Source organism: Malus domestica, chromosome 09 (assembly GCF_042453785.1).
Source record: "Malus domestica chromosome 09, GDT2T_hap1".
NCBI lineage: Eukaryota > Viridiplantae > Streptophyta > Magnoliopsida > Rosales > Rosaceae > Malus > Malus domestica.
The window spans coordinates 1,859,767-1,968,836 of record NC_091669.1 but is presented as its reverse complement, the minus strand read 5'-3'; the positions used below and the strand labels follow the sequence as shown (position 1 = coordinate 1,968,836).

General features: G+C 36.7%; 12 protein-coding genes, 3 long non-coding RNA genes and 2 pseudogenes across 19 annotated transcripts in view; 8 read left to right on the top strand and 9 right to left on the bottom strand.

Moving 5' to 3' along the window:
* The first annotated feature begins 9,407 nt into the window (after window positions 1-9,407).
* Window positions 9,408-11,200, top strand: LOC103442257 (uncharacterized). The gene is made up of 4 exons (XR_011571071.1): window positions 9,408-9,526; window positions 9,614-9,704; window positions 10,377-10,439; window positions 11,116-11,200. It is a non-coding gene; the product is annotated as an uncharacterized lncRNA (long non-coding RNA).
* A 5,727-nt stretch (window positions 11,201-16,927) lies between these two features.
* On the top strand, window positions 16,928-18,892 carry LOC103442256 (2-methylene-furan-3-one reductase-like). Its single transcript, XM_029107751.2, has 4 exons — window positions 16,928-17,331; window positions 17,808-18,131; window positions 18,237-18,396; window positions 18,491-18,892. The coding sequence occupies exons 1-4, from the start codon at window positions 17,101-17,103 to the stop codon at window positions 18,751-18,753; spliced, it is 978 nt and encodes a 325-aa protein (XP_028963584.1). The 5' UTR covers window positions 16,928-17,100; the 3' UTR covers window positions 18,754-18,892.
* Window positions 18,893-28,844: 9,952 nt separating this feature from the next.
* Window positions 28,845-31,029, top strand: LOC103411164 (2-methylene-furan-3-one reductase). The gene is made up of 4 exons (XM_008349806.4): window positions 28,845-29,361; window positions 29,830-30,153; window positions 30,259-30,418; window positions 30,513-31,029. The coding sequence occupies exons 1-4, from the start codon at window positions 29,131-29,133 to the stop codon at window positions 30,776-30,778; spliced, it is 981 nt and encodes a 326-aa protein (XP_008348028.2). The 5' UTR covers window positions 28,845-29,130; the 3' UTR covers window positions 30,779-31,029.
* Window positions 31,030-36,140: 5,111 nt separating this feature from the next.
* On the bottom strand, window positions 36,141-38,737 carry LOC103442255 (RNA exonuclease 4-like). The gene is given in 7 exon segments (NM_001293914.1): window positions 36,141-36,645; window positions 36,743-36,823; window positions 37,066-37,272; window positions 37,715-37,929; window positions 38,025-38,155; window positions 38,364-38,515; window positions 38,666-38,737. Coding segments are annotated over 7 exon segments (1,056 nt in total). The 5' UTR covers window positions 38,701-38,737; the 3' UTR covers window positions 36,141-36,410.
* Window positions 38,738-46,036: 7,299 nt separating this feature from the next.
* Window positions 46,037-49,477, top strand: LOC103442254 (protein KINESIN LIGHT CHAIN-RELATED 2-like). Its single transcript, XM_070804817.1, has 3 exons — window positions 46,037-46,319; window positions 46,938-48,891; window positions 49,084-49,477. Exons 2-3 carry the CDS (start codon window positions 46,961-46,963, stop codon window positions 49,301-49,303), a joined length of 2,151 nt encoding a protein of 716 aa, XP_070660918.1. The 5' UTR covers window positions 46,037-46,319; window positions 46,938-46,960; the 3' UTR covers window positions 49,304-49,477.
* Window positions 49,478-49,735: 258 nt separating this feature from the next.
* On the bottom strand, window positions 49,736-51,794 carry LOC103420157 (GDSL esterase/lipase At3g27950). Of its 2 annotated transcripts, none has more exons than XM_029107744.2 (5): window positions 51,316-51,794; window positions 51,017-51,217; window positions 50,555-50,706; window positions 50,204-50,474; window positions 49,736-50,122 (listed from the first exon to the last, which is right to left on the bottom strand). In XM_029107744.2, exons 1-5 carry the CDS (start codon window positions 51,575-51,577, stop codon window positions 49,872-49,874), a joined length of 1,137 nt encoding a protein of 378 aa, XP_028963577.1. In that variant the 5' UTR covers window positions 51,578-51,794; the 3' UTR covers window positions 49,736-49,871. The 2 variants fall into 2 exon arrangements, with proteins under 2 accessions (XP_028963577.1, XP_028963578.1); XM_029107745.2 differs by having other exon boundaries at window positions 49,736-50,088; window positions 51,316-51,715.
* Window positions 51,795-54,757: 2,963 nt separating this feature from the next.
* Window positions 54,758-57,789, bottom strand: LOC103442252 (probable aldo-keto reductase 2). The gene is made up of 6 exons (XM_070804816.1): window positions 57,094-57,789; window positions 56,282-56,500; window positions 55,834-56,006; window positions 55,648-55,750; window positions 55,075-55,436; window positions 54,758-54,868 (listed from the first exon to the last, which is right to left on the bottom strand). The coding sequence occupies exons 1-5, from the start codon at window positions 57,316-57,318 to the stop codon at window positions 55,101-55,103; spliced, it is 1,056 nt and encodes a 351-aa protein (XP_070660917.1). The 5' UTR covers window positions 57,319-57,789; the 3' UTR covers window positions 54,758-54,868; window positions 55,075-55,100.
* A 4,668-nt stretch (window positions 57,790-62,457) lies between these two features.
* LOC103442758 (probable aldo-keto reductase 2) lies at window positions 62,458-65,288 on the bottom strand (annotated as a pseudogene).
* Window positions 65,289-65,541: 253 nt separating this feature from the next.
* On the top strand, window positions 65,542-66,941 carry LOC114821691 (uncharacterized). Its single transcript, XR_011571070.1, has 4 exons — window positions 65,542-65,878; window positions 66,022-66,142; window positions 66,466-66,585; window positions 66,692-66,941. It is a non-coding gene; the product is annotated as an uncharacterized lncRNA (long non-coding RNA).
* A 157-nt stretch (window positions 66,942-67,098) lies between these two features.
* On the top strand, window positions 67,099-69,348 carry LOC139188003 (uncharacterized). The gene is made up of 3 exons (XR_011571069.1): window positions 67,099-67,873; window positions 68,262-68,316; window positions 69,067-69,348. It is a non-coding gene; the product is annotated as an uncharacterized lncRNA (long non-coding RNA).
* Window positions 69,349-70,617: 1,269 nt separating this feature from the next.
* Window positions 70,618-74,782, bottom strand: LOC103411161 (L-aspartate oxidase 2-a, chloroplastic-like). 2 transcript variants are annotated; one of them, XM_017325782.3, is made up of 8 exons: window positions 74,515-74,782; window positions 73,846-74,000; window positions 73,350-73,704; window positions 73,003-73,245; window positions 72,823-72,879; window positions 72,584-72,664; window positions 72,372-72,433; window positions 70,618-71,995 (listed from the first exon to the last, which is right to left on the bottom strand). In XM_017325782.3, the coding sequence occupies exons 2-8, from the start codon at window positions 73,977-73,979 to the stop codon at window positions 70,984-70,986; spliced, it is 1,944 nt and encodes a 647-aa protein (XP_017181271.2). In that variant the 5' UTR covers window positions 73,980-74,000; window positions 74,515-74,782; the 3' UTR covers window positions 70,618-70,983. The 2 variants fall into 2 exon arrangements, with proteins under 2 accessions (XP_017181271.2, XP_028963575.1); XM_029107742.2 differs by having other exon boundaries at window positions 73,846-73,989; window positions 74,515-74,712.
* Window positions 74,783-76,216: 1,434 nt separating this feature from the next.
* On the top strand, window positions 76,217-80,685 carry LOC103429021 (uncharacterized; annotated as a pseudogene).
* Window positions 80,686-81,425: 740 nt separating this feature from the next.
* On the top strand, window positions 81,426-85,281 carry LOC103421608 (protease Do-like 1, chloroplastic). The gene is made up of 8 exons (XM_017328420.3): window positions 81,426-82,014; window positions 82,261-82,383; window positions 83,294-83,465; window positions 83,986-84,023; window positions 84,122-84,320; window positions 84,422-84,574; window positions 84,686-84,820; window positions 84,961-85,281. Exons 1-8 carry the CDS (start codon window positions 81,563-81,565, stop codon window positions 85,036-85,038), a joined length of 1,350 nt encoding a protein of 449 aa, XP_017183909.2. The 5' UTR covers window positions 81,426-81,562; the 3' UTR covers window positions 85,039-85,281.
* A 265-nt stretch (window positions 85,282-85,546) lies between these two features.
* On the bottom strand, window positions 85,547-90,884 carry LOC103421479 (carbonic anhydrase 2-like). Of its 2 annotated transcripts, none has more exons than XM_008359520.4 (8): window positions 89,439-90,884; window positions 88,543-88,754; window positions 87,954-88,119; window positions 87,545-87,598; window positions 87,339-87,427; window positions 86,381-86,489; window positions 86,136-86,302; window positions 85,547-85,726 (listed from the first exon to the last, which is right to left on the bottom strand). In XM_008359520.4, the coding sequence occupies exons 1-7, from the start codon at window positions 89,613-89,615 to the stop codon at window positions 86,138-86,140; spliced, it is 972 nt and encodes a 323-aa protein (XP_008357742.2). In that variant the 5' UTR covers window positions 89,616-90,884; the 3' UTR covers window positions 85,547-85,726; window positions 86,136-86,137. The 2 variants fall into 2 exon arrangements, with proteins under 2 accessions (XP_008357742.2, XP_008357741.2); XM_008359519.4 differs by having other exon boundaries at window positions 86,144-86,302.
* A 1,548-nt stretch (window positions 90,885-92,432) lies between these two features.
* Window positions 92,433-96,465, bottom strand: LOC103411158 (phosphoglucan phosphatase LSF1, chloroplastic). Of its 2 annotated transcripts, none has more exons than XM_008349802.4 (10): window positions 95,986-96,465; window positions 95,760-95,866; window positions 94,833-95,292; window positions 94,635-94,706; window positions 94,430-94,551; window positions 94,020-94,235; window positions 93,734-93,839; window positions 93,373-93,485; window positions 93,009-93,153; window positions 92,433-92,828 (listed from the first exon to the last, which is right to left on the bottom strand). In XM_008349802.4, exons 1-10 carry the CDS (start codon window positions 96,295-96,297, stop codon window positions 92,709-92,711), a joined length of 1,773 nt encoding a protein of 590 aa, XP_008348024.2. In that variant the 5' UTR covers window positions 96,298-96,465; the 3' UTR covers window positions 92,433-92,708. The 2 variants fall into 2 exon arrangements, with proteins under 2 accessions (XP_008348024.2, XP_028963573.1); XM_029107740.2 differs by having other exon boundaries at window positions 94,833-95,308; window positions 95,986-96,456.
* Window positions 96,466-102,335: 5,870 nt separating this feature from the next.
* On the bottom strand, window positions 102,336-103,559 carry LOC103442251 (uncharacterized). Its single transcript, XM_008381024.4, has one exon. It carries the CDS (start codon window positions 103,380-103,382, stop codon window positions 102,534-102,536), a length of 849 nt encoding a protein of 282 aa, XP_008379246.3. The 5' UTR covers window positions 103,383-103,559; the 3' UTR covers window positions 102,336-102,533.
* A 4,876-nt stretch (window positions 103,560-108,435) lies between these two features.
* Window positions 108,436-109,070, bottom strand: part of LOC103442250 (probable phospholipid-transporting ATPase 8) — a 6,332-nt gene continuing 5,697 nt past the window's right edge. The window contains exon 11 of the mRNA XM_008381023.4: window positions 108,436-109,070. This exon is cut by the window's right edge and continues 159 nt beyond it. Within this exon, the coding sequence (XP_008379245.2) occupies window positions 108,636-109,070 (435 nt within the window). The 3' untranslated portion in view covers window positions 108,436-108,635.

Here is a 109,070-nt window from a genome sequence, read left to right as displayed (position 1 = left end):
ACGCGGAAGCAAAAGATAAGAGAAATACGAATAAACAAAAACCAAATACTAGCAATAATAACCAAGTAACGTGCTAGAGTAAGTTTAAGTGTGAAACACACAAATTCAGAGCATAAGAACTAGGTGCAGTCAAGTAGGACCATAACTAGATTACAACACCCGCAGGTGAGTCCTACATTTATGTAGTCTGTCAGTACGCCGTGGGGATCCTCGTGGGCCACCAATGCTGCTAACTAGAACCTAGAGGGGCGCAAAACAAAATTGAATGGGTCAGTAAAACCAAATTTTTTCGAAAACATTTCATCAAAAGCAATTCTAACCTCTCGCTGTAAAACATGTATACTTTCCCAGAAATTAACATAATATGCATATAACTCTTCATATAACTCAAATCACGAATCTTTATCAATTCCAGAAAATATGCCATGCCATAAATGTCAATAACAGATTGTGAATGCATCAATATAACAGGTGACATAATGAATTAACCGGAGACCCTGCAATTGATCCTGTACGGTTAATTCCATAGCTCAATATCCAAACCAACCGGAGTCACCACGGTGACCTGTACGGCACTACTCTGCACATAAGTCGGAACTACCTGAAGTAGTCTGTACAACAAGAATGGTGTAATAATACGCTTTAGTGCTTCTCTCATCAATCATCTGTGCACATAATCTAAGGTCACCTACCAGTCGGAACCACCTCTAGTGATCTGTACGACTAGTATGTCGGAACTCTCTCATGGTTTGTACGACATGCACCTACTTGGATCCAAGGTGAGCGTGCGGTGCGGTGAATACTATAAGCACTAACACCAGGGGTGCAGGTTATGAGCTCTCAACATAATTCACATCATAAATGATTCACATAGATAACATAAAACTCACCTGATACTCACATGTGCGTCCACAACACCAATTCATATATATATATGCATCAATTACTAATTCATATAATTCATAATATGCATGCATGGCATTTGAAAACATACTTTCATTTAAATTCAATTTCTGGGAAAATCAATAGTATATAGGTAATAACAGAAAATAACTGCCCACTCACTGATAAGTCGAAGGGTCGTAACCCCTGTGACATCCCTGGATGCGCTCGTCCTCGGGATAGGTATCACCTATATGCGAAACAACTAAAATAACGTTATTTAAAGCACATAACAGACAATTCGAAATAACTTCTCATACGGTGCTCAATTTGGGTATATGAATATACCACAGTGACCTACTCGACGTCATGGACGTCGACATATTTTCAGAAAATTTTTCCGAGGCCGCACGCGCCAGGATGGGCACGGGTCCACGTGCCCCCATGCGTATCACCCCTAACCTCTAGTCGCCGGTCGTCGAAAAACTGGAGATTTTTCAATCTCCTTGTTCTCCGTCATTTCTCAACCATTTTCACGCATTTTATATCAAAATGAAGCCCTAAGCATGTAGATTCACGTTACACTACTTTAAGGCTCTAAAAACTACGAAATCTCACCGGAGAAATTCCAAGAAAACCGGCCAACTTCGAACTCAACGATCCCGACGTCTAAAACCTTTAAACTAAGCACTCCGAGCTTCCTTAGGACCTCACTAAGCTCACTATAAGCTTAGAATTCCCTGAAAATCAACACATCACGAATGCATGAACAGTACTCAAATTGGACCTCGGGTTTTCAACGTGATTTCTAAGGTTTCCCATTCTAAAACTAGTACCAAACGACTCAGGAGGTCGAAAGGATGAAGAACCTTACCTTTTCGGCGTCGATCCGCGATGTTTAGAGGGAATTTGGTCTCATCCGTAAGTTTTGAGAGGGAGAGAGTGAACTGAGAAGAGAAGAGAGAGAGAGAGCACGGGAAGGAGAGAGAGAGAGGTTTGACCCGTGTGTATGTGTGTGTGGTCCATCCCAAAACCATCACCATCCATTTTTCTTAACTCCCTAACCACAAAAATACATATAACCTTTAATCCAATTAAATTTTTCCAAAACTTAGGAAATATGCATAATCAATAACATGTCACACACATACCTTAGTAACCGTTAAGGGTAATTTTGTCATTTCACAACCTCGATATATAGAATCTCGGGACGGGCTGTGACATCAACTACTCGCTTTCCAATAACCATCTTTATTTTTTATTTTTGGCTGTTCCTGAAATTAAGGAGGATGAGGTGCTGATCAAGGTGGTTGCTACTATTAAGGGTTTCACACCAATAGTTAGATGGTTAGTTAAAAAGATTGTACAAGTCAACAATCTAGTAAGTTTGTTAGTATTTGGTTAGAGTTGGTAGGCTATTCTCTTATAAAAACATAGTTGTGTAATCTTTATTTTTAGTTAATACAAGCCTCATATTTCTCTTTCTAAACTTTATCTCTCTCTCTCTAAGATCTCTGTGTTCATCCTTCTATTCATCGATTTTTCTTGATTTTCTCTTTAATTCCCAAACATTTCAATGTAGTTAACAGCTACATCCTCCTCCTTCGCCAGTAAAACCCACATCCTTCTCCTTCACCATTAAAATGACACGGTGCCAAGATCTCAGACTGATCGTATCTCACTCATTTGCTCACAACAACAACAACAAACCATTTCCCTTTCCCTTTGCAAGTTCTTGTGGTTTTGCAGTGCATCAATGGTGGCTGTAGCTTCAAGTGATACAGTTTCCGTACCATCTGTAAACAAGGCGTGGGTGTACTCAGAGTACGGGAAGCTTGCAGATGTTTTGAACTTCGATCCGGATGTTCTTGTTCCCGAAACAAATGAAGACCTGTTCGTGGCTAGAATTTTCGTTGGGGGTGTTTCTTAGCCAACGAGCACACAGCTCCCCGAGAGGTTAGCGCCGGTCGATACTTTCTGTCGGGCTTCTGCTTCACTGGCAGGCTTGTCGGGCAAGGCTGAAAAAGAAAGACAAAGTTAACTTTGAAATGTGCCTTTGTGGGGCCTTAGGTATAGGCCTTGAGGCACACAATCAAGATTAACTTTTAAGTGCTCAGGCGTGTCACTGCCATCTTCAGCATGGCAGATGTAAAACAGATGTTGAGTTTTAGTTGTATATATACCCGATAGGCTGTTTTAGTTATGAAATGTGCCTTTGTGGGGCCTTAGGGGTAGGCCTTGAGGCTTCCAATCAGGAACTAACCTAGTACTCAAATATATAATGTTTGTTTCATTGATTACAGAAGTATTATGACTATTATACTTCTGATTACTTGCCCCCGAAAAGCAGAAAGAATCCAAATAGGTGCCTTTGTAGGGCCTTAGGTGTAGGCCTTGAGGCTTCCCATCAGAATTCATTCTATGCTCAAACGTTCTACGATAATCATAATATAATAGAAATAATACTAAGGGATAGGTCGATTACTTGCGCCCTAAGTAACTTCGGACTTCTTGTTTATCAAAGACTGTCGTGGATGGGTTAAGTCCACATAAGGTTCTTTTTTATGCCTTGAGACCAAGGACTTTTAAATGATCAATCTTACATGCCCGAGGGCTTAGAACTTAGATCTAATTTAATCTGTGAAGACATATTTAAATCGGATTCAAGAATTGATGAGCCTTTTTAATCATCAACTTGCCAGAAATAACTTGGATACAACTGGAAGTATACAACATATTGCTAGACTAATGAATGAAAAGACAAAAACATAGAGGGTCGGGCAAGGCTGATCGTCTTGCAACTTCCTATCTTTGTGGTTTATCAAGGGGTTTGAGAGCTTAGAAAGAGGGGTAAGGAGATGGGTTTACAAAAGGAAATCGATACTACAACAAGTTCTAGACAAGGTAGCAGAGCTATTACAAAGGCTTTGGTTGAGGGTTAATCCCAAAATGGATGAAGACTTGGGCTGACTACAGCTTCGTTGAAGGCAAATCTGGTTTGAGCAGAGTTTGTGCTTGTATTTGTTTGTTTGATTGAGTGTCCTTATCTTTGATTTCTCTTTCTTCTTTTATAGACACTTCGGCTTGGTCTCCTGAAGCAGTAATCTTGCCCGAATGCAACTTGAAGGGCAATGACTCATCAGCTTTTTACTTGTACCGCCACTGTAAATTGTTTTTGGGCTGATTAGCTGGCTGGTCTATACCACTTGACCTCTAAGTAGGTGAGCAAGTGGTTCAAATGGTCTGCACCTAGTCAGAAAATGGCCTCTCCTGCTTTCTGGGCTTTGGCTGGGCTTCGGGCTTTTCTCCTTCTAGACCTCTTTCTTTTGGGCCAACTCCTTCTTGAGCCCAAAGTTCAAGTTTTAACCCAAACAAGACCAGGTGCTGATCAAGGTGGTTGTTGCATCTCTCAACTCAGTTGATTTGAAAATGATACTTGGCTACTTGAAGGACTCTGACTCTCCACCCCTTATGAGCCTCTCTCTCTTCATATCTTTTTCACTAATGCATGATTAGCTTGTGATTTGGGGGATTTAGAAAAGTTTTAATCTTTACCAACTTATAATTTAGTTTAATCTATTTGAAGAATCAAAATTGATCTAGTTGATTTTTTTTGTTCGAATATATTTTCTATTTTGTAGACACCCAACACTTGTGTTAGAGTTGTGTACTCTAATTTTTCCTCAACAATTGGTATCAGAGCGGTACGATCAAAGGACCATCTCTATTGAAGCTTTAGAGAATCGTGAGAAGTTTAGTACTTTACAAGATTATTAGTTAATCTTGTTCGGCTTATCGAAGTTTTGTCGACACGATGGGAGATCTTCAAGTTGTTGGAGGAATCAAAAAGCTTAATAAAAAAAAATTACAACATATGGGTGACATGTATAGAGTCTTACCTACAAGGCCAAGATCTTTGGGATGTCACCGGCGATAATGAGATCACACAGTCGGAAGAAGACTCTAGCGGCACTTTGTCGAAATGGAAGATCAAGCCAGGTAATGCAATGTTCACCTTAAAAACGACAATTGAATAGGACATGTTGGAGCACATACGGAAAGGCCAAGACACCGAAAGAAGGGTGGGACACCTTCACCACACTCTTTTCAAAGAGGAATGATACAAGACTGCAGATTCTTGAGAACGAGTTGTTATCGGTGGCCCAACGAGACATGACGATTGCCGAATATTTCCACAAGGTAAAGTCTATTTGCCGTGAAATTTCTGAGTTAGATCCTAATGCTGCCATTGTAGAATTCAGGATAAAAAGAATAATTATCCATGGATTGAGACCCGAATATCGAGGCTTCGTTGCCGCTGTACAAGGATGGCCTACCCAACCATCACTTGTTGAGTTTGAGAATTTGCTTGCCAATCAAGAAGCTTTGGCAAAGCAAATGGGAGAGGTCTTGTTAAAAGGTGAGGAGGAAACGCTCTACACCAAAAGTAAAGGTAGCTTTAAGCAGCGTGATGATGGAGAATCTAAAACAAATGGTGACAAGGCGAAAGGTCATCAAGGAAAAGGGTGTTCTCGGCCAGGGGTAGCTCCGAAATATCACGACAACCGTGGTCAGTCCCAAAATAATAAAAGGTTTGAGGGCAAATGTTACAATTATGGAAAGAAGGGCCATATAGCGAAGGATTCCTGGTTCAAAAAGCCCACAGAAAGTAATGTCGCCAGCTCAAAGGAGGAAAATGAAGATGATTGGGACACCGTAGCGTATCTAGCTATGAAGGAAGAATGGGACACAGAAGCATCATCTTGTTGGTGCTCAGAAAATGAAGCATTTTCCGACTCGAAAGAGATTGAAGATATGTTGCAGGAGAAAATGGGAGACCAAGCTACCCAAGTCCAATTGAGTCCAAATGAGCCTGAAGATTTGCTTGCTAGAGACGATGTCGAGCAAGAAGTGCCTAAGGGTCATTGGCAAACTAGTGTGTATCAACCACCAAGAGAAGTTAGACCTATTGAAGTGGAAGTATCAACTCCACAATCAGAACTAAGGAGGTCAATGAGAATACTGAAGCCAAATCCCATATACGCCAACACAACCATAGTAGAAGAAGCAGTTGAAGCAATGCGTAAAGAAGCATTACAGAATTCTGAATGGCATAAAGCTAGGAGAAAATGACGCCGAACTTGGACTCATCTAATTATTACATGGTGCATTCATCGTATTTAATTCAAAGATGGTTCATGTTCTCATTTAAGTTCATGATTAGTCTTACATTAAGTTCATGCTTAGTAACCTATTCATGGAAGGTCGAAGGTTGTTCCATGCCTAGACTATTAAAAATCCCTACTCATGTATGGAAATAAATCATTCAGAAATTAAGAATTACTTTTAAACTTGGTTTAGTGAAGAGTGTTTTTCTTCCTATCCTTAACCTTTTAAACTTGGTTTAGTGAAGAGTGTTTTTCTTCCTATCCTTAAACTCTTATCTCTTTGGTGGATTCCTTAGAGTGGTGAGTTGTTTATCTTTGAGTGTTCACTTGTGGTTTCTCTTTGATCTCCATTATCCGGTGTCAGAAAAGGTCGATGCGTTAAAGAAATATCAAACTTGGGATTAAGTGTCAAGGCCAAGAGAAGTAAAACCCATCTCATGTAAATGGGTGTTCAAGATAAAGTGTCGACTTAGCGAGAAGAAAAGAATGAGCTGGTGTTGAGGGGGAGTGTTAAAGATCAACACCAGCCCATTAAGCTTAGTCGGTATAAGGGAACTAGATTGTTCTAGTTCAAACATGCATTGAATTGTTCTAGAAGATTCTAGCATGCAAAGTAGGGTGGCTAGTCTAGAATTATCTAAGTTAGAGATTTGTAGAATATATTAGAAGCTAGAAACTAGTTCTAGTTTGTAGAAAGAACTAGAAGGTAGCCAAGAAGCAAGAGTAGTCTTGTGAAGAGTGTGAGTGGTCTAGAGTGTGTCTCTTGAGTGAGTAAGTGTCGTAGCTTCTAAAGTGTGTCCTTGAGAGTGTGTTGTAATATTTTGTGTGTGTAATATAAGTAATTTGTTTACATGTGTTGTCCCCAACAAACTTCGTAGACCTGCCCGAGGAATTCGATGTGGTTTATGGCGCAGTTGGGATGATTCTTGAATCTTCATTGTTGGTTCTTTCTTACATAAATTAAGCTTAAACAATTCAATGCATGATGCTATCCAACCAAATAAAATACATCAAGGTTACAACATTTTTTATTTATTTATCAGGAATTAATCAAACACGAGGACTGATGTTGTTTTGTGTTTCTGAAATTAACAAAAATAGGGGAGACTGACAGGGCAGTGAAGATGGTGAAGGCAGGCGGGAAGGTACTGACAATTGTACGTCCAGTAGCGCCACCGGCATTCCTATTTATGCTGACTTCAACCGGAACTGTATTAGAGAAACTGAAGCCTTACTTGGAGAGTGGGAAGGTGAGGCCGGTGCTTGATCCCACCGGGCCGTATCCATTTTCGAAGAATGTTGAAGCATTTGCCTATCTTGAAACCTCCAGAGCTACCGGAAAGGTGGTTGTGTATCCCATTCCATGAAATCATAGAGAGTACTAGTTCAGCCATGCAATCTGTTTGTGTGTGATATATACTTGTATCCTGCTGCCTGCTGTTTAAAAAGACTTGTAATAAGGGCGGCGCAATCTTATATATATACAAATATAGTGCTTCGAGTTTGGCTAGTTTTCACTGTGTTTTCTTCCTACTTGCTCATTGTTGTGTTTTTTTGCTTTAACACAGGCATTGGTTAGAGCAGATATATTTGCTCTTATTTAGCACTTCCATTTAAACTAGGTCAACTACAAAAGTACAGGTGTTTTTTTCTTCGTCTTGTTTTTCTTGTTGTAGGTGTGATAAGTAAGAAAGTAAACTTCAATTGAATGCCTTAGTCGTGAAAAATAAGAAACAGAACTTGAGTTGCGTAACTTGTTCTCACACAGTGAACCTCAAGTGACAATGCCTGCACAACATTCTCCCTTCATCAACTAAAAAAGTGCAATTGGGTTTATAATAAAAACTTTGATTTGTTTTTAATGAAAGCGCTTTCATAAAAAACGCCTTAACTACAGTAAAACCTTTCTAAAGTAATACTCCATAAAGGAATAACCTCAAGTCACAAAAGATTATGGTCCCAACTTAAAAGACTAGTTATGCATAGGAATAAACTCTACATTTTAATAAGTTATAATTTTTCTTAGTCTCATCTTAAGGAAACTAAAATATTTCTCTAAAGTTGTTCGAGTACAAAAATATGCAATACCATAAATAAAAGTTTAAGATGAACTAAAATATTTATCTAAAATTGTCTGAGGCAATGCTTTAGTTTTTGGAGTTGTTGCTACGACTTTGAACTTGCAAGTACATAATACTCTATCAACATGACACCTTCTTATTGAAGCCAAAATGTTTCTAATTTCTTAAGCATGTTTACAACTTCTTGGCATGAAACTTTTTTTGTATTTTCATATTGTCCTTTTCAGAAATCCTATTTAGAAAATACAACATTAATTAAAGATAAATAAGTCAATTAATAATAGGGAACTGTTATTAGCATTCCAAAAATCTCATTATACACTCATTATAAGTGTATTTTTCTTTCTAATTATAGAAAGTTTGGAGTGCCAAATGAGATTTTTGGAGTGCTAATAACAATTCCCTAATAATATTTTTTAACTATACCTCTAATAAGTCTATAAATAATATTTTTTAACTGCACCTTTACTAATTTGAACCACATTATTGCTAGCTCATTGTGGGGCTTAGCCCACTTCCCTCACTCCTTTAGACCATCTCCAACCCTTGGGCATAAAACTTAAAATTTTAAGCCATAAGCCAAAAACTGCTTTTTTCATCCAACCCTTGTGGCTTAAAATTTTAGCCCGTGATGATTAAATAATGATTTTAGCCAAACCTTTTGTTTTCGATAACTTTTCTTAAAAAAAAAATAAAATTATGTAGATTATCTTAATTTATTTTTATGAACATTTTAGTCTTAAAATATTTAACTTTCGATAATAAGTAATTATAAATCATACAAATACATAGGTATTTATAAAATTTTAAGTTAAATTTGATGTAAATCATTTTCTTAAATTATTTTAGACATTATTTAATTTTGGACCGTCAAATCTTTCTTTTACTATTAGATTTAATCTCATTTGATCATAGCCGTTAGATTATAAGTAAAAAATTAAAAAATGTTTGAAATATGTAACACCCGCCCCCTAATTATAAAAATATATGTATGTAATTACCCCAAAACATTTTAATTATATCAATTTTGTCCCATTTTATCTACCCAATCTGAAAATGGATCCCTTTCTTTCTAAATCTGCCACGTGGCAGCACCCCAAACAATTTCACCTTCTTCTCTCTCTGTCCCCCCCCCCCCCGTGAACTCCCTTCTTTCTTCTTCTTTTCTGTTTTTCTTTTCTTTCTTCCTGTCTCTCCCTCTCGGCTCTCTCTCATCTCTCACTTCTCTCCCTCTTCTCTGCACCGCGCACACATGCACGCACCCATCTCCCTGCGCGAGGAAGCCCATCACCCTTCATCACCGCGTCCTGCTCTCTCTCTCTCTCTCCCTCTCGTTCCCGCGACCCCAGAGAACCGGAAAAGGAGCTCCGGCGAGATTTTTCAATCTCCGGTTAGGTAAGCCCCTAATTCTCTCTTTTCGTCCTTGATTCTTGCGAGATTGAGGTTTAATTGGAGTTAATTCGTGATTTTTGGAGGTTATAGGACGAAATTGAAGCCGGGTGTAAGCACACCCAACTCCGGCGACCTCGGGGGTTTTTCCGGCCATCTCCGGCCATTCCACGACGAAAGGAAGGTATAGAAATACTCCCCTCGTCTTGCTCTTCGTTTTGGTACCTAGATCGAAGTCTAGGGTTGTGTGTGGAAGTCGGCCGGAGCTGTGAAGCTCCGGTGGTGGTGCTCCGGCGAGACAGGCCTCCCAGGCCGGTTCCATGCTAAGCGGGCCTTAGGCCCGTGTGGTTTGGGGAGCCAAGCCCAAAACCCTAGCCTATTTTTACTTTTAATTATTTTATTTAATTGTAATTGTTTTAGGACCCTTAAAGGCCTTCGGGCCATTAGGAATTTAGGGCCCGTAGCCCATTAGTCAAACCCAAGAAACCTTTTTAAGGTTTTTATTTATTTTCTGTTTTAGGAAGTAAGGCCTTAGGGCCAATTGTAAAGTGGGCTTTCAGCCCTTTTCCCAAGTCCCTTTAGCTTAATTAAAACCCAAACCCCAAGCCCATTTTGGCTTTGTCCTTGACTAGTTGACTCTGATTGTTGACCTAGTCAACGGTCAGAGTTGACTTTGACGTTGACTTTGACTTTGACCGGTCAACGGTCAACGTTGACTTTTTGAGTTAACTTTTCGAGGTTTCGTCCAGGACCTCTCCTAGGCTAATTTCGACATCCTGGACCCGTTTTTGAAGTCCATTTTCCCAATTCAATTGTTAAACTAGAGTTTTATTAATTGGACCCTTTATGTGCTTAGGGGCAATTATTGGTGACGTTTTCTTGTTCGTTAGTTTGCGTGACTCTTCGGCGGCTAAGTACTGTGAGTGGACCCCTTCAAAAGCATGTTTTAATAGTAGAAATGCATACATGAAAGGCATGATTTAATGATTACGTTTTATGAAACGTTTTGAGATAACATGCTTACTAAGGCTAGTTTGAATTATTACTATTTTTCCTATAACCCATGTTCTTATAGAATATCCGATGGATGACGATATGATATGTAGAACATGTTTCGAACACCTCTTTATAGTATAGATGATGGATGACTTTATACTATGAAGTTGTTTTTCAATATATATATATGTTCAATGGTTTTGTACTTACCTAGTGGTCCTTTCTGCTACGGGACGTAGGGATAGATTCCGGTCCGTCCCGGGCGACGGTTTGGTGTTGGCATAGGGCCTGGAGGGTGTTTCCTCTGGCATTTAAGACCAGGGACGGGGAGCCGGCATGGGGCCTGAAGTGTATTTTCCTCTGACTGTCTGCTCAGAGACGGGGAGCCGGCATGGGGCCTGGGGGTTATCGGACAATTCACTAGTGATTATTATATATGAGTTATGATTTGAGATACTGCACATCATGCTAGAATTCGGAAAACCTATGTTTATCATTATATATATGTTTTCATAAACCTGGGGGTTAGTACGTTGATAACTGTTTTATTATATATATATCAACTTGGTCCACTCATGTTTGTTTTGCACCCCCTTCAGGACTTAGAATCGAGGCGTACAATCCCGGCATCCAGACACTTCCGCATCGGTATCTTCGAGTCCTCTAGGTGTAGGACCCAGTTCTGTGTTCATTCAATTTGTTTATGTTAATTCTTCTAATATTCTCGATTAGATGTGTGCTCTGAACACGTTCCTTAAATGCATATTCTTTATTCTTTTATATTTATAAACCTTATCTATTCCTTATTCTCAGCATTTGCATTCAATTAATGGCTTTCGTCACCCTTGGGTGTCGGCCAGCACGTGCCTATCTTGGTATTCGAGGAATATCGGGATCGGGGCGTGTCAAAATATGACAGTTTTGTAGGTTCAGAATAATTTAAGCCCGACTTAAACTCTGGAAGGAATCTAGCCTAGAGATGTATTTTCTCTCCATGGCTTATTTTAGCCCATGGTTGGAGATGGTTTGGGAGGTTTTAAAACTTATATTTTTAGCTTTACCCCATCAAATGAAGATGATCTTAGTATAAGATAATATCATTTATTAAAAAATAATAATAGTAACCTACCTAAAGTTATAAATTAATATTTCTTACGTAAGCACTTACTTACAAAAGAGCCAAGTCACGGAAACTGCTGGGTTTTTTCTTCTTATATTTCTTGTTAGACGTGTCAACAAGAAAGAAGAAAATTCAAGGATAAGGATATATAAGGAAGAAAACTTCGACGCTAGATATCAGCGACGTTACATGCTCCACTCAGAAAGCTTCAACATACAAGCTTCAACAAAAGAAAATTCAAAGAACTTAGCGAAGAAGGCTTTGGTGTATTTAACACAATACGTTGAAATGAAGGAAAGCTTATTTATTGATATCCCCGATAAGCTACAAATATGTACATATACATGAGTCAAAATAAACACACAAGAGGGAGCCTTCACAAAGGTTGCTTAGGAGAAGTCTCAGCAGTCGGTAGAGCCCCAGAAAGAGAAGGCACCGGAGGGGGATCATTTGGAGCCTCAGTACTGGACAGAACCCTAGAAGGAGGAGGCATCAGAGGTTGATCATTTGGAGCTTCATTACGCGGTACAGCCCCAGAAGACGAAGGCAATAAATGCCTTTGGAACAAACCCACAAATCTCTGATGATCAAGTAAAACCTGACCATCAGTTTCCTTCATCTGGTCAAGCTTCCTCTTCATGTTTGTAGCATAGTCATGTGCGAGCCGGTGCAACTGTTTATTCTCATGCTTGAGCCCTCTAATCTCCTGTTTGAGACTCATCACTTCAGCCTCCAATGATTCAACTTGGCGGGTTCGAGCAAATAGGCGTTGGGCCATATTAGACACAGAACCTGCACACTGAACACTGAGAGCCAGCGAATCCTTAACAGCTAACTCATCAGACCGTTTGGAAAGTAGTCTGTTATCTTTGGGAGTGAGAAGGTTCCTGGCCACCACCGCAGCGGTCATATCATTCTTCATCACGGAATCCCCAACGGTAAGAGGACCAGTTGGGGAGACGAAGGATGGGCGCCATATGTTGTCTGGAGAAGGCGGGGCTGCCTCTTCAACAAGGTTCAAGTCAAAACGACGGTCGGAGGGGCCATACATTTTCAAAGGTGTTGAAAAGAGAAGAGGTCGGACAAATCAAGATCTTAGAAGTGCAAGAATGAAGCTTCTACTGGTGGAGATTCAAGTGTGCTTTGGAACTTAATGCCAGCCTCTATAAAAATCTGCACTCGACGGAGCTTCAGAAATCAAAGAGGCGCCTGCTCAGAAATCGAAGAGGCGTTTGCTTTCTCAAAAGTTGGGCTGCTTAGAGATCACGAGGGTTGATCTCAGAAATCGAAGAGCCGTTTGCTTTCTCAAAAGTTGGGCTGCTCAAAGACCACGAAGGCCGATCTCAGAAATCGAAGAGGCGCTCGCTTTCTCAAAAGCTGGGCTCCCTAGAGACCACGAGGGCCGATCTCAGAAATCGAAGAGGCACCTACTTTTCCAGCCTTGTCAGCACCTGTCACACGCACACTCAGCTTTGCGGAAATTATGGGCATTCTGTCAAAGACTTCTGGGGAAGTAGAAAACACATGAATCTTACTGTTCAATCACCCACTTCCCACACGCAACAATAGCTCATGGGTACCACAGATAACTTTGCCAAAGTTCTCTGCCAAAGTTGAGCACGTGAAGCTTGCAGCTCCCACTACATCGCTCTGACCAAGAAGGGTAAAAGAATAGCAAAGAAACAGCACTAACAAAGTTTAGACCCATAAATTTTGAAGGTCTAGCTACCATATTATTACCCACAAGGGTAAAGGAACAGTACCACTGCTGGATAATTGGAAAGTCCATGTATGTCAACCTCTGTGCTTCGTGGTAAGGTAGACTAGCAAACATGCCCAACCTTTACTCACATTCGAGAAAACACTCCCAATAAGATTGCTTGCTCCAAAATCGAAGAGGCACCGTCCTCCGAATCTAAAGAGCCAGACTCCCAACATGACTACTTTATTAAAAATCGAAGAGAGGGTAAAGGAACAGTACCATTGCTGGATAATTGGAAAGTCCCTGTGTGTCAACCTCTGTGCTTCGTGGCAAGGTAGACTAGCAAACATGCCCAACCTTTACTCACATTCGAGAAAACACTCCCAACAAGATTGCTTGCTCCAAAATCGAAGAGGCACCGCCCTCCGAATCTCGAGAGCCACTCTCCCAACATGATTACTTTCTCAAAAATCGAAGAGACACTGCTCCCCGAATCTCGAGAGCCAGACCCCCAGCATGATTGCTTTCTCAAAAATCGGTGAGGCACCGTTCTCCGAATCAATCGAAGAGGCGCTCGCTTTCTCAAAAGCTGGGCTGCTCAGAGACCACGAGGGCCGATCTCAGAAATCGAAGAGGCACCTACTTTTCTAGCCTTGTCAGCACCTGTCACACGCACACTCAGCTTTGCAGAAATTATGGGCATTCTGTCGAAGACTTCTGGTGAAGTAGAAAGCACATGAATCTTACTGTTCAATCACCCACTTCCCACACGCAACAATAACTCATGGGTACCACAGATCACTTTGCCAAAGTTCTCTGCCAAAGTTGAGCACGTGAAGCTTGCAGCTCCCACTACATCGCTCTGACCAAGAAAGGTAAAAGAATAGCAAAGAAACAGCACTAACAAAGTTTAGACACATAAATTTTGAAGGTCTAGCTACCATATTATTACCCACAAGGGTAAAGGAACAGTACCACTGCTGGATAATTGGAAAGTCCCTGTGTGTCAACCTCTGTGCTTCGTGGCAAGGTAGACTAGCAAACATGCCCAACCTTTACTCACATTCGAGAAAACAGTCCCAACAAGATTGCTTGCTCCAAAATCGAAGAGGCACCTTCCTCCGAATCTCGAGAGCCAGACTCCCAACATGACTACTTTCTCAAAATCGAAGAGAGGGTAAAGGAACAGTACCATTGCTGGATAATTGGAAAGTCCATGTGTGTCAACCTTTGTGCTTCGTGGCAAGGTAGACTAGCAAACATGTCCAACCTTTACTCACATTCGAGACAACACTCCCAACAAGATTGCTTGCTCCAAAATCGAAGAGGCACCGCCTTCCGAATCTCGAGAGCCAGACTCCCAACATGATTACTTCCTCAAAAATCGAAGAGACACTGCTCTCCGAATCTCGAGAGTCAGACCCCCAGCATGATTGCTTTCTCAAAAATCGAAGAGGCATCGTTCTCCGAATCTCGAGAGCCAGATACCACAGACCACTTTTTCAAAGTGCTCTGACAGAGTTAAAACATGTGAAACTGGCAGCTCCCACTACCGTGCTATGACCAAGCAGGGTAAAGGAATAGCATTACTACTTGTTGTTAGGGAGACTCCTATATATGTCGACCTCCATCCCCAACGGACAGGCAGACCTGCAAAAATGCTCAACCCTTCATCATATCTGAGAGGGCACTCCCAACAAAGCCTTTCGAAATATTCAGCTTTCTTTCCCCCCGATAATACCTCTGCAAACAAGCTATACTAGAGCAAGAATATCTCATATCATCAGGGTTAAAAGCAAGAGTATCCCATATCATGCTTTTTCCCTGTTTTTTCTTTTGGCCTTGTTTTTACCTGCAAGACAAGGAGAAAGAGAGCAATCAGTCAGCACTTGGAATCAAGCTTCCAGCCAGGAACTGACTGCCTGGAACCCCTTACCTGATTACTTACCTGGCATTGCTCTCGAGTACTCATCTTCATCATCTTATGTTTCCAGGGAAGATTCCGCATCTGCTTGAGGAACAGATAGGGCAAGTGCGAAGGATACAAGGAAGCATGTGGAGACAAGCGTAACAGCACACGTGCCGATACATCCATTACTCTGTCAAAAGCAAAAGTATCCTATATCAGCAGGGTGGAACGTACTCTAGATTTGATGGACTTGTTTTGACCCTCAAATTCTTCAGTCGGCCTTATACTCTGGAGGAAACCAGAAAACCCTCCAGCTCAGTTCAAGAATAAGCCTGTGGAAAGTTACTTCTTCAAAAGCAAAAGTATCTCATATCATCTCTTCTCATCTTTCTTCTCTTTATCCTTCATGCTGCTGCAAGATGGGGAGAAGGTGAACAATCAGTCGGAGCTCTGATTGCTTACCTTGTCTGTCACCTCTTTCAGCAGACCCCCTAGCTCGGCGACTTGGGGGACTCCTACTACATGGTTTGTATCGCGCTTGACCAAGCCTGAAACTACAAGTAAGCTTCAAGTGAAATTGATACATTACCTTGTGCATCTCCACCAGTTAAAGATACCACCCCTGGATGGAGGAAGAGTACTTCCAGAGAAGATGCCACATCTACCTATGAGACAGATAAGGCAAGTCAAGACGACACCACACTCCGATACTTAGAAGTTTCGTGATTACGAGATCATTCTCCCACAATATTTCCTAATGTCATTTGTACTAAATCATTCACTCGTACTCACTAAAGGAGAGCTTGAACCTATGTACTTGTGTAAACCCTTCACAATTAATGAGAACTCTTATATTCCGTGGACGTAGCCAATCTGGGTGAACCACGTACATCTTGTGTTTGCTTTCCTATCTCTATCCATTTATATACTTATCCACACTAATGACCGGAGCAATCTAGCGAAGATCACAAAAAGCGACCGTTTTCGTTACCTAGGATCTATCTTGCAAGAGAACGGAGAATTAGATGGAGATCTCAACCATAGAATACGAGCTGGATGGAAAGAGTGCATCCGGCGTGTTGTGTGACCGTCGTAGGCCACTGAAGCTCAAGGGAAAATTTTATAGGACGGCAATAAGGCCAGCGATGTTGTATGGCAGAGAATGTTGGGTGGTGAAGCATCAACACGTACACAAAATGGGTGTAGCGGAGATGAGGATGCTTCGTGGGATGTGTGGGCACACGAGAAAGGATAAGATTGGGAATGAGGATATCCGAGGTAAAGTAGGAGTAGCCGAAATTGTAGGAAAGATGAGAGAAAATCGGCTCTGGTGATTTGGACATGTGCAAAGAAGGCCGACTGACGCTCCGGTTCGAAGATGTGACTACGGGACAGAGGTTCAGGGCCGAAGGGGTAGAGGAAGACCTAGGAAAACTTTGGAAGAGACTCTAAGAAAATACTTAGAGTACTTGGATCTAACGGAGGGCATGACACAAAACCGAGCGCAATGGCGTTCTAGGATTCATATAGCCGACCCCACTTAGTGGGAAAAGGCTTTGTTGTTGTTGTTGTTGTTGTTGTTGCCGCACACAACGAACCTCAAGTAACGATGCGTCTACATGCATAATTTGGCATGTTGTCCCACTGAACCTAACTAACAGTACATCTTGATGCATCATTTGGAGTTTTTTCTTATACGGCCACGTAGGCAAACACCAAGGTTCCACATCCTTCTCCTTCCCTTTAAAACGACACGCTGTCGAGATATCACACTCTGATCTGATCTAACTCATTTGCTCACAACAACAACAACAAACCCTTTCCCTTTTTCTTGTGGTTTTTGCAGTGCATCAATGGCGGCTGTTGTAGCTTCAAGTGATTCAGTTTCCATACCATCAGTAAACAAGGCGTGGGTGTACTCAGAGTACGGAAAGTCTGCAGATGTTTTGAAGTTCGATCCGAATGTTCCTGTTCCTGAAATAAAGGAAGACCAGGTGCTGATCAAGGTGGTTGCTGCATCTCTCAACCCAGTTGATTTCAAAAGGATGCTTGGCTACTTCAAGGACTCTGACTCTTCACCCCCTGTAGCCTCTCTCTCTCTCTCTCTTCATTTTTTTCACTGAAGTCAAATGCAGGATTAGTTTGTGAGTTGGGGGATTTAGAAAAGTTTTAGTCTTTACCAACTTATAATTTAGTTAAATATATTTGAAGAATCAAAGCTGATCTAGTTGATCTTTTTGTTAGAATAAATTTTCTTTTTGTAAACGCGTATTATGTCAGTTGGTTAGAGCATTGTCCTTGTTTTTCTTTAGACAAACGCGTATTACGTAAGTTGGCCAGAACAATGTGCTCGTTCTTCTTTAGATGATGACACCCAAGTTTGAATCCCCACATGTAGATTAGTTTAAATTATCATCTTGTAAAGTAAAATAAAAATTGAAAGGTTAAGAAATAACAAGAAACTTGCTTTGAAGAATCAAAGTTGATCTTCAAATTCTAGTGTAAACCCAATTTGCTTGTTTGCTAAAATATTAATTTTATTAAATTAACTTGTTTGCAGACGGTTCCAGGGTATGATGTTGCTGGTGTGGTGGTGAAAGTAGGAAGCCGGGTGACAAAGTTTAATGTGGGGGATGAAGTATATGGGGATCTCAACGAGAAGGCTATCGATAAGCCGAAAAAGATCGGATCTTTGGCCGAGTACACTGCTGCAGAAGAAAGAGTGTTAGCTCTTAAGCCCAAAAATCTGAGTTTTGTTGAAGCTGCTAGCCTTCCCCTGGCCATTGAGACTGCCTATGAAGGGCTCGAACGAGTTGAATTCTCTGCCGGTAAATCCATCCTTGTTTTGGGAGGCGCTGGGGGAGTCGGAACACATGTTATTCAGGTACAATGTTAATCAAGTGCAAACATTTTCCATTAAGTTAGGCTGTAATTAAGTAAAGCTGATCGATGAATTATTCATGACACTCAATGTGTTTATGTGAGGCAGCTAGCAAAGCATGTGTTTGGTGCTTCAAAAGTAGCAGCTACAGCGAGCACGAAAAAACTTGATCTTTTGAGAAGCTTTGGTGCTGATTTGGCTATTGATTACACCAAGGAGAACTTCGAAGACCTGCCCGAGAAATTCGATGTGGTTTATGATGCAGTTGGTATAGTTCTTGAATCTTCATCGTTGTTTTTTTCTTATACAAAGCAAACACAAGGACTGATGTTGTTTTGTGTTTCTGAAATTAACAAAAATAGGGGAGACTGACAGGGCATTGAAGGCGGTGAAGGAAGGCGGGAAGGTATTGACAATTGTTCCACCTGCGCCACCGGCATTCCTTTTTATGCTGACTTCAACCGGAACTGTATTAGAGAAACTGAAGCCTTACTTGGAGAGTGGGAAGGTGAGGCCGGTGCTTGATCCCACCGGCCCGTATCCATTTTCGAAGACCGTTGAAGCATTTGCCTATCTTGAAACCTCCAGAGCTACCGGAAAGGTGGTTGTGTATCCCATTCCATGAAATCATAGAGAGTACTAGTTCAGCCATGCAATCTGTTTGTGTGTGATATATACTTGTATCCTGCTGCCTGCTGTTTAAAAAGACTTGTAATAAGGGCGGCGCAATCATATCTATTAATATAGTGCTTCGAGTTTGGCTAGTTTTCACTGTGTTTTCTTCCTACTTGCTCATTGCTGTGTTTTTCCGCTTTAATTAACACGGGTATTGGTTAGAGCAGATGTATTCCCTCTTATATATAGCACTTCCATTTGAACTAGGTCAACTTCAAAAGTACAGGTGTTTTTTTATCTTCGTCTTGTTTTTATTGTTGTAGGTGTGATAAGTAAGAAAGTTAACTTCAATTGCAAGCCTTAGTCGTGAAAAATAAGAAACAAAACTTGAGTTGCGTAACTTGTTCTCACCCATTGAACCTCAAGTGACAATGCCTGCACAACATTCTCCCTTCATCAACTATAAAAGTGCAATTGGGTTTATAATAAAAACTTTGGTTTGTTTTTATGGAAAACTAACCAAAACACCCTCAAAAGTTTCACTTTAATCATCAGGACAAAACTTAGCAAAAATGCCAATCATGCCCTTCACACATCCATACAAGATTGCTCAGCAATTTCAGAAAAATTTTGCATGTCAAAGATAAGGTGGCAAACTTTGCAGCAACCAAGACAATATGGATTCACGTGGCCTTCAACAGCTTTCAGAAACAGTGCTGACAGCTTTCAGAAACAGTGTGTTGTCACCATCAAAAAGTTGTAAATATTGAAAAATTATTTTGTTGTTTAGGAATCAGCTTTTGTATAAGGGAGTCTTTCCTCCCATATAGAACACACCTGAATACCACACACATATCTCAATATCTGAAAACACCATACACTCAAGCATTCGTAGTCTTCATAGCATCCTTGTAAACACTTCTTTGTAATCACTTTCTTGTAAACAACCATCTCTGTAAACATTCCATATATCAATAAAAGTTCAAGTGTACATATTCAAGCAATCTTCAAGTCTTAAGTAAGTTTTCTTTTCCTTCTTTAGTGTGTTTGTTTAATTAGACTTCTAGTCCAAAACAGGGAAACACTATTGTGATTATATTATTAATCTGCTAAACTGACGATCATACTTTGTTCGAGCACTCTGTTATAGTTGAATACTTGCCATACAAATAACTAGACATTAACCAGGGTACCTCTGAGTTCTTTGTACCTCTGAGTTCAACCGTTAAGGCCTTATACTTGTACTGTGAGTGGCCGTCATGCTGAAACATGTCGAGTTCCATGTGCAAGGTTCTATGTCTAGTTGTTATAATGGTCATCTGACTATTTAACCGTGCATGCTTTTCGAATTTGGTATCAGAGCCAAGTTTAGCATTTTAATAATATGATTATAATAGTAAAGTACCTTGAGGACGGAAGTCATTAAAGCAACTGATATCACACTTGTTTATTTTGTATGAATAACATATATTATTGTCCCTGTAGACCTTGTCAACCACAATTACCAGGTATTTATTGTCCTAGACATCCAACTATAAATAGCATAAAGAGAAGATTATCATTTATATCCAAAAGAATTAGCAGGACCTTGAAGAAGCAAAAGTTTTATCTTGGTTATCTTGAACATCCTTCATTTATTAGTAAATATAATAACACTGAAGTGCAGCATAAAGTTTTAGAAGCAAAAAGAGTAACTGACCAAGTTTTAGAGACCCTGAGAGAAGAAAGAGAGGTTCTAAGAAACCAATTAGCTGTAACTTTAGAGAAAGGTAGACTATAGTATATGATAGATTATCTTAATTTAGAAATTAGTGAACCCCAAAAAAGAAAAATAACCTTAGACCAAAATAGTTTAGTTTGTTATTTTCCATCAAGAAAGCATAATCATATTTTGCACAGTGAAGAAAATCCGCAAGCCAATAGTATTATAGATCTTATTATTAGTCAAGCAGAAAATATAAAATTAGAAACTAATAAGCATAATCATTTGTTAAACCAGTTGTTAGAACATTTTCAGAAAAATTCCATAAAGATAATTAGACAAAATTTAGATTATATTACATCTCAGTTAGAAGATAATAATAAAAATATTCAAAGGTTTCCTAGCAAAAGAGAGATAAAAGAGCTTGTTGACCTCATAGATAGTAAGCCAAAGCAAGTAGAACTTAGGTCATTAGAAATAGTTGAACAACTAAAATTAGAAGTTCAAAAAATTCAATTCGTACAAAAGGAGTTGAGAGAACAAGTAGATAAGTTGCATAATAAAATAGACAAATTATTAGTTTAATGACAGATTCTAGAACTAGCAGAAAATATATTCAAGCTTTGAAAGAAATTAGTAAATTAGATAAAGAACCAGTAGGATTAACAGATTTTTCAACACAAGTATCCAGTAGTAATATTCCCATTAGGCAAAATAATTTGATTATCCAATTAGTTTTAAGTCTAGCTGAAAAATTAGATCAAGTTGAAGAACAAATAGCAGAAATAAACCAAGTTTTACATAACGCATCTTCATCACTTCCACCATCCTTGCTAGATAAATTAGAAAATTTAACTTTGAGTGCAAATAATAATAGAAGACCTAAGCTAAATCCTTTTGATAATAGAAAATGGAACTCTTTAGGAAAAAAAGGAAAAGAAGTAGTTAGAGCGGAAGATATTTATCCAAATGAAGAAGAAGCACAATAATTTATTCGAAGAGGTTTTGAGAGAACACAGAAAAATAAATATAACTTGTATCAACTAGGTTTATTTGAAAACAGAAGTAGAATTGTAAGCAGCATCAGTCAACATGAAGTTAGTTGTATTGATAAAGAAGTCACACTTAATCTAATTAGTAAAGAAGCAGTTACTCATTTGAGAAAATCACATTTTAGTCAGATTCATATAGGAACAATATTAATTGGAATAGCAGGATTAACCAGAGCACAAGTAGGTACAAAGGCTTTAGTATACATATATGATGATAGATGGGATAATCACCAACAAGCAGCAATAGCAACAGCTGAAGTAGACTTAAGTTCAAACTTAGCAGTCATAGGTTGCATTCCAAATTATGTTATGACGATTAATGAATTTAGTAAATATATTAAAGTGAGCATAAGAACAAAAAATTATAATATGAAAGGAGAATATAAAAATTTGTGTATTAGCTTAATGTATATAGGTAAAGTGTCTGATAGATATAATCATAAGTTTAATTTAGAGTTTCAAAATTTAGTTCAAACATTTGGCAGTAAGCATGTAAATATGATAGAAGCAAAACCCGTAGATAATAGCTTTTTAGAAGGAACTCAGTGGACATTGCCCAATTTACAAGTAGCACAAAATAGACAACCAGATAAAGTACAAATATATGAAACTAGTACAGGTCAAGCAACAATTAGGTTTAGTAATTATAAACAACTAGAAAAAATAGAAGAGGATGAGAGTGAGATCGAAAATGAGAATATACATATGGCTTTTGATAATCTAGATATTAATTTAGTTGAGCAAAACTTTGATCATATTGTAGACAAGCTTATAGAAGATATTGATCATTTAGATGAAGAAAAGTATTTAGAAAAATATAAGACATATGATTTAGGACTACATAAAATTTCAGATGAGGAGATGAAAAATTTAATCTTAGAAATAGGAGTAGAACATATTTTAGGATCAAAAGAATATAATAATTTATTAGAATTAAAAGAAGAATGTAATCCAGCAGAAGAAAGTAGTACATCAGGAGTAGAAAATCCAGGACAAGCAAGTAGAACTGATCAACAATTTTTGAGACCAACAAATGAACATTATAATGAAGGAGCAAGAGTAGACCACATAGAAGAAAGCATGATAAAACCTAGAAAAAATAGGATTCCATATTTGAGAGGGTTAGAACAAATTAATATAGCTGGTAATATATTAAACTTAGACAATGTAGATCCACAAGATTGGGAGAGAACAATTGAAAGATGGGAAAAAGGTTGCGTACATGCAGCATTGATGTTAGATTTTAGTAATTCACAAAATATGCTAGATTATTTTGAGCATACTTTAGATGGTTTAGTTTTTGATTATTTCCAGTCATGGAAAGTCCAAAATCCAGAACAGCATCAGGCAGCTAAAACACATTTTAATATTGATGGTTTTTTTACTTTGATTAAACAAGAATTTTTAGATCATAATAGATTAGATGGCAGAAGTGAACAAGAGCAGAAAAGAGCAATTAGAAATTTAGAACAACTACAAATTTGTGATTTACAATATATAGCTGAATATACCACTGATTTCTTTAAATATTTAGGTAGAACAGGTAGAATTAGTGATATTAATTTATTAGATACTTATATGACAAAAATAAAAGGACCAATAGGAGAAAAGATTTGGAATGAATGGCAAAAGCATCCAAAGAAAAATGATATTGCAATAGGACTTAGAATTCAACATGTATACGATATACTTAGACAAGAGTGTAGTCAAATAAAAGCTAAGAGACAAATTAGGAAACAATTTTACATGAGTTGTAAAAACATAGATTTACCACAACAGTATGGTTGTCATAAGAAAAATAAGCATAAGAAAATACACAAAAAGAAATATAAGTCATATAAACCCTACAAACAGTATAAGAATTTCAGTATAAGACCTTCAAGAACATACAGGAAGAGAAAATATATTCCAAAACAATTTAGAAAAAGAAGTGGCAGACCTTGGATTAGAAAATATAAAGCACCAAAAGATAAGAGTAATTGTAAATGTTATTCATGTGGAGAAGCTGGACATATTAGACCTAAATGTCCAAAACTAGGTAAACAGTCAAAAGAGAAAGTACATTTGATGGAGTTACTTAAGTTAGAAGAAGATGAGGATATTCAGTCAATATACAGTTTAGATAATTTAAGTGATAATGAGAGTATTTATAGTATAGAGAGTATTAACATGATAGATTCAGACTCAGAAGATTCAAGTAGCACAAATAGTGATTTAGAAGAGTATGTGTGCCTTCATAGAAGAACAGCATGAAGAAGAATATAAATACATTAATTTAGGTTGGCCAGAAAAATGTCATAAGTGTAGTAAATTAGTTGCAAATAAATACTATAATACATATTCAATATTGTGTGAAAATTGTTATAATAATAAGTTATTAGAAATTAATTTAGCAGAATCACAAGAAAGTACTGAAATATTAAGAAATGCTGTTTATAGTATAGAAAAGCCAAAAAATAGTTCTTTAATTACCATAAATTGTGAAATAGAATTGGCAAAAGAACATAAGATACAAACAACAGCTATGATAGATACAGGAAGTACTAAGAGTGTCATAAGAGAGGAGTTAGTACCAGAAAAGTATAGACAAAAATTAGCAAAACCAGTGAAAATAACGCAGTTTGATGAAAGACCAGTCTATTTAACACATTGCATTAATAATGAGTCCATTAAAGTGGAAAAACAACAATTTAACCTACCATTAACATTTGTCTCACCAGTAGGATCATACCCATTCATTCTAGGTTTAAACTTTTTGAAAAGTTTACAAGGTTTTTTATTTATGAACCCTAGCATAACATTTTTCAAAAGATGAATTACAATAACTGACCAAAGTAATAACATAGAAGCATACAAAAGTATAAGTATAGAAGAATCTAGTAGTCAAGACAATTATTATTTGGAAAATTCAAAAGAAAATGATGAGCATAATAATCTAAAAGAGTTTGAGTTTGATGAAGAAATATTTGAACACGAATATCCAATTATAGATGAAGGAATCCGTATAGAAATCTTACAGTTAGACAGACCAAAGAGTTTAGAAGAATTGTTACAATTAGCAGAACAAACTAGGATTATAGGAGAAGACCCACAATTACATTGGAGTAAAAATAAAATACTAGCAAAATTAGATATAATTAACCCAGATTTAACCATTAAGACAGCTGATATGCCTTGTAGTCTAATAGATAAACAAGAGTTTGAGCAGCAAATAAAAGAGTTGTTAAATTTAAAAGTAATTAGACCCTCTAAGTCCAGACACAGATCAGCAGCATTTGTAGTAAGAAAACATTCAGAGCTAAAAAGAGGAAAGGCTAGAATAGTTTATAATTATAAGAGATTAAATGATAATACATATGAAGATAGTTATAAGTTACCAAATAAAGATGAACTTATAAATAAAATTCAACAAAGTAAATATTTTAGTAAATTTGATTGTAAATCAGGATTTTGGCAAATACGATTAGCAGAAGAATCAATTGGGTGGACAGCTTTTACTTGTCCAGAAGGACATTTTGAGTGGCTTGTTATGTCATTTGGACTTAAAAATGCTCCATCGATCTTTCAAAGAAAGATGGATCCAATTTTCAAGAAATATGATAATTTTTGTAGTGTTTATGTAGATGATATTTTAATACATAGTAAAAATCGAAATGAACATAGGAAGCATTTAGAGATAGTTTTACAAGAATTTATTAATAATGGGATTGTGATTAGCAAAAATAAAATAGCATTAGAAAAGCAAGATATAGAATTTTTAGGAATGTATATCAAGTCAGGTACGATACAATTACAAGATCATATAGCTAAAAAGGTATTAGAATTTCCAAACAAATTAGAAGATAAGAAACAGTTACAAGCATTTTTAGGATTGCTAAATTATGCAAGAAATTTTATCCCTGATTTAGGAAGAAAAATAGCAGTATTACATAGTAAAACTAGCAAAACGGGACAAAAATATTTTAATAGTGAAGATATTAAATTAGTTCAAAAAATAAAAGAAGAAATTACTAAACTTAAGCCATTAACATTACCATTAGATGATAGTTATAAGATAGTCGAAACAGATGCTTCATCATTAGGATGGGCAGGTATACTATACCAGAAAAAGCATAGGGAGTCTCCAAAGTCTGACGAACAAGTTTGTAGATATTCCTCAGGAAAGTTTAGTGATGTACAGTCAAGATTACCATCAACAGATTTAGAAATTTTAGGGATAATTAATTCACTTGAAACATTTTCTTTATTTTTACATAATGAAGTATTTACGATTAGAACAGATTGTCAAAATATAGTTTCTCATTACAACAAGATACATGCTAATAAACAGGCAGCCCGAAGATGGGTTAATTTTGTTAATTCAATTACAGGAAATGGTTTTAAACCAATTTTTGAACATATAAAAGGTAATGACAATACATTAGCTGATATCTTATCAAGATTAATTTGTTGAACAGGTATGGAATATCGTGGACCATCATCAGCAAATAGCACAAGGCCGCAAGGCAGAAGAGTTTCTTTCAATGGCATGAGGATGCACCATCAACCTCCACCATTCAGTGGATTTCAAAATAGCATGAGCAGACCAGCATCACCACTAGTACCCACGTTCAACTTTAATGGCAATATTGTTGAAGGAATCAGAAATCCAACTCTGAGATACAGGTCAAGGGTACCGGGGCTTTCTGATAGGCAGCAGGTTCTCTTAGATAATTTCTGGAATATCCAAATTAAGCAGCCAAGCATGAGGTTAGGTCATGAAAAATTAATTAGAGCCTTGGAACAAGAGTTTGATAGCTTTAATTTTAATTTCCACCAAAACCAGCAGCATATTTATTCTCTTGAGCACAATCTTCAAGCCATTTCTAGGGACCATGAGTCATTACTTGGTAAGTTTACCAAAATGAACCAAGAACTCCAATCTCTTAGAATGCAGCAAAAGGCAAGTGACACCTTGAAAAGAGAATTAAAAATAGGTTTAGAAATTGATCAGCATAAAGGAAAAGAGGTTATTGAACCCATAGAACAAGAGGCTAATGAACCCATAGAGGAAATTAAGATTGAGCTCTTAGAAGAAGACGTTGAAATGGAGCAACATCAAAGTAATGATCAGCATCAGGTTCTGAGTGACAAAGAAAAACAAGAAAAATATGAAAGTTTTCTTAGAAATATATCTTCAGGCTTAGTATTAGACGATGTTTTATTAGAAGAAATTTCAAAAGCAAAACTAAGAATAATGCCAACAGATATGCAAAATGAGATCCTGAGCAGAGCATCACAGTCCATGAAAGAGTTACAATTACAATTACAATGCTCCTTGTATCAGTCCATCTTTGATCCAAAACCAGGGATGGATATTATTACAAAGATGTATCATCCATGTCTTTGTGATAGTACAGAGAATTGTATTTGTAAACCAGAAGTTAGCGTAGCTGTGGCCAGGATTGACATGAGAGATTTTAAATCATGGCATTTTAGTTATGAGCATCAGAAAAAGCATAATGAGGTAGAAGTCACCCCTGCCTTACTATTAGAGTTTGGTTATCTGGATAAAATATTTATTAACCGTATTTCTCAACTAGAATCTTTTCCTGAAAAGCTTATTAAAGTAGAAGAAGACTATCTAGAAAGGTGGAAAGAAATTTGCATAAGTTTTATTAGTAGTCCTCCAGATTGGTATGTACACATGCATAAGGAGAAAGCTAGGCATATAGCCATGATCAATGAAGAGTCCTTTAGACTAAACCCTATCTCCTCACATAGGTGGACTCCTTCATACAAAGATATTTTAAAATTTAGAGGGATCCAAATGTTTGCTTTAGATGAGTTTGAAGATTTTAGGTATGATATGGTACTAGTAGCAGAAGAAGAAGAGATGTATATTTACAGCAAGACAAGAATCAGTCATCAGCCTTATTGGAAGCCCCAAAATTTCAAAGAAGAAACAGCGGAAATATATTACAAGGTGAAAGAAGATAGAGAAAGAGATGCGGAGCTAGTAGAAGGCGATGAACAGTATTGGAATAATTTGTCAGAAGAAGAGCTGCATAACATCGACAACATGATGGAAGCCTGAAGAACTAGTTGTAAATTAGCATAAGATGAATAGCATCATAATGTATTTCCAGACAGAAATGTCAACATCGTTGTGGTCCGCATGTAATGGCATAAGAGTAAATAAAGAGAAGAGTTTGATCTATTATAGACTTTTCATACATAAAATGTCCTTATGGTTAAGAATGAATAGTACCAAGCCCTTTTCATTAAAACTCCCTTGTTTTTAATGAAAGCGCTTTCATAAAAAATGCCTAAACTACGGTAAAACCTCTTTAAAGTAATACTCCGTAAAGGAATAACCTCAAGTCATAAAAGATTCTGGTCTTAACTTAAAAGACCAGTTATGCATAGGAATAATCTCCACATTTTTTTAGTACATCGATATTTTTACATTAGGAGAGGGAGAGTTCGGCTAAGCCACACAATGGGCAACCTAGTTTCGTATCGAATTCGTCATTCACGATATTCGAACCTAAGACCTCTCACTTCTAAGCGAAGAGGAACTCCACATTTTAATAAGTTATAATTTTTCTTAGTCTCTTCTTAAGGAAACTAAAATAATTCTCTAAAGTTGTTTGAGTACAAAAATATGCAATACCATAAATAAAATTTTAAGATGAGCTAAAATATTTATCTAAAATTGACTGAGGCAATGCTTTAGTTTTTAGAGTTGATACTACGTCTTTGAACTTGCAAGTACATAATACTCTGTCAACATGACACCTTCTTATTGAAGCCAAAATGTTTCTAATTTCTTAAGCATGTTTACAACTTCTTGGCATGAAACTTTTTTGTATTTTCATATTGTCCTTGTCAGAAATCCTATTTAGAAAATACAACATTCATTAAAGATAAACACGTCAGTTAATAATATTTTTTAACATTACCTCTAATAATTTAATAAATAATATTTTTTAACTATAACTCTATTAATTTGAATCACATCATTACTAGCTTATTGTGAGGCTTAGCCCTATTTTCTTACCTTTTTAGTATATATAGTATCGTTTGTTAAAAAAATAATAATAATAACCTACCTAAAGTTATAAATAAATATTTATTACGTAAGCATTTACTCACAAAAGAGCCAAGTAACTTAGAAAGTGTTGGGTTTTTTATCTTCTTATATTTCTTGTTGGAGGTGTCAACAAGAAGTAAGATAACTTGTGGAAAGGATAAGGATAAATAAGGAAGAAAACTTCGACGCTAGCATTACGATCCAGGGGTGTCTTTGATGTCAGATTAGACTAATAGAAACAGAACACGAATTTTATAACATGTTGCCGCACAAAATGAAACCTCCAATTACGATGCGTCTACATGCATAATTTGGCATGTTGTCCCACACAAAAAACCTAACTAACAGTGCGTCTAGATGCATCATTTGGAGTTTTTCCTTGTAGGGCCACTTAGGCAAACACCAAGGTTCCACATCCCTCTCATTCACCCTACAAACGACACGCTGTCGAGATATCAGCCTGTGATCTTATCTCACTGATTTGCTCACAACAACAACAACAACAACAAACCTTTTCCCTTTCCCTTTGCAAGTTCTTGTGGTTTTTGCAGTGCATCAATGGCGGCTGCTGTAGCTTCAAGTGATTCAGTTTCCATACCATCTGTAAACAAGGCGTGGGTGTACTCAGAGTACGGAAAGTCTGCAGATGTTTTGAAGTTCGATCCGAATGTTCCTGTTCCTGAAATAAAGGAAGACCAGGTGCTGATCAAGGTGGTTGCTGCATCTCTCAACCCAGTTGATTTCAAAAGGATGCTTGGCTACTTCAAGGACTCTGACTCTTCACCCCCTGTAGCCTCTCTCTCTCTCTCTCTTCATTTTTTTCACTGAAGTCAAATGCAAGATTAGTTTGTGAGTAGGGGGATTTAGAAAAGTTTTAGTCTTTACCAACTTATAATTTAGTTAAATCTATTTGAAGAATCAAAGCTGATCTAGTTGATCTTTTTGTTAGAATAATTTTTTTTAGACGCGTATTAAGTCAATTGGCTAGAGCAGTGTGCTTATTCCTCTTTACATAGGCATTTTACGTCAGTTGGCCAAAGCAATGTGCTCGTTCCTTTTAGATGATGACATCCAAGTTTGAATCCCCACACACGTAGATTAGTTTAAATTATCATCTTGTAAAAAAAATAAAAATTGAAAGGTTAAGAAATAACAAGAAACTTGTTTTGAAGAATCAAAGTTGATCTTCAAATTCTAGTGTAAACCAATTAGCTTGTTTGCTAAAATATTAATTTTATTAAATTAACTTGTTTGCAGACAGTTCCAGGTTATGATGTTGCTGGTGTGGTGGTGAAAGTAGGAAGCCGGGTGACAAAGTTTAAGGTGGGGGATGAAGTATATGGGGATCTCAACGAGAAGGCTCTCGATAAGCCGAAAAAGATCGGATCTTTGGCCGAGTACACTGCTGCAGAAGAAAGAGTGTTAGCTCTCAAGCCAAAAAATCTGAGTTTTGTTGAAGCTGCTAGCCTTCCCCTGGCCATTGAGACTGCCTATGAAGGGCTCGAACGAGTTGAATTCTCTGCCGGTAAATCCATCCTTGTTTTGGGAGGCGCTGGGGGAGTCGGAACACATGTTATTCAGGTACAATGTTAATCAAGTGCAAACATTTTCCATTAAGTTAGGCTCTAATTAAGTAAAGCTGATTGATTAATTATTCATGACACTCAATGTGTTTATGTGAGGCAGCTAGCAAAGCATATGTTTGGCGCTTCAAAAGTAGCAGCTACAGCGAGCACGAAAAAACTCGATCCTTTGAGAAGCTTGGGTGCTGATTTGGCTATTGATTACACCAAGGAGAACTTCGAAGACCTGCCCGAGAAATTCGATGTGGTTTATGATGCAGTTGGTATAATTCTTGAGTCTTCATCGTTGTTTTTTTCTTATACAAATCAAGCACAATGACTGATGTTGTTCTGTGTTTTTGAAATTAACAAAAACAGGGCAGAGTGACAGGGCATTGAAGGCGGTGAAGGAAGGCGGGAAGGTTGTGACAATCGTAGGTCCAGTAACGCCACCGGCAATCATATTTATACTGACTTCAACCGGAACTATATTAGAGAAACTGAAGCCTTACTTGGAGAGTGGGAAGGTGAAGCCGGTGCTTGATCCCACAGGCCCGTATCCATTTTCGAAGACTGTTGAAGCATTTGCCTATCTTGAAACCTCCAGAGCTGCCGGAAAGGTGGTTGTGTATCCCATCCCATGAGTCAATAGAGAGTACTAGTTCAGGCTTGCAATCTGTTCGTGTGTGATATACTTGTATCCTGCTGCCCGCTTGTTTGAAAGTCTTGTAATGTCATGTGTATTTATATAGTGCTTCTAGTTTGGCTAGTTTGCAGTGTGTTTTCTTCCCAATTGCTCACTGCTGTGTTTTTTAGCTTTAACACTGGCATTGGTGATGTACTTCCTCTGACAGTTCCTCCAAATCCTATGATATATTGCGGATCTTTATATTTATATGTTATTTTTTAACAAACGATCGGATACTTACAAAGTTACTTTTAAGGATACTTACAAAGATACTTTTAAAAGGCCACAGATTATTTGATGGAAGAACGGGAGATTTTTTGAACCTGTTATAATAGGGGTTAGGATTGTTCTCTCGAGACCATAGTGGGAATTCCTTAACAACACTTCGGTTTGCCAGTTTGGGCTCAACTCCTCGCTTTCCATTAATCACCCTTCTTTTTGTTTTTGGAATAGTTCAAAAATACTATGATGGCTACGTTGTTTTATATATTTATTTCGTCTCTTATTTAGCAAACCCAAAGTTTCTTCTTTTTTTTCAAATAAATTTCTTTTTTTAATTTCATATTCGTGCTTAAAACGACAACAAACTTTTACCGGTTACGAATTTTGGTTTTTGGCTGTGTGCGTCAATGGCTGCTGCAGCTTCAAGAGATGCAATTTCCATACCATCTGAATACAAGGCTTGGGTTACGGACTCTGCTGATGTTTTGAAGTTTGATCCAAATGTGGCTGTTCTGAAATTAAGGAAGATGAGGTGCTGTTCAAGGTGGTTGCTGCATCTCTCAATCCCCAATTGATTTCAAGAGGATGATTGGCTACTCCAAAGCCTCCAAACTTCCCAACTTCCAAGGAAGATGAGTTTTGGTTTTTGCACTCTTCGTTTAGCTTTCTGCACTCTAAACTGAATATTTTTCTGGTATGATAGAACAAATGCATGAGACTTAAAAATAAGTGTAAAAGTCAGTAGTGCGAATTTGTACTTTGTACTTTCAAATTGTCATAACACATGTACATAGTATTTCTCAGTATTAATTTGAGGGACCAACATCCCACCATTAATCAACGATTTCCAACTGCTTGTACATCAGGTGGGGCATTTTACCACAAAATGTCTCGGTGTTGTTGGTAACTTAATAGTAGAACCGTTCATCATATATTTTTCTTTATTTTCAAATTTTCAACATGAAATCTTTTACATTCTTCATTCCAACCTTTGTCTTTTTTCCCCAGTAGCATGTTTAATTAGTTTTAATAGTAATCAGGTGTGCTGGTAATAATTTAGCTCAATTGCTAATTTTATCAAAATTAATTTGATGAATGAAAATGTTTACCTATATATCAAGATTTTGCATCTTATCAATGGAGCAAAAATGTTTACATCTTAGAACATTCCTATAAAGATGTCACTGGAGATGGAAAACATATTTTCATCCCTATAGAGATGCCCTAATAATAATTTTACAGATTTTGTGATACATGCAATATTTTCCAAAATCTTTTGCATAAGGAATGAGGAAAATGTTAAAAACTATTTGGAAGCGGTCTTACTAATTATTGATTCACAAAAAGAAATTTTAGATTAAATTTTAAGTTGGAAAATAGAAAATCAATAATAAATGACCCAAAACGTAGACTAAACTTTTGGCAGCCTGAATATCTAAAGTCCTGTATGAATTTTAGACAGTTTTTTTTTTTTTTTTTTTTTTTGTCGAAAATTTTTAGGAAGTTTAAGGTTCGATCAAAATTCCACGAGAAGACGTTTTATAATGACTTTAGTATAATGGCGCAATTAACTAAAGATTATGAATTATAGCTTACACTTTTTGTTAGAATGCAATTCTACTGATTTTGCATGCGCATTAAAAAAATGTTTAAAATATTGTTAGCGGTGTTATCATTTATTATAGAACTTCAAAAAAACCAATTAAGGGGGTGTAGTTAAATTATGGTTTGATAGGACTTGATAGTATTTTAATAAACTTTAAAATCCGGGAGTGGTCAATGAGATTTTAAAAGATTTTGAAATCATGGTGTAGTCAAATTAGGATTTTAAAGAATACATCCAAATGGAAAAAAATTTATTTGAACCCATATAACATATTTCTACACCCAACTTGAACTTTAAATATGAATTGTCTTTTTTAATCTATTGCATAATTACCATTAAGTACAAAATAAAATTAACAATACAACTAAAATTTATCAATAAAACCCATCCCAATATCAAACTCTTACCATCAGGCAATCTTAAGATCAAACCCTAATACTTGAGATAAAAAAAAAAAGTGTATTGAAATTAATGAAATCGTGTTTTTGAGGATTGGAAGTATACTACAAATTCTGAACTTGAAATATGAAATGAATGGTTTGTCACCCTATAAGAATTCATTGGTTCCAAGAAAACGACGGCGGCTAATGTTTGATCTTTATAGATTGTGTCTTCTGCATAATGTATGATTTAGGCAGGAAGTTACAAGAACTTACCTAAGGTTATAATCATTTGAAGATTGAGATTTACAACTAAAGTTCATATTATCATAAACAATTCTCTTAGCGATGTTCGTTTTCAAATATTCTGAGATGTCTCTAGTGTCCTTGTAAATGGATCACATATTTACTTCTCGGACACTGATACATTTAAGCTCGTGTCACTTTGAGATATAGCTTGAGGCTTATAAGTAGCAGTCAAGACCAGTTAGCTAATTTAACTTTTCCGGCATTTTGTTCAACTATTTTACTGAACTATGTTTGCTTCTTACATGTTCTACTTTCGTCATTCTACTCTACCCAAAAACATCATTTACAACTTATGATCGGGAGTTATGGTTTAGAGATCATCTTTGCTACTCAATTGGCATTATACTTCCAATCCTCAAAAACACAATTTCGTTGATTTCCAACACAATTTCATTGATTTCCGTATACTTCTAATAAATTTTATTGCAGTATACTTTCAATCCTCAAAAACACAGTTTATTGTAGTATACTTCCAATAAACCATTCATTTCATATTTCAAGGTCAGAAGTTGTAAAACAATATTAAATTTGGGTTTTTATTTTCTAAATGGGTGTAAAGATAAATTTACATATTGAATTGGGTTTGTGAGGGTAGTTTAGGTAGTAAATTTGGGTTTAAAGAGATATTGATAGTTTAATTAAAAATAATATGGGTGTAGAAAGAAGTTATATGGGTTCAAATAAAATTTTCCCATCCAAATACATGGGTAGTTGATTAGGATTTTAAAAAGTCCACAAGAGTCTAGGTGTAGAGAAAATATCAAGGATTTGCTAGGATTTTAATGGGTGAAGGATTTTGATGGATTTGAGAGTATAAGTATAAATAACAAATGTCATAAACGATCCAACCTTCACCCCTAGGATTTCATTTCAAGAACAAAGAATTCTATTTGTAGAAGAGGAATAGTCTTCCCCATTTTTGGCCTAGCCTGAGAACCCGGTGAGCAACTCACCATCTATAAATAACAAGTTTCCAAATCCTCATTTCTCTAACTTGCTTTCACCACCCCTCATCCCTCCCCGCGACCCACCCACTACCATATTGAATGAACAATCCCACCCATTGCCAAAATGGGTTTGATTTCGTGCTTTGCCTTTATTGGATGAACAATCCAATGTCGTTGCAGGCAAGGTTGTGATTAAAGCTTGTGAGTGTTTGTTGTTGTTCGGATCCAATACAAATCATGGATGGCATTGAATAAGGATGGACAAATGAGTCACTCTTTAATTACTATGTATGCAAGGTGTGGTGAGTGGGTTTTTGCACGGAAAGTGTTTGATGAAATTATTGAGAGGGATTTGGTTTCATGGAATTCCATGATTTTTGAGTATTGCAAGATGGGGTGTGTTGGAGATGCGGTGGGATTGTTCCGGGAAATGAAGGGCGATGGATTTAAGCCTAATGAAACGACTTTGGTGAATGTTCCTAAGCGTGCGGGGACATGGGGGATTTGAGTTGGGGTACGTGGGTGGAGTGTTTTGTAGTTGAGAAGAAATTGGAGATGAATTCATATGTAGGCTCTGCGTTGATTGACATGATAAAAGTCCTAAGAAATCCATGAAAAAATCCATACAAATCCATAGAAATCTATAAGTGAAATCCATATAAATCTGTCAAAATCCATATAAGATTGTAGAATTTAAAATTTGTCACTTAAAAAAGTCTATTCAAAACCTTTGAAATCCAAGTTGACTACACCCCCTAAAAGTCGTGAGTATAGCTCACATTTAAAAAATAAATAAAATGTAATTACTGAGATTTCGTAAGATCTTCTGTGTGGGCATTATGAAAATGTTAAAATGTCATTTTGAAAGTAGTCTTATCATTTATTTACACAAATATTTTGTGGATTTTTTTTAAGCTAGAGAATAGAAAATCAATAATAAATAAAGGGATCAACAATATAGCATCTCTAAATCATCATAAATGTATAGCTAGGTTTTAAGAAGGTTAATGTTGCAAGGTGGAACATGGTGATAACAATTTTCCTCTTCAATCTACTGCGTTCAGAGTTCAAATCCTCAATTTTTTTTTTCTTTAGTATAGAATATTGCTTGTTTTAAATCCTCCATTTATTTGTAATTGTGACAATCTTTCCACCACTTACATGGCAGCCAATCCCATTTTTCATTTTCGAATCATACATATTGGAATAGACTATCATTTTGTTCGAGAACAAGTTGCAATAGTCATCGAGTTCAATTTATTCCTTCTCCACAACAACTTGCGGATGTCTTTACCGAAGTCTTACCTTGCGGTTTCATTGTCTCATTTCCGAACTTGTCTCTTTACACACGTCAAGTTTGGGGGGGATTGTTAGCAATGGCAGAGTTAGGAATTTTTTTATAGGGTGGACAAGCTTAAAAATTTAAATCTTTATAAATAAAGAAACTTGATACCATATTTTTCATAATATCAGCTAACTTAAAAAAAATTCACAAGGTGAGCCAAAAAAATTGTAATTAAACAAATATGTGTTAAAATTAAACAAATCCAAACTTGTACATGTACAAGAAGCGATGAGAAAAATGATGTAAGAAAAAGAGATGTTTTGTAAATTGTATTATATAATTTTATATAGTTAAACATAGAGAATTCAGATTAATGACTAGATATTTGATGGGCTACACCTGAGCTACAGCCTGGGTCAGCCCTTAACCTGGCTCCGGCAGTGAGTGTTAGGGAGTTACAACATTTATCACCAATTCAATGAGTTTTTATCACACCTTTCCTTTATAATAGTTATCTGTAATTTACTATGAAATTAGTATAGGGCTTTTACCTTTGTAATACTTGTAAATATTGTACTACTGCATATTTGATATTATGAAAAATCCTTTTCTACATTACATATAAATATGGTATCAAGCACCACAGAGTAGCCCAAGAATTTGGTTTACATATATTCTTCGATAAAATTTAGCATTATTCATAAATACATGCATACTTGATCATGTATTCCATTACTCTCAAAGTTATTTATGACTAATTATTAAATGTAACTAGATAGTATTGCTCATCTAGTTATCTCCTTAATTATTCTGTAGATGTGCCTCCTTTCACTTTTAGCCTAAGAGTCCAGGCACCAGCAGTAGTAATCAGACCTTGAGATTTCCAGCATTTGATCTGGGCTCATCCTCTCAAGCTCATTTTGGCGCCACGCCGCGAAGTTATTCCGGTTTTGCGGGTCAGAAGCGAGTGGGTATGCCTCTACTTTGTGAACTTGGGATCTCATTCTCATGTAGAGCTTCATTGTTGCAACACAATCCTCATAAGGATCTTGAATGCCTGTTTGAATTTCATACCTATATAGATTATATGTGAAAATTGCATTAGTAATAACTTATTTGTAGCTAGAATTGATCTATATATAGGGAATTAATAGTAGGGTTGGGTACTTGCCCAAGATATGCTTGTGTGAGATACTTGAGTGAGTTGCTGAGCTTGCTTGTTTTCATCAATGGAGGGTATTTTGCAGTATCCCTATACACAGTCAGTCACATTTAGAACTAAAATTATAATTGAAATTCGGAATGGAAGGTTGTGTGTGTGTGCGCGTGTGTGTGTGTACATACACAAATGATTTGCTGCCAATTAATAGGTGTGCAACTCAATATGTGATCTTATTTATTTTAAGACTTTTTAATTGTCAATAACAATTTTCTCTGTACATAAAATGATAAATAGGTTTTTTGTTTGGATGAAAGAAAAATAAGTTGAATTACCTAATCATTACTTGTGGGTATTCAAACTGCAAGGAGTCAAGGTCATGATCTAAACCGTGGCCCACAAGAATCCTAGCTTTTCCACCTCGGGGTCGAATCTTCCACATCGGTTCCCCATTGCAGAGGAAATCTTGAATCTTCTTTTGCACTTGCCTCAAAGGCATTGCATCCCTCAAGTATTCAGGACGAATACCAGTTGTTTCATACCTGTATTATACAAGTATACAACAAAATGGTCGGTCAAATCGCTAAATCATAAAAAATGACATCTTTACTGAGAAAGTATGATTTCGACGGACAAGGATTGTCTGCCCTCCCACTTCCGGTGCCCTCCCGTGCCCTCCTGTTTATGTGGTCACGGTTAAGCCACATCAACATTTTATATTACTATTCATTTTTGTCTTATTATCTCTATAAAAAAACAATATAAAATGTTAACGTGGCTTAACCGTGACCATACAAAACAAGAGGGCATCGGAAGTGAGAGGGCAGACAATCTTTGTCCGATTTCCACCCTATCTTTGCCTTTTGTTTTGTTCCATCTGACGGTCAGGAATAAAGAGTAGACCACGGAAACCACTTTCTTATATATATTCGCTACTTACGTACATACTAGTTAGTATAAATCTCTATATAAATGCATATATACCTATAGTTTGTGACTGGAAGCAGTGGCTTGACATAAGACTGGAAGATGATGTTGTCATATTCATCAGTGAGGCAGACCTTTGCGCAGAGATCCAGGGAGCCATCGCTGCCTCCACCAACCATTTTGCAAGCCAGTGCAACAACTTGAGTGCCTCTTGTGCTACCACCTTCAGTATTGTCACGAATGCCCAGATTAGCAAAGCGACCAAGTAATCCCTGAAATATACAATATGGAATGAATTTTAATTTATAACAAATAGGGTTTCGGCAAAAAGTTCATGATTAATAAGCTAGTGTGTGAGGATTAATACAGCATTTCCACCAGAGAGTTGGCATCTGTCCTGGTGAACCCTAAGAGCATACGGGCTTTCGAGGATGGCTAAGCAGATTTTGCATCCTCTAGTGATGAATATGTTTCTGCACTCTTGTTTTGGCAGTGGCCCTGGAAAAAGAAAATAGAACTATGATTTGCAAAAGAAATTTGGGATATTAGTTTATGTAATTGATAACTGTTTTTTATATAAGTGATATAGTTTACTCTAAATTAATCTAAGCGGAGAGAAGGATTTGAACTTGGATGCAGAAAGAGGAAACCACAGTAATAGTTTACTTGGCTATAAGCTCAGTTCTGCATAAATTGTTTTAGTTACCTATAAGATGTTCTCTGAGAGATTCAAAAGATCTGCAATGCTTCTTACAAATTCCACACATGGGTTCATGAGATGAGTGGTATGAGGTTCTCATGTGCTCCACTAAGTGCTCGATCCGATTGAACTGTCGATAGCATGCTGCACACTTGTTCCTGATTAATCGTCACATATATAATATTGTCATCATTAGTTTACATACTAATCATCCATGATTCATCGAAAAATTAATTTCAACTTAATTAAGCTGAAAGAAATGTGCATGCACTGATATTTACGTGTGTGTTGAGAGAGAGAGAGATAACCTCAGAGTTTCTGATGATTCGACTCTAGACTCCATGGTGGTTGCTGAAGTTGTAATGCTATTTCCAAAAATGAAGGAACTAAAGAAGAAGCTAGACTTGAAGAGAAAGATGGAGGGTCTGGGAGGTATTTATAGCAGTACTGGTATGCGGTATGGTATAGGAGAAAGAGATTAGGTTCCGAGTGGAGATTGATATATGATTCCTTGAAGAAATAAAGTAACAAATATGCTTAACATATAAGTTTTGCAAAAGGATAATATTTAGGTACTCACTAGTATCCTAAATTTTAAGTCCTAAGTACTTTATATGCTCATTCTCTGATTTGATCCAATAAAAAAATGTCATATGTTTCTTATTTTTTAAATCCCAAGAAAAAATAACATGTCCACTATTTTTTAAAACAACAAAATATGTGTTAAAATATCATTAGAAAAAAATAAAAAGGCAAGTATTCATTTGTGAGTACCTATGTATTATCCTTTGCAATACTGTGGTTTTTGTTTTTTGTATACGTACTCCTACTAAAAAATTTTACCATCCTTACTGACGATAGATTTTCATGAGTAGAGAAAAAAAAAAAGAGATGTGGTTTACTATTATGTGTTATAATATATATATGTCCTACTACTAGAGTATATTAATAAAAATAAATTCACGTACGTGCTATCATTTGAGTGGAATAATAATATCATGTGATTATATTTTAAGTACACAAAAAGTTATTCATAATTGAGAACATTCATAGTGATCCAAAAGCTCAGGGCCCACCATTCAACTCGAATGGTGGAACTATATTTTAGAACTTCACATCAAGATTAAGAAAGACAGGTTAGATGCCCACTATACTAACTACACCAATTTTGATATGGGATTATTGAATTACTCAACACGGATTCTCATGTGGGACCATCGCATAGTAGGCTACAAGTGAAACTATTTTCACATTGATCATTCAAGCGCAGAAGCAAGGCAAGTTAGTAAACCCGATAATTCAGGCAAGAGAAGACAAATGCCCAATTTGAGCCTAATCAAATATCTGCTCTAATACCATATTAAGTTTTTATAGAGACGTACCATCGACCTACGAATAACTATACCGATATTGTATCCTAAATTACATCTTGATTACCACCTACGCAGCACAACATGTGTGTGCATTGTGTGGGTTTTTTTATAACAAAAGCTCTTAGTATAATTAGAAGCAAAACCATTCAAAATAAATTTTGTTAAATTAGGTCAATTTGCCGATATCAAATTTTTGTATTCAAAACTTTTCGTATAATCAAGCTAGTCGTTTGAATCTTCTCTTTCAGTTAAAAGAGATTTCTTCTTAATTTATTAGATTTGTAATGTCTAAAGTATGTCAAATGCATGGAATCAGAACATTAATCAACTAGTCTTCAGTAAGTCCCATGCAGCAACAGCAGCAGCAGCAGTAATCAGATGAGAAGCATCAGATGAAACCTAATCTCTCGTCGTTACCTTTTGATATAATATTCTGGTCAAATATTGCTTTTGCATTTCTGCATCAGAGCGAGATGAGAAACCGTACGAATAGTTTCTTGCTAATTTGGGATGTGAAGGAAACCAAAACCTTTTTCGATATCCACACACCCCACCCTTTCCGAATAGTTTGTTCTTTGCTTAAATTCTGGGATATAAAGCATGACGGTTGATATGACACAAAGCCTACAGCTAATGAAATGTGAGGACGTAGTGGGCTGGTGGCTAAAGGTTATTGTTGATAAGAGTAGTAAAGGTTAAATCGTTTTTACTTTCGGCAAAGTTGGTTTCAAGTCATGGAGAAGAAAGATAACGTTTCCAACTAGCTGGTCAAGATTTCAGAAAGACGGATTACGGTTCTCAACTAATTACATTAATATTATTCTTAAACTTACAACTCAGCACCCGCACAACAAAATAGAGTTCTATCACAAAATTATAAGTCATATTTAATTGCAAAATTTTAAGGTATCATTTTTATAAGTAGGTATTGGTGCCCTTTGTTTAATTAAATTACTAGTGGATGTCCTATGAAATCATTCATTATTAATTGTTATTCAACATCTGAATTACAGGAAATGTGTAATTACACTATACTCGTCAAATTTTACATAACATTAGTAAGGATTATAGTTAATAACACAAATAAAATTGTAGACGTCAAGGTTGGTTTCAAGTCAAAGGTTTGCTGGAACCCCAAAAAAAATAAAAAATAAAAAAATAAATAAAGAGTCAAAGATTCGTGTTAACATGTTGACATTTTATTACACTAAATTGTTATGATTTGATATGATTGCTTTATAAATTTATGTTAAAATTAGCGAATACCGATATTTTGTTAGTATCATTAGACTAACCTTATTGGGTGTGTGTGAGTGCTTGAATGCCATAAGTGTTTTTGCCATTAAATTTTAGAAAAAAACTAATAAAAAGAGCTTGAAAGCTTTGAGTTTTAACAATAAAAACAAAATAAAATGTAAAGTGAATAGTACTATGATTGACTTTTTAGTGTAAAAATGTAGTTTTTCATTAAAGTGAATAGTACGTGGAGCTTTTCGTTAAATTTCTTTTAAATTTTATTATTTTTATTAGTCATTTCTGTATCGTCAATACTATGTAGAAATTTCCAGTCTTATCTATTTTTATCAAATTTTACACGAATCAGAGAAACAGAATAGGGGATTTTGACTTTAGAAATGCACGGCATGGCATGGGGAAGAAATGTCACCAAGACTTCCTTTTGACCAAGATGGGCCTCTCAAGTAGATTCTTCATTCATACGAGCTTTGAAGATGCCGAGACCAAAAAAATTTAAAGTTGTACAGCAGAGAAAGCTGAGATTATTCATTTATATTCTGGTGATTCCATCGACCGATCAGCTGGTCCACTTCCATGCAACATGCACCATTGCATGTTTTCCTTGACCAATATATCATCCATCACTACCCACATTTGCGTCTCTCTCTCTCTCTCTCTCTCTCTCTCTCTCTCTCTCTAATGTTTCGAATGTCAAACCAAAAACCCAGACAAAAAAGTGGCCTTCACGTCAACTTCAATACCAGAGGTCCAGAAACCTGTTTGAATATATGATAATAGCAATGATTAGGAAAATTAGCAAACCTGATGATGATGAATATAATTTAATTAACGAAAGTGAAGAATTAAATCCTTAGCTGGAGATGCAGTACTGATGTTCAATCATATCCTGCCATAGAAGCTCGAGAAAGTTTATAAACAAATGAAATGGCAAAGTTTTTTAGGGGAAACCTCCCCCCCCCCCCCTCTGCCCCTCTTTTTTTTCAACGATTCTTCCTGCTGCATGCCATCTTCATGTCATGTTCTGTGTGGGCAACAATAATATTAACAAGCACTCAGTCCAAGTTCTTGCTTTTTTTTTTCTTTTTTCTTTTTATAGCTAGTGTTTTTTTCAGGTAAATTCGATGGCGGAGTGGAACGAATTGAAAGGCGCAAATTCTGCAGTTAAATTTAAGTTTTGCATATTTGAGTTTTTTTAGTCCGATTTGAGCCCATGATCACTTTTCATTTGGAAATCAAACAGTCACGAGTTTATAAATTGTTCGTTGTGATACATGGACATTTTAGGCCAAATTATATCGTTTGCTATGTCTGTAAGATTTTAGGATACGTTGTTAATTATTTTTGTGTTATATTATTTTCCTAATTCGTGTTCTATTTGTATTCTTAGAAAATAGAAAGTCTAGGACTAAGAGGCAGTGTATAAGCTTTGATACTATTCAATTAATAATTAAGCTTTGAGGTTTTCTCACAATATCAAGGGTAGGTTCATGTCAAACTCATACCATATTATAGCTAGGGTTCTTGAAATTAACAAAGATGACTCATCGAGGCTAAATTAACACAGTATATGCAAGGCCCTGCATAGTGGTGATCGGTGAGAGTGAGGCAAATTTAATTCAACAATTCAGTTTAGTAACGTTTCACTTTTTAATATCAAAATATATTTTAAGCTCAAATCTCGCTATCCTAATTAATCGAAAATGGAGTCAAGAATCACATATGATAGACATTTGACTAGTCTTAGAGATATATGATAATGAGCCCATCATGAACAACTGAGATGGACCATTTTTTGCCTTTATTTGGCAATTATGTAATCCATGCATGTGTAATGTAAAGGAGCCACTAGATTTTAGAACAAAGTCAAACTCCAACACCAGACGCAGATAAACCTTCCTAAAGCTAAAGCTAACAAAATGATATGCTTTTCTTCTGAATATCCTGTCTAAAGATTGAACGTACTTATGGTGCCCCTTCTTTTTGTTGTTGTTTGTTTTATTAAGAATTTGTCACACGTGCACGTCAAAGAATAATATACAAGGGATAATACTTCGGTACTAACTGCTACTAGTGAGTTTTGATATTCTAGCACAGGTTTTATTGTTTTAAAAATGATAAACGTATTAATAATTTTTCTTGAGCTTTGAAAGACAAGAAACTCGTGGTAAGATCAAAAACCAATTACAAGATGTACCCTTTGAGGTTGATTAATCATTTTGGTTTCATATTTTTAGTTTTAAAACTGAAAACTTATTTGGTAACAGTTAAAAACTAAAATATGAAACTTAATATTGTGAGTTTTAAGGATTTAGTTCTTTTTTTGTCTTTTTAAATTGAAACTAAAAATAACATCCATACAAATTTTTTAGTTTTCGATTCCATATATATGAAAATTGAAAACTCACCCCCATAATACATTTCACCAAAATTCAAAGGCGCACAATGTTCTTGCAAAATATTTTCAGTTTCCATGAAAAATCCAAATGTTGGACACACAAGTCTGAAGGTCCAAACAACTGGCAGAAGAGAGACACCCCACATCACACCAACCACAGCAAAATAAAGTGGTGTATATTGTTTAGAATAAATTCTCAGTCGGCGTTTGTCATGGTGGTTGCTGTTGCTGTTGCTGTTGAAGATGAGACAGCTCCCCACTTAATTAGTTGAAATCCACTTGATTAATTATTTTAAACACTTTCTCTTAGTATATGATGAACTTGTTTGTTGCTGCATCGATTTTAGATTGCCTATCATGGAATTGGTGCCTCACCTACTAACTCTTTTTTGAAAAAACAAATTAAACATCAAATAATGAAAATTGGCCAAGCAGAATTGTAAGGGCTCGTTTAAATGTGTTTTTAAAATGACTGAAAGCGTTTTTAGAGAAAATATTTTTTGATTCAAAAAACACTTAAAGTGTCTTCTGCAAGAAGTACCAATTATGTGTTTTTTCTAGGAAGCACTTTAAGTGATTTTCTATAATTTACTTGTATTTTTACTAAGGATTGGTTCCAAAAATATTTTCACCAAAAACCCTTTCAATCATTTTAAAAATATATCCAAATGAGCTCACATCGCTGGCCAATATTTCCTTGAAAATCATACTAACGTGCTCATACAAGGATATGGTATCTTAATCACGAGTCTATTTTTTTTTATTTCACGAATTACACTATATATTAAATATACAAAACTAACACATTGATGACCCCTCTCCAATATATTCGGGCCTTGCCATTGTATGAGGGATCTTATATTGTGGTACTAATTCCCTTGTTATAATACAAATGAACATTAAGTTCATATTTTCAATACCGTCGTACGCACATAACTAATCACATTGTTGATCACATTCTTTCTAATGGAGATGATTTTTACTATCATATTAGGGATCCACTTGTATTAGAGTGCTTGTCAACAATGTTATCAAAATAACATTACGCTTGTATTTGATGATGTAATAAACGTAACACATGTTATAACATTATAGATATATCACACCACATTAACATTATCAAGGTCAAACTAAAAAAATTACTTACTCTAAAGTTAGAACAAATTTAGGGTAGTGCTATTCACACACTTTTTTTTACCTCCCACACACTCTTATTGATTTTTGTCCATCGTATATTCTTTAATTCATTCAATCCGACGGTTGAAAATTGAGAAAGGTGTGTCAAAGAAAAAAATTGGTATATAGATAACACCAACCCAAATTATGAAGAGATTGCAATGGACCATAATTTATGGTGATTAACCATATGATAACCAAATAATGTGAAGGAATAAGTAAATGTCCCCCACTAAATCAATCATTTGATCTTGTCTAAGGGTTTGTACCATGACCCTACATAATAATATTCTTTCCTTAATTTAAGCGAACCAACAATTTTCACTTTCAATTGGGCCTAATGATATATATTTTATCCTTCCGTTTTTAACTTGTTTGGGCTCACAAAGTCCAGTTCATGGCCCATTATACGTATCCATCGAGCGGCGAACCAGCTGAATCCAGCTGGACGTGATCCACGTGGAATCTGGAAAAGCGGGCCAATCATTAAACCGCGGTCCCACAAAAGCTGAGTCTTCTTCGCTTTACCTGCTGCCACGTGGTAAAGTGAGATCGACGTTTCGTATTCCTGAAACAAACAGCACTGTCATCCGAGCATTTCCACCGCCTTTCGCCGTTGAAAAGCCGTTGATCCCGCCAACTTGCGACGTCACAGCTAAAAAAGACGAAATTAATATATACAAAAGAATTTTCAAAAGGGCGAGTTAATTACGTATGGCACCTAATGTTTAGTGGTTGTTTCACTTTGATCCTCTATTTATCTTTTTGGAAAGGGATCATCTTCGGATCCCTTCCTCCTAATCCACCAAATCAGATGATCCGTGCCTTTAAAATTTGATCTAACGGCTGAAGTTATTATAACTTTTAAAATGTGCCCTTATTTCTAACCGTTTGATCAAATTTTAATGGTACGAATCCCCTGATTTGATGAATTACAAAGAAGAGATCCGAAGCCTTTCTTATCTTTTCATCCCAAATTGGCCACTAAATTTTTCAAAATGAGATTAATATTAGACTACATTAACGTCATTTTGGAAAGTGTCATGGTATTGACTAACTTTTTTGACAAACACAAAATCAATGTATGGGCAAAATAATGACTTAAACTATGACATATTTAAGAAAAAAAGCTAAATATTATTTGATCAAGGTAGTTACAATTGAAATTGAAAGGTCGTGTTGTCGGGTCTTACAATTTTAGTACTAATAAAAGATAGATTAAAATGGACTGATTAATTTAATTTTATTGATTTCAGTTTTATTGCAATATAACAACACTAAAAATTAAGTTGTCTCGCCACACACCATAAGATGAGGAAACTTTGGTGAAAATATATGAATTAACGAATTGCAATTCAAAACATGAACATATTATATACATTTTGAGTCACTTTTCATCCTTGTTAAACACGTATCCAAAGATTCAAAGACCAATTAAAAGGAAATTAAAAAGTTGAAGGGCCAAAGTAAAAAACTTCATTAATTTAGAGGGAAGTCTGAAATTTAATTAAAAAAAGTAAGAAAATCAGAAGCCAGAGAGAGAGAGAGAGAGAGAGAGAGAGAGAGAGAGGAGTGGGAGAGAGGTCGTCTTCCTCATTACTTCAACATTCAAACTGTCTTGTACCCCTAAAGCTGTTATATATTTTGAAGAAAACAGAGGCACATCATCAAAGCCGTCTCTGTGTTTCTCTCTACTCATAACACCCAAAAAGGAAGCCTTCAAAGATTCAAACTTTCGCATCCTCTCGCAATAATTTTCAGGTAATTAATGGCTCATTTATTATTTCAATTTTTTTTTTCCATATTTGTATTGGGTTTTCTCTGTTTTTAATGGGTTCTGATTGTTTTTGTTTTATATGTATTGAGAACTCTCCACCATTTGTGGCAAAAACGAAAGCTTTTGAATTTCGTTTTCTTCTGATATGAAATTTACTTGAGCAAGTAATCTGGAGTTTCTGAAAAGAACCCAGTTTTTGGATTGGATTGTTTGTTTCTTTGACTTTAGGATTATTTCTAAAGAATTCAATCTTCCACAAGTACTTTTTCGATAACTTGATCACAAATGTATTCCTGTTTGCGACTGTTTTTGGAATGGCTAAAAGATAATCACGGTTTAGCGTGTTTGTGACTGCTTCTCGAGGAGTTAAAAACAAGTGCTTCAGACTTTGTTTGAAAGAAAAAGTTGAAAGTGCTAATGGGTCATAGAAGCGATTTCTGACAGATGCTTCTTCAGGTTTTAATTCCTAGTGATGTTAAGTGATGATTTAAAGTGCTTTTGTGTCTAGAAACATTTTTAAGTGCTTCATGGAGAAGCCCTTGATTAGTTGATCATATTTAGTGGTTATCCCCATCCCCTAATTCCATTTATTCATATCGTAGCACAACTGCACAAGCAGTAATCAATGCCCGAATTAGCTATGGATATGATGAATCGAAACGGCGAAGTAGATGAATCAAATGGAGATTATGCGCCTCAAAAGGAAAGCTACAGCCAGGGTTCTCCGAGAAGTACGTTGAGTCCTCAAAGTCCTCACAGTGGCTCCATTGGTATGGCTATGAATGGCGGGATTGATACCTCTACTGAGCAGTTATATCACAACATCTGCGAAATGCAGAGCTCGGACCAATCCCCTTCCTGGGCCAGCTTTGGATCGTTCGGTGAGGAATCGAGGATTGACTCCGAGCTAAACCATCTTGTCGGATATACTCCAGAGGATTTGGAGATAAGGAAGGAGGTGGTTGTGGAAAACAAGGAGGAGGGTGTTTGTAGTGACTCAACTCCTGAGAAAGCAAATGTTAAAAGGTCTCCAACGAAAGTGAAGTCTCCATCTGCGAAAACAAGTCCGAAGAGCAAATCTACTAACGAGAAGCCTCCGCTTGATAAGAGGAATGGGAAGAATCCGAAAAAAGGCAATGTGATATTGTCTAAGAACAAGCATAGGAGTTTTGGTTTACGCGGTGGGGTGAGGTTTCGGAATGGCGTCGATGATCATCCTCCTGAGGTGGGGTTGAATAACCTTGACCTCGGGCCATATTTGCTCAAACAAACGAGGGATTTGATTTCTTCTGGCGAAAACCCCAAGAAAGCGCTCAAGTTAGCTCTCCGGGCAGTGGAATTGTTCGAGAAATGCACGAGCGGGAAGCCCAATTTAGAGCTGGTTATGTGTTTGCATGTTTTGGCAGCAATATATTGCAGCTTAGGGAAGTACAATGAGGCGATTCCAGTTCTTGAGCGCGCCATTGACATTCCAGCGATAGAGGATGGCGATAACTATGCACTAGCCAAGTTTGCAGGGTGCATGCAATTAGGTGACATTTATGCAATGACCGGTCAGATCGAGAACTCAATATTATTTTATACAGCAGGTATGGAAATTCAAAGGCAAGTCTTGGGAGACAAGGACCTGCGATTGGGTGAGACATGTCGGTATGTAGCAGAGGCGCACGTTCAAGCATTGCAATTCGACGAGGCTCAGAAGCTTTGTCAGATGGCGCTCGAAATCCACAGGGAGAATGGTTCTGCTTCCCTCGAGGAAGCGGCAGATAGAAGACTCATGGGACTAATCTGTGACTCAAAAGGAGAATTCGAAGCTGCTCTTGAGCATTATGTTTTGGCAAACATGTCAATGTCTGCCAATGATCAGGAAGTGGATGCAGCTTCGATAGATTGCAGCATTGGTGACGCGTACCTATCCTTGGCACGGTATGATGAGGCGGTGTTTTCTTACCAGAAAGCTCTCACTGTGTTTAAGACAACGAAAGGAGAGACTCATCCGGCGGTAGCTTCTGTTTATGTTCGTTTAGCTGACTTGCACAACAAGATAGGAAAGTTTAAGGAGTCCAAATCATACTGCGAAAATGCACATCAAATTTATGGGAAACCTAATCCCGGAATCCCCTCAGAAGAGATTGCTGGAGGTCTCATTGATGTTTCTGCAATCTATCAATCCATGAATGATCTGGAACAGGCCCTGAAGTTGCTCAAGAAGGCTTTGAAAATATTCGGTGATGCTCCAGGCCACCAGAGCACAAGTGCAGGAATTGAGGCTCAGATGGGGGTAATGTACTATATGATGGGAAATTTTACTGACTCTTACAGCACATTCAAGAGTTCCATAACCAAGTTCCGTGCCACAGGAGAAAAGAAATCGGCGTTGTTTGGGATTGCTCTCAACCAAATGGGGCTAGCCTGCGTTCAGCGTTACTCGATCAATGAGGCTGCAGACTTGTTTGAAGAAGCCAGGAAAATCTTGGAGAAGGAGTATGGACCTTATCACCCTGACACATTAGGGGTTTATAGTAATTTGGCTGGCACATACGATGCAATGGGCAGGTAATATGTTCTTCCCTGTTTTTGCATTCATCATTCTCATTCTGTCTTAGATTAGATTAAAATATTGCTCGATTAAAAAAAAAAAAATCTAATGCAATGAGGGTTAAAGTATTTAGCATGCTTTAAGCTTGTTCTGTATTTTTCTATGCTTTTTGGTCTTTAATCTCTTTTGTACTTTTGTGACGAACACAGGTTGGATGCGGCCATTGAGACTCTGGAGTATGTTGTTGGCATGAGAGAGGAGAAGCTGGGAACAGCAAATCCGGATGTGGCGGATGAGAAGCGGAGGTTGTCCGAGTTGTTGAAAGAAGCCGGCAGGGCTCGGAACAAGAAAACCAGATCATTGGAGACACTTCTCGACGCCAACAACCCCCCACAAATTATAAAACAAGACATCATCGAGGTATCGTGATCACGCAACTAAGTACGTAGGACCGTAGAAAATTAGAAGAAATAAAGGGAATAATAGTTTGGTGATTTGTTGAATTGTATTTTTTTTACGTGAGAAATTTGTTTGTGAGATTCATCGTTGTACTGTATCAATGTCATATACTCAACAAAGAATTGGTGGAGCATCATTTTCATATTTCGGTGCACCAAAATGCCGGTTAGCGGAGTATCGTTTTCCTCTGTAGAGTTCATTCCACATTGTATTTTGATGATCCGAACTGTTTAGGTTTAAAACTTTACTTAGAAGTCAAAAGCTTGTCGCAGCAGCTGGGCTGCAATTGTTTCCGAGGTGAAATATGAACATCTGAAGATGTTTGCAGGGCTTGAAAGCACTTGCCTTCTCAAAAGCACTTCCGATTTGAAGCTTCCTAGTGGACAAACAAGCTAAAAAGGCTAAAACAAACCTTGACTGATCTTTTCCATTTCCATAACTAAACGGTTTTCGATTGATTGAGATAACAATTATTGATTAGTAGTATACTTAATGGTTTTCGATCAAACAAGCTGTGGTTAATGATTCATGAACGTGCTCATGTATTCTTGGAACTATGACAAGCGTGCGTGATTGAAACCGGGGGGTCAGAGAGTGAGCCGTTGAGAATGCGACTGGCAATCAGTGCATTGGCGGCCTGGGAGTAGTGTATCCCATCCCAACTGATATGCGTTGTCGGACTGCTGCAAGGATTGCCATACACAGTTCCATTCACCACGGCTTTCCTTCCGCAATCAATGTGGAATCCGTAGTAACTGCCGCAGCAAAAGTCGAAAGGATCAACAAAACCTGGTGAATCACGAATTTCTATCACATTACCATACGTTCATACGAGGCTATGCACATGTTATAAATGGTTTTTGAAGTTACCTTGTTTTTTAGCATCAGAAATGAGAGTGTATTTAGCTGAGTACACATCGACGTACGTGAATGCTGCAAGAGGGAGCAGTGATCTCAACAGCATTATGCTGTTCTTAAGCTGCCGGTTGAACTCCTGAGCCACCGCATTGAGAGGCTTCACGCAGCCGCTCTTGTCCAGATTACCAGGCTTCGATTTGTCGTAAATAACGCTATAGGGCAAGCATCCTTGAGGGCCTGTGTTATGCACCCAGAAAAACCTAGCTCCTTCCTTGTATAGTTGCTGAAAAATGTGGCACATTGAATTAGTATATCTCAATGTTTTGGTCACGTCCAAAGTAAACGCTGTTTTAGTGCACCTACGGATATTGCTTGCGATAACTGGCTCAGGATGGCAGGAATGGAGGCTCTAACTTCTTCTATCGTCCCGTGTTGGATGCCGTAGGCCAGATCATTCTGACCAATATCGAAAGTGTAGAGAGCCTTCGGGAAGTCCTCCGGCCTAGGTAGTCTTCCTGGTGCCAAAATTTCCGTTTCCAAGCGCATGAGTTTTATCTCGTAGCATAGAACATTTAGGTAGCATACATTTGATGTGTGAGATTGAACTGAACTGGATAACTTGCTAGATTCAAGATATATCGAAGGAAGAAACAAACGTCAAAACACCTTATAACCGATCCATTAATTCCTTCAATTCGGACAGAACAAGGAATTGGCCGTCATTGCTTACCGAACATACCTTAAATCTAGTGAATTATCCAATCCGGTCCAATCATAAAGACCAAATGTGTCCGAAATAATAGAGGTTTAGGAGAGAAGACTGACTGGTTGAATGAAGTTGTTTATAGAGAGCAATGCTGTGAGACTTGAATCTTATGAACTGGGAAATTTGAATGCCAAGATGAAACGGACTATAACCGCCCGGCCTAACCGATGAACCACCGGTTGCGAAATTCGCACCATGCAGGAAATTAGTCCCAAGTGAGTCCAGGTATGGACTAAGATATGGTATCTGCAACTTCTCAGCTGCACAAAGTTTAGAAACATATAAACATTATTCGACCAAAAAAAATAATAATTAGAAACTAAAAACGAAATGGTTAATCAAAGAGACCCTTAATTACCGATAAAGTCGATTATAAGACGGCCATCAGACAAGCGCCCGGAAGGTTTTCCAAAGAAGGTTTCACCATTAGGAGGAGGAACTTCGGATATGGCAGCTGAGATAGCCCCAGTGTCAGAGTTTGAGTCCCCAAAGTTGTAAATGGCTGGAAAGCGACAACTCCCGGAACCGCCATCAGCACCACCATTCACCGCCTTCTGTCCGCCCAGCAGCAACCCCAAAACAAGAAGCACAGCTGCACAAAGTAGCCTGGGAAAATCCATGGCAGATTGATGATTACAACACCACTTGGATTTAAATTGGCACAAAAGTCTTTACAGTGACCGACAACAAAAATGTCGTTGGGGCGGTATCCCAATTAATCACTTATCGACATAGTTTTTAGCTTTTACGCGTGACAGTACGCCATCGGATTGGATTGCATGGAAGATCTTCTTCATGGACAGACCAAAACATGTTTGTTTGTAGCAAGTTGGGCCCTCTCGTCATAAAGTTGGTTTTTAGGAAAAGAAGATAAGAGTGACGTCATGGTGCACCACATTTATCACTACAGAGATTGAATTTGTTCACATGTGGATGAGTAATGTAATTTTTCTTTACAGCAAGGATGTTTAAGATTTTTTAAGTCAAAATGATCATTGAGATTGACATAATTCTTAATGTTAGTTTCGGATAATGAAAATCGATATAAATTGTCCACCGTAAAATCATTTGAGGTATTCATCAATTCCCCCCTGAACTTGTGACCATTGGCCAATTTCCCCCCTCAACTTTAATTTTGGCCAATTTCCCCCTCAACTATCATAATTAGTCAATTTCCCTCCTCAACTATCATAATTAGTCAATTTGCACCCTACTGTTATTTTTTTTTAATTTTCCATCTATTCTTTTTTTTTCTTTCAATCTTTCTAATAACTTCCAACAAAGTACTAAAATTAACATAAATTCACCTGCATAATATAGGGTAAAATGTACAAAAACATAATACAATTAGTATGTGAAATGGGTTGATTATAAGAAAAAGTTATGAATCGGGTTTAAAGCATGTAGAAGAAGAAATAATAATCTTAAACTCATGGATCAGACCTATTTCAATAAAATGGGTTATTCTTAATAAGGAGTCGAAAATTATGAATTGATTAGCCATTTTTGCACTATAGCTCGATTCTCCGCAATTTACTTGAACTTAGCTTTCATCGTAAAATCATTTTGGTCAATTCGTGAGAAATTTGTCATATCCTCGTTAAACTATTACGTGAACGACCATGTGACCACCTTTTAAGAGTATTTTTGTCAAACCAATCCCTCCACTTAACGAGGATATTGACAGATTTTCCATGAAATGACCAAAATAATTTACGATGGACAAACTCAGGGATCACTTCTATCAATTTTCTTTTTTAAAGACCAAAGAAAAGAGTTATGTCAATCATGAACTATTTTTGCTAAAAAATTTGTTTTCAATGCGAGTGATTAAGAATATTTATCCATAACCATTCGAGTTCATGTGTTCATCAAGTGGTACTCGCTCATTTCACTCTATATTTCACTCAACTGAGTCGACTTGCAAAATGAGAATTTTTTAATGCCAAGATGAAACGGACTATAACCGCCTGGCCTAATCAATGAACCACCAGTTGCGAAATTCGCACCATGCCGGAAATTAGTCCCAAGTGAGTCCAGATATGGACTAAGATATGGTATCTACAATTTCTCAGCTGCACAACGTTTAGAAACAGATAAACATTATTCGACCAAAAAAAAAATTAGAAACTAAATACGAAATGGTTATGAGAGAGACCCTTAATTACCAATAAAGTCGATTATAAAACGGCCATCAGACAAGGGCCCGAATGGTTTTCCAAAGAAGGTTTCACCATTAGGAGGAGGAACTTCGGATATGGCAGCTGAGATAGCCCCAGTGTCAGAGTTTGAGTCCCCAAAGTTGTATATGGCTGGAAAGTGACAAGTACGCAATCCATTCGACAAAATGCCAAAGCAAAATTTACAAGAGAGAGGGAGAGAGGGAGTGAGGCTTGGGTTTGGAAGCAGAGATGATGAGTCATTGCATGTGAGTGAGACGTTGAGGAGGAAGATTGGAGGAGAAGTGAGAGGTACTTACTTTTCTGTTTTATTTTCAGAAAATCATTATTCACACACTCATTCTTACATTTACATTTTTTTGTTAATTTTTAACCATTAATCTTTTTCCATTCATTCGATTCGACGATCAAAAAATTAAAAAAAAATTGAGAAGTAAAAATAGGTATATGGCTAGCACAATTCTTAATTTATTTGGGACATGTGGCAGAGATCAAATCCAAATCCCCAAAATAGGAGAGATCCTATTGTTCGGGTTCTTTACGCAAAGCTTTCCAAAATTTTAGGGTTTGTGTTCCTTCTCGGAAAACCACGAATAACATAATTCAAAATATCTTTCTTGTTGCCACTCAATACTTCCGTCTGGTGGTATTCATCTTCAATTAGAAATGAGAGGTAGGCTGCCCATTATGTAGCTTAGCTGAACTCCACATCCTCTTAGTGTAAAAATATTGATGTACTCAAATTATTCTTTTTTTTTTTGTAATAAAATATCTTAATTGGATAGTATTTGTATATTTGCTTATAACTAAAGCGAATAGTACGAGGCTTCCTTAAAACTAAAAATTAGAGGTCACGGATTCGAAACTCGCTGCTGGTGTAGAAGCTAGACTTGTGGCCAGAAGAGGCTAAAATGCCCTTGTAAGTCTTCCTAGCTCCTGGAAATGATGAATAACTTGCCACTAGTTGTCCCTTTAAAAAAAAAAATTATATATATATATTATTTATTTATTTATTTATGTTTATGTCATGCCATCTAGTATTGTGGTTTAATAGCCTTTGCATTGACATAATTCATAGAATAATAAAAAGCAAAGAAATCAGATATACATGCTATAGATTCATGTTGATCGTGTGTTGCAAGGCTTGGTGGAGAAAGACAAACAGCAATATCTTCCAAGTTTTACCAACACGCACACATATAACAAGGTGGGATAACAATCGCGAGCATTCCAAATTAATTCATACCAAAATAAATTCAACGCTCGATTAATATTTGTAAAAAACAAAACTAACAACTTTGAGCATGGTGAAGTCCAATGGTCGAGTATAAGAAACTCTAAAATCACATTATGACTCTAGTTCAGAATAAATATAATAAACGCGTGCTGATAACATGTTAGAAATAAAATTAGAAAAAATAGAGAATAATGAGACATGAGAGAAAGTGGAGGAGAATCAGGATATGTTTCCTTCTTATTAGATTGTCAATTTATGAGCGTAGGATTTACGTAGAAATGTGTTCAACTATTGAGATATTACATATTGATCTGGAATGTGAACAATTACATGATAAATCTTATTTATAACATTTTCTATATATATATATATATATATATATATTAAGTAGAACTATGTGAGTAATGTTTTTATTGTTATATGATATATTTAATTAAGACAAAAAAAACTCGACTAGGCCCCTGCCTAGAATAGTAGGTGCAATGCTGCTGCCCGGACCAGGATCCTCTCCTGAGCAGATGGAGAGGATCCTCCTGACCAGGCCCATCGGGCCGTTTATTTTTTATCCAACGGTTATAATTATTATAACTTTAGAGAGATCCCCTGTTTGTAGCCGTTGGATAAAAAATGAACGGCCTGATGGGCCTGGTCAGGAGGATCTCTCCATCTGCTCAGGAGAGGATCCTGATCCCTGCTGCCCACCGCTCAACTAGTTCCTGATGCTTTTTAGAAGTTTGACGAAGACAGTGGCGGAGTTTCGGAGTTCGACCAAGTGCTATAATAGTTCGGATATCTTTCACCTTTAACGGCATCTACTGAAGCATAAGATTCAAGCTCAGCCAACTCTTCCGGTGTCAGTTTAACAGACAGAGCTGCGATATTCTGGTCAAAGTTCGCAATCTTGGTGGTTCCGGGGATAGGACACACATCATTTCCTTGGTGATGAACCCAGGCCAATGCTAGCTGAGATGGTGTGCACCCTTTCCTTGCAGCAAGATCACTAACTCGCTCGAATAGTGTTTTGTTGTGCTCTACATTTTCGGGTTGGAACCTCGGTAGATTCTGCAGCCAATGAATGAAAGCACGTCAGTTCAGCTCTTAAGTGCTTCCGCTGTTAAACGCTTTCATTACAAAGAAGTTAATAATTTTTATTAAAAATTCAAGTGCTTGCTTCCTGAAGAAGCATCTGGCATGTTCATTCTTTCAAAAAATGCTTCTATGACGGAGAGGCACTTTTAACTTCAGAATGAAAAATTTTGTGACATTGACAAACCTTTCGGGAATCACCGTGGGCAAGGTTTTCGACAAACTTAGCACCTGATGCGAAGAATCCTCTTCCTAAAGGACTATACGCAACAATGCCAATTCCAAGCTCCCTGGTAAGTTTAGGAAACTAAGATCAGAATTAACAATTACTTCGGACTTGGTAAACAAGTTACGTTGTTTCAGTGAACCTCACCGACAAGTAGGAATTATTTCTTGCTCGACATCTCTTGACCACAAGGACCACTCCAACTGCACAGCTGTTATAGGATGAACAGCATGGGCTCTTCTTATCGTTGAAGCTGAAGCCTCAGATAGACCAATGTACTTTACCTTACCCTCTTCAACTAATTTCTTCAGTTCCCCAACCTTGTATAAGACATAATAAAGGAATTTAAGGGACGGCAAGCATTCAGCAAAATAAGTGAATCATGATGCATGCCATTGAGAAAAATACATATGGACACTACGAAATGAAACGAAATTGAGGATAAAATATGCGACTTAACAAAGGGATACAGGAAGCTGTGAGTCGGTGAAATAACCATAACTTTACTAGGCCCGTAGAATCGCAGACGCAGATGCATATTGTTCTATGTTTGTAATTAAAAGGAGATCAAAATTCAAGAGGGAAGAAGACAAACCGTGACTTCAACGGGGACGGAGGTGTCAATGCGATGCTGATAATAGAGATCAATAGAATCAACACCAAGGCGCTTCAAGCTACTCTCGAGAGCAGCTCTCACATAAGCAGGGTCACCTTGCACCTCCATGTTTTTCCCCACCTCCATCTTGTTCTCCACAAATCTGAGACCAAACTTGGTGGCCAATTCAACCTTGTCTCGTACCCCTCCCTTGAGAGCCTGCTCCTCATCAATCCCACAAAAGCCAGTTCATTTCATAACCAGTTTACTTATTCGACATTAATCCAAAACAAAACCCAAATACCATGTTCATGGTTCAGTAAATTCAGTTAAATTAATGCAACAATATAGTGAACATAAGCCCAATTCATGTTTTCATCAGCGAACTCAATACAACAAAGCAACAATCTCATTTGGGGTTGCTTCTATAAGAAGCACTTCTGCTCACAAACATTTTTTTTTTCATAAGGTCTTTTACTATAAAGAAGTCAAAATTCTTATTAAAAAAATCAAGTGTTTCCTAGAAAATCACTTGGAATTGCTTCCAAAAAAAGCATATGACATACGCTTCTCCTGAAAACACTTAAATGAGCCATAAGCACTTTTTAAATTGTTTTGCAAAAACGCAGTCACAGTCTTTTTAAATTGGTAACATCAAAACAGGATGTAGACTGATCGAACCTACTTGAGTTCATCACCAATTCAACATTTAATCCAAACAAACCGGAAAATCTATCAATACAATACGAGTTAAGATGGATTACAATTTAAAGTAAACGCAAATCATAACCAACAATATGGCGGCTACCTACCTTGCCAAGAAGGATTTCGTTGGTGAAGGGACCGTAGATGTCAGAGGTATCAAGGAAGGTGACCCCGCTGTTAATGGCATGGTGGATGAGACTGATCATGTCTTGGTCGGGCTTTGGAGCGCCGTAGAAGGCGGACATGCCCATGCAGCCAAGGCCTTGAGCCGACACCTCGAGGCCTTGTGAACCCAACTTCATCCTCTTCACTATTCCTGCTCCTCCTGCCATTTGTGTAAGCAGATTAAGTGAACTGATAAGTAAGCTAAGCTTGTATCATATATATAAACAACAGAGTTGGCGTGGTGGTGAAGTGATGGCGTAAGAGCATACGGCTTGGTTGTCAACTGATGGCGTAAGAGCATACGTATATCGATTACCAAAAGGAAACTCGAAACTTGTCTGTCAAGATGCAAGATTTTTCAGTGAAATGTATGCAGCGGCGGCTAACGATACCCGTACCATTTACATTCGTGCAACTAGTAAATGTAAGCAAAAAGCCAGAGTAATTTCGACGTGCCACCCAAGTCTGATCTCAAATGTTCACGAGAGTAAACGGACACTTATTCTAAATGATGTGACACACGATATGACAAAAGAAATGTAATTTTTTTTTCAATAGTCTTGAAGACACGAATAATTTAGAAAATGAATGGTGAAGATTAACTTTAAAATTCAAAAAGTGAAGGTTGTTTAAAAAGTCGAATTACTTGGTAAGCTTATCTATTGAAATCAAAACCAAATAAATGAGCTTCAGAAGGACGCACAAAAGAATTAACGATATACTATGATATCAGTTAGTATTGAGTAATGTTATTTATATATACCAAAACTGACACACTGATATTTTTTAATGCAGGTAGATCCCACTTATAATGGTAGAGCCTACCTTTATTATAGAAAGTTAGTAAGTATGTCAGTTTTGGACGATAAAATATCACTATTGTTTTTATAATAGTTTGGAGGCTTGGAGCCTTTACTACTACTCGTAAGTACTTATTTGGTACTGATGTGCTTTTATAAAAAGTAGATATAAAAAAAATTGAGTTTAAAAAGATGTTTGGTAAACACTTAAAAACAGCTTATTTTCACAGTTTTGGATGAAAAAAAGCTGAAAATGTGAAGCAGCAAAAATGAGTTTATTCTTACGGCACAACAAAATTAGTATTTTTTCAAAGCAATACCAAACCAGATCATTATCTTTTTATGGTTGAGCTTAAGACAACAGACATTTTGTGCTCAAATTTCCTCGTGTTGTGTATCAAACTTTGAACTTTTTTTCACTTAATTTTGGACATGGTTGCGTCTTAGCTTCGATTGTTTTGACTTCCAGTTTCAGTAGATTAAAACCAAAATACGAGATTGCCTGGGAAGAAACCAAAACTAGGTTTTGTTTTCTAATTTTCGATGTAGGTTGAAACATGCATTTTCCAACGGTGTCAATATAACTTAAAGAAGCTAAAGTGTTCATTAATGTCTAGTTAATTTCTATAACAGAGGATGATAAATTTTTTCTTTTGATACAACGATATATTTACACTAAAGGATGAGAGATTTGGATTAAGCCATAGAACCAATCAACCATAACAAAATTGGTATCGAACTAGCAAATTCAAACCTAAGACGTTTTCACTTATAAGTGGATGGGTCTAGCACTAGATCATATTACTATATGAATTTGGTTATCATACATAGGGATGGGCAAAATACCCATGGGTTTGGGTAATCGCGGTTACATACTCATTTAAAGTTCACGGTTACTGTTATGGATAACCGCTTAGACAAACAAACGGTTATGAGTATAACCGTTTATCCATGAAATTTAAATTGGCGGTTATGGGTATTAGCCGCGGTTATAATGGGTATCCATCAATTATGGGTATTACCCACGGTTATAACGGGTATCCATTTACTCATTTAATTTAAGATATGTAAAATTAAAAAAAAAATTAAAAACCCTAAATTTTCAATCTCTTCGTCAGACTCAAAGTCTCAAACGCCCCGTCCCCCGCTCATCTCTCCCTCCTCGCTGCCCTCTCTCTCATCTTCGTCGTTCATCTAACTCAATTGATTTGGTACTCCACTTTGGACCAGAATCCTCTCCTGAGCTAAGGATGAGGATCCTCCTCATCAAAGGGTGTGGGCCGTTGGATGAAAATCCAACGGCTACAATTATTATAACTTTAAAAGGACCCCCCTGTTTGTAACCGTTGGATCCAACGGTCCATATCCCTTGATGAGGAGGATCCTCATCCTTAGCTCAGGAGAGGATCCTGGTCCCTCCCCTTTTGTATGCTCTTTTTTTTTTTTTCTTTTTCTAATAACTGAGTGTACAATGTAAACCTTCTGTAATCACTTACCTCTGTTAGATTCATGTTAATTGGTGTCGGTGTTCCTAAATGGGATACTAATTCAATTTATGCATTTCTTTTGTAGGTCTCTTTTGGTTACAATGAGTCGATGAGATTTTGTGATTGAATGTGCTAAAGCATTAGTGTTAGAAAGTGTTTAATTTTAGAATATTTTGGAGCTTTGAATCATCTAATATTCAAGATAATGACTACTTTTTATTTTTTAGAAGCTTTACTTTGTTGTAGCGGTATCCCAATTAATCACTTATCGACATAATTTTTAGCTTTTACGCGTGACAGTACGTCATCGGATTGGATTGCATGAAAGATCTTTTTCATGGACAGACCAAAACATGTTTTTTTGTTGCAAGTTGGACCCTCTTGTCATAAAGTTGGTTTTTAGGAAAAGAAGATAAGAGTGACGCCATGGTGCACCACATTTATCACTACATGGATTGAATTTGTTTTCTTTACAGATGTTTAAGATTTTCAAGTCAAAATGTTCATTGAGAGTGATATAACTCTTAATTTTGATTTCTGACAATGAAAATCAATATAAGTAGTCCCTAAATTTGTCCACCGAAAAATTATTTTGGTCAAATCGTGAGTAATTTGTCAACATCCTCGTTAAACTATTACATGAACAACCACGTGAGTATTTTTGTCAAATCAATCCCTTCACTTAATGAGGAGATTGACAAATTTTCAATGAAATAACCAAAATGATTTACAATGGACAAACTCAGAGATCACTTCTATCGATTTTCTTTTTCAAATACCAAAGAAATGAGTTATGCCAATCTCATGAACCATTTTTGCTAAAAAAAATCGATTTTGAATGTGAGTGATTAAGAATATTTATCCATAACGATTCGAGTTCATGTGTTCATCAAGTGGTACTCGCTCGTTTCACTCGATATTTCACTCGACTGAGTCGACTTGCAAAATGAAATTTTTTTAGAGCTAAATAACAATTCTCTAAGCATTTCCTTTTTGTTTTTGGCCCTCTCTCTCTCTAAAGTATTTGGAGGGAAGAAGTTCAGAGGGGAAAAAAGGGAAACTTTGGAAAAAATTTGAAACAAAAATTTGACTTTCTCAGCTGAATGCTGATTGCAGTAGATAAATTTACATTTTTCACTGTTCGTCGATCAGCAAATATACATTCAAATTGAATTGTAAACTATTTCATTAATATTTTGATAAACTGGTGCAACCTGGTGCGGCTTTCACAGATGCTGCTCGAATTTCGGATGCTTCAATCCTAGCCAAAACGGTTCTGGAAGGGAAGCTAAAACTTGAGACGCTATGATTTCAACAGATGCCGAAAAAGTTGCACTTCCCAACACAATGGCAGCTTGTGTAGTTGACGCGAACTCCATGAAGTTCGCACGGATGAAGAAGGGAGTATAACTGTTGGAAGCCTCTTGCTCTCCTCAAGATCAGGAAAATCGATGGTATAGTGAAGTCCGCGGCTCTCATGCCTAGCAAGGGCACTGCTCACCACCAGTTTCGCACAACAGAGGAAGTTTCTCATTTCGCAAGCCTCGAGCCCCACCATTGTGGATTCCCATCCCATCTGAAATAAGTAGTCCTCCCACTTATTTACAAGAGAGAGGGAGAGAGCGAGTGAGGCTTGGGTTTGGAAGCCGAGATGATGAGTCAGTGCATGTGAGTGAGACTTTGAGGAGGAAGATTGGAGAAGTGAGAGGTACTTACTTTTCTGTTTTATTTTCAGAAAATCGTTATTTACACACTCATTCTTACATTTACACACTTTTGTTAATTTTTAACTATTAATCTTCTTCGATTCATCCGATTCAACGACCAAAAATTAAAAAAAAAATTGAGAAGTAAAAATAGGTATATGGCTAGCACAATTCTTAATTTATTTGGGACACGTTGGCAGGGATGGAATCCAAATCCCCAAAATAGGAGAGATCCTATTGTCCAGGTTCTTTACGCAAAGCTTTCCAAAATTTTAGGGTTTGTGTTCCTTCTCGGAAAACCACAAATAACATAATTCAAAATATCTTTCTTGTTGCTACTCAATACTTCTATCTAGTGGTTTTCCTCTTCAATTTATTAGTGAGAGGTAGGTTGCCAATTATGTGGCTTAGCTGAACTCTCATTCCTCTTAGTGTAAAAATATCAATGTACTCAAATTATTCTTGTTTTTGTAATAAAATATCTTAATTGGATAGTATTTGTATATTTGCTTATAACTAAAGCGAATAGTACGAGGCTTTCTTAAAACTAAAAATTGGAGGTCTCGAATTCGAAACCCGTTGCTAGTGTAAAAGCTAGACTTGTGGCCAGGGGGCTAAAATACCTTTGTAAATCTTCCCAGTCCCTGTGGAAGGGATGAATAACCGTGGCTTGCCATCAGTTGTCCCTTTTAAAAAAAAAAAAAATATATATATATATATATATGTTTTATGTCGTGTCACATAGTATTGCGATTTAATGATATTCATTTTTATTTGTAAGTAAGGTTTTAGGTTCGATTCTCACCAAAAGCGAATTTGAACTGTATTATTGCTAGCTCATTGTGAGGCTAAACTCATCCCTCGTCCTTAATGTAGATAATATCGTTTATTAAAAAAAAATGTTTATGTCATGTATTGATGCATAACCGGTTAAAGAAAATATTAAGAGGCCTTTGCATTGACATAATTCATAGAATAATAAAAAGCAAAGAAATAAGATATACATGCTATAGATTCATGTTGATCGTGTGTTGCAAGGCTTGGTGGAGAAAGACAAACAGCAATATCTTCCAAGTTTTACCAACACGCACATATATAACAAGGTGGGATAACAATCGCGAGCATTCCAAAGTAATTCATACCAAAATAAATTCAACGCTCGATTAAAATTTGTAAAAAAAGAACTAACAACTTTGAGCATGGTGAAGTTCAATGGTTGAGTATAAGAAACTCTAAATCACATTACGACTCTAGTTCAGAATAAATATAATAAACGCAAGCTGACAACATGTTAGAAATAAATTTAGAGAAAATAGAGAATAGTGATATGTAGGATTTACATAGAAATGTGTTCAACTATTGAGATATTACATAATGATCCAGAATGTGAACAACCACATAATAAATCTTATTTATAACATTATATATATATATATATATATATATATATATATATATATATATATTAAGTAGAACTATGTGAGTGATGTTTTTATTGTTATATGATATATTCAATTAAGACAAAAAAGACTCGACTAGCCCCTGCCTAGAATACTAGGTGCAATGCTGTTGCCCACCGCTCAACTAGTTCCTAATGTTTTTTAGAAGTTTGACGAAGACTGTGGCGGAGTATCGGTGTCCGTCCAAGTGCTACAGTAGTTCGGATATCTATCACCTTTAACGGCATCTGCTGAAGCATAAGATTCAAGCTCAGCCAACTCTTCCGGTGTCAGTTTAACAGACAGAGCTGCGATATTCTGGTCAAAATTCGCAATCTTGGTGGTTCCGGGGATAGGACACACATCATTCCCTTGGTGATGAACCCAGGCCAATGCTAGCTGAGATGGCGTGCACCCTTTCCTTGCTGCAAGATCACTAACTCGCTCGAATAGTGTTTTGTTGTGCTCTACATTTTCGGGTTGGAACCTCGGTAGATTCTGCAGCCAATGAATGAAAGCACTTTAGCTCTTAAGTGCTTCTGCTGTTAAACGCTTTCATTACAAAGACGTTAATAATTTTTATTAAAAATTCAAGTGCTTGCTTCCTGAAGAAGCATATGGCATGTTCGTTCTTTCAAAAAATGCTTCTATGACCGAGAAGCACTTTTAACTTTATAATGTAAAATTTTGTGACATTGACAAACCTTTCGGGAATCATCGTGGGCAAGGTTTTCGACAAACTTAGCACCTGATGTGAAGAATCCTCTTCCTAAAGGACTATACGCAACAATACCAATGCCAAGCTCCCTGGTAAGTTTAGGAAACTAAGATCAGAATTAACAATATTACTTCGGCCTTGGTAAACAAGTTACGTTGTTTCAGTGAACCTCACCGACAAGTAGGAATTATTTCTTGCTCGACATCTCTTGACCACAAGGACCACTCCAACTGCACAGCTGTTATAGGATGAACAGCATGGGCTCTTCTTATCGTTGAAGCTGAGGCCTCGGATAGACCCAATGTACTTTACCTTACCCTCTTCAACTAATTTCTTCAGTTCCCCAACCTTGTATAAGACATAATAAAGGAATTTAAGGGACGGCAAGCATTCAGCAAAATAAGTGAATCATGATGCATGCCATTACAAACGAGAAAAATACATATGGACGCTAAGAAATGAAACGAAATTGAGGATAAAATATGCGACGTAACAAAGGGATACAGGATGCTGTGAGTCAGTGAAATAACCATAACTTTACTAGGCCTGTAGAATCGCAGACGCAGATGCATATTGTTCTATGTTTGTAATTAAAAGGAGATCAAAATTCAAGAGGGAAGAAGACAAACCGTGACTTCAATGGGGACGGAGGTGTCAATGCGAAGCTGATAATAGAGATCAATAGAATCAACACCAAGGCGCTTCAAGCTACTCTCGAGAGCAGCTCTCACATAAGCAGGGTCACCATGCACCTCTATCTTGTTATCCACAAATTTGAGACCTAACTTGGTGGCCAATTCAACCTTGTCTCGTACCCCTCCCTCGAGAGCCTGCTCCTCATCAATCCCACAAAAGCCAGTTCATTTCATAACCAGTTTACTTAATTCGACATTAATCCAAAACAAAACCCAAATACCATGTTCATGGTTCAGTAAATTCAGTTAAATTAATGCAACAATATAGTGAACATAAACCCAATTCATGTTATCATCAGAGAACTCAATACACCAAAGCAACAATCTCATTTGGGGTTGCTTCTATAAGATTTAAGAAGCACTTCTGCTCACAAGCATTTTTTTTTCATAAGGTCTTTTACTATAAAGAAGTCAAAATTCTTACTAAAAAAATCAAGTGTTTCCTAGAAAATCACTTGGAATTGCTTCCTGAAAAAGCATATGACATATGCTTCTTCTGAAAACACTTAAATGAGCCATAAGCACTTTTTAAATTGTTTTGCAAAAACGCAGTGACATAATCTTTTGGCTACGCATTCAGAAACTCTTTTGGCTACCAGTTTAGCCCTCCCAAGCAAACCAATTAACCAAATTCACTCAGTGCCTGTGTTCCATTCAGTTAATTCAATTAAATACAGGAACAAGACTACAGGAGTGAAGATCCCAAATTCACTTCGTCATCAGTTCATTCCATTCAACATTAATCAAAACAAAACCCAGAAAGCAGTTATATACAGTATTGCCTCTCTCAGTGCTAGTGCTTGATTTGGTAACATCAAAACAGGATGTAGACCGATCGAACCTACTTGAGTTCATCACCAATTCAACGTTTAATCCAAACAAACCGGAAAATCTATCAATACAATACGAGCTAAGATGGATTACAATTTAAAGTAAACGCAAATCATAACGAACAACATGGGCTACCTACCTTACCAAGAAGGATTTCGTTGGTGAAGGGACCGTAGAAGTCAGAGGTATCAAGGAAGGTGACCCCGCTGTTAATGGCATGGTGGATGAGACTGATCATTTCATGGTCGGGTTTTGGAGCGCCGTAGAAGGCGGACATGCCCATGCAGCCAAGGCCTTGAGCCGACACCTCGAGGCCTTGTGAACCCAACTTCATCCTCTTCACTATTCCTGCTCCTCCTGCCATTTGTGTAAGCAGATTAAGCGAACTGATAAGTAAGCTAAGCTTGTATCATACACATAAACAACAGAGCTGGCGTGGTGGTGAAGTGATGGCGTAAAGAGCATACGGCTTGGTGGTCAATTGATCGATGGCGTAAGAGCATACGTATATCGATTACCAAAAGGAAACTCGAAACTTGTCCGTCAAGATGTCAAGATTTCAGCGAAATGTATGCAGCGGCGGCTAACACAAATATACCCTTCTTAGTTTTGTTTATTTCGTTTCTGCCACTGACAAAATATCTCTTCCGTTTTTCTGCCTTGCTTTTGGTGTTGAATGGACCGTTCTTCTTTCATAATCTTTTAACAGAGCATTACATCTTTAATTTTCTCTTTTTCTTGACTGAAAAATCCCTAATTTGTTTTTTGTTTTTTTAAACAGTAACGGCGTCTAAGGATGATTTGGAGTCAGGAAAGAATCCCTAATTTTCTTTGCTTCTTGAGATTGACGTGGCTTCCTCGACTATTTTCACTGAGGTTTCTCGCTTCAATTGGAATGTTCTATAGCTCCGTTCAAATTCGTATAAAAAAAGTACTGAATTATTTGTTGTTTGTAGGTTTTTTCAAATGGATTTTTTTTTTCTGTGGGATTTATACGAATATTTTGGGTTTGTTCGGTTTTGCTGCCCTGACCTTGCTGATGAGTGGTCATGTAAGGTTATTAAAACTTTTTAAATTTTTGGGTTTTGCTGTAATTAATTAAAAATTTGATAAAGACATTATTTATTTCGTGGAATTCTTTTTAAAGATTAGAATTTGTTTTGTCTCACATTTGATGATTTGGGTGTTGAGCAGCAATACATTGATGATAATCTCTTTATAAAAAGGAACCATTTTTTATGATGAGAACAGAAGAGTTGCCACAATGCTCGAGGTCACCAACCCCAGCATTGGAGCTGCTTCAACTTGAAAAAAGGTTAATTATTTTATAAAATAAGTTCCAATTTCTTAGTAGCTTGGCTTAACAGTAAATTCCAAGTGAATTTATGTTGTGTATAGAATGCATATGAGTTTTCATGTGTATCGTTCCTTCAATACCTCTATATGGTTACAAATGATTGAAGATAATCTATACATTTCAGTTGAAGTTTACTTTTATTTTTGAAATTTTTTATTTTTATTTTTATTTTTTAAATTTTAGTTGAAATCAATAAAAATGAACATTTTTATGTTAAAATAATAATATATATATATGTGAATTTTCATGTAACTCTTTCTTTACATAATTACCAATTGAAGGTGATTTGAGATCATGTAACATTTCCTCGCCGGAACGAAGATCGCCGTCGCTCAGAGCTGTGTTTCATGAAACAACTTTATCTCTTGCCAATTTTGTGTACCCACTTTTTATTAATGATGGTTGGTGCTTGCTTGCAATCCAATTTGGTGCTATAAAGTTTTGCGTTTTACAATTTGTCCATGCTTAAACCTCTTTCAATTTTCCAATTCTGTGTAAATCTTGCAGGTCAGGACGACACACCTATTTGGGCAATGTTGGGATGTCTAGGCTTGGGTGGAGACGTGGACTTATGGAAGAGGTGAAGTAGCTTAGCTCTATCTCATTAGCTCTCATCTGTTCTATTAATGCTAAGATCAATAGTAAAAAGTTCTATTGGTTTTATAATCAAAGATACATATATTATATAAACAGAGGATATATCATTAATTTCTTGATGTAAACAATGATAATTTGAAGAACCATTTAAAGTATTTTCGTAATCGCATACTTAAACTTAAATGTGATATATTCGTTTAGTAATTTTTTTTATACAGTGATAATACTCAAGTATAATTTATAACATATATATTTTGATGTACATGAAACAATGAAAAAAAAACCCTAATTAATATGATTATGGGGGTTTTGTTTTATATCAAAATATTGCAGCAGAAGTCACACTTTGAAGAGTTCATCTTAATATATTATCAATTTATAAACTAATCTTAATTTGTCTTCAATTTCTTTTAGAAATAAGAATCTCGATTTCAATTTTATTTTAAGAATTCATATACTTACCTTTCTTTTACAGATTCCTGAAGCTCATGATAAGCCTTCCTCTTTAGATATAGATATATCTTCATTTAATGCACTTAGATGCTTTAATTTTTTGAACAATTTGTATGTGTAGAGTAATGAACTCTATCATTGGCATCAATGGCATTCAAAGACATCTATCTAATGAATGACTGAAAGCATGAATATAATATGCATTTTCTTTGTCATTTCAACGTAGTGATAAGCTAGGTTTAAGCGTTGAATTGGGTTCCTTTAATTATGTCATCTACTGATCTCATAATATTCTCACCTATAATGAAGCAGCGAAAAAATAACATGTACAAGTATTTTGTTTTATTTTTTACCAATATGTGTGTTTAGCAAAAGTCCCAGCTCTCTTCACACAGTAATGTGCGTATCTAATCATTTATTTTTAAATACAACTGTCTTATCTTAAAGTGCCAATTGCTACTGAATGGCCAAGTGGGTTTCTTTATCCTAAGAATTTTGTTTTCTGCAATTTCTTTTGGATTCTCTTTTTTTGTTTGTTTTGTTCGATAATTTTCCTCTTAGTTAGGCTGACTATTTTCTTTTGGGTTCTATTTGTGAATTATTGTCGCCTCTTCAACTATCGAGGCCACCATTTTTTAGGTATTTTTCTAATCTCTCATTTGTTTACCCAATTCTACTTTTGGATTTGATGTTGTGATGATGTGTAATAATGTTTAGTATTCTTTAATTTTATTTGAATTTGGGAAATCAAATTATCCAATGGAAATAAACTGTTACTTTACATCAAGTTTAGAATGATAACTTTGAATGCCCACGTTATGATTAATGCCTCTATTAGTTCATTCGAATTTGATGTTCTCTCATTTGGTCAAGAAGTATATACAATTGTCTTTATACTTAAGAGAAATTAAGTACATTGGACAACATCATTCGTCCTCTTTGTTTTTTTAATTACTTTTTTAATCTATTTTTCCCCTCAATTTTTTTGCCATGCCCTTTCATTTGGTTTTTTTTTATTTTCCTACAGGTTTTCATTTGAAAGGAAAATATTGCATTCGTATGAATTCTGCGTTGCTGCTCAGGTCTATGATTTTTTTTTTACCCTTGCTCAGGCAGTACTTTCTTTTCACTGCATATTGATATTAACTTTTTGTTTGGAAATGCCTCTGTTTTTCTTTCACTTGCTGAAAATATCTTTGCCAAAATTTTCAGGCCTTTTCTTTGTGTTTTCTTATCTTCCTCTTTCTTTGTCCAATTATAAAGCAGTTCTTCGTTTTTGTAAAGACCTTTTCTTTGTCCAATTATGCCTAACCCAACTATTTCTAATTTAAATGCACTCCTTTTATCGCACATTGTATCTGATAGAGCAGATGAAAAACAGATTATACATATAATAAAATAAAAAAACTCCATCTTACCTTTGGTTGTGTCCCCCATTTGTTTACTTATATGTTCTATTGTGTCTTCATCAAATTAATCACAGCAAATTATTACATCATCATCGTAACGGTTATAAGTGATTTATTGTTTTTGTTTTTTACATACACATTTGTTTTTTACTGTTGTTGCTAGTGATTTATTTGAACTTCTGACTCTATCTAATTAGTATCGCTGAGATATATTTGATGTATGACTGAAGTTTGAAAAATGGGTTGGTTTCAATACACTTATTTTAGTCTTATTGCATCTGATAGAACAGATGAAAATAGAGGGAAACAAAAATTTCTTTTGCACCTTCAGGATCACAAATGAACTCTATCTCAGTTTTACTTATATGTCCCCATTTTGTTTTCTTATATTTCCGCACTAACAACTCTTTTTTTTTTTTCCAGAATTTGTAGGAACTAGCTGAAACCGTAAACCTCAACATAATGAAGATGAAGATGAGCCGGAACAAGTGAAGTAGGAAAATTTAGATTCTGTAACATGTTCATAGTCTATCTAAATATTTCGAATAATGAGCATTTTATCTTTTGATCACTGGAATGTGATGCTCATTTACCTTCTCAAACACCAGACATGTAAATATTGATTTATAAAACTTATTTATATATTAATTAATGGTATTGTCTTAAACGGTGTTCTTAAAACCCGCAGCAAAGCGCGGGCATTCATGCTTGTGTAAGCAAAAAGCCAAAAGTAATTTTGACGTGCCACCCAAGTAATGGGTACACAGTTATAAGTATGGTTAATCATTTATAAACGGTTATGGGTATGAGTATAACCGTTTATGCAATTACTCAACGATTATGCGGGTATGATAAACAATTATGGGTAAATAACCACGGTTATCCGTCCGTCATAACCGTTGTCCATCCCTAACAACTCCCGGAACCGCCATCAGCACCACCATTCACCGCCTTCTGTCCTCCCAGCAGCAACCCCAAAACTAGAAGCACAGCTGCACAAAGTAGCCTGAGAAAATCCATGGCAGATTGATGATTACAACACCACTTGGATTTAAATTGGCACAAAAGTGTTTACAGTGACCGACAACAAAAATATCGTTGTGACGGTATCCCAATTACTCGACGTAGTTTTTAGCTTTTACGCATGACAGTACGTCATCGGATTGGATTGCATGGAAGATCTTCTTCATGGACAGACCAAAACATGTTTGTTTGTAGCAAGTTGGAACCTCTTTGTCATAAAGTTGGTTTTTGGGAAAAGAAGAAAGAGTGACGTCATGGTGCACCACATTTATCATTCACAACAGAGATGTGGATGGGTAATGTAATTTTTCTTTCCAGCAAGGATGTTTAAGATTTTTCAAGTCCCGTCATTGAGATTGATATCTCTCTTAATTTTGGTTCCTGACAATGAAAATCAATATAAGTGGTTTTTAAATTTGTCCATCGTAAAATAATTTTGGTCAATTTGTGAGAAATTTGTCAATATCCTCGTTAAACTATTACGTGAACGACCACGTGAGTATTTTTGTCAAACCAATCCCTTCACTTAACAAGGATATTGACAAATTTTCCATGAAATAACCAAAATGATTTACGATATACAAACTTAGATATCACTTCAATCGCTTTTCTTTTTCAAAGACCAAATAAATGAGCTATGTCAATTTCATGAACCATTTTTTCTAAAAAAAATCAATTTTGAATGCGAGTGATTAAGAATATTTATCCATAACCATTTGAGTTCATGTGTTCAACAAGTGGTATTCGCTCGTTTCACTCTATATTTCACTCAACTGAGTCGACTTGCAAAATGAGAATTTTTTAATGCTAAATAACAATTATCTAAACATTTCCTCTTTGTTTTTGGCCCTCTCTCTCTCTCTCTCTCTCTCTCTCTCTCTCTAAAGTATTTGGAGGGAAGAAATTCAGAGGGTAAAAATGGAAACTTTGAAAAAAATTTGAAACAAAAAGTTAACTTTCTCAGCTGAATGCTGATTGCAGTTGATATAATTTACATTTTTAAATGTTCGTCGATCAGCAAATATACATTGAAATTGAATTGTAAACTATTGCATTAATATTTTGATGAAGTTTTCTTTCTTTTATTTGAAAGAAAGAATATTTTGATGAAGTTTTCTTTCTTTTATTGGAAAGAAATCTTAGTATAGAAGGTAAAAAGGAATCAGAAACCAAAAGCTAAAATGGTACAACCTGGTGCGGCTTTCACAGATGCTGCTCGAATTTCGGATGCTTCAATCCTAGCCAAAACGTTTCTGGAAGGTAAGCTAGAACTTGAGAACCCTATGATTTCAACAGATGCCGAAAAAGTTGCACTTCCTAACACAATGGCAGCTTGTGTAGTTGACGCGAACTCCATGAAGTTCGCACGGATGAAGAAGGGAGTATAACTGTTGGAAGCCTCTTGCTCTCCTCAAGATCAGGAAAATCGATGGTATAGTGAAGTCCGCGGCTCTCATGCCTAGCAAGGGCGCTGCTCACCACCAGTTTTGCACAACAGAAGAAGTTTCTCATTTCGCAAGCCTCGAGCCCCACCATTGTCGGTTCCCATCCCATCTGAAATAAGTAGTCCTCCCACTTATCCTCCAGAACACAAATCTTTTGCTTTGCTGTTTCAAGCCTTGTTGTAGAACGTACAATTCCAACATACTTCCACATTATCGATTGCACTTCTTTTCTTACTTCCCTTGTCATTGCCAAAATTTTTTCGATGGCATTGCTCTCGAGTGAGACAGGCACGGCTGGTCTGGCCCACCAATCTGAAGTGCTGAAGTCGAGGCTAGAGCACTTCATGTGTTCAATTGAGGGGTGGACCGCTCTTCGTGCGAAAACTAGTGCTTCAAGCAATGAGTTACTAGCAAGACGGTTGGCTCCATGCAATCCCGTGCAAGCAACTTCACCTGCCACGAACAGGCCCTGCACATTTGTCTCTCCCTGGAGTCCAGCACGGACTCCCCCACACATATAGTGAGCAGCAGGAACAACGGGAATTGGCTGGCGAGTTATGTCCAAGCCGTACTTAAGGCACTCGGCTGCTATGTTGGGGAAGTGTGAGAGGATTTTTTCTCTGGGCTTGTGACTTATATCAAGTAGCACGTACTTCTCATTTCGCTTTTTAAGCTGGTCATCTATGCATCTTGCCACCACATCCCTCGGAGCAAGTTCTGCTCGTTCATCATAGAGTGGCATGAACCTTTCCATGTCTAAATTGTACAGGATGCCTCCATCACCCCTGACAGCTTCAGTAATGAGAAATGCATTTTCTCGAGCCTTGGTAGGTTGGACAGGAAGGCCCTCGTCAGCTAAGGCCGTAGGATGGAACTGAACAAATCTGTAGAGAAAACCAGAACCATAAAACCATAAAACGGGTGTTAGCTAACAATCTCAAGAGTCTATAACATAACACTTAACAACCATGTAGCTTAAACATTGCTTTCGCCCGTGGAAGACCATTCGAAAACTAATTTCCAGTCTGGGCGACGACACAGCGTTATGTTTAGTCAATTGTGGAAGAAAACCTTGTCAGCTGAAATGTTGTGAAATCAAGGCGTAAATGTCTTATTCAAATCTTTGGAACCTTTCGACTGTCTCACATGATCATTATACCTATATTAGTACTACTCATTGATTACTCAACATTTGAAGCAATACAGTATTTTCTCCCAAAAACATTTCAAAGTAGTGAATAGTGATAGATGTTTACTTACTCCATGTTGGAAATCACAGCTTGAGCTCGATGGGCCATAGCAATTCCATCCCCTGTGGCTACCTACAAGATATAATCAAGAACAATCAGACCGAGAAGTGGTCATAACTCTGACCATAATTTTCCATCTCTTAATACTTAGATAAGCAATTGCATCTTATCGTACGATATAAGGAAACAACAATTACAGGGGCACTTCAAAACATGAGGTACCAGAGGATTTGTAGTTGTTGGATAGATTTGTCCAGCCCCACCTGACGCAAGTAAAGTCACCTTTGAGATAAACCGTATCACCTGAAAGTACGAAATAAGGCAAGTTAGAACTTAAACAAGGAAATATGTTTCCATTAGCGAACAAGGCAGGGAAGATGAGAAGATGATGATTGTATAAATATCTTTTAGCAAACTATTGCCCTCTAAAACTTAGAGAATATGTGGTGAATTATAATCACCTCTTGTGTTTCCGTATTTAAAGTGTCAACGCCAAGACAAACTGTATCAGAACCATCCTGCATTGCCAGAAATCATCTTTCTGTTAGCAAAAAGGGAGAAGTATTCACAGACTTCCATCAATTAGTTAACCAATATCCAATCAGACTTTCATACAAACAAAACATTAGAAAAAATTAAACCTGACAAGTTAGCAAATCTATCGCAAGATGGTGTTCAAACATGAAGATCTTAGGATCCTTAAGAACGGCCTCCAACAGTGCCCTTTCAATCTCCCTTCCAGTCATATCAGCAGCATGAACAATCCTGTGATGAGAGTGACCTCCCTCTCTTGCTAGGTGCAAGTTTCCATCCTCCCCGTGATCAAAGGATGCCCCCATTGCAATTAATTCTCTAATTCTTTCAGGTCCTTCTGTACACACAACCTGGACAAAATATCAAACCTGAGAAAAAAGCACGAACAAGTACATACACACACCTACTGACAACAATCAATTATTATCTAAAACTTATTAGTTCTATAACATACTCTGACAGTCTCCTCGTCACAGAGATAGGCCCCTGCTACAATGGTGTCCTGGACATGACTCTCCACAGAATCTGATAGGGAAAGAACAGCACTAACACCACCTTGAGCATAGTTTGTATTGCTCTCATGAGGTTCAGCCTTGGTAATCACGGCTACAGATCCATGTTTTGCCACTTCAAGGGCATAGCGGAGCCCGGCAACTCCACTACCAATGACAGCAAAATCAAAAAACTTGGTGGAGTCATCTCTCAAGCTCGATGAAGTGACTGTTCTTAAGGTCTTTGAGTTCTCGTTAATTGGAGATGGGGAAAAGTTACATCTTTGGATCTGCAAGAACTTTGATACCCCGTGTGACCTGGAAAAATGTGGACAAAAGTGTAAGCATGGCATTAGACAACCAAAATCTAGATGGCGGAAGAGCAGTTCCAACAGCTTCAAAGTGAAGCAAAAGACTTATATATAGATTATAAACAGGATCAAGGCAGTAACCAAATACCATGAAAAGTCTTTCTGTATGCATCCACTAAATGCAACACTGGCAATCCAACAAGTCCTTCTACAACCTTGTCCCTTGACGTCTCTCACTCTACAGTGGAGTCTGCCACTTCCCGCGGGTATACAAGTTGCCATTGCAATCCTCCTGTGGGTTTACTAGATTAAGGGACGAAAACCATATTAGCCATCTTAACTAGGAATCTGCATCATGTTGAATTAATGAATACAAGAAAAATCACACACAACACAATGACACGTTCTGATTATCATAGATGCCCGAAGTTGCGAAAATGAGGTTCCAATCTCAAAACCAATTCGCGATTGGGGGAATGACCCAACTCCTTATAAGCCCTTGAGATGTTTCTTAACTTTTCGACACACGAAAATCTACAGATTCATCAGCAAAGATTTAATAGAGAACACAAGAACATCACCAAGGTTGAAACTTTTTACATCCCATTTGGTATCTATCCAAAAACTAGTAGAAAAACTAAGTGCAATAAAAGAAAAGAAACAAAACATATGGATTAAGCACAAGTAACTGAAAACATAACAAAACCCAAATTCAAAAACCCACCAAAAAGTTTAAAATTTTATACAAAAACAAATCCACCGAAAATTGAAGAACCCATTGAAGGCATTGAATCAAACAGTTGAGCTGCATACTTACAGAGATTGTTCTGACCAAGTATTTCAGCCACTAGTTTCTAAATCTGGGCGTTGCTGGGTTTCAATGAATGAACCTATAAACCCAATGAGGAGAGGAGAGAAATATATATGTGTGTGTAAAGCAAACATATGTGAGATTTTGGCGATTGGAAATTTGGAAGAAAGAAAGTGGAAAGAATCCCTACATTCGGTAGACGACGCCGCGCCCAAAGGTTGAAGCTTTATTTATTTTTTTGCAGCTAGAGAAGCATCGTGGAACTTCGCGCCATACTTTCCTTACGCCTCTCTTTTTTTCTACTGTTTTTTTGTTTTTTTTTTTCGTCCTTGACTGTTAATTGTTTTTGTCCTCTTATTAACTGTTGGAGTTAGGTGATTCTTGGCATACACAATTAATCATAAAGTGTCGTCGGTTAAGTGGTTAACAATAATTACTCCACTCGAGAAGTTATGTGTATAATTTTATTGTAAGTTTTGATTAAAATTGTAATTATATTATGAAATGTGTCCGCCTCTTTGAACTTTAGTTCAAATACCACTTCATAAGTTCATATGCTATGTACGATATTTAAATCTATGACATCTCAATTACAAGTAAAAAGAATAATACTAAACCATAATTCTAAGTGGTTTTACGAATGATTCAATTGCTTCGGTTATATTTTTTTTTACTTTTATTTTTAAGTTATATGAATTTCCGTTCTCTCGTTGTAGTTAAGTAAACAAATTCTGAGTTTACGGAAATTATTTTTCACTAGAAAACTTGGGTAATGGTAGCACATGGCGGTGTTGTCCATCCAAAAGCTGAGGAGCCAGTTGGTCAACTTGAGGCCTAAGCTTTGGTCAAAAGGGCATGTAGGAAAGAAAAGAGGTTCTTGGCATATTCATGAGAATTTTGAGGCCTAAGCTTTGGTCAAAAGGGCATATAGGAAAGAAGAGAGGTTCTTGGTATATTCATGAGAATTTTGAGTCACTAGAGCATAATCTTGAAAAAAGGGCAAAATACCCAATTGCGTGAGTAGGGGTTTTCTCATTTATGTTGACATGTGTATGTGAATTAAGTCGGTTTGTGAGAGTATTATGTCGTTTTTATGCATTTAAGTTCAAGTTTCTCTTACTAGAGCATAATCTTGAAAAAAGTGCAAAATACCCAATTGGGTGGGTGGGGTCTTCTCATTTATGTTGACATGTGTATGTGAGTTAAGTCGATTTATGAAAGCATTGTGTCCTTTTTATGCATTTAAGTTCGAGTTTCTCTTCATTTTTTAACGTATTTTTCCTTTGTACTCTTTTATGTGTGCATTTTTATTTTTTTGGGTTTTTAAGCCATGCGGAAGTCAATCATACAATTGCGTGTCCCATGTGTTTGACATGTAAGCATGTTAACATAAATTTTCATGATAAACATTTTCATGATAAACTCGAGGACCAAATCTAATGAATATTTAATTCAGAGACCAAAGCTACAGTTCAGTTATAATTCAAGGACCATTACTCTAATTTCTCCTTTTTTTTTTGTTTAGTTTTTTAGTCTGGGCCTTCATTAGAGCCCAAACAAATGGAAAAGTGAGCATTGGGCTTTCAAGCGATTGGCCCACTTGAGGGTTGAGGGGTGCCACCTGGACCTGCCACGCAATCAGTAGCGTTGAACCGGTCATCGACATTTGGGCCTAGGCCTCTGCAGCCTGGAGTGCAGATTTACGCGGGCGCGGTTTCATAATTTTATTTTTATTTCTTTTTTTTTTTTACATCGGCAGCTGCCGGAGGACGCAGAGATGGGGAACTTGCTGGACAAGGAACCACCGCCGCCCATGGTGCTCGTCCCGCCGCTCTTCGACTACCCTCCGCTCGCGGCCCGCACCAGGTTTTTCCCTAACTCCCGCCCCCTCTACGGTCCTCTCCCCATCGCATTATTGTTCGTTCGATTTTTTACTCTGTTTCTCTCAATCCTGTAACGTTTGAGGTCGTCACTGCTTACTGTGATCGTGCTGCCACTCCTTGTTAAAATTGGCCAGCGTTTGATTATCTGCAGCAATCAAATCGTCGACGAATGCGTTTATTTGATTATTTTAGTGATTATTTTTCTATTTTTTTGGAATTTTTGTGAATAATTTTGATGCAGGATGTTGGAGTCGTCGTATGACTTGTTGTTTGGGAAACTCGCTCTGAAATGTCTGTTTGACGATTACTTTGAACAAGCTCGGCATTTCAGCACATTGATCATGCTGAAGCCCATCGACGATCCTCACGTCGATTTGGTTGCAACTGTATCCTTCATCATCTTGATTTTTAGAAAGTTGATGGTTTGATGCGCAGGGAAATATCTTCGCTTTTTGTTTCCTTAATTAGTTTAGGTTTCAGGACCGCTCGATCACAAACCCGAGGAGAATATAGTTGGAAATGCATTTTTTCGCTGGCAAAGGTACGTTGAAGTAGATTCAGATTCCCATTGTACTTGTACATGAATTGTGTTTTATGCGCGATATCTTGGACGTAAATGTGGTGACGATGACAATTTCTTCGTATTTGTTTGATTGAGCAGTGATGTTGATGATCCTCACACATTCATGGACCTCTTTGTATCGAACACTGATCCGTAAGGATCTCTCTCTGAATTAAAAGAGTGTTGTCTTTTTCTTTTAGTTTTGTCGCGTTTTCATGTTCAGAAACATGACTATTTATGTAGGGAATTGTTATTAGCACTCCAAAAATCTCATTTGGCACTCCAAATTTTCTATAATTAGAAAGAAAAATATACTTGTGATGAGTGTAGAATGAGATTTTAGGAGTATTAATAACAGTTCCCTTTATGTACCTATTCCCATATTTTCTGTCACTTCAGGGTTTTGCAGATGAGAGCCACTGGGAGCGTTTGGAATTTTCCCAATGTTGCTGAAAAAAAGGTGTGTCGTTTGGAAAACCAAAACCTCCGAGTAGACGTAGTTGGTGCACGTACACATGAAATGTAGAATGTTGACAGAGCTCGTTACTCTTGTAGAATAACTTCTGAAGACTTTGGTGTTATGGGATTGAGATATGGCTCGTCAAACTTGTCAATTGGAGCCACTGTCATGCCCTTCTCCTGTATGTAACCTTGATTTCAATTCTTTCAGTATTCTTGCTCTATGAGTCATACATAACTGATACCTATGTTGTGGACCTGAACATTCAGTTTATTTATATCTATATCATGCCACAGCTAGTGAACTTATCTCGTAAGTTATCAACGCCCCCGATATGAATTGGGAAAAAGAATTAGAAATGTTGCTGGATAAACTCATGTTTGGCTGATGTGTAAATTTTGGGGAATGGCTATTTTATACATTAAGATTGCACTTTTGCATGATTTGAATTTAGAAGGAAGAGAACTTTGGAGTCATCAGTTCTACCTGAACTTTTAAGGCGCATGGCAAACGTTATTTAATGTAATTATCTGTTTATGCAGTGAAAGATGATTGTCCAAGAAGGGCATGGTTGGTGAGCAAGATGGGAAGACTAACAGCTGGGGTGCAGTATGAGCCTGAATGTAAGTCACTCAGATGCCTTAACATTACTGGACTGAATGTGGTTCTTCAGACTGAGATATGTGTTTTTTCCACGGAGAGAAAAATTTCACTCAAGAATGTCATCATCTGTAGTGCAAGATGCTTAAAGAACCAATTTCCCTTATTACTTTCTAGTTTGTAGTTCTTGTTTACATTGGTATGAGCTGTTCTCTATAAATTCAGATTAGGATCTTGGTACAATTTTATTTCAAATTATTATCCTGTTTTAATTGTTTTTAGATGGGAGTAAAGATACTCAAAACTACAAAAATTTAAAGAATTGGAGTGCTGCAATCGGTTATGGAGTGGGATCGAGCAGCCCCTTGAGTCCATCATTCAATTTTGGTCTGGAGTTATCAAGAAGTTCTCAGGTTTGTTTCATTTAGTTTTGGTAAATTTTGTGAAGTTTAATCGATTCCAAGTCTCGAGCGTTTTATCTGACATTCAATGGTTTTTCGATTACCTCCAATTCTTGAAGTAAATTAGTTTATCTATGCATGGTTTTCTCCCAGTGCTGGATACTTGATAGAATGTTATACAACTTGTGGATCTCAAAAATTAACTTTTGTACTGCAGTTCATTGCCTCATTCTACCAACACGTGGTGGTCCAAAGACGGGTATTGTCTATCCCCAGTTTGTTATATGCTACAGAAAATTTCTGTTAAATTAGTTTTTATATTTCAATTAACATGTAGCATACTAATAGGCATTGAACTGCTTTAACTGAACAGGTGAAAAACCCCCTTGAAGAAAATGAAGTGGTTGGAATTACGAATTATATAGATTTTGGCTTTGAATTGCAGACAAGGTAAATAATTAAACTCATGTAATATGCAACAAATTTGGTGATAATTGATTATATTGTGATGCTATTTTAGGGTTGATGATATCAAATCATCAAGCGATGTCCCAGAATCAAACGATGTTCCAGAATCAAGCGATGTACCTAAATCGAGCAATGGACCTAATGTCCAAGATTCCACCTTTCAAGTAGCTGCATCTTGGCAAGCCAATAAGAACTTCATGCTCAAGGTAGCGTATTTGATGCAATCTTGTACTTGCAATATCGGATCATATCAAGTTCATGAAACACTTGTTCTTTATCCATGCAGGGAAAGGTGGGCCCTCTCAGCTCATCGATAGCATTGGCATTTAAATCCTGGTGGAAACCTTCTTTCACATTCAGCGTTTCAGGTATCTCTAATTGGTAGATTTTCATGAGACACATCAGACTAATTGTTGTGACCTAATTATAAACTTAACTGAATGGTGTTGGTATTCAAAGTTTACTAACTCAATACCAAAATAAGTGTTCAAAAGTCTTTACGCACACACCTTTAGACTTTAACACACACCTTTAGACTTTCACACACACCTTTAGACTTTTGCACACACGCACTACTTTCGGCCATTACAGAAGGCTGTCACACTCTGCTTTCGGCCAGTACAGACACATTGACATCTAGCAGCACATAAACATTGACATCAAGTTTTTATTTGAACTTCCAACAAATGGCTCATTAAAACATATGCTACATGTGTAACTAGATCCCTTCTGAAATATGAAGGACCATTAAACCTGTCTTTCTATCTGTCGTCTTGGATTTCGGCCCGAATGACAGTAGCATTGCTTTGATTTTGTTAAATCTTGCTTTGCATCTGAGTGTGAGTGTGTCGAAATATTGGATGAAGTACAACAAACCGATACATTTGCGTTTTGCAGCTACGAGAAATCACATTGTTGGGGAGACAGGTTATGGTTTCGGCCTTCGCGTGGAGAATCTTAGACAAGCCAGGTTCATTCATTTGTTTCAGCCTTTACTTTTTATTTTCCGTAGTTAGATGCGCTCTCATATTTCTAATGCATGTATACACGGTCAATGGTCATTTCATCCCGAAAATGTATGAACTCTTCTCACGCAGAATGCATCGTTTTAACCATTTTGCAGTTATCAAAGAGCTGATCCGAATTTCGTCATGTTGACACCGAATAAGGAGCACCTGGCGGAAGGCATTGTTTGGAAAGCAGGGAAAAGACCGATGCTGCAGTCAGATATAAATGCCGGAAATTTCGACGGCATTCCAAAGGAACTAAGACCCCTGGGGAAAATCTTGTAACTCATCCTCTCTCTGACCTTTTTCCCTTTCAAGAACTGATCAATGCTTATCCGAGCATTCAAAATCTTCGAGTTGAAGCTCGTCTGCGTTTTTCGTAGAAGAGGCGGCTTTAATTTTTGTTGTCTTTGGGGGGTTATAAGAAAATAAAGTAGGAGGTCGGATTCATGCGTCTTGTGAATATGCATGCTGCCTTTTTTGGGGGACTCCTAGCCCTAGGAGACTAATCTAATCAACTGTTTTTAGTTTCGTAATTGCGTTCATAATTCAGGGGTTTACACTAATCATATGTTACCATGTTGGATTTTGAATTCGAGATTCAATCTAATCCGTTGAAGTCATTGAAATTCGCTGTAACTAAAGTGATTGATTGGGATTAGATTGGATTTTAAACGTTTTAGTAGTTTGTTAAGAAAATGATGTGAAAGTTTGTTAGAACAGGTGTATTGTTGTACATAAACAAAGTGTTTACAATTGTATGTGCAGCCATTCGAGATTGTTTGAGTAGAAAACACTTGTACTCTTAAACACTTTTATTAGAAGCATTTTTATTATAAATAAATTTTTTTATCAAAAGTTCCATTGCTTTTCTGGCAACTGCTTCTACATAAGCACTAAGGTCTGGAAACATTTTATTTTATTTTTGCAAAATATGATCAAGTATATTTTATTGTAAGAAACCGTTATTAGCTGGTCTAGAAGCATTTGTAAACAGGAGACTAATTTACATGAAATAGGTTTAGGATTACTCGGCGTTTTAGTTTAATAATGTAATATCATATGAAAACGCTTGAATATTTTTTAGTATTTTATTATTATTATAATTTTTTTAGTACATTGAAATTTTTATACTAAGAGGAGGGGGAGTTCGGCAAAGTCAAACAATAAGTAGTCTAATTTGGTATCGAATTCGCCATCTACGAGATTCGAATCTAAGACATCTGACTTCCAAGTGATAAAAAATATCACCAGACTCTAGTATTAAGTGACTTTTCAATATTCTAAACATTACGGTGATGATAACTCGTTTCACGTAAATCATTCACTTTACCCGAACGGGAGCATTTTTGCTCATCACCATTTAATGTGGTGTATGCTCACCATTCTATTTATCACCGTTAGATGAGTTTAGATTTCAAGATTCGTATAGTGGATAAGCACAAATTTTAAAATTCAAATTCATCTAACGATAATAAATATGATAATGAGTATACACCACGTTAAATAGTGGCGAACAAAAATGCACTCTACCCAAACAATCAGTCTTGCATGAGTCCCAACTAACTCACACTACAAGACGATCCGTTACATAATTTGCTTGGATACAAATAACAAATAGGAATCGAAGTGGACGGTGCTTCTGGAGCAGCTGTCCAAGAGAAAATAACCAGATGGCTGCTTCTTCGCTGATTTCCACACACTTCCACTCTTCCTCCCCAACTTTCTCACCACTTTCTCGCTCCCCAAACAGAAAGTTCCTTCCTTTCCCTCTCTCCAAACCCTTTTCCCTCCACAAACCCACAGCCTCAACCTCCCCCATCCTCTCCCTCCACCGCAAAACCCAGAAGCGGTCTCTGATCCCGCCGTACAAGTCCTACTGTCCCCCGTGCCTCCACAAGCTTCTGCTCGCCACCAAGAACCCCTTCTCCTCGGGTCTCGAATCTCTGCTCATTCTTTGCGCTTCGGCGGCTCTGTCGCTTTCCCTGTTCATCGCCGATGTGGATCCCGCCTCCGCTTTCGTCGTCACTCCGCCGAGGAAGCTGCAGTCCGATGAGCTCGCCACGGTTCAGCTCTTTCGGGAGAACACTCCCTCTGTTGTTTACATCACCAATCTTGCAGCCAGGTACTGTTGAAGTTTGAGCCTTTTGGATTTTGCTGAAAATTGGGCCACTTTCGGAAATTTTCAATTTCTATTAGTTTTTGTATACAAGCTATATCCTGCTTTAAATAAATCTAAACTGCGGAGAGCGGGATTCGCACTCGGGTGCATAGAGGGCACATAGCTCTAGCCGCCATGTCTGCATTTTTTATTTCGGTTTAATTTGTGATTTTTGGGGTTTTTGGAGTGATAGGTGTTTGTGGGTTTTAGGCAGGATGCGTTTACTTTGGACGTGTTTGAGGTGCCGCAGGGGTCTGGGTCAGGCTTCGTGTGGGATAAAAATGGCAACGTTGTCACCAATTACCACGTGATTCGCGGCGCTTCTGATCTCAGGTCAGTTGGTTTCTGATTCTTTCTTTGTTGAAATGCATTTGCTGCTTTGTTGCATCAAGTTTTGGTTCGGAATTGTTACTTTGGTTGTATTATCAGAACAATGTGATGCTTTAATGTGGTTCTGCTTTGCCTAAGCATCAAATGTATTGCTAACCGAAGTTTGATAAGCTTGTTGGACCTACTTCAGTTTTGATAAGATCGTTGTAATTTGGCTGAAGTTTGCAGCTTAGTTCCCGTTATGGGTTGTATCTTTGATAGCCCATAACATAAGCAATTATCAGAACAATGTGATGCTTTAATGTGGTTCTGCTTTGCCTAAGCATCAAATGTATTGCTAACCGAAGTTTGATAAGCTCGTTGGACCTACTTCAGTTTCGATAAGCTCGTTGTAATTTTGCTGAAGTTTGCAGCCTAGTTCCCGTTATGGGTTGTATCTTTGATAGCCATAACATAAGCATCATGTTACTAGAATTATGGAGTTTGGAGAGTCCGGGATTAAAAAGATGTGATGGATTGCATTTGCACTTTTGAGACCCTTTTAGTTCATTGGGTTCTGAATCCTTCATATTTATGTTGAAACCACTTTTGCCATCAATGGAATCTTGTCCACTGTATGTCTGATTAATTGATTTGCTTTTCCATATAGCGCCTTCATCATCTCACTCTGTTTAAGGGCCGTTCTTCAGTATACTTACTTTCCTTCAGTCGTGCATGGGACACCTTTTGGTTGCAAATTCAGCTAACTCTTTTGTTTGACGTTATTCGGTTGTTTCAAAATGTTTTTTTTAGTTAGAAAGAGATTCATTTTTTATTGTCTTTTTTTCTTTTTCTTTTGTGGTGTTAATTCAAAGAGTGACAGTGGTACTTCTCCTCATGGTTTGCATTCTAAAACACTGCTACTTATTTACAGGGTCACGCTTGGTGATCAGTCAACTTTTAATGCCAAGGTTGTTGGATTTGACCAAGACAAGGATGTTGCTGTTCTACATGTTGATGCGCCCAAGGAGAAACTAAGGCCTATACCGATTGGTCAATCTGCAGACTTGCTGGTTGGTCAGAAAGTGTTTGCTATCGGCAATCCTGTAAGTATTACTTAACTTTCAACATATTTTCTGCATTATGCTCATCTTTTTTTTTAAATATAGTGGAGATATCGTTACGTATCACTATACTCATTTAGTTCAATTATCGATAGATAATGGGTAAAGTGCAGTAATTTTACACATCTATCAACGTGATTGTGCGTACTATCAAACACGAGGCTTAACAAGTTTTAGTACACTTGGTGCGATGGCAAGTGCCTTCGCCCATGAGCGGTAGGTCTCGGGTTCGAGACTTGGGAGCAGCCTCTCCATAAAATGGGGGTAAGGCTAGCCGACATTCACCTCTCCCAGACCTTGCGTAAAGCAGGAGCCTTGTGCACTGGGTACGACCTTTTTTTTAATGATCTTTGGGTTTGGTTATGAAGGAACATCTCTTTCTTGCAACAGGGCTTATAATTGCTTGATCCTTCACTAACTATTGTGTGAAGGGTTTCGTTATGGCTTTAAGCATATGGTTAAACTAACTGACAACTTGATTCCGTTTTATCTAACTTTGCAGTTTGGGCTTGATCATACTCTTACCACTGGCGTTATCAGGTACAAATTCCATGGACTCGATCTTGACATGCTTGAATTGGCAACAGTGGTCTTGTTTTCCATTCATTCTCATTCTACACTCTTTCAACTATTTATAGTGGGCTTCGTAGAGAAATTAGTTCTGCTGCTACTGGCCGTCCAATTCAAGATGTTATACAGACAGATGCTGCCATTAATCCTGGGAATAGTGGGGGGCCACTTCTAGATAGTACAGGAAGCCTTATCGGGATAAACACAGCTATATATTCTCCAAATGGTGCATCATCTGGTGTTGGATTTTCTATTCCAGTTGACACAGTGAGTACACATCACGTGAAGTTCCTTCCATTGACATTTCTTCTTTTTCTTGCTTCGATATAAACCTTCTGACTTGTATTTTAAATTCTTAACCTGTTCAGGTAAATGGTATTGTTGACCAATTGGTCAAATTTGGGAAGGTCACGAGACCTATTTTAGGGATTAAGTTTGCACCTGATCAATCTGTTGAACAGTTGGGGTTAAGTGGTGTGCTTCTCTTAGACGCACCAGCTAACGGTCCAGCTGGCAAAGCGGTATTCTCTCTTTTCCTATTTTTCCAATCTAAGTTTGATGTGCTACAGAAACTCATTTTGTTTTGTTGGATAAAACGACAAAACTGGAACTGATGAACCTCCATTTTGCAGGGACTGGTACCAACCAAGCGCGACGCCTATGGTAGACTCATATTGGGTGACATTATAACATCTGTGAATGGAAAAAAGGTCAGCAATGGCAGCGACTTGTATAGAATTCTCGATCAGTGTAAAGTGGGCGACAAGGTATGTTCTATTATCACATCACACTGTCCCTTATTTGGAACCATTTTAGCACAAACGCAGTTTTCTCCCTTCAGCCAAACCGAGGTGAATTTGTTCTCAAGCATTTTTTATATTTCAACATTATGATCTTCCGAACTCAGGTGTTTGTGGAGGTGTTGCGCGGCGATCAGAAGGAGAAAATCCCTGTTGTGCTTGAATCAAAGGCCGACGAGACATGACCAGTTGAATGGTTCAGCACGCGTATTTAAAATGCAGTACCTATAGATTGGGAACGAATCGCCTTTGATCTAATGAGTTCTCAGTTAACCGAAAAAGGGAACATCTCGCCATTATTTATGTGTTGATAGTTTTAGAAGGAAGGATCTTGCTGTACATAAACTATTGTAATTAACACGATTATCCGTCGATATTTTGTGGTTGAATCTTCCATGTTTATGATGCAGACTATTTTTGTATGTGTATATGGGTCGGTTTTATTTATCTTCGGATATGGAGCTGCACTAGTAAAAGCATCAAATTACAGGCTATATAATGATATATGACGTATGTGTCTGTGTTCCAGGCACACTGAAAAATGCCTTGTGGATAAGGCTGGCATCCTTTGGGATTTGATATGTTGACGAAGTATTGATATTTCAAACTATTTTAATCTACAAGTACGATGACGTGAAGTAAGTGCAACGAGACAGTCATACTGCCCTGACGTAAATAGAACAACCGAGAAGCTTGGTAGAAATATTATGGAGAACTTGGGATGTGGATGAAGATTATAACATTCAACTCTTGAAACGAAATAAGTGGCTTAAATTTGTGTAAATATAATTAAAACCCAGTTCACGTTATCATCACTTGTCTGTCTCAAATGGCCTAGAGCTTCCAGTGCAGTACGGTAGCCACCTCCTTAACCTAAAACAAACAAACAAAACACGAAAATTGCAGTACTCTCGACGGAAACAAATTTCAACTATAAAAAAAATAGTAATTACGATTCAATAAAATTTTAAGGAAAACAAAAGGAGCCAACGTGGATCTCATCCACTACACAAATTTTAAAATTTAAACACAATCCAACGGTGATAAATAAGATGGTAAGCATCACCACCACTTGAGAGCAGTGAGCAAAACCATTCCCTTTACTTATTTGCAAACCAGGTAATTACAAGCTCGAGGAAATTATAATTATTGCTGCGAAATATCGGTTACATTTGCAGACGTGCTTCCGGGGACATTGCAGATGAAATTAAGAAATAAATTAGAAGTACTTAATGATAATTAATTAGGAAGCAATTGAGTTGCATGGGAATTATGTGATTACGATCATACGGAGAAGTTGGGGTTGAGGCTGAAATCAACATCCCAGAGCTCAAAATGTCCATTGATAAAGTCATAGTATCCTCCCTTGATTGCTAGGGTTTTCTTCAGCAAACCCTCTCTCACAAACGGATAGCTCAGCAGGTTTCCGATCGATACATTCACCGCCTCCTGCACTCGTTTCAGTGAGTTAGTAAGTTAATACGGTGCTAACCAGTAAATAAAGTGCATTCATGTATCGGTACAAACCTTTTCGCAACGACTGCATAGTTCAGGGAAAGGAGTATCAGGACCGTGATCTGCCTTCACCTTCTTCGCTGCCGGCGATCCAATACGAATCCAGTCTTCTATGACGTCACTGCACCATCCATTCATCATGCAGCCATTCATCATTTCGTAATTAAGATAATAAATAGGTGTTATTTTAATTTGTTTGGGGTTGTTTTTGGAAGAGCAAGAAGTACTTTCTAACAACCAAAAACAGTTGAGAGTTCTTTTGGCAGCAAATGTTAAAGATGTTTTTGGCTCGTAAAAGTGCTTTCTGGAAGAACAACTAAAAGCACTTAGACTTTAAATGAAAATTTTGACTTGTTTACACTAAAAGCACTTCTAACAAAAACAATTTGAGCTTGTGTATTTAAAATGATTAAAAATGTTTTTGATGAGAATGATTTTGGGTTCCAGCATTTTAAGTACTTTTTGGAAGAAATATCATATATATGTTTTTTGCATGAGGCACTTAACCCTGATTTGGTACTGTGGTGATTCTGAAAAAAGTGGCTATCAAGTTGGGAGCTTTTTTATAATTGGTAAACATTCAGCTTCAGCTTTTTTTCACAGTTTTTTGTGAAAAAAAAGCAAAAAACACAAAGCTGCAAAACCCAGCTTTGAAAAACCAGCTTTTTTTCACATAAAAGTTTATCAAACACAATAATACTGCTTTTTTTTTTCAAAAGCACTTTTACGAAAAAGTTTACCAAACACTCTGCTGCTTTATTTCATAGCTGTTTATTCTCACATCACAGCAAAAACAGTTTTTTTTCAAAGCACAACAATGCCAAACCAAGTGCTATTTCATGATCCACTTGAATTTTTTACTAGAAATTGGTTTCAAACATATTTTCATCAAAAACGTTTTCAATCATTTTAAAAGCACTTCCAAACAAGTAATTTCAAACGAGATGATAAGAGTGGATTGCTTGCTTACGTGCCGAGGGTAGACCCATCTTCTGGAATAGACAAGAGTGCCTTGATTCCTCCACAGGCACTGTGCCCAATCACCACTATGTATGAAACCTATAAATACATATATTACATACACAAGATTAATATTACAATGAAAACAGCATTTAGCTAAATACGATTAATTATTACAAAACTAAGAAACAAAACCAAAATGCATGGATTAATTACCTTGAGATGCAAGACAGCATACTCAATGGCCGCCCCTGTCCCAGCGTATTTAACCTATTAACACATACACAGAAAAAAATTAAATTAAAATCTCGTTTAATATTATATATATATATATATATAGGGACAAACAAAAGGAGGCAGATTGTCTGCTCTCCTGTTTGGGTGCTCTTCCCATCATTTTCTATTTGTACGATTACGGTTAAGTCACATCAAAATTTTATATTCTTATTACTTTTTGTCTTATTATGTTTATAAAAAAATTATTATAAAATGTTAACGTGGCTTAACCGTGATCACATATAATAGAAGGAGATGGATATGGCCCAGGGGCAGAATCTACCTCCCACACAAAGAGCCACGTTTTGTTGTGACAGAACGCATAAAAAGTCTGAGGAAATATGTAAACCTTATCATAGGGTGGGACCAAGTTAGCAACTGTGCGGACAACAAAAGCCTCTCCCGGCTGCATATCCAGAACATGTGATGGGCAAACTCGAGAATCCGAGCATGCAAACATCATAAACTTGGGCCATTGTCCTTTGGCAAGTTCACCGTACAGAGCTGGATTCTTGCTGTTAAATTAAGGAAGAAAATGGTTATAATTAATCGAGCAATGATATTCATACCATGTTTTTATATTATATTTTTATACCATCTTAGGTGACATCTAATGTGTACAGCCACATCATTTGAAAAATTTACAAAACCCAAGGAAATGAAGGAGAAAGACTCCTCATATATCACAATCATCATTTAATTAACTAGTTTTTTTTAATTATTAGTTTATTAAATAATGAACTAAATTTAAAAATCTAATTAATTCAAATGATGTGGTTGTCCAAATCAAATATCACCTAAGATGGTATAAAAATGTGATACAAAAACATAGTATCGAATTAATTTGTCCTCAACTTCATATATATATATATATATATATGACTGTGAGTCGGAAGCTAATCTCATTTAATCTTCTATTTAGTAAAAAGAGAGCATACTCGTATTTCTCCTTCTTGAAGTGAATGAAGCCGCTCTTGAGCCTCTCAGCGGCGTCATAAGGCTTGGTGGCGCCGCTGGCCTCGGCTGTCGCAAGCTCGGCTGTAACCTGCTCCACCTTCGCAGCCGCTTCAACTCTCAGCTCCTCCTTCTCACTGAGAAGTTTCTGGAGAGATGCAATGGCCTCTTCGTACTCCTTTGCCATTTCTTCTTTCTAATTATTGTTCACACACGCAAATAATATGTTAACATTTAATTTGTTAACATGTACTTCTTTCTTTATACCTTTTTATTTCACCTAAATATCGATTAGGGAAAATTAGTACCATACATGTGTCATTTATCTTTTATATTTACTTAGATTCAAACCATACATGTGTCATTTTTAAAGGATGTTGAATCAATGAACAGCGTGCACGTCATCCCGATAAGCAGAGGATTAGTTGTGTGATAAGAACACTGATTAATCATCGATGATAATGAACATGTAAAATCAAACGTGTTCAAGTCTGGTATTGTACACCAGTAGAGTTCTCTACCTATCCCGGTTTCACCACGTGAACCAAAGAGCTACCAGGGCCGTAAATATTTATGAAGCTGCAATACATATATTTTCAGACAACCGCAGCCACTGCAAAAGAAACTGACAATAATCACGGGCACTTAGTGGCACAGAATGGGATAGGTAAAAGGCATAATAGTGGTTGTATCGTCATATTTACATGCATGCAACCAGCTAGTAGACCTTTTACACATCCCGCTCTTTGAAACTGATAGTGTCAGTGACTATCGTCAGGTTTTCGATGTAGCCAGAGTGCAGAGCCTAGGGCAGTCACATTGTCATATACACTACTTGAAACTAATGTACACATGATGAGTTGAAGGATCTAGAGAGTACCCGAGTGATAGCAGGAACGGAGGTAACAGGCTTGTTTTGGATGAGGTTTGGAGGAGGAGATCTAGAAGAAGAAGAAGTGCTGATCCTGGCAGAAATACAACTAGGTTTCCTGCTGGTGGCACGAGAGAGGGCGGAGGAGGTGAGGTTGAAGCTCTTAACTAACGAAGCTGAAGACATGGTGGCCAACGAACTCTTGAACTGCCTGGCTTTATACACCTCACCATTGAACCCATCATATATTCAAATAGTGAAATAGTGAAAGTGAAAGCTCAGTCAACGAGAGCTTCTAATCTGCATACGGATGAGGTTTGGACGTCGGAGATGAACCCAATCTCTCTATCTCCTTTCACTACCACTCGCCATTTACATTGCATGGCCATCATGCATCGCTACACCTTCTATCTGCCCTTGTCACACACAATACTAGTGATACTCTTAATTTTTCCTTCATCATCGTCTTCGTAAAAAGCTACTTTCATGCATTGGCTGTTTGCCATAAATATTATTTGTCTCCCTAAAATGCTGCTATTTAGTGTTATCATTCTAGTATGTTAATAAAAGACATATGCACATCACAATTTGAACAGAATAATAACACTACATAATTATAGCGTTCTGAACCAAAAATTTACTTGTTTGCCACCTGCTGCTACGCCATTTGTGTTTTCACCTTGTTGAACTGCATACATATTTATGGATAATGCTATGGAGACTAAATTTGCAAACTAAATGATGTGTCACCAATAGAAATTATTTCATTCCCAATTCCTAATCTCCTAGCTATCTTCTTTGGTGACTGATGAACAAGGAAAAGATATACAATTTAATGAAACCTAACATCCCATTCGTAGGGTCAACCTGCAGTTCCTCTCAAATGAATTGCTTCTAAATTCTGATTGAGTCACATAATATATATCAAATTGTTCATAAAGGTAACCCACATTTCTCCTTTTATTAAGTATTTCTTGAATCAGCGTTTTAAACCATTACATGTCACGAGTTCGTTTCTCTTTTAAGGTTTAGAAGATTAAATATCGTTGCATATGCGGTATATGTCATACATTGTTATATAATAGAAAGACTCTTCGTCTTTGCACATTCAGAATATCCAATGTCAATGTATAGACTCCCCATATATATTGAGTGCAGTTTTGTTTACCATCCTCAAGTGGTGGTAATACTTACCACCATATTTATCACTATTTAATGAGTTTAAATTTTAGGATTTGTGTCTATCTATTACATAGATCTCAAAATTTAAACTCATCTAATGGTAATAAATAGGGTGGTGAGCATCACCATCACTTGAGGGTTGTGAGCAAAAATATATCTTTATATATCATTTTCAGTTTTTCATGCATAGCAGACAATGTAGATAGAGTTGACTTATATATACCACAAAGCCAAAATGTGAAATCCAAAAGAATAAAAAAATAAAAAATAAAAATGAAAGGATTGAAGAAGACATGCTAGCTTCTGGTTCTGGGCATCTCTAATATCCCGGTTGAAATGGAATTACTGGTGGACATGCGAGAGAGAGATGATGGGTGATGGATTACACAGATAAGGTCATGGATTACACAGATAAGGTCCTACTCCTATCCTTAAAACATATGGCTCCTGTGGATTCTAATAGCCACTATGTATAACCTGCAGTCTGATTTCTTACCTTTCTATCTATGCTATGCCATATATTCTAGCTGTGTGTCATGGTAGTAACGTGATGAGAAATGTATACAGATAAGTGTGTACACTTTATGACAAGACAGAGTCTCTCTAATGAGAGATTTATCACTGTGTTTGGAACACGGGACGAAATATCATATGTCATTATACAATTGGAGAGACACTTAAACGACTTTCCGCTAATTATATAATGACATCTAATGTTCCCGTCATGTGTTATGTGTACACTGAAAAATCTCTCCTCTCGAATATGTGATGACTTTCTTATCTTTGTTGTGGGCTTTAAATAGAGATCACTCTAATTAATTTTTTACATAGTTTGGGCTGTCCCAATTAAACCCACAATAGGCAATTCCACAACCATTGGTGGCTCTTCTGCACTGCATTCGTCATAAGATCGATAGCCTTCGTTCATTAATCCTAGTTTCTTCTACTTCGAAGGAGAGAAATTAAATGAAAACTAAAAGATCGTACCTTCATGTCCCATGATTGTTCAACTGAAATGGGGACAATGCAGCCTTGCGCAGTTGGTAGAGCACCATAAGTGAGAGTGGAGAGTAACTTACGTGGAACATGAGATGCGATGGTGTTGGCATTTCAAGCCCATCTCAAACCGTCATATGTTTTAACTTTTCAACATGACATAGCATGGTTGGTTTGGAATACCATCACCTTAGCATCTCAGTTGCATGTCAGCTCTTCTCGAGAATTAGGAGAGAAGGGTGGGAGTGTCTGATAAGTTGATGCAAACTCTTATAAAAGCTCTGTAGGTGACTTAAACCGATTGCGTTATGGTACATGTCGACATTTTCTAACCAAACACTGTGTCGACATTTCCTAATTAACAATGTGTCGACATCCTTGTGTCATATTTCCGGCATACATTAGATTAGATGGCATATGCTGATGTTGGTCCCCGCTTCCCAGCCAATGTGGTGGAGAGAGATTTTTCAATGTACCTAGGTCACAAGGTGATACACCATATTGTTATTATAAGCGGAGGGAAACTTGAAAAATAAAAATCCCCTCCACTTATATAATGACATGTGGTGCATTGTTCCGGGTACACTGAAAAGTATCTCAATGTAATCGTTGATAGACGAAATCCTAACAAATCCGGTCAATCCCTAATTTCTTGCAAAGCCTAATTATTTTGTGTAATCTTATCTTCGGGATTATATTTTCCTTGTAAGTAATCTCCTTGTATCTCACATATATACTTGTAAATCAAGCAATGAAATCATACTGTTACGAAAAGCCTATCACACATCTTCATGTATTTTTACTTATCTACTTAACATCGGGTGATTATTTTGGAATACCGCCATTTTGGCGTCGCCAACCATTGTGGCTTTTTTCTTCATCCATCACGTGGGTTGTTTGTACATAGGCTTTAAACAAATTTATTGATATCAATAACATATAGGCCCATGAAAGGCAACAATAGCAGAACAACCTCAACAATTGCATCATGCTACATTTATGTATGTCTTGATTTTAGGGACTCAGCAGAAACTAATTTGCATGATCTGTATGTTCTAGCCTCGAAAAATCGTCAGATCGCGGTATGGTGTACTTGCCAACCTACTTTGGAGCTAGTCTAATCGGGCATATTGAGAATGAAACGCAACGAGCAGCTTTTGCCAGCATGAAGCGCTCGTTTTCTGTCAATGGCCTCTCGATCACCTTCACAATATTCACATCCTAAAACAGCAAGTTGTCAAAACAACCATCATCCATCAGTGTCATTTAGGGGGAAAAGCATACAAGTCCAATTTTTTGCTTGCCGGAAGAGAAAACAAGTTCAATGGTCTAATCTACTTGCTCAAATTCGTAAGAAAAGAAAACAATCGACGAAAAAGAAATGCATATTAGTGCACTGACCTTTTGCGGTTGTTGAACAGAAGGTCTCACGCTGGCAGTATCGCCAATGATGATTATATTGTTGACATTCCCACTTCCATCCCTTTCAGATGGGGACAATGTTGAATGCCGCCAATTCCCATTAACAATGAACTTATAGTAATACCTGCAGATGATCATCATATCACTGCTTAAAATGAATTTAGATAAACTCATCGTGCGACATTTTTCAAGATTAGCTAGTCTATGAGAAGTTGAAAAGATTAACAAGCAGCAATGCATTAGCTTGATAGAATATTCAATACTACAAGTTAACTGAAGGCATTAGATCTCGTATTTTGATTCTAATCATAATAAACAAAATAACACAATGATTTTTACTTACTTTCCTTGTGAAAGTCTGACTTCTGCTTCCCATCGGGATCCACCTTTGTGAGTTGCCCGAATTGGTTCTTTCCAGTTTGCAGTGAAATCTCCAACTAAGGTTACATCCTCCCCCTGTAAATCAAGACAGACTGAATCAGGAAGCACAAACAGAAACAGAATAAGTTCTATTACAGCTCAACTACAGAACGGTATAATGCTTTAAAGACTACGTTCTTAAAACCATTTACGGATCTAGTCCTACGCCAAGTAAGGCATCGAGAAAGAAATTTCTTGCATTGTCCCTTCAGATTTATACAATGACCAATATCATTGCTAAGCATACGTTGCAAATTGAAGTTGAAACTGAAGTTGTCAACTACCTCTTGTCCATTCCATACAAATGTCACAGCATGTGTTGGAGGTCCATCATGTTTCCCATTTTCCACCATGGCTATAAGATCCCATGTTGCCCAAGCAATTGCCGGTCTGCATTGAAATTTTAAGGATATCTTTCATTATTTACAGACAAAGTCTCTTTTTTCTTTAACAAGTCACAGGCACAGCGAGGAATTGCGATCCCCTCACAATAAATGACTTTTTCATGCTAAGATGTTCCTTTCATAATGTATAAAACTCAAAAGAAAAGAGGATGGTTGAGATGCTAACCTGTCAGGCTTGCATAAATGCAACCCGGTGACAAAATTATAAGCTGCGTGAAGGGAAGTATCAGTCATCCAGTGTAGGTATGCTATTACACAAGCTGGAGACCGATCAAAACCAGTTGTACAAGTAACAAAAACACGATGATTCTTCTTTAATAAGCGTAATAATAACCCCACACAGAATGGCAGTTTCTTCCTCAAATCAAAAGAATCTCCATCCCTGCAAAAGAAAAGTTTCAGACGTTTTATGAGGCCTCGTTAGTGAGCTGTTTAAAGCATTACACTTTGACACTTTCAGAAACACATTTCCATTTCTGAAATTCAATGCACAACCTCCATGATTTGAAGTGACTTCAAAAGAAAGATAAATTTTGTCCATCGATAAATTAAATAGCGCACAGATTTTTTCATTACCTTATAGGATAGTTGATCATCAGAATATCGAACTTTTGGCATGACTCATTTATTGCGTTGGAATTTATTCCCCAATTTTCTGTCTCAAATCCACTTTGGAAATTCAGTATAGCAGTAACTCCCTGCACGAAGAATTTCATAGCAGTTAAAGAGAGACACAGAAACGAAGTTGATACAATGTGTATATAGTATAGCAGTAACTCACCGCCACATTTGCCAACACCACCACATCATCTTCTGTTTGTATGCATGATCCAACATATATTTGTTCAGTAATCTGACATATGAACATAACAAATGAGCATTTATCTGTAACTCATATGAACTATCGAACGAACATATCTTATCCACTCTCCAGTTTTCAATGCAAGTTTATAGTCGAAGAATTTGATGAACATCACACCTTACTGTAGCGCATACCGAGAGCGTGATTATAGTATAGCTCGCCTTTAGAGCGATCCAGTGCCTTAACATATTCATCCAGTGGGAAGTTCCCATGAGTCCATTCTCCATCTCCGGACTCCTCTTCAGCGTAAATACAAGCAAGCTGGCTCAGGGGTTGGGCAAGAGTATTCTTCTGCATTTGTGATTGAATATGACCATTTTTGTCACTCAAATAATTCCATCCTCGTGGTTTCAGAAACTTCGAGGAGAACGTAACAAAGCCAGAGTTCCCACCGGTTCCCGGAGATGACTGCAAACTTGAAGCCAGCACAGCCTTGTTCCAAGTTGCAAAAGAAACTCTACCTCTATTGAACAGATTATCGAGATCATTCATAAGAAGCAGTTGCTGAATTGGAAAAGGAGACAAGGGTCTCTCAAGAACCAGGCTAACAGATCCTGTTTTCTCCCTCAGCATCTTCCTGGAGAAACCAAACACTGAAAAAAATAAAAACAACAACAAAAATGAACACACATTCATGAACCAATTTCGAAATTTGGGCACTTCTTTCTCATGATTTTTCAATTTTTCATTTATGCAATCGGAATGAAAAATGTTATTGACATACTATGTGCGCGCAGACATGGGCGTAGTCACATTCCAGACATGGGCATAGTCACATTGGTCATAGCAGATGTACATCTATGCACCCGAGTTCGAATTTCCATCCCCGCAGTCTTAGATTAATTTAGATTAAAGTATAATACTTTGTACGAAGGGGAAAAAAAAAACTAACCAAAAATTCAAAAAAAAATTTAGTTTTAATGAAAAATGATAAATAAAGTGTAGTGAATAGTACCGAGAAAAAGATAAAAATATGATTTTTATTTAAAAATAAACAGTAATGGTGTTTTGTTAAAACTCCCAACAAAAAAATGGCATACTCACTGTGCATCACCAAAATCGGTGGCCTCAACGAGCCGGCCGGCGGACAAATCCCCGGCCCTTTTCAATTTGTCGCCCACCATTACTATCCTGGACTTCTCCGCATTCCCCTGCAATATCAAATTCAACAAAAATTAAATCAATCGATCGATCGATCAATCAAAAGCTCTGAACTTTTGTTCCAGAGAGAGAAATAGAGAGAGGGATGAAGACGAAAAGACGGAAATACCCCTTTCTTGAGGGCGTGGACGAAGATTCTGCCGTCGACGGAGAGCGCGAACCGAATCCCGAGCGGTTTGTCGAGAGTGACCATGTACTCGTTCAAGTTCATCTTGAACGACGACGCAGACGAACCGCCCGACTTCGCCACGATCCTAAACGCTCCGCCGTCGGACCGGAGCTTCTCTGTCGAGGAACGACGGGCGTTGATGAAAGCCACGTGTCCTCCCCAAAACGCGGAGGAAGAGGAGGAGTCGTGGATCAACGGCGGAGGCGAAGAGCGATCGATAGCTCTGCAACCCGGAAGTTGCAGAGTCGCCATCTTCTTCTTCCCGAGGAATCGGTGACGGTTATTTCCGTTGAGCAAATTCAAACCGTTAGGATTTGTTGCCGAGATTGTGCTGGAGCGAGAAGCTTCTTCAGCTCCTCTCTCTCTCTCTCTCTCTCTCTCTCTCTCTCTCTCTCTCCAGTTCCAGTGAACTCTCTGAAGTGTGGGCAGTCACGAGCGTGCCAGCTCATCATACAATGTGGAGTAGTGCCACGTGGATGAGTGTGAAGAAAGTTTGGACCAATCGGTGCCCGTGAAAGGTATGACGTTGACCCCTGGAAGGGTAGTACTGTAATTTTAGTATGAAGTAGTCGGGAGAAACCTATGTGCTCCCGCGATATTTTTATTTTTTATTTTTTATTTTTTTTCTGTTCCCGCGATATTAGCCACGAATGTGGCGGCGTCAAATTAAGCTTTAAACCAACTCCAACCATAAATAAAATTTAAATTTTAGGGTTTAAACTTATCATAATTTGCTTAAATTTTTGGGTCAAATATGAGTTTAAACTCAAAACTTATTTCTGGGATAAATTTAACCCAGGATTCTCGTTGGGTTATTGGAGCTGGCCCACCATATATGTATATTTTTTTAAGTTTTATATTTATAAATTAATTTAATCCAACAATTAAGATCTAATTTGATCAAATCTAACGGTAAAAAAATATATATAACGGTCCAAATTTAAATCTAACGGCTAAAGTAATTAAAAAATATATATTTTACGTTTTTCATATTCTTTCGTAGTATTTCATGAGTTTCATAGTGTTGGTTTAGTATTTTTCAATATTTATCGAAATCTAAATATTTTTAGGTTAAAATGTTCATAAATTTAAATTATGATAGTATACATAATTTTTTTTTTAAAGTTACTTTAAGAAAGAAATTGTCCTAAATTCATTCTTTAATGGTCTCGGGCTAAATATTTAACTCATAACCCTAAACCAAGGGTTGGAGCTGGTCTTAGGACGTAAAAGTCTCGTGCCCATCGTGGTTTTCACCGTTTCATATTTATTTAACGGTAAAAGAGAAAGTAAGAAAAATAATTAAATGATTATTTACCGTTAAATTAAAATTGAACGATGGATAATCACAATTTCTTAAACCTTGAGATCTAAGAGAATATGGTTAAGAGTTTAAAAACACGGATTATTGAGAATATGGGATTATTTTTCCTTTGACATAAGCATTATTTTCGTTAAAAAAAAAATTGAAGTTTTACTTTTAAAATCAATTGAGATGAACAAGTTATCATAACATGCACAACTGATGGCAAGTTGCCCTTCACCACAATAGTGGAAATGAGTTGAGTTCTTGCATGATGACGTGGGTTTGAATCTTATCGGTGGCTAATATAACATATAATCTAATAAAATCTATTGTTTGACAAAAAAATTAACAAAATTAACACCCACAATTGATGCTAACACCCTTTTTTTACACTCAACACATAAAAGTATTTCTTATACATCTACTTGTTTTAGAAGATAGTTGATGAAGAACTTATTTAATAAAGAAACAATTCATGACATCACGGTCATCATCATCATCACCACCAAATGAGAGATTTTCTACTTAGAGCAAAACACCACATGTTATTATACAATTGAAATAACACTTGAAATAAAAAAGTTCTTCTATAATAACATGTAGTATTATGCCTCATGTTCGGAACACACTTAAATCTCTCACCAAATAACGAATGGAACAAATTTATGTGTGTGTATGTTAGAATGGATCAACATTGAATAATATGAGAGATTTTTCGGTGTGATCGAAATTCGGGATGGTACATTACGTGTCACTACATAAATTATGGGATATGTGTGTTTTAAAATTAATAACTTAAAAAATAAATTTCTTACAAATTATATAAAAATACGTGATGTATCATCAATGTTCCAATCACAATAAAAAATTTCTCCGGGTTATGGAGCATATAAAATAAATATTTGGGTAAAGTACAAAAAATTACTTCAACTATTGGTGTCACAACACTTTCATACTTCATCTTTTAAAATTGACAATGTCATACCTCGTCTTTAGAATTTGGTCCAATATTATACCTTTTGTTAGCCTAGCCATTAATTTGTCAGTTAAATGCTGACGTGGCTTGATCCAGACACCACTTTCTATTAAGAAATTAAAAAAAAACTAAAAAAAAATCATTTAATATTTTTTAAATATTAAAATACTAAAGAAAAGTTATAAAAAATAAAAAAATACAAAACATGTTCGTCCCTTCCCCTCCCTCCCTCCCCTTATCTTCCCCTTATCTACCTACTGCAACACAGAGAAAAGAAGAAGAAAAAAAAACAAAAAAAAACTTTGTCCCTTCCCACCCCCCGGGTCCTTCTCTCTTCTCCCCCACCCGAGCCCCTACCTGCGACCCAGAAAACAAAACAAAAAATAAAATAAAATAAAATCTCAATTCGTCTTCCCCTCGCATCCACCCTCTGCACCCACCCCCTGTGGAATCGGCCTGGCGAATGGGATCTGGGTTTTTTTTTTCCCTTCTTCTTCTTTTCTGGGTTGCAAGGGGTTGGGTTTGTTTTGTTGACGGGGGGGGGGGGGAACTAGGTTGTGTTGGGGTTTTTTTTTTTTTTTATTTGGTTCTTCTTCTCCTCCTTCCTCCTCCTTTTTCATCTTCTTCCTCCTCCTTCTCCTTTTTCTTCTTCTTCTTCTTCCTGGGTGGGGGGGGGGGGGGTTGGGGGGTTGATGGGTTTTCAAATTTTTTTTTTTTTGGGTTGAAGATTAAGTAGGGAAGAAGATGAAGATGGGGAGAGAGAAGGGGGGAGGGGGGTGGAACGGACGAACATGTTTTGTTTTTTTGTTTTGTTTTTTGTTTTTTGTTTTTTTTGTTTTTGTTTTTGTTTTTGTTTTTGTTTTTTGTTTTTTTTTACTTTTCTTTATTATTTTAATATTTTAAAAATATTAAATTTTATTTATTTTTTAATATTTTATTAATTTTTTAATAGAAAATGGGGTATGAATCAAGCCACGTCAGCATTTAACTGACAAATTAATGGTCAGTCTAACGGAAGGTATAACATTGGACCAAATTCTAAAGACGAGGTATGACATTGTCAATTTTAAAAGATAAGGTATGAAAGTGTTGTGACATTAATAGTTGAGATAATTTTTTGTACTTTACCTTAAATATTTTGTGAAACGCTACACAATTTCCAAGCCTCTATCAAAGCATGATCCTGATTTCTTTCCTTGGATCGATCACAAAATAATACTTTATTATTTGGTACTCGGAAGTTTCTGAAATAAAGTCAGCTCGATCCACTCCCAACTATTTTTGTACTCACATTTGTTTTTTCTTCTTTATGTCCTCTATGTTCAAATCTAACTACCCATCTAGCAATTCACATTGAAAGGAGTCCCTGTTTTGGTTTATTGAAGGATATTTTGAAAGCTTGTTTGGAAGTTTTTTTTTTTTTTTAAATGACATAAACGTTTTTTTTGAAAATTTTGTTGGGATCAATTTTTATTAAGAACGCATGTTTTACACTTCTGCATATTTATACTTCGAGTTGCCGTTTATGTTTTTCTTTCTTTTCTTTCTTTTCTTTTCTTCTTCTTCTCCTCCTTCCTCCTCCTTCTTCTTCTTCTTCTTCTTCCTCCTTTTCCTTCTTTTTCTTCTTCTTCCTCCTCCTTTTCCTTCTTTTTCTTCTTCTTCTTCCCGCGAGGGGGGGGGGGGTTTGGGGTTGATGGGTTTTCAAAATTTTTATTTTTTTGGTTGAAGATTAAGCAGGGAAGAAGATGAAGATGGGGAGAGAGGGAAGGGGGGAGGGGGGAGGGGGTGGAACGGACGAACATGTTTTGTTTTTTTGTTTTGTTTTGTTTTTTGTTTTTTTGTTTTTGTTTTTGTTTTTTGTTTTTTTTGTTACTTTTCTTTATTATTTTAATATTTTAAAAATATTAAATGATTATTTATTTATTTTTTAATATTTTATTAAATTTTTAATAGAAAATGAGGTCTGGATCAAATCATGTCAGCATTTAACTGACAAATTAATGGTCAGGCTAACGGAATGTATAACATTTGACCAAATTCTAAAGACAAGATATAACATTGTCAATTTTAAAAGATGAGGTATGAAAGTGTCGTGACACTAATAGTTGAGATAATTTTTTATGCTTTACCCTAAATATTTTGTGAAACGCTACACAATTACCACGCCTCTATCAAGGCATGATCCTGATTTCTTTCCTCGGATCGATCACAAAATAATACTTTATTATTTGGTACTCCGAAGTTTCTAAAATAAAGCCAGCTCGATCCAGTCCCAACTATTTTTGTACTCACATTAGTTTTTTCTTCTTTATGTCCTCTATGTTCAAATCTAACTACCCATCTAGCAATTCACATTGAAAGGAGTCCATGTTTTGGTTTATTGAAGGATATTTTGAAAGCTTGTTTGGAAGTTTTATTTTTAAATGACATAAGCGTTTTTTTTTATATTTTGTTGGGATCAATTTTTATTAAGAAAGCATGTGAAACCTGGAAAAAAAAAATTTGAAGTGTTTTTTACAAGAAGCTTTTAACTAGTGCTTATTGCATGAAACACTTCAAGTGCTTTAAAACTCAAAAATAATTTACCAAAAAAAACTTTCAGCCATTTTAAAAAATTATTGAATTTTAAGATGATTGGCAACTAGTGATTCACGAAGGAGAAGAACTTGAATATGAAAATTTCCATCACATCATTTGTATAATACATAAAAGTAAGTATGTGCTTGTGTTTTAGTTCCGTCTATTCAATATGCATTGATTTCACTTAATATAAGAGGTGTCTTAATAAAGCAGCTCTACCGAAATTTTTATATAAAAGAAAAGATAATCAAGGACTAAAATCTAAGTGAGAGATTTTAGGTTCGATTTTTGTCAAAGACGAATTTGAACCATATTAGTCCATTATAAGGTTAAACCTACCTCATTTCCTTAGTGTAAATAATATCGATGACTCAAAAATAAAATAAAAAATAAAAAAATTTGTGAGATAGTCGCTTCACTTTTCCCTCACTCAACGCTCGATGGAGACACCCACTTTGATATGAAGCCAAACACTACCAACCATTTAATCTTGGTAATTATGATGATCTCAACAATTATTGACGATGATTCACATGATGAGAGATTTTTCAGTGTGATAAGAACACGGTTCATCATACCTAATGTAATACAGTTAGTTAAAAACTTACAAAATAAAATTTTCTATCAATTGTATTATGATATTTGTGTCGAATTGTGTTTTCGAGTACACACTGAAATTTTTCTTTATGTGAAGGAGGCAGGCATAAGGCGGCTTTCAGTTTGAGCTCAGCACCTGGCAGATTTGGACTGATCAGAATGTATCAACCTCCATCTGTTCCCACTGCCACAGAATTTCCAGGATTTGAGTCTGAACGATTCGTACTTTTACTTTCTCGTATTTTCCAAATTTTGGGCAAAAAAGTGGTGCAATTGGAAAATAACAGCAGCGTAGTTGGACAAATTTGCTCTTTTCTATTTTTTAAAATTAAAAAACCGGAAAGATCCGTCACTTGAACAGGAGAAATTTTTCATTGTAATCGGAATATAAGTGGTACATTATGTGTTTTTATACAAGTGGTGAGAAATTTTATTTTTTAAGTTATTAACTTTTTAACACACATATCTCACTATTTGAATAATGGCACGTGATGTACCATACCGTGTACCAGTCACATTGAAAAATCTCTTCATGAACAGATGGACGAAAATAACTCGTATGGTTCAACAAAAAAACAAAAATATAGACGGGACTTGTGCAATGTAAATTATTCTCTGAAGAACCATATATTTTTTGGTAATTTAACACTCGTGTGAAAGTATTTTGGAAGAAAATGATATGAAACCTAATTAAATTGACATGGACATCAACATTATTTGGAGGAAAATGATATGAAACCTAATTAAATTGACTTCTGAACTAGGCACTCTAAAAAGATGACGTCTTATACGAGAAAATAAAAGAACAAACGTCGATATATACATCAGCAATTAACAATCGTTCAAATCATGCGTCATAGGTTTTTTAATCTGAAACTCATACACACTTTTTCGGTGCACTAATCAACCTGTATACAAAATTAAATCGAAAAATTGTGTAAATAATTAGGCATAACCCTCAAACTAACTAGGATTTGCTTGAACAAAAACAAAATTTAGTTAAATAATAGTTAAATTCCTATTAGATTTTCAGAGAGCAGGGGGAAAGCTTTTGCCCATGGCGTTCACACTAGCAAAGAACCCCACCAGGTCCTGCCTGTACGGAAGATACGACCGCCGCTTATTGTACCCGTCCTTCGCCACCGTCTTGTTCCTCACATAGAACGCCTCGTGAGCCATCGACACCGCGTTTGGACCTTTACTGGGCTTTTTCCTGGGCACATCAGACCCAGACGCCGACCGGGAGCTCTTTTTGGGTTCCTTGTTGTCTTCTACTTTTTTGGAGCTGGACGACAAAGGCGTCAAGAAAACCAACTCCTTGCCGCCTTCGCTGTTGCTCCGCCGCAGCAAATCCCGGAGGCTCCACCTCCTTGACGACGAAGTTCCCGTGGATTTGCTCTTCTTGCACTTCCCACGCGCTTCTCCCGACGCGGCTTTCGACATCCACACGCAGTAATTCCCCGGTGGGACCTCGTCCAGCTCGTCCACGTCGGATGACGACGACGACGGCAGACCATCATCGTCCTCCTCCACCTTTTTACCATCCCGACCGCCGGCGAGGAGATCGCGTTGACTTTTATCCGACAGGAGGTCGCGGTTAAATACGGGGAAAACGGGGCCGATCTGGTGTTCGTCGAAGAAAACCTGGTCGGCGGATTTCTGAAACGACACGAATTCGAACTCCTCCTCCTCCTCGTCGGCGGCGGATTCATTGTCGTTTTTATGGTCCCCCAACTGATCGGACTCCGAATCTTCGAGCAAATTGAGGTGGTCGAATTCCCGACAGACCTTGGCGGCGACATCCGCTAGTTTGTCGGTGGAGTAGCTGTTGAAGCTGGGAGAGACGAATCCCTGTTCGAAATCGTCATCGTTTTGCATATTTTCTCCTCGTAGGATTTTGTTTCTGGACGTTTTTGGTGTGTTTGAGGATTAGTGGTTGTGGCGATTGGGTTTCCCTCCATGGCTCTATGCTTTTATATAGGACCGTGTTAAGTTGGAAGATAAAAAAAGCAAGTTTGCCATACTTAATTATTAATTAATGGTGTGATATAATTGGTGGAAGCTTCGAAGATAAGTTTTTCAGCGTAAATGTCATCATATCATGTTCCATCCATTCTATTCGCAATAATAAAATCTACGTGTACTAGCGATTCTGCTAATAAAAATAGTTTTGCTTTTAGTAAGAGAAGTGTTATTGGCACTCTAAAAGTTTCATTCTACACTCATTACCAGTGTATTTTTCTTTCCTAATATAAAAAGTTTGTAGTGTATAATGAAATTTTTGGATTGCTAGTAACAATTCCCTTTAGTAAACTCATCTTCGTAACAAATCATAAGATGCAAAAAATTAATAGAAAATTTCATTTTAATTCTTAGCAAATATGACTTTTAGATTAAAATTATGAGTATGATCAAAATTTAATTTTAGTCCCTTAATACATTAGTAACCTCATTTATTAATTATAGTTTGATTTTTTTATTATTTCTTTTTTCTTCCTAATTTTTAATGTATTAATTTTGTTTTATTATAATTTTCATTTTCATTTCATTTATCGTAATATATTTTGTTATAAACATTTAGATAAACTAATTTTTGTTATACAATATATTTTGATGTACCTTGTCTTCTTCATTTAGGTACATTAAATTCATTATAATATATTTAGGTACACACATTTCGGTACGTACATTACGATACAAACATTTAGGCACATTAATTCAATATGATACATTTCGGTACTAATATTTCGGTGTATACATTTCGTTACACACATTTAGGTACATTAATTTAATATAATACATTTCGGTGCATATATTTCGATACTAATATTTAAATACATTAATTCAATAATATATATATATATATATATGTACACACATTTTGGTACACACATTTAGGTACATTAATTGAGTTTTTCAAGTTTGAAGAATGTTAAATTAAATTAATAAATTAAAAAACTCTTTTTTTGGTAAAAAAATAAATTAAAATTTGTTATTAATAAATTTAAATATTGAATGGGAAACATTAAATAAAATGCACATTAATTATTTTGAATTAAGGACACATCAAGGGATTATAATTAATATGTAACCTAACACCATATTTATTTTAAATTTCTATCTTCTTAAGGATTAAAGTTAAAAAACCTCAAAAATCTAACATGTGTAGGCTTTTTTTATGTATTGAAAGTTTAAACCTAAAAAATATACATATTAATTATTTATTTGTATTGCAACATGTAAAATAATATATCACGTAAGTGTGTGACGGTGATATGTGATTGACACTTTCGGCTGCTTTCAGTATTGTGTTTTTCCTATTTATTGCGTCTTGGCGATGAGTTGAGAGCGTGTTGAGTTAAAAGGCGGGAGATACTTTGGTTAACTTTCCTTATGTACACACTACGTTCTTAATTGTATCCACATCAGCATGTGTGCCTCCTGCAAGTGTCCGCGTTCAGACACGCGGTGGCAAGATGGAGCATCAAAAGGCACAGCATCCGTACACATAAAGAGACAAATGGAAAGAAATCATCACAATTAGTTTGTACTAAGTTTACCTATTTCTTTTTTAGAATCTTAATGAAACACTCATAGTACTGTTTATTTTTAACGTTAAAGACATTTTTACCTTGAAAAGTCACTCCTGATACTATTTATTTATACATTTATTTTATCTTTTTGGTTTAAAACTAGAGTTTTTGAAAACTTTTAGTTAGCTTTTTTTTTTTTTTTTCGGTTAAGGACTGGTTTGGTATTGCTGTGCTTTGAAAAAAAAATTGTTTCTGCTGCGCTGTGAGAATAAGCTCATTTTTGCTGCTTCACATTTTCAGCTTTTTTTTCATCCAAAACTGTGAAAATAAGTTGTTTTTAAGTGTGTACCAAACACCTTTTTGAGCTCAGCTTTTTTTTATATCCACTTTTTATAAAAGCACATCAGTACCAAATCAGTACTTAGGTTGGTGATTCATGATGCTTAGTAATGGTTTGATACTAAGGTGTTTTTATAAAAAGTGAGTATAAAAAAAAACTAAGCTCAAAAAGGTGTTTGTTAAACACTTAAAAACAATTTATTTTCACAGTTTTGGGTGAAAAAAAGTTGAAAACGTGAAGCAGCAAAAATGAGCTTATTCTCACAGCACAGCAGAAGCAGTTTTTTTTCAAAGCACAGCAATACCAAACCAGTCCTTAACCGAAAAAAAAAAAAAAAAAAAGCTAACGAAAAGTTTTCAAAAACTCTAGTTTTAAACCAAAAAGATAAAATAAATGTATAAATAAATAGTATCAGGAGTGACTTTTCAAGGTAAAAATGTCTTTAACGTTAAAAGTAAACAGTACTATGAGTGTTTCATTAAGATTCTCAAAAAGAAATAGGTAAACTTATTACAAACTTGATATTTTTCATGAGAATTTAATTTTACTTTTAATCGCACAAAAAAAAAATTAATCAAATAAATTTTCATGAGATGTTTGTAAAATTTTCGTTTAACTTGAGATTGTGTTTTGACTTTTTTTTTTTTTTTGTACTTTGAATAGAAATGTATAAATATTTAAAGAAAATTCTCTCAAAGTAAAACTCTACGTGAATTCTCTGTAATTCACGGTTTAACATGAATTTTTGTGATGACAATACGAAACTTATGCCAAAAAGTGGCAGAGAGGGTATTGAGAATTTCACTTCGAAAAAATTTCTTTAACATTTCTCTTCTTTTTATACACTCAAATTTGAATATCTTATCCTCAATTTAGGCAGTGGTAATTCACTTATTTTGATGTCCTAGAATCTGAAATACGAATCTCCGATGCAACCCTCTTGGGGGCACGTGGGCTTCTAGAAGGAAAAACAGCGTGGCCGTAGATAATTGACAGAGAAGCCAATTAATTAATGGGACAGTTAAGCTTGTTTCCCTTGAAGCACAAGAAGTCACAAATACATGCCAAGTGCGAGTTACGTGATGAATAATATATATATATATATAGATCTTTAAATGAAGGGATTCTCATTTTTTTTGAAAAATATGAATCCCTTCTCTTAAATGCGCTTCCTATATATATGTATGTATAGGACGAAAATGCCAACCAGCAGTTGGACTTTTGAGTGTTTATGTATAAATTATTTTTTTAATTAAGTAATTTTTTATCAATTCAATTAATTAAGCATCCCAAACATACGTACATACATACGTCAGCACACTATATATTATTTATAAATACGTTTGTGCATACGTTTGTGGTGTGTGAAGGGCTTATACACACCGATCACAAAGATCCTTTGCCATTATATGACACCTTCATTCGGTTCGAGCAAGTATTATACAAATGAAATATTACGTGGCGAAAAATCCATCGAGTCTTATTATTTTGAAAATTTAAAGAAGAAGAAGTCGTAACAAAGTTTTCATATGTGCGCTTCAAATTGATGTATATGTTATGATTGTCATTTACAAGTGAAAATGAATAATACTAAACCGTAGTAGTAAGTGATATGTAAATATTGTATTTGCTTCTAGGCACGCATGAAAAACGCTTTGAATGTCAAAGTCTCCTCGGTCTTTTAAGGAAAAAACGCAGCTACCCATGAGGCCTCCAAAATAATCTTAAAATCGGTTAAAATAAAGTTTTGGAAAGATCCTCCCAGTGCGGCCGCAACAACCCATTTGCCAAAAATGTATAGAAAAAAGAGATTGTGTTCAGTTCGTGAAACGTGATTATTTAAAAAGTACATGGCAACAGCAAAAGCACATTGACTTCTCCTCTTTCCAGACTAGCACTTTGGGGCTTCTGAATAAGTTTCCAAAAAAAAAGCAGGGATTTTTTATTTTTTTTTTTATTTTTTGGTTACCCTCCACCACCCACACAAATACAAACACAAACACACACACCAGGTTTCGAACCTGGGACCTAGAACTACCCCACCCCTTACCCACACCCTCACCACTAGGCTATTCCTAATGGCTTAAGCAGGGATTATTGTTAATCCTTAAATTAGTATATAATGTAATTTACCCACGTGGATTAAACTTTTACCTTTGCTTAATCAATATCTTTATTTCTTAATGGAGAAGTGATCCTCTTCGGATCTTCTATCAAGGCCACTGGATCAAGTGATTCGGGCATTTGAAATTTCATCAAACGGCCAAAATTTATTATAGCTTTTAAGGGATCAAAACAAATGGGCCGTTGGATAAAATTTCAAATACCCGAATCACTTGATTCAATGACCTTGGTGGAAGAAATCCGAGAATCTCTTCTCTTCTTACTGTTGATGCTGATCTACAAAACAAACTAGTGGGTGGTTAAATTAGTGGGATAAGATTTGCAGTAATCACCATGCATTTATATCAAATATTTCTATGTGCATAACGGCTGTCATTTTAATTATGGTATTATTAGTTATTAATTCATATTGCAACATTCCAATCCATAGGCTGCGATTGCTGGCTTTAATCTACTTTTAATGGCTGCAACTATGGCGCCGGTGGCGATGTTCAAAGTTCTAACCAAAAATCAGACAATGACAGAGTGGCATGTGATTGATTGATGCCTGAAACGAAGATCGTTCCCTTTTATCTTAATATCGAAAAATCGTTCCGCTTTCACTCGTTGTAGCATGATGATAAAGCTCCTCATGTTCATCGTGCAAAATGTTGTAGCTAAAAACAGTCTAGAAAGACATTTTGACATGTTTAGTAATTCACAACCGAAATTGAAGAAATTGAATCGACCAGGAGTTGAAATTTGAATCGTCATGAAAATCGAAGTATAAATGACACTGGTTCCATATGTTGTTACTAATTCATCTGAATCATAATGAAAACCAGTTTGATTATTAAAATGCATTATAAGTTGAAAGGTTTATTTCTCCCATAATTAGGAGTCATAAATTGAATTTCTTATTTTACGTCGCCCGTTACTTTTATATACTCCGTAATTGAAATTCAACTCTTAATTTTGATTCCACTCACTTTAAGCTTTTGCCACACTGGGATTTTCCTTTTTGTTTGATAATTTGATGATATACATATCAGCTTTACACGGCTAAAACCTACAAAGTCCTGAATCTACAACATATTCACAAAACCAAACCATCCCCTGATTACACATACACAAGTCCGATACCGGGACCGCGCTTCACAGCTCTCTTTCCCTCAATCTATGCTTCAGGTGCTGCAGTTTGCTACTGACTCTCAGAGGCAATTCGCCGGAAGTCTCCTTGTCTGAGCCATTTAATCGTTTCTGTTGTATTACATCGTGACACATTGGTTTGAACCGTGTCTGGAAAGCCCTGTACGAGAAATATGGCATCAAAGTGCACATGGTAACGAGAAGGGTGACCATCCAATACAGAGGACTGGGAGCACAGGCTTCAACTAGAACTTTGTGTGCGGTTGTGGATACACTCGGTGAGACAGAGCCGTAGATCACTAAGAATACATACCAGAAGGCGATACTGCCCCAGATGAAGAAGTGCTGGATCCAAGTGAAGTAGTTGATGGAGAGTGCCATTTGGCAATTGACAACCCAAACTACACACGAGTACATTGTGACCCCGAGGACTTCATAGTC

Bases quoted from the DNA above. Each gene is read 5' to 3' on its own strand.
- LOC103411164 (XM_008349806.4), top strand. From the start codon at position 29,131: ATGGCGGCTGCTGTAGCTTCAAGTGATTCAGTTTCCATACCATCTGTA. The intron at 29,362-29,829 runs GTAGCCTCTCTC...ACTTGTTTGCAG, and splicing joins ACTCTGACTCTTCACCCCCT to ACAGTTCCAGGTTATGATGT. The intron at 30,419-30,512 runs GTATAATTCTTG...TAACAAAAACAG, and splicing joins TGTGGTTTATGATGCAGTTG to GGCAGAGTGACAGGGCATTG.
- LOC103421608 (XM_017328420.3), top strand. From the start codon at position 81,563: ATGGCTGCTTCTTCGCTGATTTCCACACACTTCCACTCTTCCTCCCCA. The intron at 84,575-84,685 runs GTATTCTCTCTT...TCCATTTTGCAG, and splicing joins ACGGTCCAGCTGGCAAAGCG to GGACTGGTACCAACCAAGCG. The intron at 84,821-84,960 runs GTATGTTCTATT...TTCCGAACTCAG, and splicing joins AGTGTAAAGTGGGCGACAAG to GTGTTTGTGGAGGTGTTGCG.
- LOC103442251 (XM_008381024.4), bottom strand. From the start codon at position 103,382: ATGCAAAACGATGACGATTTCGAACAGGGATTCGTCTCTCCCAGCTTC.
- LOC103411161 (XM_017325782.3), bottom strand. From the start codon at position 73,979: ATGGCAACTTGTATACCCGCGGGAAGTGGCAGACTCCACTGTAGAGTG. The intron at 72,665-72,822 runs GTGATTATAATT...TCGTACTTTCAG, and splicing joins TAAATACGGAAACACAAGAG to GTGATACGGTTTATCTCAAA. The intron at 72,434-72,583 runs GTACCTCATGTT...TATATCTTGTAG, and splicing joins CAACAACTACAAATCCTCTG to GTAGCCACAGGGGATGGAAT.
- LOC103421479 (XM_008359519.4), bottom strand. From the start codon at position 89,615: ATGTCTTCAGCTTCGTTAGTTAAGAGCTTCAACCTCACCTCCTCCGCC. The intron at 87,428-87,544 runs GTAATTAATCCA...ATGTATTTATAG, and splicing joins ATGCTGTCTTGCATCTCAAG to GTTTCATACATAGTGGTGAT. The intron at 85,727-86,143 runs GTATGATCGTAA...TGTTTGTTTTAG, and splicing joins GCCTCAACCCCAACTTCTCC to GTTAAGGAGGTGGCTACCGT.
- LOC103411158 (XM_008349802.4), bottom strand. From the start codon at position 96,297: ATGGCGACTCTGCAACTTCCGGGTTGCAGAGCTATCGATCGCTCTTCG. The intron at 93,840-94,019 runs GTTAGCATCTCA...ATTTCAATGCAG, and splicing joins CATTTATGCAAGCCTGACAG to ACCGGCAATTGCTTGGGCAA. The intron at 93,154-93,372 runs GTAAGTAAAAAT...GATCATCTGCAG, and splicing joins GTCAGACTTTCACAAGGAAA to GTATTACTATAAGTTCATTG.
- LOC103442252 (XM_070804816.1), bottom strand. From the start codon at position 57,318: ATGGCAGGAGGAGCAGGAATAGTGAAGAGGATGAAGTTGGGTTCACAA. The intron at 56,007-56,281 runs GTTTGTCTTCTT...GTCTTATACAAG, and splicing joins CCGTCCCCGTTGAAGTCACG to GTTGGGGAACTGAAGAAATT. The intron at 55,751-55,833 runs GTGAGGTTCACT...TAAACTTACCAG, and splicing joins GAAATAATTCCTACTTGTCG to GGAGCTTGGAATTGGCATTG.
- LOC103420157 (XM_029107744.2), bottom strand. From the start codon at position 51,577: ATGGATTTTCCCAGGCTACTTTGTGCAGCTGTGCTTCTTGTTTTGGGG. The intron at 50,475-50,554 runs GTAGGTGCACTA...CACATTTTTCAG, and splicing joins AGTTATCGCAAGCAATATCC to CAACTATACAAGGAAGGAGC. The intron at 50,123-50,203 runs GTAACTTCAAAA...GTGATTCACCAG, and splicing joins TTCTGATGCTAAAAAACAAG to GTTTTGTTGATCCTTTCGAC.
- LOC103442254 (XM_070804817.1), top strand. From the start codon at position 46,961: ATGCCCGAATTAGCTATGGATATGATGAATCGAAACGGCGAAGTAGAT. The intron at 48,892-49,083 runs GTAATATGTTCT...TGACGAACACAG, and splicing joins ACATACGATGCAATGGGCAG to GTTGGATGCGGCCATTGAGA.
- LOC103442256 (XM_029107751.2), top strand. From the start codon at position 17,101: ATGGCGGCTGTTGTAGCTTCAAGTGATTCAGTTTCCATACCATCAGTA. The intron at 18,132-18,236 runs GTACAATGTTAA...TATGTGAGGCAG, and splicing joins TCGGAACACATGTTATTCAG to CTAGCAAAGCATGTGTTTGG. The intron at 18,397-18,490 runs GTATAGTTCTTG...TAACAAAAATAG, and splicing joins TGTGGTTTATGATGCAGTTG to GGGAGACTGACAGGGCATTG.